The following is a 144179-nucleotide window of genomic DNA, read 5'->3' as shown; positions in this document are numbered from 1 at the left end:
TCAGGTCTGGGCAATACAGATAAATGTCATTGAAAAAAACAGCATGGGTTCCCCCTCAGTCCATTAGCAGGCCCTTTGGGACTTGTATGAATATTAAGGGGAACCCCAAACCAAAATGTAAAAAAAAATTGCGTTGGGGTCCCCCCAAATTCCACACCAGGGCCTTCAGGTCTGGCATGGATATTAAGGGGAAACCTGCACCAATTAAAAAAAAATGGCGTGGGGCCCCCCTCAAAATCCACACCAGACCCTTCAGGTCTGGTATGGATTTTAATGGGAACCCCGTGACAAAATTGAAAAGAAATGGCGTGGGGTTCCCCCCAAAAATCCATACCAGACCCTTATCTGAGCACGCAACGTGGCAGGCCGCAGGAAAAGAGGGGGGGGGGTGAGAGAGCCCCTCCTCCTGAACCATACCAGGCAACATGCCCTCAACATGGGGAGGGTGCTTTGGGGTAGCCCAGTGGTTGTGGGTGTCTGCGAGTGGCAAAGGGTTCCTCTTAATATTCCCTTAATATCCCCTTAATATCCATACCAGACCTGAAGGGCCTGGTATGGAATTTGGGGGGACCCCATGCACTTTTTTCTTCATTTTGGTTTGGGGTTTCCCCTAATATTCATACCAGACCCAAAGGGCCTGGTAATGGACTGGGGGAACCCATGCCGTTTTTTTCAATGACTTTTATCTGTATTGCCAAGACCCGACAAATCATTATAGCCGCGAGTAGTTTTGAAATGACTTTTTTCCTTTAGAAATGTAATTTTGCTCTCGGACTATTCTAAACACGGGAGAAATGTGCACCTTCACAGGCATACTATAGACACCCCCCAGGTATGAAATTTAAAGGAATATTTCACTTTTATTGTTTCACTTTAAACATTATTAAAATCACTGCTCCCGAAAAAACATCAGTTTTTAAAACAGTTTTTTGCATTGATACATGTCTCCTGGGGCAGGACCCAGGGCCCCAAACACTTTTTATGATAATACCATGAATATAAGCCTTTAAAATTAGCACTTTTGATTTTTCACGTTCATGTCCCATAGACTTTAACAGTGTTTCGTCAGCTTTCAAATTTGCCACGAACACAGCATATTGTTCGATGTTCACCGAACAGGCAAACTTACGTTCGACTTGAACATCAGGCTCATCCATACCCAAGAGTGTTAAGGCAGTGCTGGAAAATAATGGTGGTCACCCAAAATATTGGCACTTTGGGCCCAATTTGGACATTTTCACTTAGGGGTGTACTCACTTTTGAATGCATTAAGATAAAAAAATCCTTCTACCTTTAGAACCACTTTAAAATTATATATATATATAGTATTGGGACACCTGCCTTTAAGCGTACATGAACTTTAATGGCATCCTAATCTTAGTCCGTAGTGTTCAATATTGAGTTGGCCCACTCTTTGCAGCTATAACAGCTTCAAATCTTCTGGGAAGGCTGTCCACAAAATTTAGAAGTGTGTCTATGGGAATCTTTGATCATTCTTCCAGAAGCACATTTGTGAGGTCAGGCACTGATGTTGGACAAGAAGGCTTGGCTCACAGTCACTGCTCTAATTCATCCCAAAGGTGGTCTATTGTTTTGAGGCCAGGACTCTGTGCAGGCCAGTCAAGTTCCCCCACCCCCAACTCACTCATCCATGTTTTTATGGATATTGCTTTTTGCACTGGTCCAAATAATTTGGTGGAGGAGGGATTATGGTGTGGGGTTGTTTTTCAGGAGTTCTCTACTCCCGGGGTCATTAGTACTCACAGGGAAAAGATCTCTGCAGTCACCTCCATCATAGGTGCTCTTCTCCCTGGACTCTCTTGGGGCATACCTTCCAATTTTTTGAGATGGGAATGAGGGACACCTATCAGCAAAAGTATGCAGGCATAGGACACGCACCCCTTGCCACACCCCCTTAAAGGAGAATTGTACAAAAAAAAAACATAACAAGTGCTTTTTTTACCACTACTATTCCTTTACATTGGCTTTTGGAATTTACAAATGCAGCAATTTAGAAATCAGATGACAGGTTTAGTGCTGGAAAACACTTTTTGATAGATAAAAAGTGCATTTTATATACACCTATATAGATTAGACCAAAATGAGGGAAAAATGAGGAGGAATGAGGAACATTGCTCCAAATCAGGGGTAGTCCCTCAAAATCAGGGACAGTTGGAAGCTATGCTGGGGTATAGCCTCGCTCCATAGAACTCTTGGCCAGGCCTACTGTACATGGCTTCTCGGAACCCGTCTTAGCCCCAACCTCCATAAGGGTCAGGAAGTCCGCAGCCGGCTCTCCTGGGCGCAGTGTACCTCTCCCTGGCCTTGAGCTCTGTCCAGACCGTCTACTTGCTGGCTACATCTGCACATTAAATGGGGTGCACCTACCCGCGCAACACACATGTTTGGCTCCCATGCACTAACTGCTCTAGGGCTCCTCTTAACCTGGGTTATAACTAGGCACTGACTCCCCAATGACATTACTGCACTAATTAAAAGGGGCCTAGCACCTGATGACACTACCTTCTGTAACCAGACACTATTCAGGAACGGAGACACCTAGTGGCAGACTAGCTAGCTGCACTTGCCTACATGCATACTCCCTTGAGCCTAGTACACACGGGCCAAATGTCGGGTGGCATCAGCTGGTTCAATAAATACAGGCTGACATTTGGCCCGTGTGTGCTGCAGTTGGTCCGACAGAAGCTGGCTTCTGTCGAAGGGACGTGATCGAAGAAAGGTTTGCGACCGGCTCCTGATTGGCACTCTCAGCCAATGGCACCACCCTGTCCAGCTGCAGCAGGTCTAAAAGCCCAGTGTGCATGAGCCCTAACTGGTTGCATGGCAGAGGTTGGTGCTTTGCCAAGGGGGGGGGGGGGGGTTACTAAAGGTGTAGAGCATGCTCACTTACTGAATTCCCCTATCCACTTATGTGCAAGAATTTTTTTTTTTAAATCATCCTTGCATGTGATTGGGGAAATTTCACCACATTCACTAAGGAAAATTCCCTTGCAACATGATAATTAAATTTGCTAAGTTAACATGTGCAGCTCCTTTAATAAATCACCCCTTGTCGTGTCAAAAGGTGCCCCTCTTTGTCAATACAATTGGTATATATGGAGCTGACCTCATTAGTGGAGGGTCATCTCTGGGAATACCCAACCTGAATGGAGCCTTAGTAGGCAAAGGACAGGTGGTGACCATAGCAAACAAGCTAAACCCATTTTCTGGTGGAAGAGCTATTTAGTGTGCAAACATTGCCTTCCCTGAGCTGCTCAGGACCCCCCGTGTCATCATCAGCATAGCACATAGCTTTACAGCTGGAGGTCTAATTATAGAAGACCCATCTGTGGTGACAGCTGACCTACAGACCGCCTCGCTGCCGTGTCAGAGAATGACACATTTATGTGGGTTTTATACATAGACGCACAGCAGGATGGGGCTTCTAGGGCACCCAGAGCAATAATGCTGGAGCAGCCCACCAGAAGTAACATGTTAGCACGATCAGGTGCATAAAAGCTGACTTGCAATTGGTTGCTTCATGTTTCTTCAATGATTTGCCATAAATGAAAAACAACTACTAAACAAATTGCCTACTATAATGTACAAAATTATTTTAAGCTGGAAAGTAATTATACTAGAAAGACAAGAAATGGGGCTGCGCATGCCCATGCACCAATGGCCAATAAGAGCGAATCAACCTTTGTTGGTTATAAAGTATATCATGAAAAGATAGAAGAAGCAAATGAGTGTATGTGTATACTTGTAGGATGGGAAGCATATTGATTATGTAGGAGAGCAGAAGATAGAAAGATATCCTTTCTAAGCCTGTCGATATGATATAGAAGTATCAGATAAATAGTCACTATCTATAGGGAGGCCTCCTCGAACTATTTAACTGACCAATTATTGTGGTATGGGGTCATGCATCCAAGCCACTCATTGGTCTCAGTCGAAAAAGGTGGATCTCATAATTTCATTGTACCTACTAGGCAATTTGACTGGCCAATTACCATGGTATGGTGTCAGGCATCCAGGCCCCTCGTTGGTCTTAGTCAAAAAAGGTGGATTTCATATCTTGATTGTACCTACTAGGGAATTTGACTTGCCAATTACCGTGGTATGGTGTCCTGCATCCAAGCCACTCATTGGTTTCAGTCGAAAAAGGTGGATCTCATATCTTGATTGTACCTACTAGGCAATTTGACTGGCCAATTAACATGGTATGGTGTCCTGCATCCAAGCCACTCATTGGTCTCAGTTGAAAAAGGTGGATCTCATATCTTTATTGTCCATACTAGGCAATTTGACTGGCCAATTACTATGGTATGGTGTCATGCATCCAAGCCACTCATTTGTCTCAGTCGAAAAAGGTGGATCTCATATTTTCATTGTACCTACTAGGCAATTTGACCGGCCAATTACCGTGTTATGGTGTCCTGCATCCAAGCCACTCATTGGTCTCAGTCAAAAAAGGTGGATCTCATATATTCATTGTACCGACTAGGCAATTTGACTGGCCAATTACCATGGTATGGTGTCATGCATCCAAGCCACTCGTTGGTCTCAGTCAAAAAGGGTGGATCTCCTATCTTGATTGTACCTACTAGCAATTTGACTGGCCAATTACTGTGGTATGGTGTCATGCATCCAAGCCACTTGTTGGTCTCCGTCAAAAAAGGTGGATCTCATATCTTCATTGTACCTACTAGGCAATTTGACTGGCCAATTACCGTGGTATGGTGTCATGCATCCAAGCCATTCATTGGTCTCAGTCAAAAAAGGTGGATCTCATATCTTCATTGTACCTACTAGGGAATTTGACTTGCCAATTACCGTGGTATGGTGTCATGCATCCAGGCCACTCATTGGTCTCAGTCAAAAAAGGTGGCTCTCATACCTTGATTGTACCTACTAGGCAATTTGACTGGTCAATTACCATGGTATGGTGTCATGCATCCAGACTACTCGTTGGTCTCAGTCAAAAAAGGTGTATCTCATATCTTGATTGTACCTACTAGGCAATTTGACGGGCCAATTACCGTGGTATGGTGTCATGTATCCAAGCCACTCATTGGTCTCAGTCAAAAAAGGTGGATCTCATATCTTCATTGTACTGTACCTACTAGGCAATTTGACTGGCCAATTACCATGGTATGGTGTCATGCATCCAGGCCCCTCGTTGGTCTCAGTCAAAAAAGGTGGATCTCATATCTTGATTTTACCTACTAGGCAATTTGACTGACCAATTTCCGTGCGATGGTGACTTGCATCCAAGCCAGATGTTGGTCTCAGTCAAAAAGAGCTCTCATAACTACATTAAAAAAACAGCTTATTCACCACTCCAATAGACCACGTGACCCATGCCATGTGACACCCCAAAATATGAAAAAATTGGTTTAAGAAATATCCTAGTTCTACATAGGATGGGAAGCATATTGATTATGTAGGGGAGCAAAAGATACATAGTTAGTCAAGTTGAAAAAAGACACAAGTCCATCTAGTTCAACCAAAAAAATAAATAAAAAATAAAAATAAGATAGAAAGATACCCCAGTAATGCTAAAGCTAATACCTAAAGCTAATACCTTAGCTCTACATGTTTCGCTCACTAAATGAGCTTTGTCAGGAGTACCAAGTAATACACCAAAATCAAAATAATGGGACAAACAAACATATACAGTCCACGGTGGTGAAAGGAAAAAGGCATCCAATTGTTTGGTCACCCTGCATTTATACCATCATGGGAAAAATGGCTGCCATGTATCCATGTGTAGTGACGTCACGTCACTGCACATAGGCGTTCGCGCATGAGCGAATAAAAAATCCTTTCGCCACCATGGACCTTATATGTTTGTTTGGCCCATTATTTTGATTTGGGTTTACTATTTCGTACTCCTGACAAAGCTCTTTTAGTGAGCAGAACATGTACAGCTAAGGTATTAGCATTACTTATTTTTGTTTTTGTTTTTTTGGTAGAACTAGATGGACTTGTGTCTTTATCAACCAAACTATGTATCTTTTACTATCCTACATAATCAATATGCTTCCTATCCTAAGTATACACATACACTAATTTGCTTCTTCCTTCTTTTTATTACATACTTTATAAACAACAAAGATTGATTCTCTCTTATTGGCTGTTGATAAAGAAAAATAAATATTGGACTAAACATGCAAGTTTACACTTTTGTGTTCAAAAATGGATGTGCAGCACCCTCCTGATGTACAGTAGGCTGCTAGATACATCTAGTCTGGTTTCACTGTAATTAGATGAGCTGGGGTTGATTAATTAGGGCTGCTCAGTGTTTTACAAGCTTTTGCTCTGTTACTCCCCCTGTCTTCTAGAGGATTCTAAAATCATAATGGGAGGAAGAACAGGGCATGCAGCCAATCCCTGAGGAGGTGTGCCCAGTAGGTGGTGAAAAAGCCCATGAAGAGTCTGAGGGCTAGACGGCAGAGTTCCTGGGTCTGGTTTTGCTGGAGGAGAACTCTGTTTAGGGGGCTCTGCCCCTGGGGCAGTCTCTAGAAGAAGCCATCAGGAAGACACCAAGGTCCTAGCTAGGCTTAGCTGGGGAGGCCTATTCACAAGCTTGAGTCCAGGGATCAAGTTGGGTCCAGAGTAGCTCAGTGGAGAGAGCCAGGAGGAAATTGGTGGGAAAGAGTACAGCTGTCCTATGATGGTGGGACTCTACATCTCCCTCACTAGTGGATATCAGTAGGAGGCAACCCATGATGAAGGAATACTAGTCACTCAACATTAGCATAGACATCCTGTGGGACATTCATTTTTGTACAGTACAACCAGAAAGTTAAGAAGTCCTCAAGTTATTCGGTTCTACATTTTATTGGAGTTATCCCATGCTCCCTCATTCTATCCAAGTTCAATGTTCCCAATTAACCACTTAAGCCACGGAAGATTTGCCCCCTTAATGGCCAGGCCATTTTTGTGCCAATGGCACTGCGTCGCTTTAACTAACAATTGCGTGGTCGTGCGATGCTGTACCCAAACAAAATTGATGTTCCTTTTTCCCCACAAATAGAGCTTTCTTATGGTGGTATTTGATCAAAAAACGTCTAAATTTTGAAAAAAAATATATATATTTTTTACTTTTTGTTATAATAAATATCCCCAAAAATGTAAAAAAAAAAAAAATTCTTCCTCAATTTAGGCTGATATGTATTCTGCTACGTATTTTTGGTAAAAAATATTGCAATAAGTTTATATTCATTGGTTTGCGCAAAAGTTATAGCGTCTACAAAATAGGGCATATATTTTTATTATTCTTTTTTTTTTTTTCACTAGTAATTACGGTGATCTGTAATTTCTATTGGGACTGCGACATTGCGGCAGACAGATCGGAACACTTTTTTTGGGGCCATTGACATTTATACAGCGATCAGTGCTAAAAAAAACCACAGATTACTGTGTAAATGTCACTGGCAGGGAAGGAGTTAACACTAGGGGGCGATCAAGGGGTTAAATGTGTTACCTAGGTAGTGTTTCTAACTGTGGGGTGGATAGGACTGCCTGGGGGAGGAGACCGATCGCTGTTCCTAAGCATTAGGAACAACTGATCAGTCTCCTCACCCTTCACATAATGGAGATATGTCTATTTACATTGACATACATTCTCTCAGGAGCGATCGCGGGTGCCCGGTGGACATCGAGACCGCTGGGCATGTGCATCCACTCCGCCATCCCGCCACGGGCATGCGCCCCTGGCCGACGTGCAGCTATGAAGGCTTGCACAGGGGAGCCAACATGCCGCAGTATAATTGCGGCAGCTGGTCGGGAACCAGTTAAACAAAAAGAAACCGCTAGACTGCTCCTTGGAGCCAGTGGAAGAGTGAAGAAAATGGCTGAGTGTGCCTTAAAGGGGTGTTCCAGCGGAATTTTTTATTTTAAAAATAAGGACACTTACCTCTCCAGGGCGCCTGCGATGTCGCTCCCCCCCCCCCCCCCGAGGCCGATATGTCCCTCGTATCGTGTCCCGGCGCCACCATCCTCACTAAGGGAAACAGGAAGTGGAACCTTGCGGCTTCACTGCCCGTTTCCTACTGCGCATGAGTGAATCACACAGCGCTTTGTGAATGGGGTAAGTTGTGTTCTTGTACACACACAGTTCCCAGAACACAGCGCGCCCCATTCCCCAGAAGACAACGTGAGAATGAGAAGACTGAAGATCACCGTGGGCGTGGAGTAGGAAGAGGCAGATTAGGAAGATCTGCCTAGCAACAGGGGTTTCTGGTAAGTTTAAAAAAAAAATTCAAATGTTTTTTTATTTTTTTAAGACTATTAATGCTATTTTTTTTTTTTAGGGTGGCCCTCCACTTTAATGAGGAAATAGGACCATGTTCACCAGCAGCTCGTTAGCGGTTGCGCTACATATATTGTAAATACATATTCTGGAGAGTGGCATGAAGAGAAAGGGAGGACATGATCAAAACCTTTAACTAGCTGTTGGGAACTGTATGTAAATGTGTTCTGTGTAAATGGGGGAAAATGGAATGTTCTCAGGCCACATTCTCTGCAGATCGCATGTGTGAATGCTGAAAAGCCACTAGATGGTGCTGAGTATCAAAGGAAATTAGTGTGCACCTTAGGGCCATCTAGTGGCCAGATTTTCTGCATGCATACTTTCTTCATCTGCAGAGATCTATCAGCCTTGGCTGTAGGTGCGGTTTTCCGGCCCAGAGTGCAAAGGTGTTAACAGGTTCTAAAGCCGCGTACACACGATCGGATTTGCCGATGCGAAATGTGTGATGACAAGCTGTTGGCAGAAAATCCGACCGTTTGTACGCTCCATCGGACAATTGTCGGATTTTCAGAAGAAACAAATGTTGGATGGCAGGCTTTAAAATTTTCCGTGGACAAATGTCTGTTTTCGGATTTTCCGAGCGTGTGTACACAAGTCCGTCGGACAAAAGTCAAAAGTACAAACACGCATGCTCAGAAGCAAGGATGAGTCAGAAGCGGTCGGTTTTGTAAACGAGCGTTCGTAATGGAGAATTAACATTCGTGACGCGGCAAATTCTGAAATCTCTAAAACGCACCGCACAATTCTCTTCTTCTTTAATGGGATAATAATGAAGCTGCTTTGCTGGTGATACTGATGGAGTTATTGCAAACGTATTTTCAAAGGTTTTTTTTTTTCTAGTGATATCAAGAATAATATTATTATGCTTTTTTTTTTTTTTTTTTATTTGGGTAAGTTACCACAAAATTATTATCCTGTAGTTTTTAAGATCAAAGATACAACTATGTTGGTGTCCCTTGTCAATTTTACATTGGCTCTCGGCTAGGGGGTTCTCGGCTGTTGATTGGATAGATTGATAGCAGTGCAGCCATTGGCTCTCCCTGCTGTCCAGGGGGCGGGGCCAAGTCCTGCATTCAGCGTCTATGGAAGGCGCCGCAAGGTACCCCCCCCAGGAGAGCACTTCTCCCAGGGGGTTATATAATGCAGGGTGGAGAGCCGCCAGGGGACCCAAGAAGAGCAGGTTCGGGGGCCACTCTGTGCAAAACCAGCTGCACAGTGGAGGTAAGCATGACATGTTTGTTTTAAAAAAAAAAGAAAAAAGGAACCTTTAGCACTTTAATCAAAAAGAGTATTCAAAAATATAGAAGATATAACAAATAAAATCATTATTATTCAACCAAAAAAATAAAATAAATCCTCATGCATGTGTCCTGCTTCTTAATATAATGCCGCGTACACACGAGCGGACTGTATGGCATACTTAGTCCGTCATACAATCCGACGGACAGTCCGTCATACTTTCAACTGAACGGACTTGACCACACACGGATGCACAAACAAAAGTCCGTCGAAAGCTTGCGCGATGATGTGTACAGCACGTACGACGGGACTAGAAATAGGAAGTCCAATACACAGCAAAGCATCCTTTCTGGGCATGCGCCATTCTTAGTCCGTCGAACTAGCATACTGACGAGCGGATTGTCCGCTGAAACCAAAGTATGACGGACAGAATTTCGAAAAATCCGAAATACTTAGTACGCCAGACTGCACGCTGAAAAAGTCCGCTGAAGCCCACACACGAGCGGACTGTCCGCTGAAATGTGTTTCGACGGACTAAGTACGCCATACAGTCCGCCCGTGTGTACGCGGCATAAGGGATAAGCAATGCCAAGAGCTGGTGAAAGCAGGGGTCCATCCATCACCCAGAGATAATTTCGAAAATCCTCTGGATTATTCTCCTGGAGCTCCCGCAGCAAAAGCATATGACATATATGATTGGTCCAAGAAATCCTCCTCCTCCTGTTCCTGGCCTGGACTTGGGTCAAAGCAATAACTCCGAGGCCAATAATAAATAACACGTTATCTCCTCCGATTCCGCAACATGTCTGGTTGACGAACGGCCATTCAAAAAAAAACTGAAAAGCACGAATTGAAAAGCGATAAATGAAAAACGCGAAATGAAAAGTGCGAATCGACACTCACCAAACTTCTACTAACACAAAATTAGCAGAAGAAGCCCAAAGGGTGGCGCTAAAGAGCTGAAAAAGCACGTAGTACGTCACTACGTTCGTGTTTGTTGGCCGACAATTCCTTGCCGTTTGTATGCAAGACAAAATCCAGGCACACGCCTTTGGACAAAAGTCTGGGGTTTTGTCTGCGGAAAATCCGATCGTGTGTACGAGGCTTCAGGGTGACTATAAATTATCAGTTGACCAGGTCTGATGGTCGACAAGACTCACATTGCTCTGAATGGCCTGATAACTTGTCACATGCGTTGCTGAGATCCTTTGCACAGTTTGATACAGCCGAGGTTGTATATAGCTCCCCTTTGTAAGCCTTAAATACAACCAAGAAAAAAAAATGCATTTTAAAGGCTCATCGTCATTCAGTGGTTTGGCGCAGACAAATATGTAGATATAAATCTTGCTCCAAATAGTCCACTTTGAACAATAAGTACTCAAAGAATAAAATCTTTACTGCCACCTGGTGGTCATTACAGGTGTTGCATGCCCATGCTTCTACCATTGAGCCGCCGCAATCTATAATAAATACACTTAAAGGGGAAAAATCAAATGTAAAGGTGCTGGCGCTAAAAACATTACAAAATAGAAGTGAAAAGGCAAATGGTGATTACAAAAGCAAATAAATATATAACAAAAGATTTTGCGCTCACATGTGGGTACTGATGATGCCAGTACGGTGAAATGTACGTAGAAGCGCGGGCTCGTCACTTCCGGGTCCTCTATGTGACATCCTATTTGATATATCCAGAACAAGATGGCTGCCGCGAATCTGATATATCCACCTGCACGTGCTGTAGACACCGCAGTGCTGGGTGGATATGTATACATAGCACAGTCACACGTGAGTGCAAAATCTTTTTTTACCTTTTTATAAAAAAAAAAATTATGAAACTTACTACACCATAATGCCCCGTACACACGGTCAGGAATTTGGCCAGCAAAAGACCGATGAGAGCTTTTGGTCGGAAAATGCGACCGTGTGTACGCTCCATCTGACTTTTGTTGGTCGAATTCCAGACAGCAAAAGATTGAGAGCAGGTTCTCGATTTTTCGGACGGAAAAAGTTCCAATCCGAAATTCCGATCGTCTGTACAAATTCTGACGTGCAAAATTCCTACACATGCCCGGAAACAATTCAATGCATGCTCGGCTCGTCGTAGTGTTGTACGTCACGGCGTTCTTGATGGTTGGAAGTTCTGTAAACTTTTGTGTGACTGTGTGTATGCAAGACAGCTTGAGCGGAATTCCGTCGGAAAAACCGTCCAAGATTTTTCCGACGGAAAATCCGCTCGTGTGTACGCGGCATAAGAGTTCTTTCTGTGTGTCCTTGGTGGAGTCTGTTCTCTTACCCTCAGCCGCCATCTGGAGGGGGTCACATAGTGGAGAGATGCCTACCTACGATTCCTTTGGTCCATTCAATTCAAGCGCATTTTGACCTACTGTAAAAAGTGGTCAGACACCTTTGGTGAGTTGCCATTTATCTCATGAGCACTCGTGGTGAAGCTGTTATTTGAAGAAACATAAAAATAGAAGATTTTATTTATCTATGGTGTTGGGATTGTCACTTTGGACTTTAGATATTTATTTGCTTTTGTAATCACCATTTACCTTTTCACTTCTATTTATCTATGTTTTTAGCGCCAACACCTTTACATTAGATTTTTCCATACGGTTCAGTGTTTACACTTTCTTAAAGAGGAAGCTATGTTTTAAATTATTACACTAGGTGCCATTTTCAACCCACTTGTTATCATACTTAAAGTTGTGTTCCACTCAAAAGTGTAACTTCCGCTTATCTGTTTCCACCACCCCCCCCCCCCCCCCCCTGCCGGTACCACCTTTCAGAGGGGAACGGGTACCTATTTTTGAAAGGTAGCGTTCCCCACTTTCGGGAGATGGGCCCCACCTCTTGGAAGTTTGACCCCCTTCTTCTTCTGCCGTCTGACCAGTTAAAAAGCGTAGTGCGCTTCGCTGTTGGGTTCTCACTGCCGGGTTCTCTTACCAGGAGTGGCGGCAGCTGCACCCGACAGCCGATCCGAAGATCGGCTGGGGTGACGACATTGTGGGCTCCCTGGACAGGTAAGTGCCCATATATTAAAAGTCAGCAGCTTTACACCTTTACACCTTTGGGATGAGTTGGAATGCTGACTGTGATCCAGGTCTTATCATCCAACATCAGTACCTAACCTCAACCCTACTGAACACCTTTGGGATGAATAAGAACACCAATTGTGAGCCATGTCTTTTCATCCAACACAGATACCTGACCTTAACCCTACTGAACTCCTTTGGGATGAATTGGAATGCCAATTGTGACCTAGGTCTTCTCATCCAAAATCAGTACCTGACCTCACAAATGGGCACGCATTCCCAAAGACACCCTCCAAAATCTTGTGGAAAGACCACAAGATTCCTAAAAGAGCAGAGGCTGTTATAGCTCCAAAGGGGGATCCAACTCCATATTAATGGCCATGGTTTTGAAATCGGAAGACCAACAAGCTCATACAGATGTGATAATCAGTAGAGATGAAATCAAGGTTTGGTCTAAACACAAGCTGGCAAGTTTGGCAAAAAACCTGAACATTTACCTTTTCAGTGGGAGCCAACCATCAGTGGTTGTTAAGGAGGTCAATGAGTGCAGGCGCTGTCGAGTCCTTAACAACCAGTGACATCACCAGCCCCATTCACTTACATGGGTGGGGATTCCAAATTCAATCAAATGGGCAGAAATAGTTTAATAAAAAAAAGGGTAAGGGTATGGTTAAGGGCTGTTTTTCATTTCAGGCCCTACGGGTCTAATATGGATTTTAAGGAGGAAAAAAAATATATATATATACCATATATACTCGTGTATAGGCCGACCCAAATATAAGCCGAGGCACCTAATTTCACCACAAAAAACTGGGGAAACGTATTGACTCGAGTATAAGCCTAGAGTGGGAAAATGCAGCAGCTACTGGGTAAACAATGCTCATCTGAAGCCTTACTGTGCCCATCTGCAGCCTCACTGTGCCCATCTGCAGCCTCACTGTGCCCATTTGCAGCCTCACTGTGCCCATCTGCAGCCTCACTGTGCCTATTTGCAGCCTCACTGTGCCCATTTGCAACCACATTGTGCCCATTTGCAGCCTCATTGTGCCCAATTGCAGCCTCATTGTGCCCAATTGCAGCCTCATTATGCCCATCTGCAGCCATGCCTTTGATTACTAAAACAGCAGGTGTCTCCCGCTGTGTTGTGCAGTTTGTTCAACCGTCCATTGTAAGAAAGCCCCACCTCTTCCTCATTCGTGTGTAGAGGCCCTCCAAAAAATCCATACCAGACCCTTAATCCAAACATGCAGCATGCTGATCAGGAAAGGGGAGGAAGCCAAGCATGCGCCCCTGGAGCCATACCAGGCCATACCTTGCCAAGGAGGACCCAACTGGTAAAGCACCTTGTCCCCATGTTAATAAGGACAAGGGCCTCTTTCCCACAACCCTGGCTAGTGGTTGTGGGAGTCTATGATGACTTATCAGACTGAGACTGAGGAAATGCTTCCTTCTACTTGTAGCAGTAAAGCCTCATACACACAATCGGACTTTGTACAAACTTTCCCGTGGACTTTTGTACAAAGGGCGTTGGCCGTAAATTTGTACATACACACAATCTGACTTTTTAGGCAACAAATACGAACGTAGTGACCTTTCAATGTGCTGATGACACTTCAAAAGAGGACATTCAATTAGTCCGGCCCCGCCCCACCCTTTGGTCAACTTCTGTATTGTTGTCTGATCTTTTGCATTGGTTCAGGGCATGCGTGTTTGTACTTTGTACAAAAGTCTGAGGTTTTTGTGAACTCACGATCGGACTTTGCTCCATCGGACTTATTTTGTCCGTTTGCACAGCCAACAAAAGTCAGATGAAAACCGAAAAAGTCTGTCTGATGGAGCGTACATACGGTGGGATGTTGCCTTAAAACAGCTAATTTGCATGTTTGTTGTCAAAAAATCTGATCGTGCGTACGGGCCTTAACACCCAATAATGCCACACTAGGGAAACACATCTTTGTTACAGCATGCCAAAACACACAGAAATTCATTGCGATGCATGGCGTTGCCAAAAATGGTGCATTAGAGTGTATTGAAATGAATGGGCGAACATGACGCAACTCACGTTAACAAGTGACCTAATGCACCTTAAAGTACTGAAAAAATGTAAATGGGCCCTTAGAGTCAACATGTGTCAGAGGACAGGGACCACAGACACAAAGGATTGCAAGCTCTACCAGACAGACGGCATGGGGTCACTGACAGAACCAAATCCAGAGTAATACTTCCAGAACAGAGAAGTATGAATGAGCTGAATCATCTCAGAGCGTCTTGATTTCCTGGCCTCTTCCGTACAGTAGGCCACTCTGCTTGTACATTACAGTTGAAGCTGCACGTGTGTTTTCCTCCCCTCCCCCGTATAACATGTTTGCTAAGATTAGATTAATGAAATGTTGTAATCGCGGTTGGCTGTAACAAGAGCAAGAGAGTTATGCAAGTCAGCACAAAGTTGGCAGGTTTGGTAAGCTTATATGGCAGCTCTTTGCCACTACATGAACAAGGCAGCGAGTTCTTACAGGCCACTTTCAACGTGGCTTCTGGCAGGTACATGCTTTAAGAGAAACTAGAATATTTTTTCATTTATTTTTATTTTTAATTTGTATAAATTCTTGGCTAGTAACCCATTAATACTGGATCCTTCCAAAATAGAGTGCTTGTAGACCATGCTGGGCTATCTTATAGAAAGCCCAGCACTAACTTGACACCTGACTGCTGGGGTATTGACAGTATTATATGTGGAGACTGTAGTCCAATAATTAGGCCAGAGGTAGGACAGTGAGCAGAGACTATAGTCTAATAATGAGGCAGGAGGTGGGACAGTGAGCAGAGAATGTAGTCCAATAATGAGGCAGGAGGTGGGGTAGTGAGCAAATACTGTAGTCTAATGAGGCAGGAGGTGGGGCAGTGAGCAGAGACTGTAGTCGAATAATGAGGCAGGAGGTGGGGCAGTGAGCAGAGACTGTAGTCGAATAATGAGGCAGGAGGTGGCACAGTGAGCAGAGAATGCAGTCCAATAATGAGGCAGGAGGTAGGGCAGTGAGCAGAGATTGTATTCCAATAATCAGGTCAGAGGTGGGACAGTGAGCAGACACTGTAATCCAATAATCAGGTCAGAGGTGGGACAGTGAGCAGAGATTGTTGTCATGGTTATGCAGTGATCTTCCTGTGTTTGCTTACCTCCCCTCATGTGTTCAGACTAAGAGGCCAGCCACTTCCACCTGGTGGTTTTTATAACCTCTCCTCTAAGCATGGCTCCACCCCAGGCCCTATCAGGGAGCCCTATATTAACCTGTGCAGTGCAAGCCTAGAGTGCTGATCAACCATTGTGTATTCCTTTGTGTGTTAGCTTCCTGTTTCCTGCCGTGTGCTCTTCTACTGTTTTCCGTTACCGACTTTGGCGTGTCTTTGACTATCCCTGTTTGCCTGTGATCCTGACCTTTTGGCGTGTCCCCGACTATTCTTGTCTGCTTGTGGCCCCGACCTTGGCTTTGTCCCTCACCATCCCTATCCTCCTGTTGCCTACTGTGGGTGTGAGCTGGGGGACCCTGGGGGGTCACGACCTGGAGCCAGTTGCAGCCAAGTCCATCCTCACCACTAGAGGTGCTGGTGAACACCTGCTGATCCCTACGGTGTGCACCTGTCACCTGTAACCTCGCCTCAAGGTGACCTGACAATTGTATTCCAATAATCAGGTCTGAGGTGGGACAGTGAGCAGAGACTGTAGTCCAATAATCAGGAAGGGGGTGGGACTGAGAGCAGAGACTGTAGTCCAATAATTAGGCTGGAGGTGGAACAGTGAGCAGAGACTGTAGTCCAATAATAGGGCAGAAGGTGGGACAGTGAGCAGAGACTGTAGTCTAATAATGAGACAGGAGGTGGGACAGTGAGCAGAGACTGCAGTCTAATAATGAGACAGGAGGTGGGACAGTGGGCAGAGACTGCAGTCTAATAATGAGACAGGAGGTGGGACAGTGGGCAGAGACTAGTCCAATAATGAGGCAGGAGGTGGGGCAGTAAGAAGAGACTGTAGTCTAATAATGGGACAGTAGGTGGAACAGTGAGCAGAGACTGTAGTCTAATAATTAGGCTGGGGGTGGGACAGAGAGCAGAGACTGTAGTCTAATAATTAGTCTGGAAGTGGAACAGTAAGAAGAGACTGTAGTCTAATAATGAGACAGGAGGTAGGACAGTAAGAAGAGACTGTAGTCTAATAATGAAACAGGAGGTGGGACAGTGTGCGGAGAATGTAGTCCAATAATGAGGCAGGAGGTGGGACAGTGAGCGGAGATTGTAGTCCAATAATTAGGTCAGAGGTGGGACAGTGAGCAGAGATCATAGTCCAATAATCAGGTCAGAGGTGGGACAGTGAGCAGAGATTCTAGTCCAATAATCAGGAAGGAGGTGGGACAGTGAGCAGAAATTGTAGTCCAATAATTAGGGCAGAGGTGGGACAGTGAGCAGAGATTATAGTCAATGATCAGGTCAGAGGTGGGACAGTGAGCAGAGATTCTAGTCCAATAATCAGGAAGGAGGTGGGACAGTGAGCAGAAATTGTAGTCCAATAATTAGGTCAGTGGTGGGACAGTGAGATTGAGATTGTATTCCAATAATCAGGAAGTAGGTGGGACAGTGAGCAGAGACTGTAGTCCAATAATCAGGCCAGAGGCGGGACAGTGAGCAGAGACTGTAGTCCAATAATATGACCGAAGGTGGGACAGAGAGCAGAGACTGTAGTTCAATAATTAGGTTGGAGGTGGGGCAGTAAGAAGAGACTGTAGTCCAATAATAGGGCAGAAGGTGGGACAGTGAGCAGAGACTGTAGTCTAATAATGAGACAGATAAGACTGTAGTCTAATAATGAGACAGGAGGTGAGACATTGAGCAGAGACTGTAGTCCAATAATTAGGCTGGAGGTGGGACAGCGAGCAGAGACTATAATCTAATAATTAGGCTGGAAGTGGGACAGTAAGTAGAGACTATAGTCTTATAATCAGGCAGGATGTGGGACAGCGAGCAGAGACAGTAGTCTAATAATTAAGCTGGAGGTGGGACAGAGAGCAGAGACTGTAGTCTAATAATTAGGCTGGAGGTGGGACAGTGTGCATAGACTGCAGTCTAATAATTAGGCTGGAGGTAGGACAGTGTGCAAAGACTGTAGTCTAATAATTAGGCTGGAGGTAGGACAGTGTGCAAAGACTGTAGTCTAATAATTAGGCTGAAGTTGGGACAGTGTGCATAGACTGTAGTCTAATAATTAGGCTGAAGTTGGGACAGCGAGCAGAGACTGTAGTCCAATAATTAGGCTGGAGGTGGGACAGTGTGCATAGACTGCAGTCTAATAATTAGGCTGGAGGTAGGACAGTGTGCAGAGACTGTAGTCTAATAATTAGGCTGAAGTTGGGACAGCGAGCAGAGACTGTAGTCCAATAATTAGGCTGGAGGTGGGGCAGTGAACGGAGACTGTAGTCTAATAATTAAGCTGGAGGTGGGACAGCGAGCAGAGACTGTAGTCTAATAATTAGGCTGGAGGTGGGACAGCGAGCAGAGACTGTAGTCTATTAATTAGGCTGGAGGTGGGACAATAGTAGCTCAGCTAAAAAGTCAAACACTTTATATTACTAGTATCCTAAGGGTGGGGGTATATTTGCGTGTGGGTTAATCCCTGCCCCATTTCAATAATAAAAAAATTGTTCAGTTTTGGTTGGAGGTGGTCATTCTGTTGCCAGTGACCTAATCATCTATAATATAATCCGGGGACCTCGGAAACAGACACACACACAGTTTTGCCATCTGGTTATGCTGCAGCGTCAAGAAAATAGCTAGATAGTGGCTTCAATAAATAACCTTTGAATCCCTCCAATCATTTACTCAGATTCTGGCCGGGCTCCAGGTGAAAGGAAGTGGCAGCCCAGACAAGAATGGGGAATGTTTAATCATTATCGCTCTCGGCAGGTACGCCCGACAAGTAAACAGCCAAGAGAATAAACTTCACAACTATAACAATCTTTTGAGCTACATAGCCCAGTCATGGGGAGAAAACCCAATACTGACTGCACCCAGAGCCTGTCCTGTGTTCTCAGTGCCGGGGTCAGTACACCGTACTATACTACTTATTGACTGCACCCAGAGCCCAACCTGTGTTCTCCGTGCCGGGGTCAGTACACCGTACCATACTACTTATTGACTGCACCCAGAGCCCAACCTGTGTTCTCCGTGCCGGGGTCAGTACACCGTACCATACTACTTATTGACTGCACCCAGAGCCCAACCTGTGTTCTCCGTGCCGGGGTCAGTACACCGTACCATACTACTTATTGACTGCACCCAGAGCCTGACCTGTGTTCTCCGTGCCGGGGTCAGTACACCGTACCATACTACTTATTGACTGCACCCAGAGCCCAACCTGTGTTCTCCGTGCCGGGGTCAGTACACCGTACCATACTACTTATTGACTACACCCAGAGCCCGACCTGTGAAATCATACCCAATAGTAGTGCTATATTAACCACTTACAGACCGGAAGATTTGGCTGCTTAATGACCAGGCCATTTTTTTCAATACGGCACTGTGTCGCTTTAACTGACAATTGCACGGTCGTGCAATACTGTACACAAACAAAATTTACGTCCTTTTTTTTTTCCACAAATAGAGGTTTCTTTTGCTGGTATTTGATCACCTCTGTGGTTTTTATTTTTTTGCACTATAAACAAAAAAATAGCGACAATTTTGAAAAAAAAAACTATATTTTTTTGCTTTTGCGTTTTGCTATAATAAATATTCCCCAAAATGTTTTTAAAAAACAAATTTCTTCCTCAGTTTAGGCCAATATATATTCTTCTACATATTTTTGGTAAAAAAAAAAAAAAAAAGTCGCAATAAGCCTATATTGATTGGTTTGCGCAAAACTTATAGCGTCTACAAACTATGGGAAAGATTTATAGCATATAGGGACCATTGACATTATACAATGATCACTGCTATAAAAATGCAATGATTACTCTGTAAATGTCACTGGCAGGGGAGGGGTTAACAGTAGGGGCTGATCAAGGTGTTAAATGTGTGTTCCCTGGGTGTGTTCTAACTGTGAGGGGATAGGACAGACCAGAGGAAGTGTCATGTACCTGGTATCAGAGCCGATTGTAGAAGGAGACCTCTCTTACAGGCCTGGCTTGGGAACCACTGGGGTTGCAACAGTGGTACAGGAGCACAGCGAGGTAGGAGTGCCTGTGTGGTAACTGGCACTGGTGCTGATGAGCAGAGCAGATCCACCGGATGGACTGGACTGTAAAAGCGGTAGAGAGCGGTGGCAGCAGGTGTGGGTCAGCGACCCCAGGATCCTATGCAGGACCTGGATCAGGACTGGACTAGAACAAGGTGAGACTGCCTGCTGATCTACTACCTGATTACCTGTGTATGACGCAGCTTGGGTCATACACGGGTAATCAGGCAGTAGATCAGCAGGCAGAGAGAGTTGTCGGTAGAAAGGCAATCGTTCAGCAACAAGATCGGCAGATTCAGGATAAGCAAGTCAAGGCAGGCCGGGTCAGGAGAGGAGAAGGCAGCAGTAGTCAAACAAACAGGATCAGATAACAGCAGGTTCAGGGTCAGACTTTAGGTAAAGTTGCAGATCAGACAGCGCTGTATTGGAGCAGCTGCTGTTCTTTTAAAGGGGAACTGGTGCCAAGCCGAGTTAGCTTGCGTGCATGTGCTCCTGCCACGCACTTCTGCGCACATTCATGCGCCTCTGCCTGGTGCTGCTTGTTCCCGCAGGAACACATATGTGCACGCACGCATGCTTGTGCGCCTGTTCTGTCACAGGGCATCCCTGACAGGAAGAGACATATCATTGTTCCTACTTAGTAGGAACAACGATATGTCTCTTCTCTCCTGACAGAACAGGGATTTATGTGTTTACACCCACAAATCCCCATTCCTGCTCTTGTGCACGCAATCGTGCTTGGCTGGCGGCGATCTCGCCAGCTGGCCACGTGCAGCGGGCGTACATGCCTTCTATCACCCTTAAAGGTACAGATGTGCCCATACAGCGATTCACAGGAACGAACCACTTTGCCGCTGTATATCAGCGTGAGACGGTCGGCAAGTGTTTAAAGAAAACAGACACCAAACCAAGTAAAAGACAAAAATGGTTAGTAACTAGGCAAGCATTAAAAAACAATGGTAGTAACACAGTTTAGAATACAAAGGGATTAATAGTGGGGACTGGGCATAAGCCGTAGCAAGGCCACCTCAATTGCAGCAGAGAGCGTTAGTAAAGTTTAATCTACTGAGAAGTGGAACTATAATGCCAGAGCGCATTTATGGCAGGGATGCTAGTCCTAGACAGTCTAGGTATGCACTGTCTAAATGCAAAGAAGGATGGTAGGGGAAGGGGAACAAAGGGGGCTTGCAGAATAAATATTATGGGAGGGTCAGTCTTTTGAGATGTTCTTTTGCTGGATATAATTGGGGCCCTTTAAGAGCATCTTTGCACCTAATGACAGTCCCAGTTATCCTGCATGCAGCATAGCTACAATATAGCCTCGGCAAAGGTGCAAGATGGATGTGGTTCCGATGTGGTAAATGTTTGGAATAATGCGGTATAGGTGCAGTCTAGGTTTGGTATAATTGCGGTATAGGGTGCAGTATGAGTGTGGTATGGTTTGGGTACACTTGGTGTCCTGCTGCTCAGTGGCTCAGTCTCTGCTAGCTGTATCAGCAATGGGCGCATAGCCTCTCACCAGTCCTCAGGATGCTGCAATGACCTTTTGCTGTAGAAGGGGAGCCCCTTGGTCTCTACCTGATATCGTCCAGTGATAAGCTGTGAGAAGCAGAGGGTGAGTGGATTCTCAGCGGTGCTGCAATGTGGGTGGTGGTGCGCTACCCCTGGGTATCCTCACTCCCAATCTCAGACTAGGATCTCCACTGGTATGGTCTCCCGCTGGCAGTAAAATATGCAGATAGAGGTGCTCTCTCTTAATTCCCTCTGTGCCAAGAGGAAGAATGTTCTTGGGAATATTTATTAAAAATAATCTCTCCACTCCTCCTACTGCACAGTGCATATTGGGATCTGTAGTGTAACCATTATAGTGTAGCCATTATATGGCTGCCGTCTCAAACTACAAATCCCAGCTTTCTTAGCACTCTGCATAGAAGTCTATGGGCTTCCTCGGCTTTAGCTCTCCCCTTGCTGGCTGGAAAAGAATGGTGCAGCATAACATTAATATCACAGAGGAGAGAGAGAGGCAAATAAAGAGCAATGTCTCTTTCTCCATGTTGTATCCCAGCACCTGGCTACTCTATCTCTCTATCTTTCTATCTATCTATCTATCTATCTATCTATCTATCTATCTATCTATCTATCTATCTATCTATCTATCTATCTATCAGAAACTGATGTGAACAATTTTATATTCTCTGCAGAACAAGTTATAGATAAAATATTAATAATGATACTACTACCATGCACCTCCCAACATTTGAACTTAAGAATGAGAGATAATTGAGGAGGGACAAGACCTGCGGCGCGCTTAGCGCACCGCTGTAAAATGTGGGTGTGGTCAAGCACTTAGCAGTGGGAGGGGTTTAAGGGATGTCGTTAAACAAAATCCATTCCCCCCGATCCCATTCCGACTCCATCCATTCCCTCCGTTCCCATCTCCATCCATTACCCCAATCCCATCCCGGCTCCATCCATTCCCCCAATTCCATCCCGGCTCCATCCATTCCCCTGATCCCATACCGGCTCCATCCATCCCCCGATCCCATCCCAGCTCCATCCATTCCCCCGATCCCATCCCAGCTCTATCTATCCCCCGATCCCATCCCAGCTTCATCCATTCCCCCAATCCAATCCCGGCTCTATCCAACCCCCGCTCCTAACCCATCTCCATCCATTCCCCCGATTCCATCCCAGCTTCATCTATTCCCCTGATCCCATCCCAACTCCATCCATTCCCCGATCCCATTTTGGCTCCATCTATTCTCCATTTCCCATTCTGGCTCCATCCATTCCCCGATATCATCCCGGCTCCATCCATTCCCCCGATCCCATCCCAGCTCCATCCATTCCCCCGATCCCATCCCAGCTCTATCTATTCCCCGATCCCATCCCAGCTTCATCCATTCCCCCAATCCAATCCCAGCTCTATCCATCCTCCACTCCCATTCTGTCTCCATCCATTGCCCCGATCCCATTCCGGCTCCATTCCTTGATCCCACCCGGCTCCATCCATCCCCCCGATCCTATCCTGGCTTCATACATTCTCCCCTATCCCATCCCGGCTCCATCATAGTTCCATAGTTACATAGTAGGTAAGGTTGAAAAAAGACACAAGTCCATCAAGTCCAACCTATGCGTGTGATTATATGTCAGTATTACATTGTATATCCCTATAGGTTGTGGTTGTTCAGGTGCTTATCTAAAAGTTTGTCTAAACTATCGATGCTCTTCGCTGAGACCACCGCCTGTGGAAGGCAATTGCACATCCTTGCCGCTCTTACAGTAAAGAACAGTCTACATAGTTTAAGGTTAAACCTATTTTCTTCTAATTTTAATAAGTTGTTACATGTCTAGTTAAATTCCCTTCCACAAAAAAAGTTTTATCCCTATTGTGGAGTCACCAGTACGGTATTTGTAAATTGAAATCATATCCCCTCTCAAGCGTCTCTTCTCTAGAGAGAATAAGTTCAGTGCTCGCAAGCTTTCCTCATAACCAATATCCTCCAGACCCTTTATTAGCTCTGTTGCCCTTCTTTGTACTCACTCAATTTCCAGTGCATCCTTCCTGAGGACTGGTGCCCAGAACTTGACAGCATACTCCAGGTGTGGCTGAACCAGAGTCTTGTAGAGTGAGAGAATCATTGCTTTATCTCTGGAGTTAATCCCTTTTTTTAATGCATGCCAATATTCTCTTTGCTTTGTTAGCAGCAGCTTGGCATTGCATGCCATTGCTGAGCCGATCATCTACTAGAACCCCCAGGTCCTTTTCCATCCTAGATTCCCCCAGAGGTTCTCCTCCTAGTGTATAGATTGCATTCATATTTTTGCCACCCAAATGCATTATTTTACATTTTTCTACCTTAAACCTCATTAGCCATGTAGTTACCCACCCCATTAATTTGTTCAGATTAATTGGGCGGGCAACTACATGGCAAATGAGGTTTAATGGTTTCCACATCCTGCTGAGAAGTTATTGCCCTGCTTAGCTTAGTAATAGTATCGTCCGCAAATACAGAGACTGAACTGTTTGCCCCATCCCCCAAGTCATTTATGAACAAATTAACTAGGATTGGTGCCAGCACAGAACCATGTGGGACCCCATTACCCACCCCTGACCATTCCGAGTATTCCCCATTTATCACCACCCTCTGAACTCGCTCTTGTAGACAGTTTTTAAACCAAGTACTCACTATTAGATCGGTTTGGCAAGAACGATTCTTCATAAATCCATACTGATTACTGCTATTGATACCGTTTTCATTACTAAAATCTTGTATATAGTCCCTTATCATCCCCTCCAAGAGCTTGCATACTATTGATGTTAGGCTAACTGGCCTATAATTCCCATGGATGTATTTTGGGCCCTTTTTAAATATTGGTGCTACATTGGCTTTTCTCCAATGTGCTGGTACCATTCCAGTCAGTAGACTGTCAGTAAAAATTAGGAACAATGGTTGGCAATTACTTGACTTAGTGCAAGCCATCTGGTCCCGGTGATTTATTCATTTATTGGGTGTTTCCCAAGTCAAGCCAAGTAATTCTAATTCTGTCCTCTGTTAGCCATGAAGGTGCTTCCTGTGATGTGTCACAAGGCTAAACACTGCAGTTTTGGTTACTGAAAGCCCTTAGATTCCCTCATGAAGACTGAAGAGAAGAATAAATTCAATACCTTTGCCGTCTCCCCATCCTTTGTAACCAGATGTCCTTCCTCATTCTTTATGGGGACAATATGGTCTTTTTACTGTTTACATATTTAAATCATTTCTTGGGATTTGTTTTGCTCTCCTCCACTATGTGTCTTTCGTGTTCTATCTTAGCCGCCCTAATTGCAACCTTACATTCTTTTTAAAGTCTGAATGCTGATGATGATCCCTCAACCTTGTATTTTTTGAAGGCCTTCTCTTTTGCTTTTATATGCATTTTTACATTGGAGTTAAGCCATCCAGGACTTTTGTTCACTCTTTTAAATGTATTACCCAATAGGATGCACTGGCTAATGCCCTTATTTAATATGCTCTTAAAGCGAACCAATCTCTCCTCCGTGTTCTTTGTTCTTAAGAATTTATCCCAATTAATACCTTTTAACAAGGTTCATAGTTTAGGAAAGTTGGCTTTTTTGAAATTCAGTGTCTTTGTATTTCCCTTATGTTTCCTATTTATGTGATTTATACTGAAGCCAATTGAACTGTGATCGCTGTTTCCTAAACACATCCGTGATCAGGTCTGTATTGTTGGTAATCAGTAGATCTAATAATGCTTTATTTCTAGTTGGTGCGTCTACCATCTGACCCATGAAATTGTCCTGCAAGACATTTAGGAACTGGCAAGCCTTAGATGAATGTGTGGTTTCCTCCGCCCAGTCTATGTCTGGATAATTAAAATGCCCCATTATGATGACACTTCCCATCCTTGCTGCTAATCCAAATTGTGATAGGAGGTCTATCTCCCCCTCCTTCCTCAGGTTGGGGGCATAGCATACTCCCAGTATTATTTTCCCCTTCGCTTAATCCCTTTGGAGCTCTACCCATAAGGATTCCACCTCCTCCCTAGCTCCTTTAGTGATGTCATTTCTCACATTCACTTGTACATTATTCTTGATATATAGGCATGCCCCTCCCCCTTTTTTTACCCTCTCTGTCCCTGTGTTAAAGGGTGACCCCATGAATGGTTGTCAGCCAATCATGAGAGCAGTTGAACCAGGTCCTCCTAGTACAACAGTATCTCTAGTTCACCCATCTTGTCTGCCAGGCTTCTGGCATTGGTGAATATGCCACAGAGCTTAGACCGGTCGCATACTATCCTCTTATTGGGTGTTCCGAGATTGCAACTAGGACTTGTTACTATACTTTGCTTGGTTATACGTGCTTTAGTCAACCTATCACTAATGCCCCTAATACTACCCTCTGGACTATGTTCCGCACTGACTACCTCTGGACCCTCCCCCCGTCACCTAGTTTAAAAACCCCTCTAACTTTTCCCCCAGTCCCATCCTAGCTCGATCTATCATCCCAATCGCATCCCAGCTCCATTCATTACCCCCATCCCGGCTCCATCCATCCCTCTGATCCCATCCCAACTCTATCCCTTCCCCTGATCCCATCCCGGCTCCATCCATTCCCCCCATCCTGGTTCCATCCATCCCCCTGATCCCATCCCAACTCTATCCATTCCCCTGATCTCATCCCGGCTCCACCCATCCCCCAATACCATCCCAGCTCCACCCCCCCTCGACTCTTCCTGCCCATGCCTCCCTCCTCTGCATGTCTCATGTACACAAAAATCATCACAGACCTCAGATCAGCTGGAGGGAGGAGGGGAGGGTTCAGTGCATTCTGCTCTGCACTGTGTGTTTGAGGCAGCCAGGGAGAGATGCCGGCTGCCATGCAAAGACAGTGTAGCTCACCGCATGTGGGAACCAAGATGCCCCGCACACGCCACGGGCATCCGGGGACTCAGCCCTGATTCGCCTTGACCCGGATTGAATTCCGGAACAGTGCCAGCGAATCAGGGATGGTTGGGAGATATGCTACTACTAATAATATTAACCACTTTGCGCTAACGCTATTGCTGAAAGGCGGCTACAGTGCGGCGCGCAATTGCCAGAAGGCCGTCCCTGGATGCCCTCCTGTTTACATTCCCCCTGCATGGGGGAATGTAAACACAGCCAATCACAGATCATGCTAAATGGCCAATCACAGCGGCCGTTTAGCACTCGATCAGAGTGTCCAATGAGAGATGATCTCATATGTAAACAGGTCCTCCTAGTACAACAGTATCCATCTTGTCTGCCAGGCTCCTGGCATTGGTGAATATGCCACAGAGCTTAGACCGGTCGCATACTATCCTCTTATTGGGTGTTCCGAGATTGCAACTAGGACTTGTTACTATACTTTCCTTGGTTATACGTAAACATATGAGATCATCTCTCATTGCTGGCTCTCCCTGCTCACACAGAGACAGCGTGTGAGGAGGGAGAGCTTCCGTGCTGCAGCGGGAGTGAAAAAAATCTGTTACATTAACACCCCCAGTGCCACCTATCAGTGCCATCTGTCCCCATAGCCATCTGTCCCCAGTGCCGCCTATCAGTGCCACCTGCCTCCAGTGCCACCTGTCCCCAGTGCCACCTGTCAGTGTCACGTGTCATCAGTGCCACATATCAGTGTCATCTGTCATCAGTGCCACCTTTCAGTGTCACGTGCCATCTGTTATCAGTGTCACGTGTCACCAGTGCCATCTGTCATCAGTGCCACATATTGGTGCCATCTGTCATCAGTGCCATGTATTAGTGCCATTTGTCATCAGTGCCACGTATTAGTGCCATCTGTCATCAGTGCCAGGTGTCATCAGTGCCACATATTAGTGTCATCTGTCATCAGTGTCATGTGTCATCAGTGCCATGCATTAGTGCCATCTGTCATCAGTGCCACGTATCAGTGTCATCTGTCATCGGTGCCACATCAGTGTCACGTGTCATTGTCCTGGTGCTCCAGGGCCATCAAAAGTGTAATAGGTAGTCAACAAGTTAGATGTGTAATTTATGCTCCTAGAACACATGATGGCGCTTCCTGCATGTTGGGCCTCTCTATGTGGCCAGGCTGTGAAAAAGTCCCACACATGTCATATTGTAATACTCATGAGGAGAAGCAAAATGTATTTTGGGGTGTCATTTGTGGTATACACATGCCATGTGAGAGAAATAACCTATTACAATGACAATTTTGTGGGAAAAAAATAAATAATTTTGCAAAGAATTGTGGGAAAAAATGACAACATCAAAATTCTCCCCATGCATCTTACTAAATACCTTGGAATGTCTACTTTCAAAAAAGGGGTCATTTGGGGGGTATTTGTACTTTCCTGGCTTGTTCGGGTAGCAAGAAATGAGATCGGCCACCAGTAAATCAGGTGTGATCAATTTTTTCAGCTTGTAGACTCTCTAACTTTCACAAAGACCAAATAATATCCACTAATTTGGGTTATTTTTTACCAAAGATATGTAGCAGTATAAATTAGGGCCAAAATTTATGAAGAAAAATTTATAATTTGCAAAATGTTGTCACAGAAACAAAGAAAAATTCAAAATTATTCGGTATTTTTTCATTTATAGCGCAAAAAAATTAAAAGCCCAGAGGTGATTAAAATACCACCAAAAGAAAGTTCTATTTGTATGAAAAAAAGGACAAAAAATGAATTTGGGTACAGTATAAGCCCTTGTACACATGGTCGGAAATTCCGACGGAAAATGTCCGATCGGACCGTGTTGTCGGATAATCCGACCATGTGTGGGCTCCATCTGACTTTTTCTGTCGGAATGTCCGACCAACAAAGTTTGAGAGCTGGATATAAAATTTTCCGACAGCATAATCGATCTGACTTTTTCCGATCGTTTGTAGAGAATTCCAATCGGACATAGTGCCCCGCATGCTCAGATCAAATTACGAGACCAAAGCTATTGGCTGCTAGCCTGAACGTAGTCCCGTCGTAATGAATGAACGTCATCATGTTCCGAACGATCGGATTTTCGAACAATTTTGTCCGACCGTGTGTATGCAACACCAGTTTCGGACAAAATCCGTCAGAAAAAATAAGACGGATTTTGTGGTCCTGAATGTCCGACCGTGTGTACAAGGGCTTACATGGCTGAGTAATTGTCATTCAAAGTGTGACAGCACTGAAAGCTGAAAATTGGTCTGGTCACGAGGGGGGTTTAAGTGCCCAGTTGTCAAGTGGTTAATATTAATGATATCAACAATAACTCAGCATAGCCTAATAAAATATTTCAGAGAATGTTTGATACTTTTTCTTTATTTTCAGATTACAGCCCCCTTGGTGGTGTATTAGTGCTTATTTTGCACATAGTAAATCGCTGTACAGAAATATATAACTCTAAAAAGTAATACAGATTACAGGTAGATACAGATATACAGTATATTGCCGTATATATACATATTGCTTAAAGCAATTCCGTTCCAACTTGACAAACAAAATGCTCTTTGCGTTTCACAATTTCTCTTGTAAACACAAAACAGAGTTCAGAAAATATAATCTGTTGTACAAAAATCTTTACATTTAAAAGTTTACTTCATTAAAAATGATGCTTCAAGATGAGCTCCAGGTCTTACAACATTGTATTTTGCTTATTCCAGAAACCATATAAATCCACTTTGTGAGGAGTGGATGTGTTGGAATACATTGTTCATGTATTTTGTGCTACAACTACATGAGCCAGTAGATGGCAGTGTTTATAAGTTTGTAGCTGCTCTATGGTAAACTCTATGTCTTTTTTTCTGTATTATAAAGTTTCCTGTCCGCAGTTAAGCAGCAAAGACCACAGAATTTTTAACAGGATGACTTTGCAAACCAAGATAAGATCTTGTAAAAGTAGCAGTGACATCTCCACCTTACAGTACATAGACCAGTGGCGGCTGTTGCTGCAATTTTTAGGAGGAGGGGTGGCAAACAAACCACCAACCCCACCGCCCGCTCACCAGCCCCGCTTGCCAACCCTGCTCACAAGCCTGCTTGCAAGCCCTGTTTGCAAGTCTGGCAGCCCCGCACTTACCCCATCCAGGTTGCGAGTGGCTTTGGCGGCTTCCCTGGCTTATCCTCCCAGCCTCCCGATCTGGTCGCTTCTCATCCCGGCCAGTCCGGTATCAGGACCCTCTTTCTGTCCTGATTGTCTGGGAGAAGAAGCAGGAAGACAATCTGTAGGTACGCTATTGTAACAAGTGGGTGGGCTCAGGGTGCAGTGTTCTGGTGGTCCCTGGAACTGCAGCAATCAGCCCAGGGCACCACAGTGCTGCCAGCAGGCAAACTCAATCCTAACAGCGGCAGTGAGCTGTCTTTATTACAGGAATATTTAACACTGGATTATTGCATAGATCTGGAAGAAATATTCTTGTATCTAGAGCAGGGGTCTCTAAATTTTCTAAGCAAGGGGCCAAGTTTACCATTCTTCAGACTTTAGGTGGGATTGGACTGTGGCCAGTGGGAGTAAAAAAAAGTCTTGACGTCAGTGGTAAAGAATACCCCATCCTTGGTGTCACTGCGAGAAATTGTCTCTTATCATTGGTGTCATTGGGCTTCATTGTTGGTGTCATTGAGAGAAACTGTGCCCCTATCGTTGGCGTCACTGGAAAAATTGTGCCCCATCATCGGTGTCAGTAGGAGGAATAGTGTCCCATCATTGGTGTCAATGGAAAGAATTGTGCCCCATCCTTGGTGTCAGTGGTAGGACATGTGCCCTATCGGTGTCAGTTAGAGGAATAGTGTCCCACCACTGGTGTCAGTGGGCCCCATTTTTGGGAGAATTATGCCCCATTGTTGGTATCAGTGGATGAAATGGGGCCCCAAGGCAGGATAAAGCGACCGAAGGGCTGCATCTGGCCCCGAGCCGCAGTTTGGAGACCACTGATCTAGACTATAAGCTTTCAGTTATGGCTGGACTTTAGTAAATCACTCACTTAAAACATCTGGTTGAGTCAGCCACCATAGACCATTCATCGCATTATGCTTGGGCATAGAGGTGTGTGCAGGGGAGATCTGGTATGACCATAAATACAGTATATGTGTTTATGGAAATATGACACAGCATGGAGACAAACTCCAAGTACAAATTTACAATAAAAACCTCAAACGGGATAAAAAAATATCTTTCCTTTCATTAATCATAGGTTTATATTACGTTACATTTTTTCATTTATTGTATTCACATTATCTTCATGGATATGTACAGTCAGAGCAGCATTCCAAGTTGCCGTGGTGAGGCCATCCCATGGCAGTATGTGCCAAGATCATGCTTTTCAGCCCCAGGCAAGATGTCATTGATACCAAGACCTATTTCCCCCTAGTGCTGTACAGCAATTAGCACCAAGCCCGAAGTCGTTTCTTTGAATGCTGTCCCTTTAAGTAGGGAAATTTCTCCAAGATTACTTCTCCATCTTGATATCTGTTTCTGTATTGTCCTGCAAGAAGTAAGAGTACGGGTTACTTAGATATAGGTGTAATAAATACTTAGGGGGTCTATTTATCAAGATTTAGGCAACTTTTGCAAGATTTACATACATTTAAAAACATTACAGTCCCGGACACTGTTAACCCCCTCGGTGGATATGCCCAAATAAGGCCCACTTTCTAGGTTGGTATAGCCCAGACTAATATGGGAGGAACTTCCAACTCCACCAACTGCTCCTGACCAGTACCACCCCCTAATGAGCAGGGAACTGTCCACCCTGCCAACTTTATGGGTTGGTCCTGCCCAGACTCCACCTCCTAATATGTGGGGAACTTCCCACCCCACCAGCTTTACAGGTTGTCCCTGACCTGACCCCACCTCCTGAAAAGCATGGAACTGCCGACCCTACTAACTTTACGAGTTGGTCCTGCCCAGACCCCACCTCCTAATTTTCAGGGAATTGCCCACCTTTCCAACGTTATTGGTTGGACCTGACCAGATCCCACCTTCTAATATGTGGGGAACTTCCCATCCCATCAACTTTATGGGTTGCTCTTGTCCAGACCCCACCTTCTAATAAGAAGGGAACTGCCCCCCCCTGCCCATTTATGGGCTGGTCCTGCCCAAATCCCACCTTCTAATATGCAGGGAACTTCCCACCCCACCAACATTACTGATTGCTCCTGACCAGACCCCAGCACCTAATAAGCAGGGAACTGTCCATTCTGCCAACTTTATGGATTGGTCCTGCCCAGACACCACCTACTAATTTGCAGGGAATTGGTCGCCCTGCCAATTTTATCATTTAGTCCTGCTCAGACTCCACCTCTTAATATGTGAGGAACTTTCCACCCCACCAACTTTATGGGTTGCTCCTGACCAGATCCCACTTTCTAATAAGAAGGGAACTTCCCACTCTGCCAACTTTATGGGTTGATCCTGCCAAGACCTCACCTCTTAATATTCGGGGAACTTCCCACAGCACCAACTTTACAAGTCTCTCCTGACCAGACTCCACCTCCTAATAAGCAGGGAACTGCCCACTCTGCCAACTTTACAGGTTGGTCCTGCCCAGACCCCACCTCCTAATATGCAGGGAACTTCACAACCCACCAACTTTACTGGCTGCTCCTGGTCAGACCCCACCTCCTAATAAGCTGGGAACTTCCCACTCTGCCAACTTTACAGGTTGGTCCTGCCCAGACCCCACCTCCTAATATGCGAGGAACTTCCCACCCCACCAACTTTACTGGCTGCTGCTGGTCAGACCCCATCTCCTAACAAGCAGGGAACTGCCCACTCTGCCAGCTATACATCTGAAACCACTTGTTCATTTTCCACAAACCCAAAACTCGTTGTCACTTGACACAGACCCTTCCTGAGTTGTATTCCTTGTGTCTATTTTGCAATAATGATGCAATAATGTTGGTCCTACTGTAATTCCTGTGTGTGCTGTGTTGTTCTTTTGGGTAAAGGGGCACCTACGAGTCCAGAGAACTGTCTGGGACAGAGCCTTAGTCCACCTGTCCATGGTAAGGAAGACCTGGGAAATTCCCCCATAAGGGTCATTCTGCTGACCAAATGACACAAGCAGATTCTTATGTATTGAGAACATATTGAGTTAGCAAAACACAGACTGCTCAGAAGCTTGGTTTTAAGAAATTGTCCATGCATACCATCAGGTCTAGACTATTTTGCCCCCTACACGAGACAAGCTACTTGCGCCACCCCCCCCCCCCCCCCCAAAAAAAAAACTTCTGTACTGCTAAAATATCATTGATATACCACTATACGGTATAGATGGGGGCAAAACAGTCTAGCACCGGCCCTGTCTATACCCCCCTGTGATGTTTGTTGCCCCCTCATTGAACTGCCTTACACAATAAGCATAGTTGACAACATTTCATTTTATTTTATTTTTTTAGAGGACTGGGGGACAGCAGGGGACTGAGTGACAGCAGGGCAGAGGACTGGGCGAAAAAACAGGGGACTGGGTGACAGACAGCAGAGGGCTGGGTGACAGCAGGGCAGAGCCCTGGGTGACAGCAGAGGGCTGAGTTACAGCAGGGCAGAGGACTGGGCAACAACAGGGGACTGAATGACATCAGAGGACTGGGTGACAGTAGGCAGAGCACTGGGTGTCTGCAGAGGGCTGGGTCACAGTAGGCAGAGGACTGGGCGACAACAGGGGACTGGGGGACAGCAGGGCAGAGGACTGGGAGAACACAGGGCAGAACACTGGGTGACAGCAGGGCAGAGGACTGGGTGACAGCAGGGCAGAGGACTGGGTGACAGCAGGCAGAGGACTGGGTGACAACAGGGGGCTGGGTGACATCAGGGGACTGAGTGACAGCAGAGGACTGGGCAACAACAGGGGACTGAATGACATCAGAGGACTGGCTGACAGTAGGCAGAGGACTGGGTGTCTGCAGAGGGCTGGCTGACAGTAGGTAGAGGACTGGGTGTCTGCAGAGGGCTGGGTCACAGTGGGCAGAGGACTGGGCGACAACAGGGGACTGGGTGACAGCAGGGAAGAGGACAGGGTGAACGCAGGGCAGAGGACTGGGTGATAGCAGGGAAGAGGACTGGGTGATAGCAGGGAAGAGGACTGGGTGATAGCAGGGAAGAGAACTCGGTGAAAGCAGGGCAGAGGACTCGGTGATAGCAGGGCAGAGGACTGGGTAAACGCAGGGCAGAGAACTGGGTGAACGCAGGGCAGAGAACTGGGTGAACGCAGGGCAGAGAACTGGGTGACAGCAGGGCAGAGAACTGGGTGACAGCAGGGCAGAGGACTGGGTAAATGCAGGGCAGAGGACTGGATAAATGCAGGGCAGAGGACTGGGTGAACGCAGATCACAGGACTGGGTAAACACAGGGCAGAGGACTGGGTGAACGCAGATCACAGGACTAGGTGAACGCAGAGCAGGGGACTGGGCATCTGCAGAGGACTGGGTGACAGCAGGGCAGAGGACTGGGTGACAGCAGGGCAGAGGACTGGGTGACAACAGGCAGAGGATTGGGTGACAACAGGCAGAGGACTGGGTTGCAGCAGGGCAGAGGACTGGGTGAAATTGGGTTGAAAACTGCTCTGCCTCTGCCCAATATCTCAGTCAGGACCCTGCTACAGGAAAAAAACAGATATCATCTTGATCTTTGTCACTTTTTTACAAAGTCTAAAGATAGAAATAATAAAGTTGACAAAGATCAAGATGATATCTGATCTTTCCTGTAGCAGTGTCCTGACTGTGAGATATCAGGCAGAGCAGTTTTCAACCCAATTTCTCCCAGTCCAGTGGCTGCATTAAAAACAAAACAGCATTTTAGGGTCTTTTTTTTACCTCCATGTTGCTCTGCCCAGATGAACCTGCAATTATCCCTGAGGCCGGCCACTCCGCCCTCTGTCCCCCAGTGACAGATTGGATCACCCTTTGGCTGGCCACACCCCCTCACGAGCCCCGATCAGTGACAATGAAGGAGATACTGTACTATGCACAAAGCAAGATCCATAAAGACATGGATGAGGAAATTTGGGGTGGAGGAACTTGTCTGGCCTGTACAGACTCCTGACCTTAACCCAATAGAACACCTTTGGGATGAATTAGAGCAGAGACTGTGAGCCAGGCATTCTTGTCTAACATCAGTACCTGACCTCACAAATGCGCTGCTGGAGGCCTGTACAGAGTCCTGACCTCAACCCAATAGAACACCTTTGGGATGAATTAGAGCAGAGACTGTGAGCCAGGCCTTCTTGTCCAACATCAGTGCCTGACCTCACAAATGCGCTGCTGGAAGAATGGTCAAACATTCCCATAGACACACTCCTAAACCTTGTGGACAGCCTTCCCAGAAGAGTTGAAGCTGATATAGCTGCACAGGATGGGCCAACTCAATATTGAACCCTACGGACTAAGCCTTTAACGTTTATGTGCATGTAAAGGCAGGTGTCCCAATACTTTTGGTAATATAATGTAATTTTGGATGTGGCATGATGGAGGCCTTTGTCATTTTCTATGTGCCACGTGTCCTGTGTGCCTCATGCCCAGGATCAATTATATTTTTTATCAAAGGCCCAAAGCCTTTTCAGCGTTGTGCCACCACAAGCCACATTCTTTCCCCTACAGATCTTTGCAGACAAATAGTTTCCAACGCCTCAAGGGATATTATTAAATGTACCCTACATGTTCTAAAAGGTTAAATTCTTAAAATATGTCTTTGAAGGTTTTTCAAAAATGCTAATATTTAAAAGAAAATTGTTGCAACGAAGAACCATTTTCACCTCCATCTTCCCGTAATAACTCCTACGCCTATATCAACTTTCTGCAAACCCGGCTTGGCAGCCCTTCATTGAGAAATGAACCCGAATTCCTTTGTTGCTCAGCTATTTCCTCCTAAATGATATCAAGCAACGGATGTATGCTGCAATATATGATATCGAAATAATAGCCAGCATACAGACAAAGGTGGTTCAAGCAGATGTAAACCACACACCCTACAAAGACCGGGGGCAGAATTACTCTATACCAGGCTTTCTCAACCTTTTAACCCTAGAGGAACCCCAAAAATAATTTCCATGTCTCGAGGAACCCTTACTAAAACCAAATCGGCAAGGCTCAATAGGAACAATGCTCCTTTTATTGGTGGTCAATAGGAAGAATGCCCCCCTTAAATTGGTGTTTGGAATGCCACCCTTAAAGACAGTAAAAAAGATATTTGGTGCCATGCTGTTGGCTTTGCTAAGTGGTGCTGAACCTTCAACTCTGTAGGCATCACCAAAAAGATGGTTCATCAGCCACAGCTCAAGGAACCCCTAGCCACCTCTGAAGGAACCCCAGGGATTGCCTAAAGGTGGATAGGGTAGGAGCTGACCGGACATACTGGGAAAGGGAGTTCCAGAGGATGGAAGAGGTTCTGGAGAAGTCCTGGAGGCGAGCATGGGAGGAGGAAACAAGGGAGCTAGAGAGCAGGAGGTCCTGGGAGGAGCGGAGAGGACGATTTGGGTGATATCTGCAGATACGGTGGGTGATGTAGCTGGGGGCAATGCTGTGGATGGCCTTGTATGTTGTGGTTAGTATTTTGAATTTTATACGGTGGGGTAGGGGAAGCCAGTGAAGGATAAACAAAATCCTTTCCAACGGGGGTCACAAAAGACAAGACCTCCCCAAGAAAAAAAGACAGCTACTATGGCTGTAGCGGGTACTATAGGATCAAGGAGGGGTAACATTTCCACATATTTTATTATGTATCAAAACTACAATAGTTAAAAAGGGGAAGGGATTCATAATATTCTTAATGTTAAAATGATTACGTTTTGGAATTTGTTTTGTATATTCAGATCTGTTTTGTATATTGGTTATTTTTGAACTTATTCAAAAATTTGAATTTCGGAAGAAGGCTATATCCGTTCTGTTTTACTCTATTCTTTTCTATTATATTCCTTTATTTCCTATTATGCTATTCTGTTCTGTTTTATTCTATTTGTTTATATTCTATTATTTTCTATTTTATATATATATATATATATATATATATATATATATATATATATATATATTTTTTATTTTTTTTTCTATTCAATTTTTTTTCTATTATATATATATATATATATATATATATATATATATATATATATATATATATATATTTTATTTTCTATTCTATTATTTTCTATTCAATTTTTTTTCTATTCTATTATTTTCTATTTATTTTCTTGTCTATTCTTCTCTATTCTATTCTTTTTTCTTCTTCTATTCTTTTCTATTCCATGCTGTTTTATTCTATTCTATTCAGCAGCCTAAGTAGGAATCATCATCTTATTTCACTTTCATACCTTTCTTTATGTATGCAATATGTTTCCATTTCATTTTCGAATTTGGATAATTAATTTCATTAGAACTTATTTCGGATTCATTGAAATACGTTTATTATTGTGATTTGGAAATTCGGATACATCAGAATCTCTGAATAATGAAAATTTTATCCGAATTTTGATTAGTAAACAAATCGCACATGACTACAAACCTTTCCTAGTAATTTGAAGTCGCGCTCCAGGCAGAAAAAAAAAATTAGTCTGCCAGTAGGGCCCCTCCATACCTGTTAAAGTAGAACTATAGGCAAAACTTTTTTGGATAGAGCAAAGGAGAGTTATAACGCTTGTCAAAAATTTTTCCACCACCTGTGTCCCATTGGGGAGAATTCCCTTCACTTCCTGTCCCATAGCCAAACAGGAAGTGGGAGGAAATCCTTGCAAATTAGGGAAATCCATTGGGGACCCCCAGGTCACCAGAACTAATATCCCCATTGGAAGATTTCCCCTTTTCTGGGGACAACAAAAAATTTGGGATTTTCTTTTATTATCACATTCAATGATAATGGTAAACAGGACTAATAGAGAGGATGAATCTCCCTAATGGGGGCACAGGCAGCAATAAAAATCTGACAGGGGTTCTAATCACTCTCCATTCTATCCAAAAAATAAAAATGCCTTTAGTTAGAAGAGGAAATGTTGAAATATTTACCTTTCCTTGCTCCTGTGGATTTCTTCCATGCTACGTGGCTGGTCCCCTGAAGGCTCTTCTCCTCAGTGCTCCAGCTGGTGGTCGGACACTGAGATTATCAAGTACAATACAGAACCATGGGTCCTGCATTAAATGTGAGGATGGTAAGGGCACAACCACAACCTAGAACGTTGGAAAGAACGGGAGTGCATTGGAGCCTGCCAGAATGAAGATTAGGGTAAATATTACACCTTAGTCCTCTACCCATAGACTTAAGGACTATTTAACTCTTGGGACTGGGGTGGGCTAGATGGTACTGCAGTGGTTATAGAAGACATAGTACAGTAAGTGCTTAAAGTGGTTGTAAACCCTTACAAACCACTTTGACCTACAGGTAAGCCTAGATTCAGGCTTACCTGTAGATCCAAGAAATATCTCCTAAACCTACATGGTTTAGGAGATATTTACTAAGATATTTACTAAGAGACAGTCACAGCTGTCTACGGTGCATAATGGGCTATTATGCGATGCATAGTAGTCCATTATGCTTTACCTTTGCAGGGAGACAAAGAGGAAGTAAACCCATCAGGGTTTACTTCCTCTTTAAAGGTTCCTTATCCTTATGATTTTGTTAAGGTTGGCTGAGGGCCAGGGCCAGCGCTAGACTATTTTGCGCCCTAGGTGAGACCAGCTACTTGCACGTGCCCCCCCCCCCCCCCAAAAAAAAAAGTCTGTACCGCTAAAATATAATTTATATACCTCTATACGGTATAGAATGGGCACAAAACAGTCTAGCACCGGCCCTGTGTATACCCCCCCCCCCTGAAGTTTGTTGCCCCCTCATTGAACTGCTGTACACAGCGAGCATAGTTGACAACATTTAAAATTGTTTTCACAACAGAGGGCTGGGTGACAACAGGGGACTGGGTGACAGCAGGGCAGAGGACTGGGCAACAACAGGGGACTGGGTGACAGCAGAGGGCTGGGTGACAGCAGGGCAGAGGACTGGGTGAACGCAGGGCAGAGGACTGGGTGACAGCAGAGGGCTGGCTGAACACAGGGCAGAGGACTGGGTGACAACAGGGGACTGGGTGTCTGCAGAGGGCTGGGTGACAGCAGGCAGAGGACTGGGTGACAGCAGAGGACTGGGCGTCTGCAGAGGACTGGATGAGAGCAGGGCAGAAGACTGGGTGACAGCAGAGGGCTGGGTGACAGCAGGGCAGAGGACCGTCTGACAGTAGGCAGATGACTGGGTGACAACAGGGGGCTGGGTGATAGCAGAGGGCTGGGTGACAGCAGGCAGAGGACTGGGTGACAACAGGGGCCTGGGTGACAGCAGAGGGCTGGGTGACACAGACTGCCTAGCTCAGAAGCTTGGTTTTAAGAAATTGTCCATGCATACCATCAGGTCTAGACTATTTTGCCCCCTACGCGAGACAAGCTACTTGCGCCCCCCCCCCCCCCAAAAAAAACTTCTGTACTGCTAAAATATCATTGATATACCACTATACGGTATAGATGGGGGCAAAACAGTCTAGCACCGGCCCTGTCTATACCCCCCTGTGATGTTTGTTGCCCCCTCATTGAACTGCCGTACACAATAAGCATAGTTGACAACATTTACATTTTTTTTTTTTGAGAAATGGGCGACAGCAGGGGACTGGGTGACAGCAGGGCAGAGGACTGGGCGACAACAGGGGAATGGGTGAACGCAGGGCAGAGGACTGGGTGACAACAGGGGACTGGGTGTCTGCAGAGGGCTGGGTGACAGCAGGCAGAGGACTGGGTGACAACAGGGGACTGGGCGTCTGCAGAGGACTGGTTGAGAGCAGGGCAGAAGACTGGGTGACAGCAGAGGGCTGGGTGACAGCAGGGCAGAGGACTGGGTGACAGCAGGGCAGAGGACCGTGTGACAGTAGGCAGATGACTGGGTGACAACAGGGGGCTGGGTGATAGCAGAGGGCTGGGTGACAGCAGGCAGAGGACTGGGCGACAACAGGGGCCTGGGTGACAGCAGAGGGCTGGGTGACACAGACTGCCTAGCTCAGAAGCTTGGTTTTAAGAAATTGTCCATGCATACCATCAGGTCTAGACTATTTTGCCCCCTACGCGAGACAAGCTACTTGCGCCCCCCCCCCCAAAAAAAAAACTTCTGTACTGCTAAAATATCATTGATATACCACTATACGGTATAGATGGGGGCAAAACAGTCTAGCACCGGCCCTGTCTATACCCCCCTGTGATGTTTGTTGCCCCCTCATTGAACTGCCGTACACAATAAGCATAGTTGACAACATTTACATTTTTTTTTTTTTTAGAGAAATGGGCGACAGCAGGGGACTGGGTGACAGCAGGGCAGAGGACTGGGTGACAACAGGGGACTGGGTGTCTGCAGAGGACTGGTTGAGAGCAGGGCAGAAGACTGGGTGACAGCAGAGGGCTGGGTGACAGCAGGGCAGAGGACTGGGTGAACGCAGGGCAGAGGACCGTGTGACAGTAGGCAGATGACTGGGTAACAACAGGGGGCTGGGTGATAGCAGAGGGCTGGGTAACAGCAGGCAGAGGACTGGGTGACAGTAGGCAGAGGACTGGGAGACAACAGAGCACTGTGTGTCTGCAGAGGGCTGAGTGACAACAGGCAGAGAACTGGGTGATAGCAGGGCAGAGGACTGGGTGAAATTGGGTTGAAAACTGCTCTGCCCAATATCTCACATTCAGGACACTGCTACAGGAAAGACCAGATATCATCTTGATCTTTGTCAGATAATAGCACTTTTTTACTTCTGTGTAAAAGTCTAAAGATAGAAATAATAAAGTTGACAAAGATCAAGATGATATCTGGTCTTTCCTGTAGCAGTGTCCTGACTGTGAGATATAGGGCAGAGCAGTTTTCAACCCAATTTCTCCCAGTCCAGTGGCTGCATAAAAAACAAAACACCTCTCAAGACAATTGTATCCCTGTGTCTGTCTTACCTAAATTACCAAGAGCTATGTCCCTAGACCAGGGGTCTCAAACTGGCGGCCCTCCAGCTGTTTCTAAACTACAAGTCCCATGATGCATTACAAGGCTGAAAGTTACAAGCATGGCTCCCACAGGCAGAGGCATGACGGGACTTGTAGTTTTGCAACAGCTGGAGGGCCGCCAGTTTGAGACCCCTGGTCTAGGGACATAGCTCTTGGTAATTTAGGTAAGACAGACCAAGGGATACAATTGTCTTGAGAGGTCCTGCCGAGATAACTGCGTAGTCAGAAGAAAATTTTCTGGCATAATACTTTGAGATTAGACTTTGAGATTAGAAGGTGGTTAGTATTCTTAGTACACATTTATTCAGCCAGTTTAAGAATGGCCCACACGGGTGGCAGCCATTGTGGTAAGGAGCGAAGTGAGTGATGCTGGGTGCAGTGGAGTTAAACAAGGAGACCTCCCAGCAGGGGGACACATTGGGAAAGCGGTCATCATAAAACCAAACTAGGTTGAATCTAAGAGGAGACTCACTCTTCACTTCTGTAGTAGATGGATTGGTAAGTGGATGCAAGCTGAACTATGATGAGCCAAATGCGTGTTGCAGCCTCTTGTGATGGGAAATAGCCAGTAGCATAACTAGAACCTTCAGAGCCCCGATGCAAGAAACCATGAAGGGCCCCCCTGAACCTCAGCCAGGGCCCTTCCCTCCGAGTCCGGCGGTGGAACTCCAGGGCGTGGTCACAGGTATGACCTTTGTGAGCCCTGTAGTTCCACCACTGGTATCAGTAGTTTTTTTTTATTAGTTTTTTTTTTTTAGGTGCCCCATTGGGGGACTGTCCCTAGGCAGGATGGGGTCCTTTTCTCCAGGGCAGATTAAGTTACTGCCCTCAGGTGAGAAGGGGTCCCTGTCCCCAGGGGGAATGTAATGGTGTGTGGGGGATGGGGTCCTCTCACTCACCATGACCAAGCTGTAGGCTGCGCACTCATCCATGTTGGCCTGGGCTCCATCCACTGTGCTGGACGGGCGATCAGCATATCTCCCAGAAACACCTTTCATCATCTGTGTATGACGGGGGAGGATGGCAGACAAGCCTGCAGTGTCCTCCGGCTCTCATAGGGCTGCACTGCATCTGTGTGCTTAAAGTTTGTTTACCCGGGTGAAGTATGCAGTGCAGTGTGGGCCGGACTTGGGGGGGGGGGTGCGGGACTCTGGCTGGGGAGAAAAGACATCGGACTGAGCGGCAATGCATGGAGCAGGAGAGGGGTACTCTGAGGAGCCGGCCGAGGACACAGGTCATGCGGGGAATGCACAACTAAAGAGCAGCCAGTGCGATAGTCGAGCATGGAGCTCTGCTAGTAACCCTCCACCTCCAGCCACCCGTGTGCATGGTGCACTGGTACCCCTAGCTGCCTATGCTGCTGCCAGCCATATGTAGAGGGGGCTGCATGGGCCCCCTGCATCACAGGGCCCGGTTGCGGTCGCGACTGCTGCACCCCCTATAGTTACGCCCCTGGAAATAGCATGTACCCATATACCAAGTCAGACCATGCCTTTCCCTGGGGGCAGAGGCAGAGTTTCACACTGGATTACTAGAATATTGTCTTATCCTGGAGTTCAGATTTAAAAAAAACTAGTATGGTGACTGGTAGTTGTCACTTAAGACAATGTGTAGCCTCTACCTAGAGTGTAGAGCCTCAGTCGAAGAGAAAACTAAGATACTGTTTTAAAATGTAGTATTGTTGAAACCACTTACCTAATGGAAAGAATTGCCATCACTTCCTGTCCCATCAGGAAGTGAGAAGAAAACTCACCAATGGCAACACTGACCCCCCCCCCAACAAAACTCAACCAAAGCTCCTACCCATCCAACTCTGTCCACACAAAAAACATAAAAAATAATAATTGGCTGAAGTTCTCGTTAACATAAAATAGTTGGCCTACCTCATTTGGGTGTTGTTCTTCACTTTCAGCTTCATTTTCAATATCAAATGATTTATCGGGAATGGGAGGAGGGTCCTCCAAGTCAAAATTCATGGAGACGGTTGATTGGGGTGGGGAGGTTTTCAAATTTTTTGTCCTCCAATGCATTATCATTGTGTTCAGTTTAAAGGAGGAGGTGGGTGGAACCCCAGGATTCACGGGAGCTGAACTGTGGTTGGATTTCTCCTGTGAAACCTCTATTTTTACACTTAAATCTATGGAAACATTTTCCATTGGTTTTGTAGGTGGCTTCTTTATCGAGGGCTTGTCCTTACGAATTACGGAATAGATAGGTTCATTTACAAGTGGGATTGAATACATTGGTTCCTTCGTTGTTTCATCTCCCTGGCTGGGTCTGGGACTGGAAAGGTCAATCACCGATTCTTGGTTTTCTGGTGTGTTATTCCTACGTCCTTCCTCTACTGAGACGTACAAAGGATTTATGTTTTCCTGGGCTTCAGGATTATGAACATCACTGCCGCTTACTGCCATTGTGTGATTACTCCCAGAGGTATCGCCCAGGTGTTTCTCATTTGGGTCCGAGTCTGCAGAACAAAGGCAACATATGTTAGATATGAAAGAGCTTTAAGAAGGTTGCATTCAACTTTCCTGAGGTTCATAGCAGAATAATTGTGTCAAAAATTTGCTTTTAGCATCCAGTAAAAAATATCAGGGAATTAATGCAACTCAAAAAACACTTATATTATGGTGCAGTCAGGGATTCCACTTTAAGTGGATCTGCCCAGGGACTTCATTTTGTCCACCCACTTTTCAAGTTGGTTCACCCAAATCAACACACACTTTATAGGTCGGTCCTGTCGAGACCTTGGTGAACATGTCCAAATTCCACCCACTTTATGGGTGGGTCCTGCACAGGCCCTGGTGAGTTTATTCAAATCACACCCAATTTATGGACTTGTCCTGCCCAGACCAGGGTGAGCGTATCCAAATGATACCCACGTTGTGGGTTGCTCCTGCCCAGTTCTGGGTGAGAGCGTGTCCACATCAGACCTACTTTACGAGTTGTTTTTTCTCAGAGCCTGTTGAGCATGTCCAAGTCACATCCACTTTATGGGTTGGTCCCACCCAGGTCCCCACTTCTAATCATGCTGGGAATCTTCACTTATGGCCCCGAAAAACACCCAATGAATGCTTTTTTGAGTTACCGCACAGGTGCAGTAGCTCAGATAAGGTGGGTGGGAAGCAGGGCTGTTTCAGCAAATCCAGGACACCTGGCATCCATGAACTATCGTATGTCAAAAGCTGAGTTCAATCATCTGCATTACACCTTCAGCTTTTTTTTTTTAATAATCCCCTGTGACACAAAGGTCTTTTTTTAGGCACTTCCTGTTATAGGGTGTCACCCTATAACAGGCATTTTGTTATGCCTAGTCACCCTGCCACATGTTCCCCTGTTGGAGAGACTACAAGAGGCTGTAACAAGTTGTTCCAACCTCTTATAGTCTCTCCAACAGGGCAACTAACTACACACATTGCTCAGGCATAGTCCACTGTTGTCACTATTGGGAAGTTGGTCCAGTGCGTATGGACAGGAAGTAGCTGCAAAGACTATGCATGAGATCACTACAGAGATGCAATAAAGGATGAAAAAAGAAGGAAAGTAGGATATTACGGGGGAAAAAACACAGTTGTTACCGATACACAGAGCTTTAGCAAACTTAAAAGAGTTCCAAACTAGAATAGAAGGAACAAGGGCAGAGGGCCTACATGACTAGATAGAAGGAGGCCAGTTAAGGAAAAATGAATTGTGTAAGAAAAAGTGTAGATGGAGGCCACTTACCTGTTGTGGTTGGAGGAGCCCAATTAATGGTCTGTAGTTAGGATTATAGCAGGTTTTATTTTAAGAGTTGGAGACGTCTAGAACTTCCAACCTCCCAGAACTTCACTCAAAAATAAGTGACATTGGTTTGGAAGTCATGGCAGCTGGTGAACAGGTTGGGGTCTTTGAAGGCAGTTATTTTGGTGATAATAAATGGTCAAGGATCCCTCTTGAGTATGGAGTCCTCTCTTCAGCCCGGTCAGCTTTCAGTGACCTAGTACTTTATTGATCAGGGGGGTGTCTGCAGGCAGTTTGTGAAAGTGTGTCTGGGGGCCTAAAGTATGGAATTGATCCTGCAGATACATGAATACGGTTCTTTTTGATAGTGGCTTCAAGGACCTTAAACCCAATTCTACTGTGGACCTGGTCGGAGATTCTACATTTAGGCAGATTGCCTACAGCATGTTAGTTAGACAGTAGGCTGGTCCAGGTTGGGGAAGGGATTTATGTTCTGCACTTCTGCTCTTGGGCTTTTTGGACCTAGCCTATCCACCCTGTGATATAAATAAGGGGGGGGGGGCAGGTTACAGAGATTTTTGGCCCACATAGGAAGATGCTGTGATTGCTGTGCAGCATCCAAGGGGGGACTGCTGCACCCAGCATTCCATCGGATGGCATTGGAAGTCCAGAGAACCGCCAAGCCTTGGGAGACACCATTAAAGTCGAAGTAAACCCTTCTATCGTTTTCAGTCAAGGAAGCTGCCATCTTGGCCTCTAATGGTTCTTCAACTGCCATAATGCTGCACATGTGATCAGTTATGAAACCAGCCATTGGATGGTTTGAAAGTTTGGTTGAGAGCACAACCAATGTGAAAGTTAGCATTTACGGCATGCCGGGAATGTAAGGGTTTTTTGAAACTGGGTTTACTACCACTTTAATGGACTATCACGCTGCTGAGGTTTGCCTGGCCAGCCTACATGAGTCAGTTAGGGAATGTTGCATTGAACTGTTTATGTTGGACTGTGTCACAAAATGTTCAAGTAAAGTTGCTTCAACTGTTCTAAGCTGGTTCTATAGTCATTTAATGGAGTGCACAAAGGTTCCTGGCGTATGAAAGAACTAGGGTCAGTAAAGCACATGTGGGGTATGAAGCAAGACCACTTTAGATGGTGTACTCAGCAAGGAGAGCAGGAGGAGTCATGCAGTCACTATGGGTAACCAATAACTAATGCGAGGTACATTGCATCCAGTCACGAAAAATGGTACCTGGTGTAGCGAGGGGGTCGATGATCTGGCTCCCTCCCTAGTGATCAGCATCCCAATGCAACGAGTACCAAAGCCAGAACAAAGCTGTGTTATAGTGACCCATAACCTAGCTGCATGGTACAGGAGTGAAGGAGCTAACATGTGCACACATGAAGTCAATGCTAGGTGAATGGCGGGACCCCATTCTGTCACTGGGAGTGAGATGGCAGAGGTACTCTGGACTTGTGAAGGGGACATGGGCTCAGCGGTGCCCCTCCTAAATGCAACATACATCTAACCAAAATGTGTAGCAACATGGGACGCCACTTTTACAGAGGTACTGTGTACTTAAATACTGCACACGGTGTAAGGCTCAACTCTAAGCCGGGGAACCGCCATAATGTTTGATTCCCTCATAACCGTGGTCCCTGCCTGGTTCCACGCATTGATGAGCGAATGGTACCCCCATGTGCAGGGCGAGTGGCCATGCCCACCTGCAGATACATAGATTTGGTTCTTTCTGATAGTGCCTTCAAGGACCTTGAAACCAATACTCCTGTACAGCTGCTCGGGAGATCCAATAAACCAACTGGCAGAACATTTCACCTAGGCAGCCACACTGCTCATTCCTCTTTCCTGCCTGAGACAGAGCACAGGGAAGGACTTTAATATATTGCAGCTTGCTTACCATAGATGTGGTGGCTGCATTCGTTTTCCTTTCAGGCTAGGAACATTTTTAACAAGTCCTTGACACTTCCGAGATAAACTTGAAAGGACAATGATTCTTCCTTCTGTAAATGACTAATCCTCCTACCCCCCCATGTAATAGAGATGAACAAAGCCAGGCATGCTTAAAGCGGTTGTATACTGTTTTTTTTAACTTTGACCTACAGGTAAGCCTATAATAAAGCTTACCTGTATGGTTTAGGAGATATTCCCCTCGCAATGAGCCACTGACTGCAGCGGCGCATGCGCACAAGGTATTTTCGGCTGAAAGCCTGGCAGACGCCGGACATTGCCAGAAAAAAATCTCCCGCGCACATGCGGCCACTCACATCGCCGGAGCCGCGATACCCGGAAGACGAGCCGAAGGAACATGTCAGCTCCCTCGGTGTGGATCATCGGAGATATCGAGGCCTCATTCTAAGGTAAGTATTTCATAATGAGCTAGTATGCGGTGGATACTAGCTCATTATGCCTTTTCCCTTGCAGGTCAGAAAAAAAAAAATTTCAGCGGGTTTACTACCGCTTTAAAGCCCAGCCTTGGTGGCCATCATGTCTGCCTCCATAGAAACAGTGGGATAGTGAGCATAGACACCCATGGACTGGAAGTATGCTACTGGCAGGATGACCAGGTTAAAATACAGAAAACAAAATAAAAACAGAAAATTAAGCAGACAACACATCTAAGGACTAGTAAGCGCAATATGTTACATTTTTGTTTTTGCATTTAGAAACACCTAAATTAATGGAGCCTACAGAAAAGACTACGTTGTGTGGTCACAATAGATTTTCAGGGGCAGACATTGGTCTAAATAGCTCTGTGTATTATGTAAAGATCTGAAATAAGGAAAGAGTAATAGGGGCTATGGATAACTTTTTGACTAGGATTCTCAGGCTAGAACCCAATCCATTCCAGTGCTTTGGGTCCAACTGAGCACAGACTTAAAGCTGAAGTTTAATTACTTATATTTTGCATTCTCTGATTTATCCCTCCCTTTCATCTCCAGTGAAGGGAAGTCCAGAGTTCAGATTTCATACTATTGCTTCCCTAAACATGCTTACGGGGTTGAAGAACAGACGGTAGCGCTGTTGATGGATTTTGCTCATCTTCTAACGGTATATGTTCATATTCTAGCTCTTCGTATTCCGAGTCGTCATTATCTGGTGGTGGAGGAGGTAATGGGAGAACTCTGGTCTTCAAATTAAGAAGCGCTTGGTCGCCGTCTTTCACTACAGATCCGTTCCTCTCCAGTTCTGCATCCTTTTTCTTGTCTTTTTTACTTTTTCTGTTTTTTTCAGATCCTGGAATAAAAAGAAAACAATAAAAAAAAGTCAAATATTAAACAGGAGAAGGAGAAGCACAGGCAAAAAGTAATTTAATCACGAGGGGCACTATAATATGCAGTGCATCCAGGACTGTTTTTAAGGCAGGGCAAAAGGGGCAGCTGCCCTGGGCCCTGTCATTGTTGTGGGGCCCAAAGCAGCTGCATCATACTTGCCAACTATCCTGGTTTAAATTCCCTTGCCCCTTGAGGTTTTAGTCCTGTGCTGTGTCCCAATATCAGTGTGAAATGCTGCTACTAATGCTGCCCAGCTCTGCCCTATTGTTGTGTACAGATGACTCACCTGCGGACCCTGTGTTTACATATAAATAGCAGCGGCATTCATATGTAAATATCAGCGGCTTGCGGCATTGATATGTATATCATGCCCCCCTGAGGTCATATCCACAGTACTCTCTAGCAACCAATCAACAAGCAGAAATCATGTGTTGTAACCTCTAGCAACTAATCAGTGAGCCGTAATGTGTGCTTTAACCTCTAGCAACCAGTCAGTGAGTGGTAATGATACACTAACCTCTGGCAACCAATCACAATAGATGCCTGATCTGATTCAGTAAACTTATTTTCAGTCTAACTGCTAATTACTGTATGTCTCAAAGCAGGTGGAGAGTGAAAACTGCATGGAGGGGCCCCCAAGAAAAGATTTGCCCAGGGTCCAATCAATATTAAAGACGGCCCTGAGTGCATCCAGAAAGTATTTACAGCGCTTTATTACAGTTACAGCCTTATTCCAAAATGGATTAAATTCATTATTTTCCTTTAAAATTCTACAAACAATACCCTATAATGACAATGTGAAAGAAGTTTCTTTGAAATCTTTGCAAATTTATTAAAAATTTAAAAACAAAAAAAAATCCACTTGTACAGAAGTATTCACTTTACATAGTTACATAGTAGGTGAGGTTGAAAAAAGACACAAGTCCACCAAGTCCAGCCTAAGTGTGTGATTATAAGTCAGTATTACATTGTATATCCCTGTATGTTGCAGTCGTTCATTATCTAATAGTTTTTTTAAACTATCAATGCCCCCCCGCTGAGACCACCGCTTGTGGAAGGGAATTCCACATCCTTGCCGCTCTTACAGTAAAGAAACCTCTACGTAGTTTAAGGTTAAACCTCTTTTCTTCTAATTTTAATGAGTGGCCACGTGTCTTGTTTAAACTCCCTTCTGCAAAAAAGTTTTATCCCTATTGTGGGGTCACCAGTACGGTATTTGTAAATTGAAATCATATCCCCTCTCAAGTGGCTCTACTCCAGAGAGAATAAGTTCAGTGCTCCCAACCTTTCCTCATAACTAATATCCTCCAGACCCTTTATCAGCTTTGTTGCCCTTCTTTGTACTCGCTCTATTTCCAGTACATCCTTCCTGAGGACCGGTGCCCAGAACTGGACAGTATACTCCAGGTGCGGTCGGACCAGAGTCTTGTAGAGCAGGAGAATTATCGCTTTATCCCTGGAGTTAATGCCTTTGTTAATGCCAATATTCTGTTTGCTTTGTTAGCATAATACTTTGTTGAAACACCTTTGGCACCTCAAGTCTTTTTGAGTATGATGCTACAAGCTTGGTACACCTATTTTTGGGTAGTTTCTCCCATTCTTCTTTACAGGATCTCTCAAGCTCCATCAGGTTGGATGGGGAACGTCAGTGTACAGTCATTTTCAGATTTCTCCAGAGATGTTCAATAGGGTTAAAGTCTGGGCTCTGGCTGGGCCACTCAAGGACATTCACAGAGTTGTCCATAGCCACTCCTTTGTTTTCTTGGCTGTGTGCGTTGGGTCGTTGTCCTGTTGGTAGATGAACCTTCGCCCAAGTCTGAGGTCCAGAGTGCTCTGGAGCAGGTTTTCATCAATGATATCTCTGTACATTGCTGCATTCATCTTTCTCTCAATCCTGACTAGTCTCCCAGTTCCTATATCCCCACAGCGTGATGCTGCCACCACCATGCTTCACTGTAGGGATGGTATTGGCCTGGTGGTGAGCGGTAACTGGTTTCCTCCAGACATGGCGCTTGCCATTCAGGCCAAAGAGTTCAATCTTTGTTTTATCAGACCAGAGAATTTTGTTTCTCATGGTCGGAGAGTCCTTTAGGTGCCTTTTGGCAAACTCCAGCCAGGCTGTCATGTGCCTTTTTCTGAGGAGCGGCTTCCGTCTGGCCACTCTACCCTGCAGGCTTGATTGGTGGAGTGCTGCAGAGATGGTCGTTCTTCTGGAAGGTTCTCCTCTCTCCACAGAGAAACGCTGGAACTCTGTCAGAGTGACCATTGGGTTATTGGTCAACTCCTTGACTAAGGCTCTTCTCCCTCGATCACTCAGTTTGGCCAGAAGGAAAAAGTCCTGGTGGTTCCAAACTTCTTCTTTTCATTAAAGGATGAATGTGCTCATTGGGACCTTGGATGCTATAGAAATGTTTCTGTACCCTTCCCCAGATCTGTGCCTCCATACAATCCTATCTCAGAGGTCTACAGACAATTTCTTGGACTTCATGGCCTGGTTTGTGCTCAGCTAACTGTGGGACCTTATATAGACAGGTGTGTGACTTTCCAAATCATGTCCAATCAACTGAATTTACCACAGGTGGACTCCAATCACATTGTGGAAACATCTGAAGGATGATCAGTGGAAAAAGGATCACCTGAGCTCAATTATGAGTGTCATGGCAAAGGATGTAAATACTTATGTACATAGGATTTTTTTCCGATTTTTATTTTTAATACATTTGCAAAGATTTCAAACAAACTTCATTATGGGGCATTAATCCATTTTGGAATAAGGCTGTAACATAACAAAATGTGGAAAATGTGAAGCCCTGTGAATACTTTCTGGATGCACTGTATTTTGCTCCCATACCTCTAATGTTGTGCCATTGAGATACATTTCTAATCAGTGACATAATAAAAGTCATAGCAACCTATGCAAATGCTATGGGGCCCGAAAGTGGAAAGGGGTCCCCATTAGGTGAGGCATATTCAACATAGAACATCTGTGCTAAGATAAACCCAAATCCACCAATGTATTATTAAAATAGGGCTGCAACTAACGATTATTTTCATAATCGATTAGTTGACCGATTATTGTTTCGATTAATCGATTAATAACCTTAAAAAAAAGTGTGGTGTATAATTTAGTTAATATGTAAAGTTTTAAAAAAAGGCAATTTTATTCTTAAATATCTCTATGCAGTGGTAAATATAAATAACCAACTATATGGTTAGGGAACAAAATATCTAATTCACTCTGAGAATAACAGACAGAAGAGATATACTGTATATATTAGAGGGGATATATACTGTATATACTATTAGAGGAGATATACTGTATATACTATAAGAGATATACTGTATATACTATAAGAGATATACTGTATATGCTATTAGAAGAGAGATATACTGTATATACTATTAGAAGAGAGATATACTGCATATACTATTAGAGGGGATATACTGTATATACTATTAGAGGAGAGATACTGTATATAATATTAGAGGAGAGATATACTGCATATTCTATTAGAGGGGATATACTGTATATACTATTAGAGGAGATATACTATTGAAGATATACTATGAGAGGATATATACTGTATATACTATAAGAGATATACTGTATATACTATTAGAAGAGAGATATACAGTATATACTATTAGAAGAGAGATATACTGCATATACTATTAGAGGGGATATACTGTATATACTATTAGGGGAGAGATACTGTATATACTATTAGAGGAGAGATACTGTATATAATATTAGAGGAGAGATATACTGCATATTCTATTAGAGGGTATATACTGTATATACTATTAGAGGAGATATACTGTATATACCATTAGAGGAGAGATATAGTGTATATACTATTAGAGGAGAGATATAGTGTATATACCATTAGAGGAGAGATATAGTGTATATACCATTAGAGGAGAGATATAGTGTATATACCATTAGAAGAGATATACTATATATACACCATTAGAGGAGAGATATAGTGTATATACTATTAAAGGGTCAATCTGGTAAATATCATCAGACTCATTAACTTTAACCCCATTTTGTTACTGGCCGATTAATCGATTATGAAAATAGTAATCGATTAATTTCATAATCGATTAGTTGTCGATTAATCGATTAGTTGTTTCAGCCCTATATTAAAAACACATGTTTTTCTCCCCAGCTGCCCCCCTTAAGCTGCAAAGGTAGCGGGTGTTCACAAGCTGCAGTTGGGATGCTTTGCTTTATTCCTGTAGGAAAAATTATCCCGCTTTGATGCAGTTGGCCAGAGCGGGGTCACTTTGATGCAGTTGGCCAGAGTGGGGTCACTTTGATGCAGTTGGCCAGAGAGGGACCATTTTGATGCAGCTGGCCAGAGAGGAACCACTTTGATACAGCTGGCCAGAGAGGGAGGAATCGGATCATTTTGGAACAATTGGCCAGAAGGGATTATTTTGATGAAGTTAGCCAGAAAACTATCACTTTACCGCAGTTGGCAAGAGAGAGATCACTTTGATGAAGTCGGTCAACGAGGGATCACTTTGGACACAAGTGGCTGGAGATGGATCACTTTGACACAGTTGGCCCAGAGAGGGATCACTTTGACGCAGTTGACCGAAGAGTAACAAGTTTAATGCAGTTGGCCAGAGAAGAATCATTTTGACGCAAGTGACCAGGGAAGGATCACTTTGACACAGTTGGACATAGAGGGAGAATTTTGACGCAGGTGACCAGAGGAGGGTCACTTTGATGCAGCTGACCAGGGAGGGGTCATTTTGATGCAGTTGGCCAGAGAGGAATCATTTTGATAAAGTTGGCCAGGAAAGGATCACTTTGACAGAGTTGGTCAGAGAAGGATCACGTTGACGCTGTTGGCCAGAGAGGGATCACTTTGAAACAGTGGGACAGAGAGGGATCACTTTGACATAGTAGGCCAAGGAAGAATTACTTTGATGTAGTCAGCCAGAGAGGGAGGAATGGGATCATTGTGGTTCAATTGGACAGAAAGGGATCACTTTGATGTAGTAAGCCAGAAAATGTTTACTTTAATGCAGTTGGCCAGACAGGGATCACTATAAAGCAAGTGGCTGGAGAAGGATCACTTTGACACAGTTGGCCCAGAGTGGAATCACTTTGATGTAGTTGACCAAAGAGTGACAAGTTTAATGCAGTTGGCCAGAGAGGAATCATTTTGATGCAGTTGACCAGAGAGGGATCACTTTGACACAGTTGGCCATAGAGGGAGAATTTTAAACCCAGGTCACCAGAGAAAAGTCACTTTGATGCAGCTGACCAGAGAGGGGTCATTTTGATGCAGTTGTCCAGAGGAGAATCATTTTGATGCAGTTGTCCAGAGGAGAATCATTTTGATGCAGTTGGCCAGAGAAGGATCACTTTGACATAGTAGGCCAAGGAAGAATTACTTTGATGCAGTCAGACAGAGAAGGAGGAATGGGATCATTTTGGTTCAATTGGACAGAAAGGGATTACTTTGATGTAGTAAGCCAGAAAATCTTTACTTTAATGCAGTTGGCCAGACAGGGATTGCTATGAAGCAAGTGGCTGGAGAAGGATCACGTTGACACCGTTGGCCCAGAGAGGGATCACTTTGACTAAGTTGGCCAAAGAAAGACACGTTTAATGCAGTTGGCCAGAGAGGAATAATTTTGATGCAGTTGACCAGAGAGGGAGGATTTTGACGCAAGTGACCAGCGAAGGGTCACTATGATGCATCTGGCCATAAAGGGATTACTATGATGCAGTTGGCCAGAGAAGGATCACTTTGATGAACTGAGATGAGATAACCAAGTGTTGTGGTTTTACAGTGGAAAGAAATGGAAAGACAGACAATCAGCCATATTCAGTTTCCAGGTGTCACATGTTGGAAAATAAATAATAATAATATGGGGCTAATTGTATTTTTTTATTGCCGGTGGAACATTCTTAGAGGGCAGCAGAGAGAAGGAGGGATATGTCCAAGAGAAATTTATTGCAAATTTTGTATGTAAAATGACTTTAAATATGTCAGATCTCCTGCACCTTGAAAAGGATTTCATCTTATGCCGCGTGCACACGATCGGAATTTCGGCCAGGAAAAGACTGATGAGAGCTTTACATCGGAAAATGCGACCGTGTGTATGCTCCATCGGAATTTAGCTGGCCGAATTACCGCCAGCAAAAATTTGATAACATGTTCTCAATTTTCCTGATGGAAAAACTTTCTATCGGAAATTCCAATCGTGTGTATGCAATTCCGACCCGCAAAAACTCACGCATGCTCAGATTCAACTACGAGAAGGAAGCGGTTGGCTACTGGGTATTGAACTTCCTTTTTCTAGTCCCATCGTGCATGTGGTACGTCACCGCGTTCTTGGTGGTCGGATTTGGTGTGTAGACAAGACAGTTTGAGCAGAATTCCATCAGCTTTTTCCCACGAGAATTCCGATCGTGTGTACACGGCATTATATTATGCTGCTCTCCAACCATACAGAAGGGCTAAGAGCCATGAGGATTGGTTGAAGATGGGTGATCATCAATGTGAACTGAATCAAAGTCAATGCAATTAATTGAGCCCCGTGCAGGGACCATGGCTATATTCAGCCAATGACGTCAGTCAGCATTGGCTACCTCCTTTGTTTACACTTTGACAGGTACAGGTTTCCCTTACTTGCATTGACAGCGCCTGCACCGGAAGCCAATGGACGAATCGGCTTGGGGTGCCAACATTGCAGGGTCCCTGTACAGGTAAGTGTTCTTATGTTAAAAGTTAGCAGCTGCAGTATTTGTAGCTGCTGACTGTTTTTTTTAAAGGCTGGAACTCCTCTTTAAGCAGTAGGTGGCTGCTGCTTCCTTAGCAACCATGACTCATCTGCTGTCAGCAGAATGAAAACAAAACAATGGCGGTTATAAAAAAAACAAAAAAACAGTGTGCAGGTCCCCCCCATTCAGATCTGGTATGGATTTATAAGGGGAAGCCCGCACCAAAATTCTTTTTTTTTAAATGGAGTGGGGTCCCTCCTAAAATCCACCCCAAACCCTTATCCAAGCATGCAGCCTGGCAGGTGAGGAAGGGGGAGGGTCAAGCGAGCCCCACCCCCCGAACTATACCAGGCCACATTCCTTCAACATGGGGGGGTGCATCAGGGAAGGGGGGCTCGCCCCCAAAGGCTCTCCCCCCATGTTGATGAGGACAAGGGCCTCTTCCCCACAACCCTGGCCCAGTGGTTGTGGAGGTCTGTGGGCAGGGGGCTTATCGGAATCTGGAGGACCACTTTAACACGGGGGCCCCCAGATTCCAGCCCCCTCCCTTTGTGAATGAATTTGGGGTACATAGTAGTATATAGTAGCTCTACTCATTCACCAGAAAAGCGTCAAAAGTAATAAAAACCACAGAAGTAGATCCAACTTCAATCACCATGAATGCCGACTCACACGAAAAAAAAACAAAAAAGCCTGCTGCAAGCCAAACATGACCACTTCTGTGTGCCATCACTCGATGAATGACAGGCAAACATGAATGTGGGGGTCACCTGGTGACATCATCGGATGACCCTGCCCCAATGTTCCATTGCTGCAAGAAATTACAGCAATGAACCAACCTGGAAGGGCCTCAATTCCTGAACCCCCTGGGGCACAAGGCACCTGACAGGGGCAAGGCATACTAGGGTCTACCTAGGCCAAAACTAGTTGGACTCTGCTCCTTAGTGACCTGCCGAAGTTGGTTCTCCAAGTACTTAGTGAGGGCTGTCCCTAGGGTTGCCACCTTTTCTTCAAGCCAAACCCGAACACTTTAGCAGCCTGGGACACCTTTGAGTGCCCCAAGGAGAGCAGTAATGCAGTGTACATAACGTGCCGCAGCAAAATGTGGGTGTGGCCAAATTGCTCTTGCTGACTCCATCACGCTGCCCCCCCCAGTGATGCAGAACCTGCCCACAGGCAACCACCTGCAGCTCCCAGTTGGCAACAGATTTGTGCGTGACTATATTGGTTACTTGGGGAGCCACAAGCCGGTCTGAATAATGTGTCCGGGTTTCAGTCTGCCTGAAACCCAGACACATGATTCAAAACCCAGACTGTCCGGGTGAATCCCAGACAGATGGCAACCCTAGCTGTCCCTAGGAGTAACCCCCAGTTGGGAAAAGGAAGACTGAGACCTGAAGGCCACAGAGCCGGGGCAGGCTGGGGTACCTCTTGCCATACATAGGCCATATATAAACTGCCTGGATTCAAGTAAAACAAGCACATGGCTCAACTGTCTTTTCAAAAAAAGTACCCCGGCTGGCAGAGAACTTCCTGAAATTCAGATTTAAAATCTGATCCTCCTTGCATTTGGATCAAGGCTCCTTCAAAACACCAATTAAAGAGATATCATGGCAGATGTCCTCTGTTTCCTTCTGCTGTCTTGGAGCACAGCCTACAAACTCTTGTGCATTTATTTTAGTTTACATAGTACTTGTATATACAGATCAGTTTCCCTTTCAGCTCATCCTGCCCCTGCTTGTTCAGCCACAGGCGGACAAATAAAAGAGAGAGAGAGAGAGAGAGTCTTTTGTTTCTGCAAAGTTTTCCAGGTTCTCATCACACCCACTGGAAAAATTGTTTTTGTAAGATTAATGATCGCCAGCGAGAGGCACGGTGAATGCGACATGTGCCAGCCTAACGAGCCTGTAATGAGATCATCTCGTCACTAGAGGGCACAGTGTCAGGTGATTAGGCGACATCCCTAGACAATGAGCACTGCTCCTATGTAAGGTTCCATTACAATGCTTACATAGGTGGGCGCCTGGGCGGAATACATCAGAGCTAATTGATTTGTCATCTGCGCTCTCTATTCTTTCCGCTGACAGTTACAAATGAAGACGTCTGAGTTGCTATTCTTTTCTGCTGAATGGATGACTTATTGCTGCAATGAATGCGGATATTGATTGGCATCCAAGGCTTGACTTCAATGCGTGTTAAATAGACGATGGATTAAATTAGATTAGATGATACATATAAGGGGCATATTTATAAAGCAGTACATGTGACTTTCACCAAACATTCAGAGGCGGAGGATCAATTACTGTCATTTAAAACATATGCACTGGGAAGATTCACCTGACATTTGGTGAATGTCAAATTCACTGCTTTATATACTGTATATGCCCCATAAAGTAGATCATAACTCCAGCTGGATGATATTTAGTTTGTTAAAGCTTTGTGATTCGTAAGCAAATGCCATGTTAATATTTAATGTTCATGATTAAATCCTGTTTTCACCTTTTTTTTCTCCTTTTTTTTCCTATCTCAGTGCTGCTGAGGGGTACAGCCAGCCCACTCGTTTCAGACCAACAGGGGCTACAGGTGGACAGCTCACAATCCACTAACTTCCCAAACCCGACTCCCCATTTTTCTCTGCTTCTCATCTCTGAAAAATTGTTTCGTTTAGCTTGCAAATTGCAAATCGTGATGCAAAACAAATTGCACCACGTTTCTACATAGTCACCTGTCTTTGCGATGCATTTTTCCCAGCATCATACCGACGTTTTATTGCCATCAACCAAAATCCCCTTGTCCTCACTGTTTTCAGCAAAAATATAAAAGACCCCTCATCTACTGTATATACAATATATATAATATATATATATATATATATATATATATATATATATATATATATATATATATATATATATATATATATATATATATATATATATATATATATATATATATATATATATATATAATATATATATAATTTTTTTTATTATTATTTTTTTTGCTTTCATTTATTGTGTTCATCTATTTTAGTTTTACATTATAATAAGTGCATAATTGAAGCAAAAAAAGCGTTGCTTTATATGAAAATCATAATTTTATATTAGTTACTTGATTTTTCCAATGTGCGCAAAGGAGAAAAACCAACCAAAGTTGTAGTCCTTGGATGTGCCTAAAAACCTGAAGTGGGCTAAATGAGGAAAAAAAAACAGAAACGATGATGATGAAAGAACCCTCCCCACCAAGACATTGTATTCTGACAGCGGTACCCACAGACTAGCAAATGTTTTTCAGCTTGTCCCCTTAACAAAAGTCGATCAAACGGTCAACTTCTTTCCAGCATGGATGGCCAAACAATGATAGAAATTCATCCAGTCCCTGCTGAAGCTTTCATTCCATCTATGGCCAGCCTTAGTTAGATATTCTGACATTTTATTTTAATTGCTGTCTGTGGCTTCCTGTCCTGGTGACAACCATTCCCTATGGAAAAACCATCATGAATATTTTGCTCTTCCCCACTTTATCCAAGAAGATACAGTTTGGCAGGAGTATGTGCATAACATATATTTGCCTACCTGAAGGAATGACTCCATTGTTTGTCACCTTGGTTTCTTGTGTCTCGGATTCCTTGAGGCTTGTCTACAATGAAAAAAAAAAAAAAGAATGTCAAATCAGAGAATTTAGTCAATCACAGCAAGTATAAAGACTTTGCTCATGAATGTTGGACTTGCTTTGCCTGCATCATAACCAGATCTCAACAGGACTTGGGTGTCCAAAGAGAGGTCAAACGTTTGTCGACGCCAAACAAGGCTCAACTACACAAGCGAATAATGGTCATCTCTTTATATGGAAAGTCTGATCTGTTTTATAAGTAAAAGGGGCCATACCTAGCACTGAGAAGGATTAGATTGTTCACAGTCACTCTAAAAGGTGACATTGAGAACTTCTGAACATTGGAAGCTATTAACTTTCTGGTCTCAGGAAGCTTTGCTAATAATCACTATATATCTACAACTCATGGGCAGGGCCGGACTTTCCATAGGGCTTGACGGGACTCAAGCCCATGGGCCCTGTCCAATAGGGGGCCCCGCGAGCCCTGCCTGTTAATTCTTTACACTAGGCGTCTGTGCTATAGCAGGCTACAGCGCGGACGGCAATTGCTGGACGTCCTCCTCTCGTTTACTTCCCTGGGCACAGCCAATCACAGATCATGCTAAATGGCCAATCACAGCTGCCATTTAGCACTGATCTGAGTATCCAATAAGAGATGATCATGAGATCATCTCTCATAGCCGGCTCTCCCCCTCACAGAGACAGCTTGTGAGGAGAGAGAGCGACGTGCAGCTCGTGAGTAAAAAAAAAAAGCCTGTCCCCAGTGCCACCTGTCCCCAGTGCTATCTATCCCCAGTGCCACGTATAAGTGCCATCTGTCATCAGTGCCACTGCCACATATGTGGGGACACTATGTTAGTGTTAGGACCACAGATACCAGGGTGCCTTGACGTGGCTCACGCATGCGTTTGCAAATGCGTGCGGACTAAACCCCTGTTTTTAACGCATACTGTTAGACAGGTTAATTTGGTTGTCTGCGAGCTGGTGGTAAGTAGGCTTTGGTTTTTTCCCTGGGCATTCCCCAGACTTTGTTGTTACCACATATAAGTGCCATCTGTCATCAGTGTCACGTGTCATCAGTGCCACCTGTCCCCAGTGCCATCTGTCCCCAGTGCCACGTATAAGTGCCATCTGTCAGTGCCACTGCCACGTATAAGTGCCATCTGTCATCAGTGCCACTGCCACATATAAGTGCCACCTGTCATCAGTGTCACATGTCATCAGTGCCACCTGTCCCCAGTGCCATCTGTCCCCAGTGCCACGTATAAGTGCCATCTGTCAGTGCCACTGCCACGTATAAGTGCCATCTGTCATCAGTGTCACGTGTCATCAGTGCCACCTGTCCCCAGTGCCACGTATAAGTGCCATCTGTCATCAGTGCCACTGCCATGTATAAGTGCCATCTGTCCCCAGTGCCACCTGTCCCCAGTGCCACGTATAAGTGCCATCTGTCATCAGTGCCACTGCCATGTATAAGTGCCATCTGTCCCCAGTGCCACCTGTCCCCAGTGCCATCTGTCCCCAGTGCCACGTATAAGTGCCATCTGTCAGTGCCACTGCCACGTATAAGTGCCATCTGTCATCAGTGTCACGTGTCATCAGTGCCACCTGTCCCCAGTGCCACGTATAAGTGCCATCTGTCATCCGTGCCACTGCCATGTATAAGTGCCATCTGTCCCCAGTGCCACCTGTCCCCAGTGCCACCTGTCCCTAGTGCCACCTGTCCCCAGTGCCACGTATAAGTGCCATCTGTCATCAGTGCCACCTGTCCCCAGTGCCACCTGTCCCCAGTGCCATCTGTCCCCAGTGCCACCTGTCCCCAGTACCACGTATAAGTGCCATCTGTCCCCAGTGCCACCTGTCCCCAGTGCCACGTATAAGTGCCATCTGTCATCAGTGCCACTGCCACGCATAAGTGCCATCTGTCATCAGTGCCACCTGTCCCCAGTGCCATGTATAAGTGGCATCTGTCATCAGTGCCACTGCCACGTCTAAGTGCCATCTGTCATCAGTATCAGTATTTATTGGAAAAAAGCTTTTCAAGCTTCAATCAGTAATTTTTTGCATTTAACACTGTCTATGGTACCAGTCACCTTTTAAAAGTAGCTTGGCACCTCATATAACGATTGGATCGATTATATTGTTACGGCACCAGATGGTGACAAATTAATATAGAAGGTAGGGCCCGAAAGTGACTCAAGCCCAGGGGCCCCCAGCACCCTAAGTCCTGCCCTGCTCATGGGACATTAACATGATAGTCAGTGGGAAGAATCCGCCCTTACAGATTGTTAAAAAGATCACTGGTGTCATTGCGACTGTATCTGAGAAGCAGAAATTGCTCAAGGAACCTCAAGCAAAGGCTCAGGAAACCCCAAGCTTCCACAGAACCCTGGTTGAGAAAGGCTGGCTTAGAGGTTTATGAAACTTGGATAACCTTTCTAGGACAACATAAGAATGTGTGTCCACCTGCCCACTGACCATGTTACAAGGTTCACCTTCCTATGGCCACCCTATAGGTTGGCTATTTCCAGACAATTTCCACCATGTATAACCAGTCATTGAGCACAAAAAGGACCTGTTCATGGCAACTTGGCAACAACAATTTCCACGGGTAATGGGAAACAACTGAAATTCTTTTGTGGTCAGTTTGCTTCACCTATGGTAATTTTCAATCATATTAAAAGTTGGTTGATGGTGTTTATAAATCCAAAACGTGCCACGCTCTGTCTCTGTGTGATATAAACCACAGAATATATCCATACAGTGCCTTAAAAAAGTATTCATACCCCTTGACATTTTCCACATTTTGTCATGTTAAACCAAAAACATAAATGGATTTTATTGGGATTTTATGTGATAGAGCAACACAAAGTGACACATAATTGTGACGTGGAAGGAGAATTATAAATGGTTTTCAAAATGTTCTACAAATAAATATGGGAAAAGTGTGGCATGCATTTGTATTCGGCTCCCTTTACTCTGATACCCCCTAACTAAAATCTAGTGGGACCAATTGCCTTCAAAAGTCACCTAATTAGTAAATAAAGTTCACCAGTGTGTAATTTGATCCTAGTATAAATGCAGCTGTTCTGTGAAGCCCTCATTGGTTTGTTAGAGAACCTTAGTGAACAAACAGCATCATGAAGGCCAAGGAACACACCAGACAGGTCAGGGATAAAGTTGTGGAGAAGTTTAAAGCAGGGTTAGATTATAAAAAAAACATCCCAAGCTTTGAACATCTCACAGAGCACTGTTCAATCCATCATCTGAAAATGGAAAGAGTATGACAAGTGCAAACCTACCAAGACATGGCCGTCCACCTAAACTGACAGGCCGGGCAAGGAGATCATTTATCAGAGAAGCAGCCAAGAGGCCCATGGTAACTCTGGAGGAGCTGCAGAGATCCACAGCTCAGGTGGGAGAATCTGTCCACAGGACAACTATTAGTCGTGCTCTCCACAAATCTGACCTTTATGGAAGAGTGGCAAGAAGAAAGCCATTGTTGAAAGAAATCCATAAGAAGTCCTGTTTGCAGTTTGCACAAAGCCATGTGGGGGACACAGCAAACATGTGGAAAAAGGTCCTCTGGTCAGATGAGAACAACAATTTAACTTTTTGGCCTAAAAGTAAAACACTATGTGTGGTGGAAAACTAACACTGCACATCACCCTGAACACACCATCCCCACCGTGAAACATGGTGGTGGCATTATCATGTTGTGGGGATGCTTTTCTTCAGCAGGGACAGGGAATATGGTCAGAGTTTATGGGAAGACGGATGGAGCCGGATGGAATTACAGGGCAATCTTAGAACCTGTTAAGAGTCTTCAAAAGATTTGAGACTGGGGCGGAGGTTCACCTTCCAGCAGGACAACGACCCTAAACATACAGCCAGAGCTACAATAGAATGGTTTATATAAAAGCATATTCATGTGTTAGAATAGCCCAGAAGAATGGGCAGAAATGTCCCTCTCTAGATGTGCAAAGCTGGTAGAGACATCCCCAAAAAGACTTGCAGCTATAATTGCAGTGAAAGGTGTTCTACAAAGTATTGACTCCGGGGGGCGCCATGCAAATGTACCCCACACTTTTCACATATTTATTTGTAAATAAATGTTAAAAACCATTTATGATTTTCCTCCCACTTCACAATTATGTGCCACTCTGTGTTGGTCTATCACATAAAATGCTAAAAAAAAACATTTACGTTTTTGGCTGTAACATGACAAAATGAGGAAAATTTTAAGGGGTGTGAATACTTTTTTTTCTCAAAGAATAGGTACAGGTACTCTTTCCACCCTGACCTACCTCTGAGCACTGTCCCTTATCTCCACCCTCTATCCATCTCCTACTACTGCTCCTTTTATAGAATACAGAGCCAAGTATCATTTTGTGTTGTTAAGTAAATGATAATAGACCCCGGCAACAATAGATCCTCCCCAGCAATAGACCCCCCCAGCAACAATAGACCACCACCCAGAAACAAACTACACCCCCAGCAACAATTAATCCCCACCTGCAACAATAGATCTGCCTCAGCAGAAAAAAGACCCCTGCTGGCACCAGTAGATCCCCTAGCAGTCAGCATCAATAGACCCTCCCCCTAACGGTGGACCCTCCACCCCCCAACAATATAAGAACCCCAGAGCAAAAGATTCCCTGACAACAACAATATATCCCCCCACAACGGTAGATCCCCCCAGCAACAACAGACCCCCCTCAACAGCACTATAACCCCCACCTACAATAGATCCCCAGCAGCCAGCATCAATAGACCCTCCGGCACACCCCAGCCCCCTTTCCCAGTACATACATTCTGTGCTGGAGGTGCTGAAACTGCGTTCCCCCAATATCTGTTGAAAACAAATAGCCCTGCATATAGTGGAATAACCTCTTCATATATTAAAAAAAATAATAGTTCTCCTAATACAATATGACAAAATACAAAAACAATCCCCCCAAAAGTAAAGTATAAAATGCTGTTAAAAAGGTATTTGCCCCCTTTCTGATTTTTTTTTTTGCATATTTGTCACACTTAAATGACTCAGATCATTAAACAAATTATAATATTACACAAAGATAACCCGAGTAAATTCAAAATGCAGTTTTTAAATCATGGTTTCATTTATTAAGGCAAAATAGCTGTCCAAACCTGCCTGGCTTTATGTGAAAAAGTAATTGCCCCCTAAACTGGTTGTGCCACCCTTGGCGGCAACAACTGCAATTAAGCATTTGCGATAACTGGCAATGAGTCCTTCACATTGCTGTGGAGCAATTTTGGCCCACTCTTCTTTGCAGAATTGTTATAATTTAGCCACATTTGAGGGTTTTCCAGCATGAAAGGCCTGTGTAAGGTCGTGATACAGCATCTCAATTGGATTTAAGTCCGGGCTTTGACTAGGCCACTCCAAAACCTAATTTTTGTTTGATCCATTTGGAGGTGGACTTGCTGTTGTGTTTCGGATCATTGTCCTGCTGCATAACCCAAGTGCACTTGAGCTTGAGGTCACAAACTGACGGTCGGAAATTTTCCTTTAGCATTTTCTGGTAGAGCTCAGAATTCATAATCCCAACAATTATGGTAAGTCGTCCAGGTCCTGAAGCTGTAAAGCAGCCCCAGACCATCATGCTACCACCACCATATCTGACTGTTGGTATCAGGGGCGGGCTGGGCCGGGGGGCAGGGTGGAAATTTCCCCCCAGGCCGGCGCCTACATTATGTTTAAAACGGCCGCTGGCTGTTTGTTCATTTCTTTTTTTTTCACGCTGTAATGGGTAGCCGGGACCCAGCGCAGTAAATCCCTTCTCTCTGTGGTCACGTCGCACCGTTCGGATCAGTCCCGGCAGCGGCTGTCACTCACAGCCGAGCAGAGTGAAGTCGCCTCCCCCTCCTCCATGCACAGCACTGTGTAGATATAAAGGAGGAGGGGGAGGCAGCTTCACTCTGCTCGGCTGTGAGTGACAGCCGCTGCCGGGACTGATCAGAACGGCGCGACGTGAGTCACGCGACCACAGAGAGAAGGGTATTATTGCGCCGGGTCCCGGATCACTGAGCCGAAAGATGTCACTCCACTCGGGTGCTGCTCGCACCTCCCCCCTGCAATGCCACTGCCTTGGGCTCGAGGTACATTATGGGTCCTTAGGGGAGTCTGTGCACTGTAGGGGGTTCTTTACTGTGGGGGGTCCTGCACTGTAGAGGTTGTCCTGCACTGTAGGGGGGTCCTGCACTGTAGGGGGGGTCCTGCACTGTAGAGGGGGTCCTGCACTGTAGAGGGGGTCCTGCACTGTAGAAGGGGTCCTGCACTGTAGGGGGAGGGGTCTGTACTGTAGGGGGAGGGGTCTGTACTGTAGGGGAAGATTCGGCATTGTAGGGGGGTCTGTACTGTAGGTGAGGATTCTGCACTGTAGGGGAGTCTGTGCTGTAGGGGAGTCTGCGCTGTAGGGGAGTCTGCGCTGTAGGGTGGAGGGGTCTGTACTGCAGGAGGGTGTGCACTGTAGGGGAGGATTCTGTACTGTAGGAGGGTCTGCACTGTAGGGGGGAGTCTGCGCTGTAGGAGGGTCTGCACTGTAGGGGAGGATTCTGTACTGTAGGGGGTCTACACTGTAGATGGGGGTCTGTATGGTAGGGAGGGGGGTCTGCACTGTAGGGGGTCTGTGTAACATGCAGGGGGTCCAGAGCTGTGAGGGGCTGTGTAATGTAAAGGTGTGCAGAGGTGCAGGGTGCTGTGTAATGTAAAGGGGTCCAGAGGTACAAGGGCTGTGTAATGTAAAGGGGTCCAGAGGTTCAGGGTGCTGTGTAATGTAAAGGGGTCCAGAGGTACAAGGGCTGTGTAATGTAAAGGGGTCAGGAGGTTCAGGGTGCTGTGTTATGTAAAGGGGTCCAAAGGTACAAGAGCTGTGTAATGTAAAGGGGTCCAGAGGTGCAGGCTGCTGTGTAATGTAAAGGGGTCCAGAGGTGCAGGCTGCTGTGTAATGTAAAGGGGTCCTTAGGTGCAAGGTCCTGTGTAATGTAAAAGGGTCCAGAGGTTCAGGGTGCTGTGTAATGTAAAGGGGTCCTTAGGTGCAAGGTCCTGTGTAATGTAAAGGGGTCCAGAGGTGCAGGCTGCTGTGTAATGTAAAGAGGTCCTTAGATGCAAGGTCCTGTGTAATGTAAAGGGGTCCAGAGGTGCAGGGTGCCGTGTAATGTAAAGAGGTCCTTAGGTGCAAGGTCCTGTGTAATGTAAAGGGGTCCAGAGGTGCAGGGTGCTGTGTAATGTAAAGGGGTCCAGAGATGCAGGGTGCTGTGTAATTTAAAGGGGTCCAGAGGTGCAGTTGTGGAGAGGAGGGGTACACAGTAGTGACAAAAAGATATTGAAGGATGCAGAGGTATGCAGGGGACACAGTGGGTGTTTTTACATTTTATGGTGGGGGGGGGGGGGTGCCAGATATAGGATCTGCCCCGGGTGCCAAATGCTCTAGGTACGCCCCTGGGGTGAGCACAGCAGACTACAACTCCTACCTCCCAGGAGTCTCAGAGGCAGGCCAGGTGTGTGGCACGTCAGGGGAGGGGACGCCCGGCGTCAAGAACGTCACGCCACACGTGACCTGCTGGGCTTATGGGAGCAGTGGCTAGCTGCAGTCTGCAGAGAAGATGAGACCTGCTTCAGGATCATCACCCCCCCCCCCCCCTGAAGAGTGGCAAGGACCTGGCTCAGTGTCTCCAGTCCTCACTGAATCCATGCTCCCCAGCCTGAAGTAAGGCATCTGTGATAACCTTCACAAAATGGAATAGAATGGGAAAATCTGCTTCAGTTGTAAATTTATTTAATAATGCATAGTCATCAAGACAATTTAAAATTTTGGCAGTGGCAGCGTGCGTTGTTTTTTTTTTCTAGCACCTCCCCCCACCAGCGGACTTAACACCCTCCCCCCCACCAGCGGACTTAACACCCTCCCCCCCACCAGCTGACTTAACACCCTTCCCCCAACCAGAGGACTTGACACCCTCCCCCCCACCAGCAGACTTATCTAACACCCTCCCCCCCAACCAGCGGACTTATCTAACACCCTCCCCCCCAACCAGCGGACTTATCTAACACCCTCCCCCCCAACCAGCGGACTTATCTAACACTCACCCCCCCAACCAGCTGACTTATCTAACACCCTCCCCCCACCAGCGGACTTATCTAACACCCCCCACCAGCGGACTTATCTAACACCCTCCCCCACAACCAGCTGACTTATCTAACACCCTCCCCCCCACCAGCGGACTTATCTAACACCCCCCCACCAGCGGACTTATCTAACACCCTCCCCCCCAAACCTGCGGACTTATCTAACACCCTCCCTCCAACCAGCTGACTTATCTAACACCCTCCCCCCCACCAGCGGAGTTATCTAACACCCTCCCCCCCACCAGCGGACTTATCTAACACCCTCCCCCCCACCAGCGGACTTATCTAACACCCTCCCCCCACCAGCGGACTTATCTAACACCCTCCCCCCACCAGCGGACTTAACACCCTCCCCCCCACCAGAGGACTTGACACCCTCCCCCCCACCAGCAGACTTATCTAACACCCCCCCAACCAGCGGACTTATCTAACACCCTCCCCCCCAACCAGCGGACTTATCTAACACCCTCCCCCCCAACCAGCGGACTTATCTAACACCCTCCCCCCCAACCAGCGGACTTATCTAACACCCCCCCCCCCCAACCAGCGGACTTATCTAACACCCCCCCCCCAACCAGCGGACTTATCTAACACCCTCCCCCCCAACCAGTGGACTTATCTAACACCCTCCCCCCCAACCAGCGGACTTATCTAACACCCTCCCCCCCAACCAGCGGACTTATCTAACACCCTCCCCCCAACCAGCGGACTTATCTAAAAAACCCTCCCCCCCCAACCAGCGGACTTATCTAACACCCTCCCCCCCAACCAGCAGACTTATCTAACACCCTCCCCCCCAACCAGCGGACTTATCTAACACCCTACCCCCCAACCAGTGGACTTATCTAACACCTTCCCCCCCAACCAGCTGACTTATCTAACACCCTCCCCCCCACCAGCGGACTTATCTAACACCCCCCACCAGCGGACTTATCTAACACCCCCCCCCCCAACCAGCGGACTTATCTAACACCCTCCCCCCACCAGTGGACTTATCTAACATGCTCCCCCCACCCACCAACGGACTTATTTAACACCCTCCCCCCACCCACCAGCGGGCTTATCTAACACCCTCCCCCCCACCAGCGGACTTATCTAACACCCCCCAACCAGCGGACTTATCTAACACCCCCCCACCAGCGGACTTATCTAACACCCTCCCCCCACCAGCAGACTTATCTAACACCCTCCCCCCACCAGAAGACTTATCTAACACCCTCCCCCCACCAGCGGACTTATCTAACACCCCCCCAACCAGTGGACTCACCTAGCTGATTAAGTGGTTCAATGGGCCACTTGACTGGACTTGCCCCCCAAGCCTAAGGCTGCCAGCCCTCCCCTGGTTGGTATGATGTTCTTGTTATGAAATGCTGTATTAGTTTTATGCCAGACACAGAGTTACAATTTTGTCTCATCAGTCCACAGAATATTTGCCAAAAGTCTTGGGGATAATCAAGATTTTTTTTGGTAAATGTGAGATGAGCCTTTGTGCTATTTTTGGCCAGCTGTGGCTTTGGCCTTGGAATTCTCCCATGGATGCCATTTTTTGCCCAGTCTCTTTGTTATTGTTGATTAATGAACACTGATCTTACCTGAGGCAAGTGAGGCCTGAAGTTCTTTAGATGTTGTTCTGGGTTCTTTTATGACCTCCTGGATGAATCGTCGTCATGCTCTTGGAGTCATTTTTGTTGGCCGGCCACTCCTGGGAAGGTTCACCACAAGTTTTCTCCATTTGTAGATAATGGCTCTCCCCGTGGTTCACTGGAGTTCCAAAGCCTTAGAAATGGCGTTGAAACCCTTCCTAGACCAATACATGAATATTACTTTGTTTCTAATCTGTTCTTGAATTTTTTTAGATTGTGCCATGATTTGTGGCTTTTTGTGATCTGTTAGCCCTTGTACATACGGTCAGGCATTCCGACAACAAAATCCGTCGGATTTTGTCTGACAGATTTTGTCCAAAACTGGTGTTGCATACACACGGTCGGACAAAGTTGTCGGAAAATCTGATCGTTCAGAACGTGATGACGTTATTTCTTTACGATGGGACTATGTTCAGGCTAGTAGCCAATAGCTTTGGTCTAGGAATTTGATCTGAGCATGCGTGGCACTTTGTCCTGATCGGAATTCTCTACACATGATCGGACAAAGTCCGATCGGATCATGTTGTCGGAAAGTTTTATAGCCCAGCTCTCAAACTTGGTCCGTCGGATATTCAGACGGAAACAGTCCGATGGAGCCAACACACTGTCGGATTATCCGACAACACGGTCCGATCGGACATTTTCCATCGGAATGTCCGACCGTGTGTACAAGGGCTCAGTGTGCTTCACTTTGTCTGACAGCTTCTATTTATGTGATTTCTTGATTCAACAGGTCTGTCAGTAATCAGGCCTGGGTATGGCAAGTGAAATTTAACTTAGCTTTCCAAAAAATTGTGGTTAATCACAGTTCATTCATTATTCAGCATGGGAGGGGCAACTACTTTTTCACATAGGGCCAGGCAGGTTTGAACAGCTTTTTTTATCTTAAGAAATGAAATAATAATTTAAAAACTGCATCTTGTATTTACTCGGGTTATCTTTGTGTAATATTACAATTTGTTTGATGATCTGAATCATTTAAGTATGAGAAATATGCAAAAAAATCAGGAAGGGGGAAAATACTTTTTCACAGCACTGAATGTTATGCCGCGTACACACGATCGAATTGTCCGGAGTACTTAGTCCGGCAAACAATCCGGCGGATAGTCCGGCGGAATTTCTACGAACGGACTTGGCCACACACGGACACACAGAAAGTACGGCGTTTGCTAGCGCGATGACGTACAGCACGTACGACGGGACTAGAAAAAGGAAGTTCAATAGCCAGTAGCCAATAGCTTCCTTTTCGTACTTGCTTCTGAGCATGCGTCATTCTTAGTCCGCCGGACTAGCATACTGACGAACGTATTGTCCGCTGAAACCCAAGTCAGGTGGATAGATTGGACTGCAAAAATACTTTCTAAGTCCGCCGGACTTTACGCTGAGAAAGTCCGCTGAAGCCCACACACGATCGAATTGTCCGGTGAAATGTGTTTCGGCGGACTAAGTACGCCGGACAATTTGATCGTGTGTACGCGGCATAATGTTCATCAAGTGTCCAGATCCAGACAAAAAAATGATACTTGTGTATAGGTGATCACACAGTCCATCAAATGTCCAGCTTATAGAACACCTGCAGCATTCTTCTATGAACCACGCCATTCCATGTGTCTCCAAGTGAAGAGTTCCAATCCTTCACCAATCAACCTACGGAGTAGACATCACCAACCAGCTACTACGGCACTCGTGCCACTCTGTGCCTTTATAGTCGGACCTCTAAATCATGGAAGGTTATATACAGCACTAGTGTGTTCCTCAGAATGCAGCAGCAGACAGCTCTCAATCACTCCCAGTATTCCTTTCCAGGACCAGTTTCTGCAAAAGCCTTATTCCCAATAAAATATGAAAAAAACCATAGTGCTCTCTGCTCTACTTTTATAGAATTACAGATTAACACTTACATTATCCAGCAAATATTAGTGTAACAGTGTGTAAGGGGGCTTGTGAATGTAGGGGCACTAAGAGTATAAGTCCCTGCTCTGCTTCTTCCACTGCAGAACAACAACCCACCTGCTTAAGGCTTTAACCCTCCGCCATCTAGTGCCCTCTCCATGCCATAGGCTTCCTTACGACATACCTTTTAAGGGGTTTACTAGAGTCCCATGCAAAGGGGGACGCATATCTCCCAATGGTCCCTGATTTCGAGGGACTGTGCCTGATTTGGAGTAATGTCCCATGTCCCTCTTTCCTCCCCACTATATAAAATGCACTATTTATCTTTCAAAAAGTGTTTCACAGTGTTAAACCTTTCATCCAATTTCTAAATAGCTACATTTGCAAAATTCAAAAGCCAGTATAAAGAAAAAGAAATGGTAAAAAAAATCTCTTGAGGGTTTAACTAATCTTTTTTTTGGTTAATTTTTCTTTAAGGGGATGTGTCCTATGCCTACATACTTTTGCTAGTAGGTGTCCCTCATTCCCATCTCAAAAAGTTGGGAGCTACATCCTACTCCCCCCGTTTTCCCCAAGGAGAAGCTAAAATGGTATAGAGCCTCACAGACTAGATATTTGCTGTTGCTTGGTCTTCCAGACACTAACCATGCTAATGACTATTTATATCTTAGCCCTACATTCCAAGATGCTCCACACTGGCAGGGATAGGGCTGGTACTTCCTAAAAAGTCACACCTCACTGCTACTTTGGGTACCTCGAATGGCTATCTAGGTGAATACACTGCCTACTCAATCCAAGGGGTTCTACTCTCATTCCTAGCTATCGCGACAACTCACGGCCAAACCATGGAACTACACTCCTGTGCCCTTACCCTACATTTTGTCTTTCTTCTTGTTCTGTTACCTTAGAGACACATTAGACTATTTCCATTTTGATAAGTTATCTGTATCGCTTGGCTGTTGATATCTTTTTAGGACTTTATAAAAAGTATTACCAACCAATCTTTTAGGGTCACACAGAGCCTTCTTCTCAAGGCAGAGTGATGCCCTCTTTGCCCGTGTACACACGGTCGGAGAATCTGTCGGAATGAGTCTTATCGGACCGTGTCGTCAGATAATCCGACTGTGTGTGGTATGCATCGGACTGATTCCATCCGAATCTCCGTCCGACCCAATTTTCCAACATGTTGGAAATATTTCCCGACCAACTGGGCCGGTCGGACCTAATCCGATCATGTGTAGAGCATTTTGATCGGACCAAGTGCCACGCATGCTCAGATCAAATTCCTACATCAAAGCTATTGGCTACTAGCCTGAATCTAGTCCCATCGTAACGAAATTACGTCATCACGTTCTGAAAGATCGGATTTTTCGCCAACTTGGCCCGACCGTGTGTATGCAACAGTTTCGGACACAATCCGTCGGACTAAATCCGACGGGCAAAATCCGACGGATTTGGTTGGCAAAATCTCCGACCGTGTGTACGTGGGCTTTGACTGGTAACATTGGTTGGTGTTACTGGTGAGACAAATCTTCATGAGCTGGTTGAATTTTCTGCCGATTTAAGGTAGCTGTAAGGTAAACCAGATTCCTTACACCAGAAAACCAGTGTGGACTTGTTCTAGTGCTCATGACACATGTGCTCATTTTTCCGAGCAAAGGGGCAATGTTGGAAATACTATGTGTGAGTTTGGCGTGTGCATATATGTGCTCAAGGGTGCAGACGTGCACCAAATACACATGCACACTTGGCTCCCAGTTGCCCCGTTAAATTTAGACTGGTCTATCACTATGAGCAGTTGCTGAGTGGTCTTCAGCTTGTTCCTGAGACTTGATTCGGTGTACCTGCTTACCCATACATAACCCGGCTTGCATTTGGACTTTGCTTCTGCTCCTGCTTCAACTCTATTTACCTGACTACTCTGACCTTGGCCTGTTTACTGTACTTGGCTCTGCCTGCTGATAGTGTACTGCTTTGCCCGGCTGTTAATGACCTTGGCCTGCCTTCGGGACTTGCTTTGCCTGCTGATACCCGGTTGTTGATGACTGCTGCCTGTCTCCCAGTCCTGCTTCCATCTCCTGCTCAGGTGCCAAGCTGCTCCTGCATCCTGTTCTGAGGACTGGAACTACCAGCTCTACCTACCTACAGAGTGGACATCACCAACCAGCTACTACGGCACTCGTGCCACTCTTTGCCCTTACACTCTCTCTCTCCACCTTCAAGCGTGTTGGGCAAGAGAGGCAGGAGGTGCCTCCACAACGTTACAGTCTTCACCAGGTATGTCATAGTAGCAGAAGATGCCATCTCTTTTGTCTAGTTCAAGCACGCTGAATCTCACAGGCATTTGTCTGTATGGCCTTCTATTTGCAAATATCTGAATTATGATGCTTTGATATTGGCTTGGCTAGTCTGGGATTACTGTACAATTTCCAAACATAGTCTCTGTACTGTGCATTTTATTTTTAGATCCTAAAGCACGGAGTTATGCTCGGCATATAGAGTTAAACTGTTTCTGGGACACACAACACTCCACATCATAAATTCCTAGCGCATTTCACTGCCACCATAATAAGGTGCTATTAGATTAAGGTTTAGCAGCCCAGGGCAGTAATGGATGCCTGTCTATGTGGCTTCATTGTTTTTGCACAGTACATATGCATTAACTTATTGCAATTCAAACTGATGGATTGCTGTGCTAAAACTCAAGCAGGAAAGTTTTTTTTCAGTTTTACTTCTTCAGAGGTTGGGCCTCCTCCCGGGAACATTTCAGCAATAAGCGATCTCTAAGGGATGATGTTTTCTGCAAGGCGGAATTTCAGACTGAGTGTTCTGGTTACATGCAATCAGTGCGGTTGGGGGGGATCAGGTTAGCGGTCTTGGGATGGCCTTTGAAGTGGAAAAACAGACTGGATCTTGATATACCTACAGCCTGCAGCCTAGCTAATGGTTTTCAGATAATGGTTTGCTTTTCTGATGTTTCAATACACTGGGATCCTGTACATCACATACTGTATGTAAAACACAAGGACCAGGGGCTGAATTCGGCACGTGGGCCAAGTCCGGCCCACCAGGTCATATCATGTGGCCCTCACATCCAGTTTTGCAGCTAGTTTGTAGCAGAACTCTATTCTGCCATCTCCGGCTCTCACCCTCTGCTCCCACTCCCCGCTGTCACTTTTATATACAAAAGCTTTGTTTTTAGCGGCTTCTAGATGTAACAGATCCCTCAAGGCAAGGCACAGTGGGGCAACTCTCCAGAATCTGAGAGTGAATTCTCTGTAAGGCAATGCCACCTACACAGGGAGGTATAACAGAGCCAAATACATGGAAAGTAGAGAGAGGCGCCTACACAAGGCAAGGTAAGAGAGTAGGGATGCAAGGAAGCTTTGGGGGAGTAGGGGGTTTGGTGTTGCACACTGTGCATAGCGCACCCCTAAACCCTGCACTCTGTACACAGCACACCCCTGAACTCTACACTCTACATAGCACACCCCTAATCCCTGTAAACAGTGTATTCCTAAACCCTGCACTCTGTACACAGCGCACCCCTAAACGCTATACTCTGTACATAGCACACCCCTAAACCCTGTAAACAGTGTATTCCTAAACCCTGCACTCTGTACACAGCACACCCCTAAACGCTATACTCTGTACATAGCACACCCCTAAACCCTGCACTCTATACATAACATACTTCTAAACTCTGCACTCTGTACATAACGCACCCCTGAACCCTGCACTATTTACATAATTTACTCCTGAACCCTGCACTCTGAACATAACGCACTCCTTAACTCTGCACTTTGTGCATAGCACACCCCTAAACCCTGCACTCTGTACATGACAAATTTCTGAAACCTTCACTCTGTACATAGCACACCCCTAAACCCTGTAAACCATGCACCCCTAAACCCTGCACTCTGTACATAATGCACTCCTGAACTCTGCACTCTGTGCATAGCGCACCCCTAAACCCTGCACTCTGTACATAAGGTACTCCTGAACTCTGCACTCTGTACATAACATACTCCTGAACTCTGCACTCTGTACATAACGCACTCCTGAACTCTGCACGCTGTACATAGCACACCTCTAAATCCTGCACTCTGTACACAGCACACCCCTGAACTCTGCACCCTGTACGTAGCGTACTCCTGACCTCTGCAACCTGTATGTAAAGCACTCCTAAATAACAAAAGAGTAGATACTGTACATAGTCTTACAGATAAAACTGGCCTTTTAAAGGCAACCATACTGCGGAAGTGGCCTGTGGTGAAATAGAGTTTGACACCACTGCTGTAGACAAAGAACTTTAGCAAGAGCATATCAATGTCCCTAAAGAATAACTCTACCAGATTGGTGAAATGGAAAGAATTGCTACACATGGTGTTGTAACAATTCCAGTCACTCCCATAAATTTCCCCAAAGCAGTTCTCTTTTATAGAAAAGGTATTATACATACCTCTTCAAAAGCCTTTGTCTCCTAAATTCCCTCCAATGAAAGCAGACCTTTCGTCTCAGTGGTAAGGTCTACTTATTCAAGTTACCCCTCTAAAAAGCACCTGTGTGGGGGAAAAACAGATAATATACTTACCTTTCTCTGACCCCCCCCCCCCCCCTCCACCTGTCAGATCTGGAAGGATGTTGAGTAACCCTAATGTTGCAAGAAGACAACTAATTAAACTATCTTGAGTTGTGGCATCTTCTCATCTGATTTTGGCTTCTCATCATAGCCGGGGATCTTTCTGGTAGGAGGACAACACCACCCCTGCGCAGTCAGGAAAAGGTGAGTATATTACCAACCTGTTTTTTTTCTCCCACAGGTACTTTTGTACATCAATTTAGGAACGGATTGGGGGTACCTTGAATAAGCAGACTTTACCTCTAGGGTTGTCACCTTTGTTTTGGCAAAATGAGGGACAAGATGGGGAGGGGGGCTAAGCGTGGTATGTACAGACTTGGGAACTCAGCACAGGGATGGTGAGAACCCCTCATAATTAAGCATGATAAGCTCCCGGCTTATGTTGCCCCGTGTTTGAAAATGCTTCGGCAGTGGCAAGTAATGGCAGGAGAAGTCAGATCTCTTCCAAGGAAACTTCTTGAGAAGCGGATCATGAGCTCTGTTTTTTGCGAGCCACTGGCCTTGAGGGATTGCCCAAGCCTGGTTTTGGGGGTGGGTTTGCGGTTGATTCATTTGGAAAGAATCCCAATGAAGTTTAGGGATCAGGCTTGGCTTGCCTTTCATGGAAAACTATATGTGAAGGGCAACTTGAAGTTTCTTTCCATGAGTGATCGGGGGTGCCCGAGAGTGGAGTGTGGAGGAGTGGTGGAGTCCATGGATCACTTTCTACTTCAGTGCCCTTTTAATATAGAGGTGTACAAGAGGGTGGGGAGGGCTCTGAGTATACCCTTCCTCCCCCATATGAGTTATGCAGAGTGGGTGTATGGGGCTTTCCAGACTCGTCGGGATTATGATTTGGAAACACTTTTTTTAGTTAGTTTAGTAGTCCGTTATTTCACGTGGAGTGCACGTTGTCAGGTATCCTTACGGGGTAAAATCCTTCCTGTGGAAGTGGTGGTGCAGAACATTCTAGGTGAAGTTGGGAAGATTCGGGGTCTTGAGAAAGACAGGTGGCAGCAGGAGGCCTGGATAAAGGCGTGGAGGAATATCAGGGCTCTGTAGCGGCTGCCTGTTGATCTTGGGGTGTGCGGCTTTCTTTGTATTCTTCTTTCACTCCCTTAGATTTTCAGATCCAATACAATTTTGATAAAAGGCTACATGCATGGTGACGGTGATGTTCCTTAGTCTGGCTCTCCCGTAGGTATTATGTAATGCGCAATTTGTTTTGCACTGTTTATTTTGTTCTTGTTCTTTCTGGTTTGTATAGTCATATTCAATTATTTTGTAAATATGTTTTATTTATTTATTATGGTTTTATTGTATATAAGTTGTTGTTTGTAAGATTTTCAATAAACAAAATTAACCCCCCATAATGGGCACAGTAGGTGTACATACCAAGGAACCCAGCACAGGGATGGTGGGAACCTGTCACAATGAGCACAGCAGGTTTACAGACCTGGGAACTCAGCACAGGGATGGTGGGAACCCCACATAATGGGCATAGCAGGTGTACAGACCTGGGAACTCAGCACAGGGATGGTGGAAACCCCTTATAAGTGACAAAGCCAGTGTACAGACCCAGGAACTCAGCACAGGGATGGTGAGAACCCCTCATAATGGACAAAGCAGGTGTACAGATCCTGAAACTCTGTACAGGGATGGTGGGAACCCCTCATGATTGGGCACAGCAGGTGTACAGACCCAGAAACTCAGCACTGGGATGGTGGGGACCACTCCTAATGGGCACAGCATGTGTACAAACCTGGGAGCTCAGCACATAGATGGTGGGAACCCATCATAATGGGCACAACAATTGTACAGACCCAGGAACTCAGCACATGGACGGTGGGAACCCTCATAATGGGCACAGCAGGTATACAGACCCAGGAACTTAGCACAGGGATGGTGGGAACCCCTCAGAGCATGCATAACAGGTGTACCAACCTCGGAACTCAGCACAGGGATGGTGGGATCCCCTCATAATGGGCACAGCCCTCAGAATGTGCATAACAGGTGTACCAACCTAGGAACTCAGCACTGGGATGGTGGGAACCCCTCGTTATGGGCACAGCAGGAGTACAGACTCTGGAACTCAGTACAGGCATGGTGGGAACCACTCATAATGGGCACAGCGGGTGTACAGACCTGGGAGCGCACACAAAGATAGTGGGAACCCCTTATAATGGGCACAACAGGTGTACAGACCAAGGAACCCAGCACAGCGATGGTGGGAACCCATGATAAGGAGCACAACAAGTTTGCAGACCTGGGGACTCAGTGCAGGAATGCTGGGAACCCCTCATGATGGGCACAGCAGGTGTACAGACCTGGAAACGCAGCACAGGGATGGTGGGAACCCCTCATAATGGACTCAGCAGGTGTACAGACCCAGGAACTCAGCACAGGGAGGGTGGAAACTCCTCATAAGGGACACAGTAAGTGTACAAACCCAGGAACTCAGCACAGGGATGGTGAGAACCCCTCATAATGGGCAAAGCAGGTGTACAGACCCTGGAACTCAGTGCACGGATGGTGGGCACCCCTCATAATGGGCACAGCAGATGTACAGCCCTGGGAGCTCAGCACAGATATGGTGGGAAACCTTCATAATTGGCACACCAGATGTGCAAAGCCAGGAACTCAGTTCAGAGATCCCAAAGATAAATAAGACTACTAGGTGGTTAAACACTCCATTATCAACTAAACATGGAAATATCAGTTCTGGGTGGAGTAAAACTTGAATTTTGCTAAATAGCGTTCTTAGGACTTGGCTGTGAACACCCTACATGAACACGAAGATGTAATCAACCTAAGCCACTTACCACCTTTTTCAGCTCAGAATGTGGCCTTTCTCTTTTTATTCTACTGTTGGAGATATCTGCAGTTCTCCTGAAAAACAGAGAAGGGAACAAGTCATATCTCCGATACACCATTGCAGATCACAGACATGTATTATGGTATTGGTGGCTTACATGCTTGGTTGGCATGACTTACCTTACCTTCATTATTTTGTTCTATAACTGAATTACAGGCAGCTAAATACATAGATTAAATACATTTTTGGATAATCTGCCATATTTGTATTTCTGTCCATCTGGTCCTGAGACACAGTCCTGCCCCACAGTATAGCCCTCGTTTAGGAAGGAGCTGCCACTTCGGTCCTAACCCCGGTTTGGAAGTTTGGCAAGTTGCTGAATTAAATGGGAAGCGAAACCTTTACTACAACATTACTACTGCTGCTAAATGTAAAGGTCTTGCTCTCTGGGCTTCTGGCTGTTAGGAAACCCGGGGGCCACCAGCATTGGTAACCACTGACACATCTCCGTCCAGCCTAATCACCTGTCAGCCGGGGCAAGGTACCCTCATGTTGATGAGGGCATGAAACCTGATATAATTCAGGAGGGGGGTGAGCACATGCTTGCCCCTGTCCTTTCCTGGTCAGGCTTCATGCTCACATAAGGGTCTGGTATGGAATTGGGGGGGGGGGCACTTTTTTCTTGATTTCTGAATGGAGTCCCCCTAAATTGGGTCTGTTATGGAATTTGGAGGGCACCAAACCACCAAACATAGTATTTTTATTTGGGAGGTGAAGTCCTCTTTGTCACCCATACCAGACCCCCATCAAGGATAAGGAACTATCTATTTTTTTGGGGTCCCCCATTAACATCTATACCAGACACCTTTTTCTTGTTTTCTGAATGGAGCCCACCCTTAAATTGGGTCTGTTATGGAATTTGGAAGGCACCAAACAAAGTATTTTTATTTGGGAGGTGATGTCCTCTTCGACACCCATACCAGACCCCCATCAAGGATAAAGATCTATCTATTTGTGTTTGGGGGGGTCCCCCATTAACTATACCAGACACTTTTTTCTTGTTTTCTGAACGGAGTCCCCCTTAAATTGGGTCTGTTATGGAATTTGGAGGGCACCAAACATAGTATTTTTATTTGGGAGGTGAGGTCAAGGATCTGGTATCTATTTTCATTTTTTGGGGGAGGGGTCCCCCATTAACATCTATACCAGACAACTGCCAGGGGTGTTTCCAACCGTCAGCTTTTCTTTCTGAGTTTTAAGGGCTTGTTTATATCGCAATCCCCACGTTCAGTGTGCAGTTCTGCATGCGTGGTGTATTTGGAATCCGTTGGTGGTACCTTTTTTTTATTTTTTAATCTTTTTTTACTGAGTTGTGTTTACTTACATGCATATGCTGTGCATTCACATGCATTCCGGTATGTTTATGGGTGAAAAAAATGCAGCTTGATGACACTTCTGTGTCTTCAAAAAGACACAGAAGTTGAATCCAACACATTTTTACTTCAGCTAATTGCCGTACAGCAGATGATTTACCAGTCTTCTGCAGCGTAAGAAGACAATGACTTTTCTGAGTCTTGTCTCTGCAAAGTACTAACACGGAATGAGGGAACATGAAAGAAACAGGGCGGGTTTAGCTAGGACTTACCGGGGGGGGGGGGGGGGGCAGAGGGAGGAACCAAATCTCATAGGTAAACAGGTTGCGCTGGCTCCAAACTAGGGGGAGACCGATTATCGGTAGGGCCAATTATCAGGGAGGCCAATATTCACTTTTTTTAAAGAATCAGTATTGGTCACAAACTTTCTGATATTGGTCTCTCCCTGCCGCAGCGGCCATCTTTTTAGGGCCCACTATGTCTTTGGCCCAGGTAGAAGAAACCAGGAAGGTTTTGCACAGCAGGCCCAGTGTGCGGAGGCACACAGCACACACATATGACGTCATTACGTATGTTGTGTCACGCGTCTCCACGCCCTGGGCCTGCAAATGTTCTGACAGACTCACTGAGCTTCTTCTACCCGGATATGGCAAAGGCTGCTGCCTCCCTCACCTCAGACAGTGCATGCCACGCAACGGCTGGACCAGAGAGGACACGCCAGCCAGCCACCCACCCACATCAGGGTGCCAGCCAGTCACCCACCCACAGCAGGGTGCCAGCCAGCCACCAACAACAGGGTGCCAGTTAGCCACCCACAGGAGGGTGCCAGCCACCCACACACAGCAGGGTGTCACCCAGCCAGCCAGCCACCCACAGGAGGGTGCCAGCCAGCCAGCCACCCACAGCAGGGTGCCAGCCAGCCAGCCAGCCACCCACAGCAGGGTGCCAGCCAGTCAGCCAGCCACAGCAGGGTGCCAGTCAGCCACCCACAGGAGGGTGCCAGCCACCCACCCACAGCAGGGTGCCACCCAGCCAGCCACCCACAGCAGGGTGCCAGTCAGCCAGCCAGCCACCCACAGCAGGGTGTCAGCCAGCCACCCACAGGAGGGTGCCAGCCACTCACCCACAGCAGGGTGCCAGCCAGCTAGCCACCCACAGCAGGGTGCCAGCCAGCTTGCCAGACACAGCAGGGTGCTAGCCTGCCAGACACAGCAGGGTGCCAGCCACCCACAGCATGGTGCCAGCCAGCCACCCACAGCAGGGTGCCAGCCAGCAACCCACAACAGAGTGCCAGCCAGCCACCCACAGCAGGGTGCCAGCCAGTCTCCCACAGGAGGGTGCCAGCAAGCCAGCCAACCACCCATAGCAGGGTGCCAGCCACCCACAGCAGGGTGCCAGCCAGCCACCCACAGCAGGGTGCCAGCCAGCCACCCACAGCCAGGTGCCAGCCAGCCACCCACAGCAAGGTGCCAGCCAGTTTATACCAGATTTGCGTAGAAAATTGTGTTGATTTTTCAAAACTTTAAATGTACAGAATATCGGCATCTGATATCGGCTATCGGCCTGAAAGGCGTCCGAAAAATCGGTATCGGCCCTGAAAAAACAATATCGATTGATCCTTACTCCAAACCACCACTAGATGTCAGCATACCACACAATAATAATAAAAACCTGATATAGTTCAATACATCACAGGAAAACTACAAAAAAAAGTAGGGCAGACCAGGCAGAATATAAAATAAACCTACCTGCCTGTTTGCAATCCTTTTCAGTATGCAAAGCAGGGCTTACATTTACGGCACAATGCCAGTGCGCTAGGATGAATGAACTGCATGGGCGTGTGGGAGTGACATCATCCCATGCCAGCCAATCAAGGCAGCCGAGGACTGTCATTCAGAAGAAGCCAGGGAAAAGATGCCGGTGTTCTGGCAGATAATGTCCTGCCATCGTATAGTGTCCGCCCCGTACTGCGCATGCGCAGTACGGGGCAGAAGTAGCTTCGGAAAATCTCCAAAGCTGAACGGCGCCTGCGCCGTGAGTGGAGGTGGTAGCCCCACCATCCAAGCTTCGCTCACCACGCTTCGGGCTCGGCCTTGCTGCGCTCGGCTCTTTTATATTCCTACTCTATGTCCACTTGGATGGTGGGGATAGAACCTGGACTCACAGAGCAGGTGCCGTTCATCCTTGGCTATTTTCGGAATCTGTGTTGCTGTGTACTGCGCATGCGCAGTACATAGCGGACACTATCCGGTGGGGACCTTATATGATAGGACACCGGCAAAAGCATCAGACAATTGGAGTAGAAGTAAGTATGTTTAGTCTTTAGTTCTGCTCCATCTAAGACACAGATGCCGACTGTTCTGGATTTATTCCTTCAATGCCATGTCCTGACTAAGAAGGCAATATTTGCTGGTATAAAGGCTGTGCTTATAGATGTACATGTTTAGAGGTGGGGACTGGCTGGGACCAACCCATCAAGTGGGTGTGACTAGCAGTCCCCTCCTATTTAGAGGCAGGTTATGGGCAGGGTCACCCTATGAAGTGGGCCTGACTTGGGTGTGTCCACCTGGAAAAAGGGCGGATGAAATGTGGATCATAGGTAGGGTTAAAAGTGTCCTGGGGCCTGATGATGACCCCCCAGAGCTAGGGAGAACTGACATTCCTCCTCAGGGTGCAGGATACTAGGCATAGTGGGTGTAGTGCATGGTGAAAAGTTTGGGGCGCCAGTCACTTTTTTAGAAATGAACAAAAGACAGTTTTATTTCTCTTAACAGGAACGTTGAGGGGAAAGGGTTTAGGGCACAGGACACCCTTAGGCAAAAGCAATAGCAATTAAGGCAAACCCCTCAGACAAAAATAGAATCAGGCAGACAGCAATACAGAACGAGGGTCTTTAATTTGAATGCAGCAATCTGTATCTTATAGCAACCGCTGTCTCCTATAGCAACAACTTCTCTACTACTGTAGATCTTCCAGTTTAACTCACGGTAACCCACTGTAGATCATTAAGCTCAACTCGCCATCTCTCATTAGACTTCTTGGACTCTCAGTCACCCGCTGGATTCCCCAAGCTTCACCCACAGCTAACTGCTTTACTCTATCTTCAAGCTTTACTTACAGCTACCCGCTGTACTCCTTTAAGCTTTACTCACAGCTACCTGTTGCCTTCCTGGATGAGTATCTACTGACGCTTTCCCACTGACGTCACCGTCCCCGTCTACTGAAGCGTCTGCTCTGGTGCTCTTTCAGAACTTCATCCTTTCCAAACTTGCCTCCGGTAACAGGAGTGGTCGTCCCTTTGTAGCAACTGCTTCTCCTTTACTTCCGACAACGAAAAAGCTCCCTTCAGGTCGAGCTTCTAACACATGCGGTTCCGCCCCAGGCTTCGGGCTTAACCTTGGCTGCTCCTCCTCTGCGGAACCTTGAAACTGCTGAGTAGGCCTTAAGTGGACCTAGCAGCCAGCATGCCTCCTGGATAGGCCTCAGGTTTCAGGCCTAGCAACCAGGAGCTTCTCAACACACACCCACCCAGGCCGCAGCCTCGGGCAGGAAGAATCTCTATCACCTGACTCCTCCCAAATAAATAGACTATCCCAGCGTACACAGCCGTTTAAGAAACTCCTGCTAATTGGCTGAGACAACCTAGTTGCCCATTACCTGAATTTATGGTAATCCATCATTCTAATGTCAAAAGCAACAGTGCCACCTATTGACAGAAGAGAGAGACTGCCCCAAAAGCCGACTTAGGACAGGAATCAGTGGATCAACCTACCAATTAGCCAGGCTAGTTACCAACTAGATTTATTAGCAGCCCTATTTAGAACCAGGGTGCTACATACAGATGAGAGGAGGGGAGGGTTACGGAGATGAGGAGAGAGTGGGGTTATGGAAATGAAGAAGGGGTGTTCGGAAGTCAAGCAGAGGAGAACTGCTAGAATTTGAGTCAACTCATAACTTTCTGTAATGCGATGAAATCTCTGCATTTGCTGCATGCAATCCTAAGAGCATTGTCAACCCTGCCTGAGTTCCCCTTTCTGGACTACAGAGCGCCCCCCTTCTTTTGGGGTGTAGAAGAGAAGGGGAGAGCGGGTTAAGGAGATGAAGGGAGGGTCTTCTGCAGTCCAGCAGAGAGGAAAGGAGAACGAATATCTAGCGAGCTTGTTGCTTTCTCTAATGAGACAACCCTCTTATTTTATGCAGATAAGGAAAGAGGATGGGGTGAGGGAGGAGTTATGGATAAAGGGTGGTGTTCTGCAGTCCGGCAGAGGAGAACTACCAGAAATCAAACGAGTGGCTTAATTTTTGGGATGAGTTGACAACACAGCTTCTGCTACACAGACATCCCAAGTAGTGGGTTGTCCACTCTTATACAGAGTAAGGTTGAATGATGCTGGCAAAAAAAAAAAAGAAGGAGGGGAGGGGAATCTCAGTATTGACAGTAAATTTTGCAGCAAAGGTTGATAGGATGAGAGAGCAGAGTGACAGAGTGATGAGCTCATCTCTGTGCTGCTTCTCCTTTCACTGTCCAGTCACAGGTTGGAGGCTAATTCAGGACAACTTGGACTGGGAGGAAGTTGGTTGAATGATGCCGGCAGAAAGAAAGTACTACAGGGGGAAATATCTGGATTGATGTAAATATTGCAGCAAAAGCTGATAGAAGGAGAGAGCAGAGTGACAGAGCGATTACCTCATCACTGTTCTGCTTCTTCTTTCACTGCCCAATCACAGGTTGGGGGCTGATCCGAGACAGTTTGGGCTGGGAGGAAGTTGGTTGAATGATGCTGGCAGAAAGTACTAATGGGGAGACCGGGGGGAATCTCTGGATTTACAGTAAATTTTGCAGCAAAGGTTGATAGGAGGAGAGAGCAGAGTGACATGGTGATGAGCTCATCTCTGTGCTGCTTTTTCTTTCACTGTTCAGTCACAGGTTGGGGGCTGATTTGGGGCAACTTGGGCTGGGAGGAAGTTGGTTGAATGATGCTAGCAGAAAGAAAGTACTACAGGGGGAAATCTCTGGGTAGACGTAAATATTGCAGCAAAGGTTGTTAGAAGGAGAGAGCAGTGTGACAAAGCAATCATCTCATCTATGTGCTGCTTCTCCTTTCACTGTCCAGTCACAGTTTGGGGGCTGATCCAGGATGACTTGGGCTGGGAGGAAGTTGGTTGAATGATGCTGGCAGAAAAAAATGACTGCAGGGAGAAATCTCTGGATTCATTTAAATATTGCAGCAAAAGCCAGCTTTGTTGTTCTATCCTGAAAAGTGCTCTTCATTTTTACGTTGTTATCATTGGCTGGGGTAAGGGACATGTCCAGGACAACCTGGGCTCAGAATAAGGTTAAATGATGCAGGCAGAAAAAAAAGTACTGATGGGGAGGGCGGGGGGAATGAGCTCATCTCTGTTCTGCTTCTTTTTTCACTGTCCAGCCACAGGTTGGGGGCTGATCCGGGACAGTTGGGGCTGAGAGGAAGTTGGTTGGTTGGTGGGCTCTTCATTTTTACCTTTGTTGACTTTGACTGGGATTGGGAGCAAGTCCTGGACAGCCTTGGCTTGGAATAAGGATAAATGATGCTGGCAGAAAAAAAGTACTGATGGGGAGGGCGGGAGGAATCTCTGACAATCAAATTTGAAGCAAAAGTTGATAGAAGGAGAGATCAGAGTGGCAGAGCAATAAGCTCATCTCTGTGCTGCTTCTCCTTTTACTGTCCAGTCAGAAGTTGGGGGCGCGATCCGGGACAATTGGGGAGGAAGTTGGTTGAATGATGCCAGCAGAAAGAAAGTACATAGGGGAAATATCACAGGAGCAGTGGCGGAGGATTGTGGAGATGGGACCGATGATTTCTGTCTCGCCTTCACAGAAAATATCTCACCTGATGCTGATACACAGAGCCTATTACACCCCTAAGGGGCTGTTCATGTATGGCAGACGATCAGGTGCTAAATGCCCCAGATGCCAGGAGACTAGAGATCTCATCCATATGGTATGGAGATGCCCAAAGCTGTACCGCTACTGGGAGGGGGTTCTTAATACCATGGGTGAGACCTATGGGACAACTTTGGAGATGCAGGCTAGGGGAGTCTCGGGATTGACGTAAATATTGCCGTAAAAGCTGGTTTAGTTATTTTATCTTCAAAGGAACTCTTCATTTTCACCTTGTTAACTTTGGCTGCTTTATCTTGGAAACAAACTTTAAAAAGTTTGCGTAAAAGTTTTATAGGCGGTATGGACATGTCAAGGCCATGTGGTACAAATACAAACAGGCAAATTGTTTTGCACACAAACATGAACAATGAACATGGAAGGATCTCCTTGGCCGTTGCTCGCTCAATAATACCCTATGGCACATTGACGAGGTCATGGGGCCAATAGGAGATCTCCGAGTTTAGGGGTTCAATGCAGAGAAGTCATCTTGCTTTCATCACTTAGTGCACAGAAGCCTTGCAGAGCAATGTATCAAACCTGGCAGATCTTCAGCACTAATATGCACCAGATGGATCCAATTTCCTGACCCTGAAAAAATGTTTTCTCTGAGAATTCAGCATATAGACAGGCTGGACAATAGAAGAGGCGGGGGACCGGCCCCTAGAGATCAGATATTAGTCGGAAGCGTATATTTCCTATTTTAACCAGTTCAGCTCTCCCCACTGTATGCCCCCCCATGGAGCAGAACAATTTCTACATTCCTGTTATGGGCTTGATTATTCAGCAATAAACTTGGCATTACTTAAAGGAGAAGTATGGCTAAAACACCGTTGGCCATACTTCTTCTGTGGGTCACAGGAGGGCATTTAGTTGTGCTCACCTGTGGCCTAAAGCCCAGCTAAAGTCCGCTGATGTCACAGAGTCGGTCCAGGCTCTGCAGGGATCTCGACAATAATGTCGGGATCCACCCGGATGCTTGACCTACAGAAGACTCAGCCTCTCAGTGCACCGCTAAGAGCCTGAGCCATCCCGGATCCTCCACATCCCAGAGCTCCAGTGAGCACTGGAGGGGCAGCGCAGAAAACGGTGACACTCGCTGCTCAGTGAAGACAAACAACTGAGCAATCAGTGATCGCTCAGTTCTCAGTGTAGAACTAGGGGCAATTTGTTTCTGCTTTAATCAGTTATAGTTTTGGAAAAATATTGTAACAGAAGAAAAAAAAAGTATCCATTTAATTCTATAATTTGTCTTGTTTAGAATGGCACTAAAGTTATGAAGTGGTACCAAGCTTTCCAAGGTTATTTATCAACAAAATAAATGCTTTTTTTTTTCTTTCTTTCTTTATTTTATGCGTTTTTTATTGGTTGTTTCTTTTTTAACACAACACTGAAAAAAATGAACATTATTCAAATTGTGAAAAGTTTTAAAAGGATTTCCAGCTGCTATACACATTTTAAGCCTTATGCGTGGGTGTGTAGTTCAGAGCCATCGCCACCCTCGGGACTGTGACCAAGCTGTTACTGACCGCTCATGGTCACATGATGACGATTGGGAACCGTAGGATGAGCTACCGATGATGTCAAAACTTTGAAGCCAAGAATGATCAGAGACTGCTTTCTAACACAGCTGAGTGACCTGCGAGCGCCATGCTGGTCACCTTTTTTGATGCTCACTAAAGCCTATGGCTTTAATCAGGTGCTACAACCCCCCTCCCCCTGCCACTTTAATTCAGATGCCGTTGTCTGAAAGGGGGCCGGGCACCTGAATAGGGGGTGGCAGCGGCAACCATAGATAGATGCATGCATTGCATGCAGCTATCTAGTGGTGCTAGAGGGGTGTGGCAGGAGAGTAGGGGTGGCGCCCATGCACCTTTATTGCACGGGGGGCCGCCACTGCCTTATTGTGTACCCAGTGATGTCATCAGTGCATCTCTGTGATTCTCTATGCAATGCAGGCAGATCATGGCTGATATGAGGGGCCTGTATACCTTATTTAATACCCAGCGATTTCATCACTGGGTCTTTGTGTTTTTCTATGCTATCGAATGGCGAACCTTGGCACCCCAGGTGTTTTAGAACTACATTTCCCATGATGCTCATGCACTCTGCAGTGTTGATGAGCATCATGGGAAATGTAGTTCCAAAACATCTGGGGTACCAAGGTTCGCCATCACTGTTCTTTCCAATGTAGGCAAATTGTGCTTGGTGAGAGGGGATGTCCAGGGGGGCCGTATATGGGCCTGCCTCAGTACGCTTCACCAGAGCCCTCAGTCTTGATACAAGCAGTGGGAGGGGTTATGCAAGTAGCAAAATTCCTTAATGGTTGTGTGCATACCTCCCAACATTTTGAGATGGGAATGAGGGACACCTACTAGCAAACGTATGTAGGTATAGGGCACGCCCCCCCCTGCCACACCCTCTTAAAGGAGAATTACCCCCCAAAAAACAAGGGATTTTTTTACCACTACTATTCATTAATATTAGCTTTTAAAATTTACAAATCCAACAATTTAGAAATCAGATGAAAGGTTTAGCACTGGGAAACACTTTTTGAAACATAAAAAGTGCATTTTATATGCAACTATATAGATCAGACCAAAATGAGGGACAAATGAGGAGGAATGAGGGACAGAGGAACACTGCTCCAAATCAGGGACAGTCCCTCGAAAATCAGGGACAGTTGGGAACTATGGAGGAGTGGTCCTTCCTAGGCAGACCTCCCTAGGTAACACCCACATGTGACGTTGAGCTTCTATAATGGATTTTCTTTCTTTTTTAACCCCATGGCGTGTGAAAACACACCCAAAAAGTCCACCCGGTGCCACAAAAAGGTGCACACACATAAAAAGGTGACACAAAACGTGCAATGGGTGTTACAATGGTCCTCCACAGGAAGGACCTTACCCTGATCCCCCAGGGCTTTAGGCAGGACTACAGATGGGGACTGAGATACTTCAGTTGGGACTGGCTGGTCGAAACCAGATGGACCCCCTTTCTCTGGAGGGTCTGCCGAAAAACAGACCCAGCCAAGTATTTGGTGGGACTCCCCCGAAGGGAGATCCCATGAGAGAGGGCGAACTAAGCCAAAAGGCCATGAGCTTCTATAATTGATGATGATGATGCCAGATGTCCTCCAGCCAGGAAACGAGGTGGGCTTTATTGGGCTTGCTGTAGCTTCTAATGAGTTTTGAGAGAAGCTCACAGTGTGTAGTAAAATAAGAGTAAGCCATTTCAGTCCATGAGAAGAAGAGCCTGCACGGGAGGTAGTGTGCCATAAAATAAGAGTAAGCCATTTCAGTCCATGAGAAGAGCCGGCACGGGAGGTAGTGTGCCATAAAAAAAGAGTAAGCCATTTCAGTCCATGAGAAGAAGACCCTGCACGGGAGGTAGTGTGCCATAACATAAGAGTAAGCCATTTCAGTCCATGAGAAGAAGAGCCGGCACGGGAGGTAGTGTGCCATAACATAAGAGTAAGCCATTTCAGTCCATGAGAAGAAGACCCTGCACGGGAGGTAGTGTACCATAAAATAAGAGTAAGCCATTTCAGTCCATGAGAAGAAGACCTGGCACGGGAGGTAGTGTGCCATAAAATAAGAGTAAGCCATTTCAGTCCATGAGAAGAAGAGCCGGCACGGGAGGTAGTGTGCCATAACATAAGAGTAAGCCATTTCAGTCCATGAGAAGAAGAGCCGGCACGGGAGGTAGTGTGCCATAACATAAGAGTAAGCCATTTCAGTCCATGAGAAGAAGACCCTGCACGGGAGGTAGTGTACCATAAAATAAGAGTAAGCCATTTCAGTCCATGAGAAGAAGACCCGGCACGGGAGGTAGTGTGCCATAAAATAAGAGTAAGCCATTTCAGTCCATGAGAAGAAGAGCCGGCACGGGAGGTAGTGTGCCATAAAATAAGAGTAAGCCATTTCAGTCCGTAAGAAGAAGAGCCCGCCTGGGAGGTAGTGTGCCATAACGTAATAGTAAGCCATTTCAGTCCATGAGAAGAAGAGCCTGCATGGGAGGTAGTGTGCCATAAAATAAGAGTAAGCCATTTCAGTCCATGAGAAGAAGACCTTGCATGGGAGGTAGTGTGCCATAACGTAAGAGTAAGCCATTTCAGTCCATGAGAAGAAGAGTCGGCACGGGAGGTAATGTGCCATAAAATAAGAGTAAGCCATTTCAGTCCATGAGAAGAAGAGCCTGCACGGGAGGTAGTGTGCCATAAAATAAGAGTAAGCCATTTCAGTCCATGAGAAGAGCCGACACGGGAGGTAATGTGCCATAAAATAAGAGTAAGCCATTTCAGTCCATGAGAAGAGCCGGCACGGGAGGTAATGTGCCATAAAATAAGAGTAAGCCATTTCAGTCCATGAGAAGAGCCGGCACGGGAGGTAATGTGCCATGAAATAAAAGTAAGCCATTTCAGTCCATGAGAAGAAGAGCCTGCACGGGAGGTAGTGTGCCATAAAATAAGAGTAAGCCATTTTAGTCCATGAGAAGAGCCGGCATGGGAAGTAGTGTGCCATCAAATAAGAGTAAGCCATTTCAGTCCATGAGAAGAAGACCCTGCACGGGAGGTAGTGTGCCGTAACGTAAGAGTAAGCCATTTCAGTCTATGAGAAGAAGAGCCGGCACGGGAGGTAGTGTGCCATAAAATAAGAGTAATGCCATGTGCCACACGACCAGACTTTTTGACAGCAAAGGTCCGACAGAACGAGTCCGATTCGGACAATTCGATCGTGTGTGGGCTCCATCGGGACCTTTGCTTGCCAAAAATCCAGCGGACTTTAGAAATAGAACATGTTTTAAATTTTCCCACCGGAACTCCGCCGGACCGAGAAATCCGTTCGTGTGTACGCTAGTCCGACGGACAAAAACCGGCGCTAGGGCAGCTATTGGCTACTGGCTATGAACTTCCTTATTCTAGTCCAGTCGTACATCATCACATTCGAATCCGTTGGACTTTGGTGTGATTGTGTGTGGCCAAGTACGTTCATTTGGAAAGTCCCTCTGAACTCTGCCAAAAGACCGCCAGACCTAGTCCGGTCGTGTGTACGTGGGATAAGTAATTTCAGTCCATGAGAAGAGCCTGCACGGGAGGTAATGTGCCAAAAAGTAAGAGTATGCCCTTTTACACACGGTCGGAGAATCTGTTGGAATGAGTCTTATCGGACCATGTCGTCAGATAATCCGACTGTGTGTGGTATGCATCGGACTGATTCCGTCCGAATCTCTGTCCGACCCAATTTTCCAACATGTTGGAAAGATTTCCCGACCAACTGGGCCGGACGGACCTAATCCGATCATGTGTAGAGCATTTTCATCGGACCAAGTGCCACGCATGCTCAGATCAAATTCCTACATCAAAGCTATTGGCTACTAGCCTGAATGTAGTCCCATCGTAACGAAATTACGTCATCACGTTCTGAAAGATCGGATTTTTCGCCAACTTGGCCCGACCGTGTGTATGCAACAGTTTCGGACACAATCCGTCGGACTAAATCTGACGGACAAAATCTGACGGATTTGGTTGGCGAAATCTCCGACCGTGTGTACGTGGGCTAAGCCATTTCAGTCCATGAGAAGAAGAGCCTGCACGGAAGGTTGGAGTTCCACTCTTGTGTTCAGATATGGTGGGTTTTTGGTTCAGATCCTGGATTGAATTAGCGCCGACCATGAACCTGCTAACACACACACACACATGCAATTCAGAAAATAGAAATCAGACCCCGCTTCTCTGGCAGCTGGCCAAACTCTAACACACGTTAGTTCCCAAGCTTTGATCCAAGGCTCGGTGTTTTTGGTGAATGTGGAGGAAATTCGAAGACTTCCTCTCCACCGCGTTACCTTCCTGCCCTGTCATTGTAGCTCTAGTATATCGAATCGTCTTGCGGAAATTTGGCTGCTTTGTCCTGACAGATGTTAACAGCTGTACGCGTTCCGCGAGGCCATCCAACTGGTGGAACTGATTACCGTGCGCGTCCTGCAATCACAAAGGTTACTTTCCGAGAGGAATCGCAGAACCTTTGCAAAACGTCGAAAGGAAATACCGGCAACAAGGCAATATCTCAGAGTCAAACCATAAAACGATAGTCATTAATAAGACATCTGATCCCCGCTCAGAGGTGGGGCAGATCCAAACTGACAATCTGCCGCTACTCTGCGTGATTTATCTGCTCATAAATTGGAACCAGACTAGATACAACAAAAGATATGAATTTGTATTTATTGCTAGGAAACAGTAACTGCTACCAAAAAAAATGGAAAAATTCTCCCCCAAGTATCAACTTTATCATTCTAACTTTTAGGGCCACCCCAATGTACCTTGCAAGGGATCAGGGCTGAGATAACAGGGGGGGGGGGGGGGGGCAGGAGGGTCGGCTGCCCAGGGCGCTGGTATTATGTGAGGGGGGGGGGCACCACCAGGAGTTCCTTCTGCTACATGCTGAAATGAGTAATAACGGGGGGTTTGAGGAGGGATGTACTGGGAGGTGTGATTTGGGGCTGATTTGAGGAGGAATTAAGGGGACGTCGGGGGGGATTCATTCTAGGAGGGAAAATTTGGGAGGATGTGTGGAATTTGTACAGGGAGGGGGTAAGAGGGGAAATATTTGTGCTAGGAGGGTAATGGGGGGCAGGGTGATTTGTGCAGGAAGAGGGGAAGGGGTTATTTGTGCTAGAAGGAGGAATTTGGGGGATGTCAGGGAAAAGATTTGTTCTAGGAGGGAACATTTGGGGGAATGTGCTAGGAGGGGTGATATGAGTGGGATTTGTGTAGGGAAGGGAGATGGGGGGAAGGATTTGTGCTAGGAAGGGGGTTCCTGGTTATCTGTGCGTGAAGGGGTGATTTGTGCTCTGGGGGATTTGAAGGGGAGGGGATTTGTGCTAGGAGGAGGAATTTGGGGACAGTGAGGGTAAGATTTGTTCTAGGAAAGAAAATTTGGAGGGGGGGGGGGGGTATGTGCTAGGAGGGGTGCTGGGAAGGGGGGTTGAGAGTGATTTGTGCTTGAAGAGAAGGGGTGATTTGTGCTGGGGGGGGGGATTCAAGGGGGAGGGAATTTGAGCTAGGAGGAGGAATTTGGTGGCAGTAGGGGGCAAGGTTTGTTTTAGGAGGGGAAACTTGGGGAGGATCTGCTGGGAGGGGAGATTTGTGTGGCATTTTTGTAGGGAGGGGGGATGAGGGGAAGGATTTGTGCTAGGAGGGGGATGGGGGGGTGATTTGTACAGGAAGAGGAGAAAGGGTGATTTGTACTCAAGGTGGTTCAGTGGGGGGAGGAAATTTGTGCTAGTAGGAGGAAATTTGGGAGGATGTGCTAGGAGGGGTGATTTTTGTGGGATTTGTGTAGGGCGTGGGAATGGGAAGGATTTGTGCTAAGAAGGGGGGTCGAGGGTGATTTGTGCTTGAAGAGGAGAAGGGGTGATTTGTGCTCAGGCGGATTCAAGGGGGAGGGGATTTGTGCTAGGAGGAGGAATTTGAGGGCAGTGGGGGTAAGATTTGTTCTAGGAGGGGACATTTGGGAGGATGTGCTAGGAGGGGTGATTTTTGTGGGATTTGTGCAGGGAGGGGGGATGAGGGGAAGGATTTCTGCTAGGAGGGGGGTGGGGGGGTTGATTTGTACAGGAAGAGGATACGGGGTGATTTGTGCTCAAAGGGGGATTCAGAGGGGTAGTGAACTTGTGCAAGGGGGGGAATTTGAGTGGCGGTGGGCATACTATTTTTTTCTAGGAGGGGAAATTTGGGGGGAATGTGATAGGAGGGGTGATTTTTTGGGGAGGGGGAATTTGTGCAGAGAGGGGGAGTGAGGGAGGGAATGTGATAGGAGGGATGATTCTTTTGGGAGGGGGAATTTGCGCAGAGAGGAGTGGTGAGGGAGGGCATGTGACAGGAGGGGTGATTCCTTTGGGGAGGGGGAATTTTCGCAGAGGGGGGGGGTGAGGGAGGGAATGTGATAGGAGGGGCGATTTTGGGGGGGGGGGCTGGGCAGATTTGTTCAGAGAGGGGGGATTAGGGGGTTTTGTGTTGGAAGAGGGAATTCGTACTAGGAGGGGAATTTTGGGGGGAACAGGGGATACAACTTGTTCTAGGAGGGGAAATTTGAGGGAGGATGTGCTAGGAGGGGGAATTTGTACAGAGTTGGAGGATGGTGGGGGCAGAATGTATGCTAGTGGGGGGGATTGAGAGGGATTTGTGCTGAGGGAGATGGGGGGGGGACTCGTGCTAAGAGGGGCAATTTGGGGGCAGTGGAAATAAGATTCATTCTAGTAGAGGAAATTTGGGGGATGTGCTAGGAGGGGTGATTTGGGGGGTATTTGGGCAAGACGGGGGTATTTGTGCTGGAAAAAGAGTAACAGGATTTGCTCTGGGGGAGGGGATTAGGCTTGGGAGAGAGGACTTGTGCTTGGAGGGGGGGAATTTGGGGGGCAGTGGGGTGAGATTTTTTCCAGGAGGGGAAATGTGTGTGGAAAAATTTAGATCCAGATCTCAAACTCAAACGATGGAAAAAGTCAGATGGAGCCCACAGACGCGATCGGATTTTCCGACAACACGATCCGATCGCACATTTTCCGCTGGAAAGTCCGACCGTGTGCACAGGGCATTAGACTGTGATGTCATTAAAGTTTACGTGCGTGTAAAGGCAGGCGTCCCAATACTTTTGACAATATAGTGTAGGTGTATTTTTTTCATTTTTATTTTTTTATATTTGTGTATTTAACCGTTTGCATGAAATTCAGCTTTAAAAGAATTCGTTCGGCCCATTGTTTAAAGTTCTTTTTGAACCTACCTTTTACAGATTGAGCAGTACAGGAGAATGGCGCCTGACACCAGAACCACGTTGACCAGCGCCAGCGCCAAGGAGAGCGTTCCGTCTTTTCCACTTGTGTAATGCAGGAAATGGTCTCCAGAGGGAGCCATGGAACCACGGTCTGCGCCCTTTCTGCAAAGCGGAGATGTGGATTGAATTAGTCGAGCTATATTTACACCAACGCCACAACAACAGAACAAAACGCGTTACTTATTTCCCGGGCCAAGTGTTTGCAATTATGCAAGAGTCGGTAATAGCGGAATCAGAAGTATGCCGTGTGTGTACGCACCACAAATATTGCCCATTGTTCCTTTTATTATTGCGGGCGTTTTGATTTACAGTCTCTCACAAAAGAAAGTACACCCCTCACATTTTTGTAAATATTTTCTTCTATCTTTTCATGTGACAACACTGAAGAAATGACACTTTGCCACAATGTAAAGTAGTGAGTGTGCAGCTTGTATAACAGTGTACATTTGCTGGAAACAAAAGGTTTGGTAAAAATGACTCAAAGTCTCTACCTATGCAAATCCAATTCCTAAGCAAATAGCTTAATACAGTTGCAAAAAAAAAAAGAAAAAAGTATGTGAACCCTCTTGGAATGATGTGGATTTCTGCACAAAAAAAAATGTGATCTGATCTTCATCCAAGTCACAACAATAGACAATCACAGTCTGCTTAACCACTTGCCGCCCGCCATATAACAAAATGACGGCGGCAAAGTGGTTTTAATATCCTGACCGGACGTCATATGATATGATCAGGATATTAAGCCGCTGCGTGCCCACGGGGGCGCGCTTCGCTGCGATCGGTGTTGCTGGTTGTCAGTCTGACACACTGCAACTACGATCTCGGTAAAGAGTCTCTGATGGAGACTCTTTACCACGTGATCAGCCATGTCCAATCACGGCTGATCACAGTGTAAATAGGAAGAGCCGCCGATCGGTGCTCCTCTGATGGGGGGGGGGGGGTCTGTGCTAATCGATTATCAGCGCAGCCCCCTCAAGAATGCCCACACTGGACCACCAGGGATGCCACCAGACCACCAGGGATGCCCAGCACCAGGTAAGCCACCCTAGACCACCAGGGATGCCAGTCAGTGCCCACAATGGATGCCAATCAGTGCCCACAATGGATGCCAATCAGTGCCCACAATGGGCATCACTGATTGGCATGCATTATTGTTTGGCACTGATTGGCATCCATCAGTACAATATAATACAATACAATGCCGCCTATCAGTGCCCATCTGTGCCACCTATCAGTGCCCATCCATGCCCATCTGTGCCGCTTATCCATGCCCATCTGTGCCAACTATCCATGCCACCTATCCATGCCAATCCATGCCAGCTATCAGTGCCAATTTGTGCCACCTATCAGTGCCCATCCCTGTCACCCATCAGTGCCACCTATGAGTGCCCATCCATGCCACCTATCAGTGCCCATCTGTGCTGCCTATCAGTGCCCCTTCCATGCCCACCTGTGCCGCCTATCCATGCCCATCCATGCCACCTATCCATGCCAATCCATGCCAGCTATCAGTGCCAATTTGTGCCACCTATCAGTGCCCATCCGTGACGCCCATCAGTGCCACCTATCAGTGCCCATCAGTGCCGCCTATCAGTGCCACATATCAGTGCCCATCAATGCCACCTCATCAGTGCCACTTCAATGGTGCCACCTCATCGGTGCCCATCAGTCCTGCCTATCAGTGCCACATATCAGTGCCCATCAATGCGACCTCATCAGTGCCACTTCATTGGTGCCACCTCATCGGTGCCCATCAGTGCCCATCAGTGAAGGAGAAAACTTACTTATTTACAAAGTTTTGAAATTGAAACAAAAAAAAAATTTATTTTTTTATTTTTCTGTCTTTTTTTATTTGTTTAGCAAAAAATAAAAACCGTAGAGGTGATCAAATACCACCAAAAGAAAGCTCTATTTGTGGGAAAAAAATAATTTGGGTACAGTGTAGCATGACCGAACAATTGTCATTCAAAGTGTGACAGCGCTGAAAGCTCAAAATTGGTCTGGGCAGGAAGGTGTTTAAGTGCCCGGTATTGAAGTGGTTAAACTAATAACACACAAAGAATTAAATGATACCATGTTTTTATTGAACACACCATGTAAACATTCACAGTACAGGTGGAAAAAGTATGTGAACCCTTGGATTTAATAACTGGTTGAACCTCCTTTGGGAAGTAATAACTCCAACCAAACGTTTCCTGTAGTTGCAGATCAGACGTGCACAGCGGTCAGGAGTCATTCTTGACCATTCCTCTTTACAGAACTGTTTGAGTTCAGCAATATTCTTGGGATGTCTGGTGTGAATCGCTTTATTGAGGTCATGCCACAGCATCTCAATCAGGTTGAGGTCAGGACTCTGACTGGGCCGCTCCAGAAGGCGTATTTTCTTCTGCTTAAGCCATTCTGTTGTTGATTTACTTCTATGCTTTGGGTCGTTGTCTTGCTGCAACATCCATCTTCTGTTGAGCTTCAGCTGGTGGACAGATGGCCTTAAGTTCCCTTGCAAAATGTCTTGATAAACTTGGGAATTCATTTTTCCTTCGATGATAGCAATCCGTCCAGGCCCCGACGCAGCAAAGCAGCCCCAAACCATGATGCCTCCACCACCATACTTCACAGTTTTGATGTTGGTGCCTCTTTTTCTCCATGCATAGTGTTGTGTGTTTCTTCCAAACAACTCAACTTTGGTTTCATCTGTCCACAGCATATTTTGCCAGAACTGCTGTGGAACATCCAGGTGCTCTTGTGCAAACTGTAAACATGTAGCAATGTTTTTATTGGACAGCAGTGGCTTCCTCTGTGGTATCCTCCCATGAAATCATGTATCAAATCTATGTATCGTAGATTCGCTAACAGGGATGTTAGCATATGTCAGAGACTTTTTTAAGTCTTTAGTTGATACTCTAGGATTCTTCTTCACCTCAATGGACAGTCTGCACTGTGCTCTTGTAGTCATCTTTACAGGACGCCCACTCCTAGGGAGAGTAGCAGCAGTGCTGAACTTTCTCCATTTATAGACTATTTGTCTTACCGTGGACTGATGAACAGCAAGGCTTTTGGAGATACTTTTATAACCCTTTCCAGCTTTATGCAAGTCAACAATTCTTATTCGTAGGTCTTCTGAGAGCTCTTTTGTGTGAGGCATCATTCACATCAGGCAATGCTCCTTGTGAAAAGCAAACCCAGAACTGGTGTGTGTTTTTTATAGGGCGGGGCAGCTGTAACCAACACCTCCAATCTCATCTCATTGATTGGACTCCAGTTGGCTGACACCTCACTCCAATTAGCTCTCGGAGATCTCATTAGTCTAGGGCTCCACATACTTTTTCCATCTGCACTGTGAATGTTTACATGGTGTGTTCAATAAAAACATGGTAACGTTTAATTATTTGTGTGTTATTAGTTTAAGCAGACTGTAATTGTCTATTGTTGGGACTTAGATGAAGATCAGATCACATTTTATGACCAATTTATCCATATCATTCCAAAAGGGTTCACATATTTTTTTTTGCAGCTGTATATCAGCAGCCGCTTGAAATTAGCTAAATACTCACACCTTGGAAAAATTAAGCTTAGTATGATCCTAGGCATATAAGAAAAAAAATATAGGAACTGAAAGAACAGTTCCAAAAAGCAATTCTTCACGGAGGATCAGGCAATTTAGCAAAAAATATGAAATTTTATTATGCAAATTCACTTAAATATTAATCAAAAAAATAAACGTATTTAGAAAATACCACCAACAGACCATTAAAATAAGACAACGTTGTCTTTATACTCAGATGGGCACCACACACAACCATACACCCCCCATGTATAAGACAAGTGAATAGTGGTCACTATTAGTGAGTTAAGATACGAAAGCCAGGGCAAATTGGTGTATATGACAGTGTAAATGAAGGATATGCGATTAGGAAGTTCCTATAGCGGGGCTGGAATTCCACGGCAGTCAGTATAGGCTCAAGAGCATCAATGCTGGCAGGTAAATGTGTATCGGGGTACTGGCGGGTGTATTTCTATGTACTAGCCTCCCGATTCGGGAAGTGTAAATTAAAAGATCTCACCGCTTTCCCAACAGCGACCACAACCTCTGCCTGGATGGACGAGTGGCTTCTCAAAACACAGCCATTAATGTCTAAACCGCTGGCAACAAAAGTGAGTACACCCTTAAGTGAAAATGTCCACCCTGGGCCCAAAGTGTTAATATTTGGTGTGGTCACCATTATTTTCCAGCACTACCTTAACCCTCTTGGGCATGGAGTTCACCAGAGCTTCGCAGGTTGCCACTTGAGTCCTTTTCCACTCCTCCATGACAACATCACGGAGCTGGTGGATGTTGGAGATCTTGCTCTCCTCCACCTTCCGTTTGAGGATGTGCCGCAGATTCTCAATAGGGTTTAGGTCTGGATACATGCTTGGCCAGTCCATCACCATTACCCTCAGCTTCTTTAGCAAGGTAGTGGTTGTCTTGGAGGTGTGTTTGGGGTCGTTATCATGTTGGAATACTGCCCTGCGGCCCAGTCTCTGAAGGGAGGGGATCATGCTCTGCTTCAGTATGTCACAGTACATGTTGGCATTCATGGTTCCCTCAATGAACTGTAGCTCCCCATTGCCAGCAGCACTCATGCAGCCCCAGACCATGGCACTCCCACCACCATGCTTGGCTGTAGGCAAGATACAATTGTCTTTGTACTGTGTTTACTGCTCCTCCACCGCTGCTCCCCATTGAAATCAATGGGGCAGTGCTGTAATGCCGCCATCAAAACGCCGCTATTGCAGCGTATTACCGGCGGCTTTAACCCTTTCGCGGCCGCTAGCGGGGGGTAAAAGCGCCCCGCTAGCGGCCGAAATGCGCCGCAAATCCGGCGGTAAAACGCCGCTAAAAATAGCGGCGTTTTACCGCCGATGCAAAGGGCGGTGTGGTGTGAAAGGGGACTTAAGGAGGCCTTTCCCTTGCCGATCCAGGTTGGGGATTGGTGGGGGCTTCTTAGAACACCCCAGACAGCGCCACCCTCCCCTCTCCTCCTTCCTTTCCAGTAAACACTAGAACATTCTGGAAAGAAGTGGGAGGTCATGATGATGCTGCCTGTAAGTCACCCAGCTCTGGTCTGAGTCACTCACAACCCAGATCAAATCAAACCCAGACTCGGCTGCCACCCAATCCTGTAAATTTCCCTACTCTTTCCAAAAACATAGCACTATACTTTTGGCACACTAGAGGGTGCTACAGAAGTGTTTTCTTAAGACATTCACACAGCCATTTATCTCGGAAAACTGCATGTGTATCCGCCACTACTCCTGTCACAAATTACAGATCCCTGGCCAGCTTTTGTATATAAACAAGCTGGCAGACATCCTGGTTGACCTCATTGACCAGATATGGCCATAACCTTATTTGGTCAACAGTGACATGCAGGATCTCCTCCAACTTGATTGCAACCACAAACTGGTTGATCTGTCATTTAAGGGTGTAAGTGTTACTGCCACTAGATGACAGATGCTGACAGATGCCCAGATTTGTTTACATACAGAAGCATAACATGTAGGGGTGTATTTATATAAAATTCCCATAGCCATTCATGTGAAATTGCATGTTTATCTGCCGGTATTCCTGTTGAAAATGACAGATCCCTGGCTGTCTTCTGTATGTAAACAAGCCAGCAGAGATCCTGAGTGGACTCATTGACCAGATATAGTCATGACCATATTTGGTCAACAATCTCACATAGAATCCCCTCCAGCTTGTTTACAGAAGCCGTCCAGGGTTCTGGCATTTTAGGGTGATAGTGCTACTGCCGCTAAATGACAGATGCCTAGGTCTGTTTACATACAGTAGAGAAGCAGAACATTTAGGGGTGTATTTTATAAGGCCGCGTACACACGGGCGGATTGTATGGCCTACTTAGTCCGTCATACAATCTGACGGACAGTCCGTCATACTTTCGAATGAATGGACTTGACCACACACGGATAGCCAAACAGTCCGTTGAAAGCTTGCGCGATGACGTGTACAGCACGTACGACGGGACTAGAAATAGGAAGTCCAATACACAGCAATGCAACCTTCCGCCGTGTAAATCCTTTCTGAGCATGTGCCATTCTTAGTCCGTCGAACTAGCCTACTCACGAGCGGATTGTCCGCTGAAACCAAAGTATGACGGACAATATTACGGAAATTCCGAAATACTTAGTCCGCCAGACTGCACGCTGAAAAAGTCAGCTGAAGCCCACACACGAGAAATGTGAAATCCTGAAATGTGTTTCGGCGGACTAAGTAGGCCATACAATCCGCCCATGTGTACGCGGCTTAAGACATTGGCACAGCTATTCATCTTGTGAAACTGCATGTTTATCCACCGCTATTCCTATCGCAAATGACAGATCGTTGGCCGGCTTCTGTATGTAAACAAGCTGGCAGGTTTTCTCAGTGACCTAATTGACCAGATATGGTCATGACCATATTTGGTCAACATTGTCACACAGGATCCCCTTCAGCTTGTTTACAAACAAACCATGGTCAGGTAGACCAACTAAAATTTCAGCCACAACTGCCAGGAAAATTGTTCAGGATGCAAAGAAAAACCCACCAATAACTTCAGGTGAATTACAGGACTCTCTGAAAACATGTGGTGTGGCTGTTTCAAGATGCATAATAAGGAGGCACTTGAAGAAAGATGGGCTACATGGTCGAGTCGCCAGAAGAAAGCCATTGCTACAAAAATGTCACAAAGTATCCCACTTACAATACGCCAAAACAGCACAGAGAGAAGCCTCAAACCTTCTGGCACAAAGTAATTTGGAGTGATGAGACCAAAATTGAGCTTTTTGGCCACAATCATAAACACTACATTTGGAGAGGAGTCAACAAGGCCTATGATGAAAGGTCCACCATACCTACTGTGAAACATGGAGGTGGATCGCTGATGTTTTGGGGATGTGTGAGCTTCAAAGGCACAGGAAATTTGGTCAAAACTGATGGCAAGATGAATGCAGTGTGTCATCAAAAACTACTGGAGGAACATTTTGCATTCATTAGCCAGGAAGCTGCGCATGGGACGTACTTGGACTTTCCAAGATGGCAATGATCCAAAACACAAGGCCAAGTCCACCTGTCATTGGCTACAGCAGAATAAAGTGAAGGTTCTGGAGTGGCCATCTCAGTCACCTGACCTCAATATCATGGAGCTCCTCTGGGGAGATCTCAAATGTGCCGTTCATACAAGACAGCCCAAGAATTTACAGGAACCGGAGGCTTTTTGCCAAGAGGAACGGGCAGATTTACCATCTGAGAAGATAAAGAGACTCATCCACAAATACCACAAAAGACTTCAAGCTGTCATAGATGTTAAAGGGGGTAATACATGGTATTAAGAACTGGGGTATGTAAACTTTTGATCGGGGTCATTTGGGTAGTTTATGTTGACATTATGATTCAAAAAGAGTAAAGACAGTTGACTGATAATAAATGGCTTCAGCCAAACACTAACCATGAGCGAAAGAAACATTTTTGTGTTATTCATATTCTCTGAAAAATGGCCAAGAAATCATAAATTCTGCCAGGGTATGTAAACGAAGGAGCACAACTGTATATGGTCATGAACATATTTGATCAACAATGTCACACAGGATCTCCTGCAGCTTGTTTGCAAACAGGAGCCGGCCAGGGATCTGTCATTTAAGGGTGAGAGGGCTACTGCAGCTAAATGACGGATGCCCTGTTTTTTTTTGTTATACAGAAGCTGGATGGCATTTGTAGTGCTACTGTTGCTAAATGACAGGTCCCTAGTCGCTGTTTGCAGTGACTAGGGACCTCTGTAGAAGCCCCTAGGCAGTAGAAACCTTGGGGCCCCCTCGCAGGTTTCTGAAGGTTTCTCATGCATAAGGTCTAGTGGGATAACAAGTAGTGTGCATGTCGTTGGAGATGACCATCATTATTGTACATTACACCACCCACCGGCATCCTTAACAACCATCAGTGCCACCCAGTGCAGCCTCATCAGTGCCCATCAGTGCAGCATCATCAGTGCAGCCTCGTCAGTGCCACCCAGTACAGCCTCATCAGTGCCCATCAGTGCAGCATCATCAGTATAAAGAGTAAACCGCGCTATTCAAACAAGATAAAGACTATAAAAAATAAAATATAAACAAATAGATAAATTCCCTACAAGCAGCAACCCTAATCGTAATACTCCGATACCAAACTAGATAAGTGAAAAAAGTGAGCTGCGCTAAAAGAACTAAACAAAAAAAAATCCTAAACAGAAAAAATAAATCTAATCACAAAAATTCATCAATAATCGTGAAAAAAAGGTTATGTGACCAAAAGGAATGCAAATAATTGAATTATATAAGTGAATAATAACTTATCATATGAGTGAAAAAATTGTTTTGAATCTGAACCAATAATAGCATAAATTATATACCCCTTATATATAAATCGCATACATTAGAGAAAATGAACCGACACACCAGTAAATTAATTATAGTGAATAAACAGAAAAGACTGGCAAAAAAATTATATATTAAATAATAAATTAGAAAAGCAAATTCAGATTCAAAACAATTTTTTCACTCATATGATGAAAAGTTATTATTCACTTATATAATTCAATTATTTGCATTCCTTTTGGTCACATAACCTTTTTTTCACGATTATTGATGAATTTTTGTGATTAGATTTATTTTTTCTGTTTAGGATTTTTTTTGTTTAGTTCTTTTAGCGCAGCTCACTTTTTTCACTTATCCAGCATCATCAGTGCCCATCAGTGCCACCCAGTACAGCCTCATCAATACCCATCAGTACATCATTATCAGTGCTGCCTCATTGGTGCCGCTCAGTACAGCCTCATCAGTGGCCATCAGTGCTGCCTCATTAGTGCACATCAGTGCAGCCCTATCAGTGTCCATCAGTGAAGCCTTATCTGTGCCCATTAGTGAAGAAGAAAAATTACTAAATGTAATAATGGAAACTTAGAAAAATGTTTTGTTTGTAGTGGCGATTAAATACCACCAAAAGAAAGTTCTATCTGTCCCCCCAAAAAATGATAAAACCTTAATTTAAATACAGTGTTGCATGACCGCGCAGTGGGTATGGGCTGGAGGGGGGGGGGGCTTGCCCGATATTGAAGTGGTTAAGAGGTCGGACTGGCGAGAAAGCACAGTAAACTATGCCAGATCAAGAACTGTTTCTAGCAGCAATCCTGATGATTTCACTCCAATGTTAGGTTGGAATCCTGCTTGATATCGATATCCTGTATTATAAGTCTAAGGCAAGCCTCAGCCAAGGATGGGTGTCACCAGCCAACGATAGGTGTAAATTATGCCAGATCGAGAACTGTTAGCTCAGCCAACGATGGGTGAAAACTACGCCAGAACAAGAACTGGTTCCTGCAGCAGCCTGGATGATTCCATTCTAATATTAGGTTGGAATCTTGCTCGATATAAATATCCCTTATTTTAAGGCTAAGACAAGGCTCAGCCAATGATGGGTGTCACCAGCTATGGAACTACAGGCTTCGAGTCTACCAGAGGCTGAGAAGCCCTAGATATCCCCCCATGCAGGGGCCATCTATTGAAAGGAAGATAATATGACTGCGGATCATGACCAAATGCACAAAATTCAAAGTCTGCAAACTGATATCATTCTCCATTTATCCAAGAGCGAGATCCAAAGGGGCCACCCTGCCTGACAACTGAGAGGTTTTAACATTTTTTCCATTCTTCTCTAATGGACAGCTGACCTCGAAATAACATCTCAGGAGGAATGTTTCCCTCTAATTCTATTATCCGTGATTTACACGTTCCTGGTGGGGTCTTAGATTTAAGGCCAGAGCGAGTTAAGTCTCTGATCTAACTGATCTAATAAAAGGCATTGGGTTACCTACTTGATGTGTCTTTCCACATCAGTCTAGAGATCTCCGGGAACAAATGACCCAGCGGTTTGCAAATTTGGAAATATTAATCTGAATACGATGGGTTCTATCAGCCAACAGCAGCTTCTCCAGTGTGTTATAACGACTTTGTTTTATTTCATATAAAATTGTGATGGTAGAAATAGGAATTTGAGAAAGAAGCCACACAGGCATTGGACACCCATGGAAGTTTTGAATGCCAGGGAATGGAGGGAAGGTAGGAGACCCAGGTCATTGGAGATAAGGTATAATGCTTCAATTACAGAGAATGGAAGGGTGGTAGGAGCCATAATACCTCTTCTATTACACATACCTATAATATCTCTTCTATTATAGGTAGTCTTTTATTACAGAGAATAGAGGGGTATTAGGAGACTCAGGACACCGGAGAGGGGACTATAATACTGCTTCTATTACAGAGAATGGAAGGGTGGTAGGAGCCATAATACCTCTTCTATTACACATTCCTATAATATCTCTTCTATTATAGGTAACAGAGGAGAGGTAGGAGACACGGAACACCAGAGAGGTGAGTATAATACCTCTTCTATTACAGGGAATAGAGGGAATGTAGGAGACTCAGGACACTAGAGAGGGGACTATAATACTGCTTCTATTACAGAGAATGGAAGGGAGGTATGAGATTTAGGACACCAGAGAGGGAAGTATAATATCTTTCCTGTAACAGAGAATGGAGGGGAGGTAGGAGACAAAGTACACCAGAGAGGTGGGTATAATAATTCTTCACTTACAGAGTATAGAGGGAAGGTAGAAGGCATGGAACACCTGAGAGGTGAGCATGATATCTCTTCTATTTCAGGGAATAGAGGGGAGGTAGAAGACCAAGGTCACTGGGGGGGGGGTTATAATACTTCTTCTATTACAGAGAACGTAGGTGAGGTAGGAGACATGGGGTACCGGAAAGGTGAGTGAGTAAAACACCTCTTCTATTACACGGAATGGAAGGGAGGTAGAAGTAGTCCCAGGTCACTAGAGAGGGGTATCTTACTTCTATTACAGAGAACGTAGGTGATGTAGGAAACACGGGATACCAGAAAGGTGAGTAAAATACCTCCTCTATTACAGGAAATGGAGGGGAGGTAGGAGACACAGGTTACCCGAGAGGGGAATATAATACCTCTTCTATTACAGGGAATGGAGGGGTGGTAGAAGACACGGGACACCTGAGCGTGGAGTATAATACCTTTTCTATTATGAGGAATGGAGGGGTAAAGTAGGAGACACAGCACGACAGAGAAGAGAATATTAAGTCTCGTACACAGGATCGGACTTTCCGACAACAAAACCATGGAATTTTGTTCGAAGGGTGTTGGCTCCAACTTGTCTTGCATACACACGGTCACACAAATGTTGGCCAACGATTACGAACGTAGTGACGTACAAGACGTATGTAATATCTCAATTTCGAATGCTAGTGTTACAAGACCGATCGCTTCCGGCTCGTACTTGATTCCGAGCATGCGTGTTTGTACTTTGGACTTTTGTCCGATGGACTTGTGTACACAAGATCGGAAAGTCCGACTACAATCATTTGTTGGCGGAAAATTTTAGAGCATGCTAGCCAACATTTGTTGGCGGAAAGTCCGACAACAAATGTCCAATGGAGCATGCACACGGTCGGACTTACCGCCAACAAACTCACATTTCCCGTCGGAAACTCTGATTGTGTGTACACGGCTTAACACTTCTTCTATTACAAGGAACTGAGGAGACACAGGACACCAGAAGGGTGAGTATAATACTTCTTTTAGTACAGGGACGGAGGGGATGGAGAAGACACGGCACAGTCAATCTTTTTTGCTATTGTCTCTCTATGTCGAATCTTTTCTCTCTATGTCGAATCTTTTCTCTCTATGTAGAATAATCTCAGACTAATAGAGCTAAGGTTAGGCATGTTCGACCACAGGTTCGATGGACACAGATTGCTATTGTCAGCGCCATGTCGAATCTCCTATCTATATCCAACTGTTGTCACAACGAAAACAAAATAAAGAATTTGTTTATGTCGGATCTTTCGGTTTTTGGATTCTGCCCGAAATTCGGATGAAAATGCATTTGGACAAAAACAAATGCACATGTCTAGTAGTATAATACCTCTTCTATTACAGGGAATGAAGGGGAGCAGGAGTGGACTGACAACTCATGGGGCCCCCGGGCAACAGGAGATTATGGGGCCCCAAGGCAATCTGAGATTATGGGGCCACACAGTATATACACACACAGTATACAATCACAGTATACACATACATGTACACACAGTATACACAGACATGTTTCTATTGGCTGAGAAGGTACTGGAGAGGTGGGGAAGCTATAATCTTGGGATTTTTAGACCAAAAGGATGTCGATAAGGGGCATTTCAGAGACAGATGTAAAAACAAAAACACAGATTTTTACATACTGTCCCTGGTTTTACTGAGGCTGGCAACCCTGATGGGGCCCCCTAGTGGCTCGGGGCCCTCGGGCAGTGCCCAAGTGGCCCAATGGTCAGTCCGCCCCTGGAGGGGAGGTAGGAGACACAAGACACCCAAGAGGAGAGTATAACTCCTTGTCAGGTCACCTGAGACCAGGTGACATATGCACTCCGTAGGAGTCAGAAGTGCACCGCTAGGTAGTGGACCTTAGGACTGACTGCTGCAGATTGTACCCAGGGAGATTCAGGACACAGGTCTACAGGATCACTAACACAGATCCCAATGGGAGCTGGAGCATAGATTCCCCAGGGCGCGGAGTCTAAGAGCCAGCGGGTGTTCGCCAGAGCCTCCAGTGGTGAGGATGGACTTCGCCGCAGTCTGGCTCCAGGTCGCGACCCCTAGGGTCTCACAAATCACGCTCACAGTAGACTACAGGAGAAGGAAGCAGCAGGCTGGAACGACAAGGATAGCAAGTGGATACGGCAGAGGTCAGGGCAACTAGCAGACAGGAACAACAGAGTACACGCCAAAGGTTCAGGGTCACAGGTAGACAGGGATGGTCAGGGACATGCAAAAGGTCAAGGTCACAAGCAGACAGGAATCGTTGAGAACACGCCAAGGTCGGTAACAGAGTTAAACGTAGAGCAACGGCAAGCAGGAAACAGGAAGCCAAACACACTATAATACACAATGGTTGATCAGCACTGCTGGCTTGCAGTGCACAGGTTAATATAGGGTTCCCTGATAGGGCCTGGGGTGGAGCCATGCTTAGAGGAGAGGTTATAAAAACCACCAGGTGGAAGTGGCTGGCCTCTTAGTCAGAACACGAGGGGAGGTAAGCAAACATAGGAAGATCACTGCATAACCATGACACTCCTCTTCTATTACAGGGAATGGAGGGGAAGTAGGAGACACAGGACACTAGAGAGGAAAGTATAACTCCTCTTCTTCTAGAGGGAACGGAGGGGAGTGCCAGTTTTATTATAGAGACCTGACAAGAGTAGGAGAATTTATTTTGGGTTGTTTTTTGGTGGTAGGTCATAGTAATAGCAAGAAATACAGCTAAACTTATTACTATTCTTTTTTTTTACTATTTAACCACTTGCCGCCCGCCCTATTACAAATTGACGGCGGCAAAGTGGTTTCATTATCCTAACCGGACGTCATATGACGTGATTAGGATTATGAGCCGCTGCGCGCCCCCGGGGGCGCGCATCGCGGCGATCGTTGTTGCGGGGTGTCAGTCTGACACCCGGCAACTACGATCTCGGTAAAGAGTCTCCGACGGAGACTCTTTACCATGTGATCAGCCGTGTCCAATCACGGCTGATCACAGTGTAAATGGGAAGAGCCGGTGATCGGCTTTCCCTCACTCGCGTCTGTCAGACGCGAGTAGAGGAGAGCCGATCGGCTGCTCCTCTGACAGGGGGGGTCTGTGCTGATCGATTATCAGCACAGCCCCCCCGAGGATGCCCACACTGGACCACCAGGGACACCACTAGACCACCAGGGAAAAGGTAATAAAAATCCATAATCCTCCCTAGACCACCAGGGTGCCAGTCAGCACAATGGGTGCCAATCAGTGCCCATAATGGATGCCAATCAGTGGCCACAATGGGCATCACTGATTGGCATGCATTATTGTTTGGCACTGATTGGCATCCATTACTATAACACCGATGCCGCCTATGAGTGCCCACCTGTGCCGCCTATGAGTGCCCACCTGTGCCGCCTGAGTGCCCACCTGTGCCGCCTGAGTGCCCACCTGTGCCGCCTATGAGTGCCCACCTGTGCCGCCTATCCATGCCCACCTGTGCCGCCTATCCATGCCCACCTGTGCCGCCTATCTATGCCCACCTGTGCCGCCTATCCATGCCCACCTGTGCCGCCTATCCATGCCCATCCGTGCCGCCCATCCGTGCCAGCTATCAGTGCCAATTTGTGCCACCTATCAGTGTCCGTCCGTGTCGCCCATCCGTGTCGCCCATCCGTGTCGCCCATCCGTGTCGCTCATCAGTGCCGCCTATCAGTGCCACTTCATTGGTGCCACATTGGTGCCCATCAGTGCCACCTTATCAGTGCCCATCAGTGTAGCCCCATCAGTGCCCATCAGTGAAGGAGAAAACGTACTTATTTACAAAGTTTTTAAACTGAAACAAAAAAAAACATTTTTTTTTTCAAAATTTTCTGTATTTTTTTATTTGTAGCGCAAAAAATAAAAACCGTAGAGGTGATCAAATACCACCAAAAGAAAGCTCTATTTGTGGGAAAAAAATGATAAAAATTTCATTTGGGTACAGTGTAGCATGACCGCGCAATTGTCATTCAAAGTGCGACAGCGCTGAAAGCTCAAAATTGGTCTGGGCAGGAAGGTGTTTAAGTGCCCTGTATTGAAGTGGTTAAAAAAAAGAAAAAACAGGAGCTATCCATTACCATTTACCACCAAAAGAAATCCCAATTCGTCCTGGAAAAAAGTGCAGTGTAATTCATTTGAATACACAAAGTATTGTGATGATATGTACGGTTTTTGTAACGCACGTCAAAGTTGCAGAATTGTGTTCAGGCATTAACATTTGTTTTACCCTGATGCACAGAGCCATTATACCTCCATACTTAATAATTCCTATCTGACGTGTGACAGTCACACCTGCCTTTAAATAGCCCTTTGTCCCTTCTATATGCAGTAATAAACGCACGGAATTCATAACACAATGAAAAGTTTACAAGGGTAAATATAATACAGAAAGCCAACGTCTATCTGTGTATAATAATATTCAGACTGGAGAGCTGCCCTACCTACATCTAAAACATGGAGCTTATATAGTGCAGAGTTTCATATGAGTCAATGCATATGGGTAGGTCAGGAAAGATAATACTTCCAGTAAGGAAGATTATAATGTTTTTTTTTTTTTTTAGAAGAGTATTTCCTGTACCAATTAAAGGAAACCTGTCACAAGATTGGGCAACTCAACTTCAATAAAGTAAAAGTGAAAACCAGCTTTGAAACTCATTAATGAATGCATAGATATAGGCAACAAAAGCCTTATGCCCTGTACACACGGTCAGAAATTCCGATGGAAAAGGTCCGATCGGATTATATTGTCGGACAAAGCGGCACGCATGCTCAGATCAAATTACGAAACCAAAGCTATTGGCTACTAGCCTGAACATAGTTCCGTCGTAACGAACTAACCTCATCACGTTTGGTATGATCGGATTTTCCGTCAGCTTTGTCCGACCGTGTGTATGCAACACCAGTTTCGGACAAAATCCGTCGGAAAAAATCCAACGGATTTTGTGGTCGGAATTTCTGACCGTGTGTACAGGGCATTATCCAACAGCTTTGGCTGTCCTATTGGGCTTTTATTTTGATTGGTAGACCCTGTCAGGGATGCCATATCCCGGCATCCAGCACGGGGTGATCAGATCAGTAGGCTGCACCATAAAGGACTCAGGAACAGATGGGTAAGTGAAATACATGTATCTATTAAGGAAGAAGACACGCTTAAACAACCAACACCAATAAACATAGCCAAACAAGTGAAAAAGCACAACAACACGGCATCCCTATACACACCTAAGGCCGCGTACACACGCGGGGACTGTTCGCTCAACTTTGTCCGTCAAACAGTTTCAGCGGACAGTCCGCTCAAAATTAGCATGGACGGACTTGGCCACACACGACGAACGAACAGTCCGCTGAAACCGTGCGCGATGACGTGAACGGCATGTACGACGGGACTAGAAAACAATGTCCTATACACTGCAATGCAAACTTCGGCGTGTAAATCCTTTCTGAGCATGCGCGGAACTTAGTTTGACGAACAAGCCTACACACGAGGGGACTGTTCGCTGAAACAAAGTTTCAGCGGACAGTTTTTCGGAATTTCCGAAAAACTTTGTTCAGCAGACTGTCCGCTGAAACTGTTCGCTGAAAGCCCACACACGAGCGGACTGTCCGCCGAAACACTGTTCAGCGGACAAAGTTGAGCGAACAGTCCCTGCGTGTGTACGCGGCCTAACTGACTAACTAAGTATGTACAAATGCAAGGAACAAGACATGGATTTTCTTTACTATTTAGGTAGGCTTCTAGTTGTTCTAGGTGTTAGGCCCCATTCAGGCCTGAAGCATTTTGTAGCTTGAAGCCTGAAGCTACAAAAAACGCTGGAGGGGAAAAAAAATCAATTATTCTCTATGGAGATGGTTCACATCTCCACTCCAAAATGCCTGAAGCCAGAAGCTACAAAACGCCTGAAGCTCAAACAAGTTCTGGAACCTTTTTTTTAGGCAGATTTGGGCGTTTTTATTCTTTTTACATTGGTGACCTTTTGCCCCTGCACAAAATCGTGCCAAAGCGACCGTAAAAAAGGCCACAAAATTGCGATAAAATCACGTGATTTTCTGCCTGAAAACGCTATGCTCAGGTGTGAATGGGGCCTTAGTGAAGGCAAATTTCTTAGCCTGAGCTGTTAATCAGGATCAGGATTCAGTGAATCAGGGCTGAATGACTCATATCAGCAGCTTCTCTGGTGCCTCCCCCTGTTTTCTGGGACATTGGAGAATGTTCTATACATAGTGGGTGGAAGTTAGAAGAGGCTGCTTGGCATGTTTATGAAGACCCCAGCCAATCCCCAGTAAAGGCCTGAGTCATGCCAGGAGGGGCAGTTGGGTGGAAGATGTAGATGGAGTGCTGAAGTGGCTGTCGGTGGCCCTCAGGGGTGCCCCCTAGTCTGGGGAGAGGGGGGTTACCTTGGGCCAGGGTTTGGGTGCAGGAAGGTTCCTGCCACAACACATGGAGGAAGCCCTACCTGGGAGGCACAAGCACAAGAGAGAGAAAGGACAGCAGGAGCGGGTCAGCACATCTGGGAAATCTCCCGAGAGTCAGCCAGGTGGTCTGAAGGACTGTGGTGGAGAAGTTAGCCTGGAGCGCTAGTGAGAGGGGAGCAGCTGCAGCCAGGTGGCTTGGCAGTGCCTGAAGAGGTGGTGCTGGAATCAGTAGCCACAGGAGGAAGAGTACACTGTAATCTTTTTCAACACAACCAATGGGCCTCGGCTTCCTGCCTGTAATGGGCTATTGCCTTCAATATGACTGAGAGACTGTCAGGCATTTGCAGTGATCCAGCTGGGTTCTTCAAGCAATTGTGTGCTGGAGGAAGAAGTGGATTTGTATATAGAGACTGCATATAGGAAGAATGTTCCTGTAGTTCTGCTAAAGTTAAGTGGCCATCCCATAACATTCCCATCCCTATCCAAGGTTTTATCTGCGGCTCTTTAGGGGGTGTGTTACATGTAAATAAAGATCTGAAATATCTCTTTGGGCTCTTGGAGTATATTTGGTGAAAGTGGCAGAAGGTAATGGGGGGGCCCAAGTCAACGTTTGCACCGTTGCCAACCAGCTCTAAGTTACGCCTCTGGTACCAGTTGAGTCTTTCACAACTCCAAGCCTAGCCCATTGCCAGCCACCATTCAGCATTCAGTGATACCAATTATGTGAAAATTGGCCAAGATTATATAATGGAATTAAATTAAAATGTGTATTGGTGTTCAATATTCTTGCGTTCTGGGCACCCCTGTTTGACAGCATAGATGGGCTGGTGACTTCACGTCTCCCCTCTGAGGTTAAAGAGGAATTCCAGTTATGGATATTATAAACAGTAAATACTCACATTAGTCCAGCTTAGACTAATGTAACTATGTATATACCATACCTGGCTTATGCCTTTGGAAGATGGAAATCACTGAAGTAGACACCGCTATTTCAGTGATCTCCACTTTCTTCTGGATCCCGGATGGCCTGCTGGATTCTGAACCCAGGAGGTCAGCTGCTTGGCATGGGCACCATTAGAAAATGCTTTGCATTTCCTGAATGCATGCAAAACGTTCTCTGAGTGGAGAAGGTGCATAGTGTGACATCACTGCCCGGCCTCTTCACCTGAACGCCTTGCATTCATGCAGAAAATGTGTTAAGGATGCAGCAGGCCGGCTGCTCAGCACAGGATCCCAAAGCTAGTGAAGAGTAGCTGTGTCCCCTTCAATGATTTCCAGCTTCCAGGAGCATTGGCCAGGAAGTCATATACATAGTTACATTGGTTCAATCTGGATCAATGTATCTATTTATAAAATATCCATACCTGGAATTCTTTAAGTCATAAAGTGTGGTCAGCAAGCCATCTCCAGCGTGTGAGTTGACAATAAAGGAGTAGAGGCACACTGATGAAGTTAACCTTCTGTAGCACCCTCCTGGGTTTAGGCACGGTTGTTAGGTAAATTTAGTTTGGCTCCTTTGAAATCAGTGGAGCAAGGGGTTGATTGGCTATGGCTGCTCAGGTTTTCACAGGCTGCTGCTCTGCTACTTCACCTTGTATTCTGGCACTCTCTGGAGGTTTCCAGAACATAGTGGGTGGGAGAGCAGGTCCACAGTCTGAAAAATTATGGGACTTCCACCAATCCCTGGGGAGGTGTTCCCAGAAGGTGGGGGAAGAGCCCATAAATAGTTTGAGCCTGAGCTGCGAAGAGATATTGCGGCTTGCTGGAGCAAGGCAGCATTCCAGGGTCCAGCTGGAAGGAGACCCCTGCTGAGGGGCCTTGCCCTCCTGGGCAGAAGCCAGGAAAGGATTCAACAGAAAGCACTGAGGGTCCTAGATAGGCTTAGCTGGGGGACCAAAACAAGGACCTTCTCAGGAATCCAAGGGTCAAAAGAAAGCTCACCATTGGAACTAACCATATCCAAGTTCATTGTTCCCTAATAAAAAACCAACCCCTAGATGGCTTTTTTTTTTTATTGTTCTTTTATTAAGGCAAAGCATCTCATTTACAGATCAGGTCATCTATACATATCGCCAAACTGAACAAAGGTGCCAAATAGGAACACTTCAACGGCAGACACCATAAGCCAAAAACATAAACATATAAGACCTGTGACTATGTTTGCTGACAGTTTATGAAGAGCTTTGTGTATACTATAACATCTATCTTAAGCGAAGCCGAGGTGCCTGAAGGCCCCTAAGTACACATATCAAAAATCAAACAGTAAAGTTACAACTAACGAAATATATATCTAGTAATATAATAATAATAAGAGAAAGTGGATAGAAATGTTAGCGTTTCTAACTTTTTGCATCAATTATTTATGAGTGGATATCATCTCATAACACATTTCTTCAGAGAAGTCTGCTAATTTCCATATTTTTCCGTTACCACAGCTATGTAGCAGGAGTTTAGAAGAAAATAAGGGAAGAAAGAAGGGGGGACGGGGGGACGACAAACAAAACAAGGCAAATGGGTCACTATCTTGAGAGGTGTACAGAAGCCCAAGTAAGAAAATCTGGGTAGCTGCCAGGTCTACCTCAGTAAGGACTCGGATTGGGTGACCTCCTGCAGGTAAGTCTCCATACAGGTGTAGTATCTCCAGGGCCTCCATCTGTCTCCAAATTGTTCTTCTGTATTATTATTATTTTACCGGATTTATATATCACCAACAGTTTACGCAGCGCTTTACAATATAAAATGGAGACAATACAGTTATAATACAATAAAAATACAAGAGGATAAAGAGGGCCCTGCTCAGCTGAGTTTACAATCTAATAGGGTGGGGCAGGTGGAACAAAAGGTTGTAACTGTGGGGAATGAGCTGATGGAAGTGGTAAAAGATTAGTTGGAGACATGATAGGCTTTCCTGAAGAGATGAGTTTTCAGGGATCGCCTGAAGGTAGCAAGAGTAGGGGATAGCCGGACAGGGGGAGGTAGCAAGTTCCAGAGGATGGGAGATGCTCTGGAGAAATCCTGGAGACGACCATGGGAGGAGGAGACGAGAGAGCTTGAGAGTAGGAGATCTTGAGAAGAGCGGATAGGATGATTTGGGTGATATTTGGAGACAAGATTGGTGATGTAGCTCAGGGCAGAGTTGTGAATGGCTTTGTATGTTGTGGTTAGTATTTTAAATTTAATTCGCTGGGTAACTGGGAGACAGGGAAATGTCTAAGTTGATTCGTACTCAGACTATCCAATGGCGGATCTAAAAGCCTGGAAATGTCTTATCCTCGGCGAACTATGCGACAAAATGAAGTCCCTAAAAATCATTCGAAGCTCTTTAAAAAATGCCAAAGGGACGCGGATTGGCATAGCTTGGCGTAGATACAAAATCCTTGGTTGAACAGTCATTTTTAAGGCATTACACTGCCCAAACCAAGTCAGGGTTAGGGTATGCCAATTTTGGAGTTCAGTTTTCAGTCCGTGAAGCATGGTTAGCAAATTTGAGGAATACAAGTTTGCTAGGTCAGGGGTGATGATAATATCCAAATACTAAATAGATTTGTCCGCCCAGTGGAACGCAAAAGACAAAGACACCTCTCTGATGGAACACAGAAATATATCAACTTCGAGATGTGCGGTAAGAGTCGGTTTGACAATATTTTTGCAAAGAGCTTTAAATCCACATTGAGGAATACGACTGGACGGTAATTCCCACACCGGGGGGTGGATCCTTCCCCTCCTTGTGTATGAGCGATATGTATGCCCTCAATGTGTCTGCTGCCATGTGACCTTCCCTTTTCAGAACATTACAGGCTTTCAAGAAATGAGGAGTCAGGATAGTCGAGAAGGTATGGTAATAAGTCAACGTGAAGCTGTCAGGTCCCGACGCCTTCCGTGGCTTAAGTTGGGCTAAGGCTACACTGAATTCCTTGGCTGTGATCTCAGACTCCAAGGATTCACTGATCCCATCCAGTAGTGTGGGCATGCCTGAGGCTCTGATGTATTCACTAGCTGACTCTGTCCGGGACGCAACCGTTTATGGGGTCCAAGTAGGGAGTAATACAACTCCTGGAGGAAATCACAAAATTCTCTTGCCATTGCTTCAGAAGTGTTCACCTTAGTCCCCTTTCTGGTGTTGATATACGGAATAAAGGTGCGCTTCCTAAGGCCATGGACCTGGTTTATTCGAAAATTTGAGCAAAGAACATCTAGCCCATGCTAGACATGGGTGGTCTCTTGGTAGAGAAGAGCATTGAGCTCTTCTCTGGCCTTCAAAAGGTCCATGAGATGGGATTCCACCAAGGAACGTTTGTGCTGCAACTCGAGGGAGTGCACCCGGGCATCTAACGAGTCAATCTGCCGAGAACTCTCCCACTTCTTTTGAGCCCCTAACCGGATCAGTGCGTCTCGCACTATGCATTTATGCGCTTCCCAGATGGTCACAGGATTCAAGGACAGATCCACGTTTTCAGCGAAGTAATCGAAAGGCACCTGTTACATACCTGCTGGATGAGCCTGACGTGCAGTGGGAAGGCTTTCTCGTACAACCCCGGCTCAAGGGCCACCGGTGTTGCAACAGTGGCCGCAAGAGCCCGGCGGTGTATGGGTGCCTGGTTCGTCTTTGGTCTTGTCAGTTCAGCTGGTGCAGCAGGAAATAGGAAGCAGGTGGGTAGGTGCAGTGCTGGGGAGACACTGAATATGTAGTCAGACAAGCTGGGTTTGGTAACAGATGATCAGATTTAGATATAGACAACAGGCAGAGCATGGTCAGGATACAGGAAAAGTTCGGCAACAGGATATCAAGCAGTGTAGAGCTGAGCATGGTTACAGGATAACAGAAAACAATCATAGTCAAACAAGTCAGGTCAAGCACGGGAAACAGATCGGATCCCAGGAACAAGGAAGTCAGGGGGACAGGTATGAGCTGCATACCAGACAGCAAAAACACAGTGCTGCGAGGTGTTTAAATAAGGCAGCCTGTTGCCAATCACTGAAATCAGTTTGCACTATTTTAACCCCTAGGTGGCAGATCCATGACAGCACCTTGCCTAGATCACAACGCACCTCCGGACTTTGCAACAGTGACTCATTGAGTCTCCACATCAGAGAGCTACGGGAGGTATCTGCCCATAGCAGGGTCACATAAGTCGGTGAGTGGTCAGAAAAGGAGATGGAGTCAATTTGGGAGGAGGCCACAAGCTGCAAATCTTTATGTTGAAACAGAGAGAAGTCAATTCTAGAATATGTGCAATGCACCTAAGAATAATAGGTGTAACCCCTATCCTTTGGATGCATAATTCTCCAAGGATTAACCGGATTTAGATTAAACAGTTCTGCTTTTAGGTTTTTAAGGTAGGAGTAAGACAAGTAACGGCTCTGGGGAGAGATGAAAGTCCCCACCCAACAAAAAGGTACCCTCACGGAACTCCAGTAATATTGGGACCAAGGACCTCAGGAAGGAAGGAAAGAAACCAACCTCACCAGAAGGAAGGGGGGAAGAGGAAGCAGGAAAGGAGTACAAGAAATAAGCACTAGAAGCTGAAAAAAAGAAAAAAAAAGGGGGAGCAAAAAGAGAACGTGTACTGGGTGATCTACAGTTGGCTGTAAAGAGCCTAGCCACTTAAGTGCAGCCTATGGGTGGGGAGTGGAAGACTGACTCTGTAAAGCAATGGGACATGCCTATATTAATGGGCTTGACTGGGACCTCAACTGTGAGTGAGAGGAATCATCAAGAAACCCCTAAAGACAAAGGATATGGGACCTATCGGATAAATGAATGGTCATTGATCCGGTGTCCTGTCAAATACTGTCCCCCGTCGGATAGTGTCCGCTATGTACTGCGCTTGCGCAGTACACATGACAAGCAGATTCTGAAAATATCCAAAGATGAACGGCGCCTGCGCCGTGAGTCCAGGTTCAAGCCCCATCATCCAAGTGGACATAGAGTTAGAAAATAAAAGAGCCAAACAAAGTGAGCCCATGCCCGAAGCATGGCGAGCGAAGCGAGCCCACGAGGGGCCCTCTAACTATGTGCAGCCCCATGTCCACTTGGATGGTGAGGCTTGCACCTGGACTCACGGTGCAGGCGCCGTTCATCTTCAGAGATTTTCCGAAACTCCTTGTGCTCCGTACTGCGCAAGCACTGCGCCTGCTCAGTACGGGGCGGACAGTATTCGATAGGCGGACATTTTTTGACAGAACATCGGCCAATATACCTACATGTAAACTAGTGAAAAGATAGCCATAAACCAGAACAAGAACAAGAACCCAATGAGAGATAGTATACACAAGACTCTACATGATCTGAAATAGCACAAGGCATAGGGGGCTATTTTCGAGCGGCAAATCTACTTTGCACTGCAAGTGCACTTGAAAGTGCACTAAAAGTGCACTTGGAAGTAAAGTCACTATAGACCTGAGGGGGACATGCAAGAAAAATCAAATAAAGCATTTTAGCTTGCACATGATTGGATGATAAAATCAGCAGCTCTTCCAGTCATTTCAGATCTACCCCTTATATTTAGAGCGACTGCACTTCCAAGTGCACTTGCAGTGCACTTGTATTGCAAAGTGGATTTGCCTTTCGTAAATAACCCCCATAGTGTTCCACAGCCTTCCGGGAGGAGTTGCCATGGCCCCCAGCCACACGCCAAGGAAAAAGTAAAAAACCAAAAACCCAGGACTATAGCGGGGAGGGGATGCAGCGTGTCAACCCCCTTCCAGCTGTGGCGCAAAACTGATCAGAACATGTCAAACATGTCATTAAGGAGCAAAACATGAGGTAGCCTCTGTGAGCACCGATTTGCCAGCCTGGCTGGGTAGCTAACAGCTGTTCAGTCTTATGATGGCAAAGTGAGGAACCAGCCCCTACAGTTCAGACACTCGGTGCCCACAGGTATCACAAACAACTAAGTGGGCGAACTTGCCGGTGTGCAGTGGCCTCTATGTAGCCTCCTACCACGCCGCCACAGAAACAGATGACAACCAAGAAAACTGGACACAATTAAGGCTCAGGAGAGGTCGGAGTGTCCCTAGATTGTCGTCTTTGCCTCCTGGATCTTTGAGGTCTCAGAGATGCAGGATGGGAGCTGCCAGTGGTAGTTGGAAAATCCAGCTAATCTAGGATGGGGACCTCCGGAGCCTCCAAGAAAGCAAAAAGATCTGTTAACTGTTCAGGCCAATGCAGAATGAAGAAGTAATTTCCCTTTTGAACTGAGATATGGAATGGGTATCCTCAATGATACGTGGCCCCAGAGTAATTCGTGAGAGGTCAGGGAAGAGGTGAATGGAGACACCATCAAAGTACACCAGGTCCCTGGCTGATGAGTGACGTGGTATTTCCTCTTTGATGGTATAAAAGTGGACCCTGGCAAAGGACATCTCTGGGGAAGAAGGCATCCCCCCCATGGGGTCTCTATGCACCCGATCCAACTCCAATTCCTCCGTGGGTGACTTATCCAGTAGGAGGTTAAAAATGACAGTTACTGTAGCTCTGAGACTGCCCCCTGTGGTGGCCTCCGGTATACCCCGCAGCCTAATATTGTTTCTGCTATTGCTGTTTTCACCATCATCAATCGACAATCGTAACATGTTCATGTGGCTTTGGTATTTTGTAAGCGATTCCTTCAGGGCCGCCACTCTATTTTCCATTGCATTTGAGGAGGCCTCAACTGGAGGAGTCCACTTTATCAACTTGCTGCTTAAGATCATGTATCTCTCTAGAGAACATACTCACTATTGGGGCTGCCATCTCTGAGAAGTCCTGCTTGGTGGGGAGAAGGGAGATGATGTCCTTCCATGCAGCTACAGACAGCTGTTTCCTGCAAGTTGACAGCTAGCAAGGCTGAAGGAGAGTCTGCCCTGGGGATCTCTGGAGATAGAATCGGGGAATCTAGGTGGCCTGAAGGTTGTTGAGTCTCGAGAACCAGAGCTGGCAGTATTTTACCTCCCCTCTCCTGCGTGCTGGAGTCGGCATTAGTGTTGAGTGGCAGCACCATCTTGGAATCCGAGGCCAGGAGTGGAGTTGTGGAATTCCGCAGGAAATATGCAGAAATATCTGGCCCTCTGTGTGCAGAAGATGTCCTGAGATCGGTACACTTCAGAATGCTCTCTACCCGATCACTGCACAGAGCTCCCTGTCTCACAACCTCACAGCACCATGACCAAGCCACGCCCCCCCAGACTGCTTCTCGAGCCAGAAGCCCTGCTGAAAATGCAGTGTGCCTGGCTATGTGTGCACTAAGGGGAAGAAATAGGCCCAAACTACCTGCGACTCTCTAGGGCAGGCTTCCTCAACCAGGGTTCTTCCAATGGTACTAGGGGTTCCTTAAACAATGACCAATTTTTGCCTCTCAGATAAGTTCCCAGTGACACCAATGATCTTTTTAGCTATCTGTAAGGGGAAATTCTTCCCCAAGACCACAGACATAAGGAGCACTCTTCCATTGACCATCCCACCGATGTATCATGAGTTAACGATATAGCAATTTTTAACAGGGGTTCCCTGTGAGCAACAGGTTATTTCAAGGGTTCCTCCACGTTGAAAAGGTTGAGAAAGTCTGTTCTAGGGGGTGTGCTACACTTCTGTTCTCTCCTCCTGTAATCAGGACCAACAGCACTGTGCAATGCAGTAAAGCCTTGTCAGGAGTTACTTATATAATATAGAAAATAATATTCCCCCGTGGATCCGCTTAAAGATTATGGAATATTTACTGATATAGTTGGCCAGTTGGCCATGAGCTTTGAACACGCCGATTGCATTTTTCCTTCCTTGTGTTTGGCTGTCACATAGAACGTTATCGGACAAGTTTTAAATGACTCTTTTCTACAAAGACTGATGGCGCGCTCTGCAGAGTGTACAGACTGCTGCAGAGAAGATAACATCGGGTTTCTATTACCGGGAACATATCAATTCCGTTCATTTTTGTGTGGGTAGAAAATCCTCTCTGACTCGTTGCAGACATGCTCTGTCCTCCTTATCGGGTTCACCATCATTTTTTTATCTGCATGTTCCAAAATCCCGCTAATGTTGTTTTGCCTTAATATAGTCAATGTAGTCATTGGAGGTGAACAAACTTCAAAAACGAAAGGGTTTTGGTGGGTTCTAATTGTGTGAAATGCTTCTGAAGGAGGTTAAAGCGAAGTTCCAGGCTTTTCGTTTATAAAAAGTCAGAAGCTACAAAAAGTGTAATTGCTGACTTAATAAACAGACACTTACATGTTCCATGGTCCAGCGATGTGGCCACATGGCTCCTATTCCCCTCCTCCCCGTGTTGCCTCCATTGAAACTGTGGGCACCCGGCCGTGACAGCTTTGCGGCTTCATGGCTGGGCGCGCACTGAGCATGCGCACTGAGCTGCGCTCTCGGAGTGGACAGGCAATCTTCTGGGGCCTGTGGCATTTCCCAGAAGATTGCCGAGAGGGAGGGGCCGCCTAAGGGGAGAGGAGGAGTCACCTAGGCGGCCTGAATTTGGAAGCAGGAAGTGGGACAGGAAGTCCCACTCAAAACTAGGCACCCACGCCCCCCCAAAAAATTACATGTCAAATGGGACATGTAAGGGGGCGAGGAGTGCTTAAAGCGGAAGTTCCACTTTTGGGTGGAACTCCGCTTTAAGTACATTTGGTTTGCCAACATAACTATGTAATTTGCACTAATGTATTTATCGCAATCATTATTTAGCAAACTTGAAAAAAATATTTTAGGATACTTGAAAAACTAATGCTAAATAAATTACATACCTTACCCCTTACCCAAAATCTGTATTTTACATCTCAACCTCTATGTAATCCCAACAATAAAGCAATAAACCTAATGCGACACCCCAGCCTAACCACTAACCTTAAAAACCTAATCCTAAATGAAACCGAAGCCTAAATTCTAATGCTAATCCTCAACCTTATTTCCAACACGAAACCTCAAACTAAACCCCAATGTTAAACATCAACCTAACCCCTTAAATGAAAACTAACGCCTAACCCTAACACTAAATCTAAGCCTAAATCCTAATGATAATGTTCAACCTAATCTCTAATGCTAAACCTTAATCTGAACCATAATGTTATAACCTCAAGCTGAACCCTAGTACTAACCCTGAACCTAGCCCCTTTCTCTAAATTTCTACCTAAATCCTAAAGTTAAACCTCAACTTAAACTTTAACAGTATCAATCCTTAACAGTAATCCTTAACCTAACCCCCAACACAAACCCCGCTGTTAAACCTCAGCCTAACTCCTTACACTAAACCTAACTCTCAACCCTAACACTAAATCTAAGCCTAAATCCTGATAATCCTCAACCTAATATCTAACACTAAAACCTCAATATGAACCATAATGTTAAACCTCAAGCTGAACCCTAGTACTAACCCTGAACCTAACCCCTTTCTCTAAATTTCTACCTAAATCCTAAAGTTAAACCTCAACCTAAACTTTAACATTATACTTCAACCTAACCCTAAAGCCCCATAGACACTATCAGATTTTCTGCTGATTTTTTCCTTCAGATTTACCAAAAGCATATAATATGAGGTCAAAGCTTTAGGAGTTTCAATTTGTATGCAATCAGGCAGGCCCTTGTACTACATGGTTTTGGTAAATCTGAAGGGAAAAATCAGCAGAAACTCTGATAGTGTGTATGAGGCTTTACACTAACCCTCAACCTAATCCCTAAAACTAAACCCCAGTGGTAAAATTTAACCTAAAACCTCTCACCAAACCTAACCCTAACAGTAAATCTAAGCTCAAATCCTAATGACAATGCTCTATCTAATCTCTAACACTAAACTTGAACCTAAACTCTAATGTTAAACCTCAATTTAAGCCCTAATACTAACCTTCAACCTAACGCCTAACACAAAAACTCAGCCTAAACCCTCATGTTAAACCTTAACCTAAACCCTAACACTAACCTTCAACTTAACCCCTAACATTAAAGTTCAACCTAAACTTTGTTAAACCTAAACATGACCATTTACGCTAAACCTACCTCTTAAGCCCAACACTAATCCTCTACATAACCCCTAACTCTAAAACTCAATCCACACACTATAGTTAAACCTAAATGCTAAACTTACCTAACCTCTAATATTAACAATAAACCTTAACCTAACTTTTAAAGCTAAATGTCAACGGAACCCCAAAACTAAACCTTAAGATCTATGTAACTTCTATCACTAAACCTTAACCTAACCCCCAATGCTAAACCTTAACTGGTTCCCGACCGGCTCACGCACATTTACTGTGGCAAAATTCCACCGCTGTGTGAAATCCAGTACATATAGAGGGTTCCCTTTAAGAGCCACCAGGGGGTGCACGCGCTGCACAGCGGTGGACCCAGTGCACGTGGCCGGTGATCGCCACCAGCCATGCGTGATTCTGTGCATGAGAGCCAAGCACAGGGATTTGTGTGTGTGAGCACACAAAGCCCTGTGCTGTTAGGGGATAGGAGACATATCCAAGTAGGAACAACGATATGCCTCCTTCCCTAGCCAGTCCTATTCCCAGACAGTTAGAACACACTGAGGGAATACACATTTAACCCCTTGATTGCCTCCCAGTGTAAACCTCTTCCCTGCCCGTGACATTTACACAGTAATCAGTGCATATTTATAGCACTGATCACTGTATAAATGTCAATGGTCCCAAAAATGTGTCAAAAGTGTCTGATCTGTCCATCGCAATGACGCAGTACCGCTAAAAATCACAGATCACCTCCATTACTAGTAAAAAAATAAATAAATAACACAAATGCCATAAATCTTTCCCATAGTTTGTAGGTACTCTAACTTTTATGCAAACCAATCAATATACGCTTCTTACAAATTTTTTAACCAAACGTATGTAGAAGAATATATTTTGGTCTAAAATGATGAAGAAATTTGTCTTTTAAAAACATTTTTGGGGATATTTATATTTATTATAGCAAAAAATATAGTTTTTTTTAAAATTGTTGCTTTTTTTGTATATAGCGCAAAAAATAAAAAAACGCAGGGGTGATCAAATACCACCAAAATAAAGCTCTATTTGCGGCAAAAAAAGGACGCAAATTTTTTTTGGTACAGCATTGCATGTCTGCGCAATTGTCAGTTAAAGCGACGCAGTGCCAAATTGTAAAAAGTGCTCTGGTCAGGAAGAGGGTAAAATCTTCCGGGGCTGACGTGGTTTAACCTAACCCCCTAGCAGTAAACCTTAATCTGACCCCCTAATACAAAACCTTAATCTAAACCCCAATGGTAAACCTCAACCTAACCTCTAACAATAGACTTTAACCCAAACCCAAATGGTAAACCTCAACCTAAACCATTGAACTAAACTCCTCAACCTAACAGTAAATTTAAGCCTAAATCCTAACGATAAACCTCAACCCAAACCTTAGTGTTAAACCTCAACCTGAACCCTAAAAGTAACCCTTAACCTAACCCTAAATGTAAAACTAAACCCAGAGGTTAAACCTCAACTTAAACTCTAACATTAACCCTTAACCTGACCCCAGGGCTGGATTAAGAAAATCATGGGCCTGGTGCTAACCCCAATGGTAAACCTCAACCCAACCCCTTAAAATAAACTTCAACCCAAACCCAAATGGTAAACCTCAACCTAAACCCCAATGGTAAACCTCAATCTAACCCCTAACAATAGACTTTAACCCAAACCCAAATGGCAAACCTCAACTTAAACCCCAATGGTAAACCTCAACCTAACCCCTAACAATAAACTTCAACCCAAACCCAAATGGTAAACCTCAACCTAAACCCCTAACAATAAACTTGAACCCAAATGGTAAACCTCAACCTAAAGCCCAATGGTAAACCTCAACTTAAACCCCAATGGTAAACCTCAAAATAACTCCTAACAATAAACTTCAACCCAAACCCAAATGGTAAACCTCAACCTAAACCCCAGTGGTAAACCTCAACCTCAACTCTTCAACCTAACAATAAATTCAAGCCTAAATCCTAATGATAAACCTCAACCCAAACCTTAGTGTTAAACCTCAACTTGAACCCTAAAAGTAACCCTTAACCTAACCCTAACTGTAAAACTAAACCCAGAGGTAAAACTTCAACTCAAACTCTAACATTAACCCTTAACCCAACCCCAGGGCTGGATTAAGAACATCATGGGTTCGGTGCTAAGGATTTTGGTGGGGCTTTTTATATAAAAAAAGAAATGCAAACAATTTTTTGTTATAACAAATTGAATTAAATAGAGAAAGGGAGGATGACAGAGAGAAAAAGGTAATGAGAGAGGGGTAAGGGGTAAGGGGTAAGGGAGGGAGGATGGGAGAGAGAGGGGGGATGCGGGAGAGAGAGGGGATGCGCATGAGCATGCGTTGGAGTGACAGCAGCACAGCCCGGCCGAGGCAAGTGACAGAAGGCACAGAACCCGGAAGGAAGACCGGGTGAAATTGGAAGCGCCTGGGACCCGCTGGATTGATCACAGTGCAGCGCTGGAGGGCTCAGTCTAACAGGTAAGTGTACCCTAATGGGTTAATATGCTGTACATACTAGTACATTATGTCATGACCTACCTCAGGGCCTTTAAAAAGTAGTGATGTTAGCAAAGTTTAATACCGCTTTAATATCACAGGATGCCAGGAGCCTGTCATGGCCTTACTGACCCGGTGGCCCTTGGGCAGTGCCCAAGTGCATAGTTGCCAACATTTCCAAAATATTTTCAGTGACACTTTTTTTTTTACCAGTGGTATATTTAGAGTAGCTGACATCCCCTATGTTCTTCTATACATCAGAGTAATAGTCACAAAATTAAATGAATACTAATAATGGGCAGAACAAATATGAGGACTGAGAAGATTTCCTTAAGTTGAACTAACAAAAGTGTGCCCATTCTAGAGCTGGTAACATTATTTAATATAATTTCGAAGGACTGTTTTTGTGGGTAAGAGGCATAGGGAAGGAGTATGGATGGTATAAAAGTGGTAAGTTACTGCAGCAGAGGAATGTGGAGGGTATAACAGTGGGCAGTATGCACAACAGAGGGGTTTGGAGGGTATGCCAGTGGGCAGCATGTACAGGAGAGGAGTGTGGAGGTAATGATGGGGGAAGTGTGTACAGGAGAGGAGGGTGGAAGGTATTATTGGGGCAATATGTACAGGAGAGGGGTATGGAGGGTATGACAGTGTGCTCTATGTACAGGAGAGAAGTGTATGACAACAGGCACTATGTATAGGAGAGAAGTGTGGAGGGTATGACAGTGGGCAGTATGAACAGGAGAGGAGTGTGGAGGGTATGACAGTGGGCAGTGTGTACAGGAGAGGAGTGTGGAGGGTATGACAGCAGGCAGTATGTACAGGAGAGGAGTGTGGAGGGTATGACAGTGGGCACTATGTATAGGAGAGAAGTGTGGAGGGTATGACAGTGGGCAGTATGAACAGGAGAGGAGTGTGGAGGGTATGACAGTGGGTAGTATGTACAGGAGAGGAGTGTGGAGGGTATGACAGCAGGCAGTATGTACAGGAGAGGAGTGTGGAGGGTATGACAGTGGGCACTATGTCTAGGAGAGAAGTGTGGAGGGTATGACAGTGGGCACTATGTATAATATAGAAGTGTGAAGGGTATGACAGTGGGTACTATGTATAGGACAGGAGTGTAGAGGCTATGGCAGTGGGCAGTATGTACAGGAGAGGAGTGTGGAGGGTATGACAGTGGGCAGTATATACAGGAGAGGAGTGTGGAGGGTATGACAGTGAGCAATATCTACGTGATAGAAATGTGGAGGGTATGACAGTGGGTACCATGTATAGGAGAGGAGTGTGGAGGATATGACAGTGAGTACTATGTACAGGAGAGGAGTGTGGAGGATATGACAGTGAGCAGTATCTACAGGAGAGAAGTGTGGAGGATATGACAGTGAGCAGTATCTACAGGAGAGAAGTGTGGAGGATATGACAGTGGGTATTATGTATAGGAGAGGAGTGTAGAGGCTATGACAGCGGGCAGTATGTAAGGGAGAGGAGTATGGAAGATATGTCAAGCGAACAGTATGCACAGGAGAGGAGTGTGGAGAGTAAGACAGTGGGCAGTATGTACAGGAGAGGAGTGTGAAGGGCATGACAGTGGGCAGTATGTACAAGCGACAAGTGTGGAGGGTAAGACAGTGAGCAGTATGCACAGGAGAGGAGTGTGGATGGTATGACAGTGGGCACTATGTACAGGAGAGGAGTGTAGAGGGTATGACAGTGGGCACTATGTATAGGAGAGGAGTGTTGAGGGTATGACAGTGGGCACTATGTATAGGAGAAGAGTGTTGAGGGTATAACAGCTGGCACTATGTATAGGAGAGGAGTGTGGAGGGTATGACAGTGTGCACTATGTATAGGAGAGGAGTGTGGAGGGTATGACAGTGTGCACTATGTATAGGAGAGGAGTGTGGAGGGTATGACAGTGGGCACTATGTATAGGAGAGGAGTGTGGAGGGTATGACAGCGGGCACTATGTACAGGTGAGGGAAGGAAAAAATATAAAGGTTTGTGGAAGGATGTTTAGGGACTGCGTAGTGGTTAAGCGGCCATACATTGATTGAAATTAAGCTAATTAAGCAGAGACCAGCCATAGTCGATCTATGTATGGGCTACCTGGTTGTACACAAGTCAATCTATTAACCGACTTGAGTACAACCAGCCTGCCAGTTTTTCCCCCAAAACAGTCAGTGCTGCCAGCTATAGTTAGCAACACTGATCATTGTATTGTGTGGGTAGGGAAGGCTCCCCACTGGCAGAACACAATAACACTGCGGCGGTGATTCCCCCATCCACAGGTCAGCGAGTGAGAAGGGGTGTGTGGGGACAGGCTGGGGAGCGGTCTGTCAGCAGGGGGGTGTGAGGTGGTCATGGAGGGATATCAATCAGCGGGTGGGGGGGGAGTAACTGGGAGTGATGTTTTTTTGGAGTAGGGTCTGTCGTCTGCAGGTTGGAAAATGGTCACCTGTGATATAAGTGGAAGGGAGGTGTCTAACATGGGAAGTGGCCTGGTTGGTGGTGAGTGTGAAACGCATGACATGTTTCAAGTTTCTTTCACATTTGCAGTAATGCTTACTGCCTTCTGAAAAGTGATCTGTGGTGGATTGCTTTTCAATGAGTGGAATAGCAGCAGCTGACAGGCATTTATGAGGTGCTACTGCCACCACAGTAGGTAGGTTTTATTAAAACAGGGTACCAAATTAAAAACCATATCTGTCCCTTAAAACCTTAAAAGCTACAGCTCCTTGACAAAGTATTCATACCTCTTGAAATTTTCAACATTTTGTCATGTTGCAACCAAAAACATAAATGTATTTTATTGGGATTTTATGTGATAGACCAACACAAAGTGGCACATAATTGTGAAGTGGAAGGAAAATGATAACATGATTTTCATTTTTTTTTAAATAAATGTGTGAAAAGTGTGGGGTACATTTGTAATCAGACCCCTTTACTCTGATACCCCTAACTAAAATCGAGTGGAACCAATTGCCTTCAGAAGTCACCTAATTAGTAAATAGAGTCCACCTGTGTGTAATTTAATCTCAGTGTAAATACAGCTGTTCTGTGAAGCCCACATTGGTTTGTTAGTGAACCTTATGCAGCGTACACACGATCAGATTGTCCGGCGTACTTAGTCCGCCGAAACGCATTTCAACGGACAGTCCAATCGTGTGTGGGCTTCAGCAGACTTTTTCAGCGTGCAGTCCGGAGTACTAAGAAGGCCGGTTTGCACACCAATCTTCTGTCGTACTTTGGTTTCAGCGGACAATACGTTCGTCAGTATGCTAGTTCGACGGACTAAGAATGGCGCATGCCCAGAAAGGATTTACAGGGCGGAAGCGCTCGGTCTTGTAAAACTAGTGTTCGTATTGAAGCTAGCATATTCGTCATGCTGCTAATTTTGTGATTTTTTAATATAGCACATTCTTTTCTTCTTCATAATGCGAGAAAAGTGAAGTTGCTTTGCTGCTTATATTCACACAGAGTTATCACAAATGTCTTTATTCATCCTCATATTATGATTAATATTCCAATTCGAGAATAAATAAAAAAAAAAAATAACGGACGAATTAAGCTGAAGTCTGAAAAGCGCGAATCGCCTCTAACCAAACTTCCACTAACGCAAAGTCAGCAGAAGGAGCCCAAAGGGTGCTTTGCTGTGTCTTGGACTTCCTATTTCTAGTCCTGTCGTACGTGCTGTACGTCATCACGCAAGCTTTCGTCGGACTGTTTGTGTATCCGTGTGTGGCCAAGTCCGTTCAGTAGAAAGTACGCCGGATTGTCCGTAGGATTGTATGACGGACTAAGTCGTCATACAATTCGATCGTGTGTACGCGGCATTAGTGAACAAAAAGCATCATGAAGGCCAAGGAACCCACCAGACAGGTCAGGGATAAAGTTGTGGAGAAGTTTAAAGCAGGGTTAGGTTATAAAAAAATATCCCAAGCTTTGAACATCTCACAGAGCACTGTTCAATCCATCATCTGAAAATGGAAAGAGTATGGCACAACTGCAAACCTACCAAGACATGGCTGTCCACCTAAACTGACAGGCCGGGCAAGAAGAGCATTCATCAGAGAAGCAGCCAAGAGGCCCATGGTAACTCTGGAGGATTTGCAGAGATCCACAGCTCAGGTGGGAGAATCTGTCCACAGGACAACTATTAGTCGTGCTCTCCACAAATCTGGCCTTTATGTAAGAGTGACAAGAAGAAAGCCATTGTTGAAAGAAAATCATAAGAAGTCCTGATTGCAGTTTGTGAGAAGCCATGTGGGGAACACAAACATGTGGAGGAAGGTGCTCTGGTCAGATGAGACCAAAATTGAACTTTTTGGCCTAAAAGCAAAACGCTATGTGTGATGGAAAACTAACACTGCACATCACCCTGAACACACCATCCCCACTGTGAAACATGGTGGTGGCAGCATCATGTGGTGGGGATGCTTTTCTTCAACAGGGACAGGGAAGCTGGTCAGAGTTGATGGGAAGATGGATGGAGCCAAATACAGGACAATCTTAGAAGAAAACATGTTATGATGCGTACACATGACTGGACTTTCCAGCAGAAAAGGTCCAACAGTCTTCCCAACGGAGGTACGATGGACTTCCGAACAAATGGACTTGCCTACACAAGAAAGGACCAAAGTCTGTTTGTTTTGAACGTGATGACATACAACGGGACTAGAAAAGGAAGTTCAATAGCCAGTAGCCAATAGCTGCTCTTGCGTCGTATTTGGTCCCAAATATTTGGTGGGCAAAAAATGTTTTAGGGCCCCCCTCACCCCATGCATTTTCACTCTCCACCTTCTCTGAGACATTCAATAAATAGCATCTAGACTTAAAAAACTTTAAAAAGTTTACTGTATCAGATCAGGCAGTGATTGCGATTGGTTGCCAGAGGTTACAGCACTCCTTAAGGCTCACTGATTAGTTGCTAGAGGTTACAGCACATGATTTCCGCTTGTTGATTGGCTGCTAGAGATTACTGTACAGTAATACTGCTCACTGGTTGCTATAGGTTACAGCACATCATCTCCTCACTGCAGGGGGGCATGATATATATATGCATGCTGCCTTTATTTACATATCAATGCCGTTGGCCTCAACTATTTACATATGCATGGCACTTCTATTTACATATGAATGCCGGTTATTTACATGTAAACACAGGGTCTGCAGGTGAGTCATCTGTACACAACAATAGGGCAGAGCTGTGCAACATTAGTAGCAGCACTTCACACTGAGATATCAGGACACAGCACATTACTAAAACTTCAAGGGACAAGGGAATGTAAACTGGGATAGTTGGCAAGTATGAGGGAGCTTCTTTGGGCCCCACAACAAATGACAGGGTCCAGGGCAGCTGCCCCTTTTGCCCTTCCTTAAAGACGGCCCTGAATGAACAGTTTTCCCAATAGAAATTGATTCTGTCGGATATATTTGAAACATGTTCTATTTTAAGGTCCGTCTGAATTTTTGAAGAAAAAAGTCAGATGAAACCCACGCACGATCGTAATATCCGACGGAATCATTCCGTCGGATCTTTTCTGCCGGAAAGTTTGATCGTGTGTACGCGGCATTAGAGTCTGCAAAAGACTTGGGACTAAGGCGGAGGTTCACCTTCCAGCAGGACAACGATCCTTAACATACAGCCAGAGCTACAATGGAATGGTTTAGATCAAAGAATATTCATGTGTTAGAATGGCCCAATCAAAGTCCAGACCTAAATCCAATTGAGAATCTGTAGCAAGACTTGAAAATTGCTGTTCACAGACCTCTCCATCCAATCTGACGGAGCTTGAGATATTCTGCAAAGAAGAATGGGCAAAAATGTCACTCTCTAGATGTGCAAAGCTGGTAGAGACATCCCCAAAAAGACTTTTAGCTGTAATTGAAGTGAAAGGAGATTCTACAAAGTATTAACTCCGGGGGGCGCCATACAAATGTACCCCACACTTTTAACATATTTGTTTGTAAAAAAACATTGAAAACCATTTATCATTTTCCTTCCACTTCACAATTATGTGCCACTTTGTGTTGGTCTATCACATAAAATCCCAATAAAACACATTTACGTTTTTGGTTGCAACATGACAAAATGTGGAAAATTTCAAGGGGTATGAATACTTTTTCAAGGTACTGTAAAAACAAAAGCCACGAGCCTATGTGAAGCTTTTTGGTGAAGATGACAACTTAAATATAACTTCACCCAAAAGGGGACGTTTATTTATTTATTTCAGGTACTTATATAACACCGTCAATTTACATATACAATTACATCAGTCCCTACCCTCAAGGAGCTTACACTCTAAGGTCCCTAACTCACATTCATACATACACATACTAGCAGGGATGAGATTTATGTTCGAGTCAAACTCATGTTTAACTTGAACATTGGCTGTTCGCCAGTTCGCTGAACAGCGAACAATTTTGGGTGTTCGCGGCAAATTTTCGAAAGCCGCAGAACACCCTTTAAAAGTCTATGGGAGAAATCAAAGTGGTAATTTTAAAGGCTTATATGCATGGTATTGTCATAAAAAAGTGTTTGGGGACCTGGGTCCTGTCCCAGGGGACATGTATCAATGCAAAAAAAAAAGTTAGCAGTGATTTTAATGAACTGTCTGGCAGCAAAATTACATTTCTAAAGGAAATAAAGTAATTCAAAACTACTCGCAGCTATAATGAATTGTCGGTCCTCAATACACATAGAAGTTCATTGATAAAAACGTCATGGAGATTTCCCCACAGGGGAACCCCGAACCAAAGAAAATAAAAATAATGTGTGGTGGTCCCCCTACATTCCATGCCAGGCACCTTCAGGTCTGGTATGGATATGAAGGGGAACCCTGCTCTAATTTAAAAAGGAAAAAAATAGCATGGGGGTCCCCCTCAAAATCCATACCAGACCCTTCAGGTCTGGACTGGAATGGACTTTGTGTGTAAGTGAAAAACGTTTAACCACTTAAACACTAAACCTTTTTCTGGCATTTGTTGATTTCAAGTTAAAATCATTTTGTTTTCAGCTAGAAAATTACACCCCCAAACATTATATATACAGTGGTGTGAAAAAGTGTTTGCCCCCTTCCTCATTTCCTGTTCCTTTGCATGTTTGTCACACTAAAGTGTTTCGGAACATCAAACCATTTTAAACAATAGTCAAGGACAACACAAGTAAACACAAAATGCAATTTGTAAATGAAGGTGTTTATTATTAAAGGTGAAAAAAAATCCAAACCATCATGGCCCTGTGTGAAAAAGTGATTGCCCCCCTTGTTAAAACATACTATAACTGTGGTTGTCCACACCTGAGTTCAATTTCTCTAGCCACACCCAGGCCTGATTATTGCCACACCTGTTCACAATCAAGGCATCACTTAAATAGGAGCTGCTTGACACAGTAAGGTCCACCAGAAGATCCTTAAAAGCTACACATCATGCCGAGACCCAAAGAAATCCAGGAACAATTGAGAAAGAAAGTAATTGAGATCTATCAGTCTGGAAAGGGTTATAAAGCCATTTCCAAAGCTTTGGGAATCCAGCGAACCACAGTGAGAGCCATTATCCACAAATGGCGAAGACATGGAACAGTGGTGAACCTTCCCAGGAGTGGCCAGCCGCCCAAAATTACCCCAAGAGCGCAGCGACGACTCATCCAAGAGGTCACAAAAGACCCCACAACAACGTCCAAGGAACTGCAGGCCTCACTTGCCTCAGTTAAGGTCAGCGTTCATGCCTCCACCATCAGGAAAAGACTGGACAAAAATGGCCTGCATGGCAGAGTTCCAAGGAGAAAACCACTGCTGAGCAAAAAGAACATCAAAGCTCGTCTCAATTTCTCCACAACACATCTTGATGATCCCCAAGACTTTTGGGACAACATTCTGTGGACCGATGAGACAAAAGTGGAACTCTTTGGAAGGTGTGTGTCCAAGTATATCTGGCGTAGAAGGAACACTGCATTTCATAAAAAGAACATTATACCAACAGTAAAATATGGTGGTGGTAGTGTGATAGTCTGGGGCTGTTTTGCTGCTTCAGGACCTGGAAGACTTGCCGTGATAAAAGGAACTATGAATTCTGCTGTCTACCAAGAGATCCTGAAGGAGAATGTCCGACCATCTGTTCGTGTACTCAAGCTGAAACGAACTTGGGTTCTGCAGCAGGACAATGATCCTAAACACACCAGCAAGTCCACCACCGAATGGCTGAAGAAAAACAAAATGAAGACTTTGGAGTGGCCTAGCCAAAGTCCTTACCTGAATCCTATTGAGATGTTGTGGTATGACCTTAAAAAGGCCGTTCATGCTCGAAAACCCTCTAATGTAACTGAATTAGGACAATTCTGCAAAGATGAGTGGGCCAAAATTCCTCCAGGACGCTGTAAAAGCCTCATTGCACGTTATCGCAAACGCTTGGTTGCAGTTGTTGCTGCTAAGGGTGGCCCAACCAGTTATTAGGTTTAGGGGGCAATCACTTTTTCACACAGGGCCATGATGGTTTGGATTTTTTTTCACCTTTAATAATAAACACCTTCATTTACAAATTGCATTTTGTGTTTACTTGTGTTGTCCTTGACTATTGTTTAAATTGGTTTGATGTTCCGAAACACTTAAGTGTGACAAACATGCAAAGGAACAGGAAATGAGGAAGGGGGCAAACACTTTTTCACACCACTGTATATTTTTTAGTACACGCCCTAGAAATAAAATGGTGGTTGTTGCGATATAATATCTCACAATATATTTGCGCAGCGGTCTTTCAAATGTAATTTTTTTTTTTAATTACTTTAATTTATTAAAATAAAAAAAAATAACCTAACCAGTAAAGTTAGCCCTTTTTTTTGTATAATGTGAAAGATTTTAGGGTGCGAGAATCGTCACAGAATCGCAATCTTTTCTTTCTCAGCAAAAAAATCGTGATTCTCATTTTGGCCAGAATCGTGCAGCTCTACCAGACAAAACAAATTTTACACCAATACATTCCCTGGCTAAAAGATGAAAGCACTGAATTTCCTGGAGATGTAGAATTTTTACGGGATCCTTCAGGTGAGTCTGGTCTGTCTGGTTGTACCTGTCCCCGAAAACCCACGGGGGACGAGTCCCGTCTATAAAATGTTGGACATTTAATTTCACATACCCGGGATTCTTCACATTTCTCACATTGCTTTGTCACGGTTGACTTGCCCTACTTGCAAAGTGATACGATTTGGTAACTACCATCTTAGTACATTATATTGCAGCTTACCAATCATTGTAATCACCATGGATTCATGAAGAATCGTTCTTGCCAAACCAATCTATTAACCTTCTGTGAGGTGGTGAGTTGCCATCTAGATAAAGGAAGGCCGGTAGACTTGGGCAGCTAGCTCTTCTTCGGCCGGCGGTACGCTTTCTGATAAGAAAGTTGACTTCCCCTACTTTGACTTCCCCTACTTTGCAAAGTGATATGATTTGGTAACTACCATCTTAGTACATTATATTGAAGCTTGCCAATCATTATAATCGGCATGGATTCATGAAGAATCGTTCTTGCCAAACCAATCTATTAACCTTCTATAAGGTGGTGAGTTGCCATCTAGATAAAGGAAGGCCCATAGACATGGGCAGCTAGCTACCATAAACCTGGTATCCTCTTCTTTGGCCGGCGGTCCACTTTCTGATAAGAAAGTTGACTTCCCCTACTTTGACTTCCCCTACTTTGCAAAGTGATACAATTTGGTAACTACCATCTTAGTACATTATATTGCAGCTTACCAATCATTGTAATCACCATGGATTCGTGAAGAATCGTTCTTGCCAAACCAATCTATTAACCTTCTATGAGGAGGTTGCCATCTAGATAAAGGAAGGCCCGTAGACGTGGGCAGCTAGCTACCATAACCATGGTATCCTCTTCTTCGGCCGGCAGTCCGCTTTCCGATAATAATGGTCTCTGCAGTGGATTCGCAGCGAGATCACTTTTATCAGTGGCGGGAGAGGGCCCCCCTCCCACCGCGCTCCGGTGCCCTCTGCCGCTTACTGGGGCCATCGGCAACGGCGGAGGTGATCGGATATTCACCCTTGCTGGGCATGGAGACGAGTGAGGGGAAGATGGCCCCACCCATCTCCATTACCTGACGTGACGTTTTGACGTCGCTTCCGCCCATAGCTCTTGAAGGGACATTTAAAAAAAAAATATTTTAAATGACATTTTTTTCATTTATTTTTTATTGCATTTTAGTGTAAATATGAGATCTGAGGTCTTTTTGACCCCGATCTCATATTTAAAGCGGAGTTCTGCTTAAAAAAAAAAAAATTAAAAGTCAGCAGCTACAAATACTGCAGCTGCTGACTTTTATTAATCGGACACTTACCTGTCCCAGGGTCCCCGCTCGTCACCCCCACCGGCATTTTAACTGTGGGTGCCCGGCTGTATCAATTCCAAAAAGTATATTTTTTCCAAAAAAAGTGCGCTTGAAAGACTGCTGCGCAAATGCCGTGTGACAGAAAGTATTGCAAGGACCGCCATTTTATTCTCTAGGGTGTTAGAATTTTTTTTTTTATAATGTTTGGGGGTTCTAAGTAATTTTCTGTGGCTTCACAGCCGGGCACCCACTGCGCAGGCACGAGCCTTGCCACGCAATCATCGGGGACCTGTCACGTGTCCCAGATGATTGCCTAGGCCCTAGAGGAAGGGGGGAGAGGCGATCTCCCTTCCTGCACCGAGGGAAGTGAGGTCAGGAGCCCAGGCGCTGAAGGAGGCAGATTTCGAGGGACCACATAGCAACAGATCAACAGGCATTATAAGGTAAGTAAAAAAAAAATAAAAAGTTTTCCGAATGTTTTTTTTTTTTCATGCACATTAATTGCATTTTTATTTTTGACAGGAACTCCACTTTAAGAGGTCCCCTCATGCTTTTTTTCTATTGCAAGGAATGTTTACATTCCTTTTAATAGGAATAAAAGTGACGCAATAATTTTTTTTTAAAACAGTGTAAAAATAAAAAATAAAAAATAAAAAGGTAAAATAAGAAAAAAAAAATTTTTTTTAAACGTGCCACGTCCCGCCGAGCTCGCACGTACGTGAGTAGTGCCCGCATATGAAAACGGTGTTCAAACCACACATGTGAGGTATCGCCGCGATCGGTAGAGAGAGAGCAATAATTCTAGCCCTAGACCTCCTCTGTAACTCAAAACATGCAACCTGTAGAAATTTTTAAACGCCGCCTATGGAGATTTTTAAGGGTAAAAGTTTGTCGCCATTCCACTGGCGGGTGCAATTTTTAAGCGTGACATGTTGGGTATCAATTTACTCGGCGTAACATCATCTTTCACAATAAAAAAATTGAGATAACTTTACTGTTGTCTTATTTTTTAATTAAAAAAAGTGTCTTTTCTCCAAAAAAAAGTGAGCTTTTAAGACCGCTGCGCAAATACGATTTGACAAAAAGTATTGCAACGACCGCTTTTTTATTCTCTAGGGTGTTAGAAAAAAAAAAAATATTTGGGGGGTTCTAAGTAATTTTCTAGCAAAAAAAACCCCTGTTTTCAATTTGTAAACACATCTCAAAAGGAGGCTCGGTCCTTAAGTGGTTAAAGGGACAATACAAAATACAACAGTTGTTCAGCCAAGATTCTGATTTCATCTGTCGTAACTGATAGCAGAACTTAAAGAGGGGTTAAGATGGCAGGACTCACCTGGGAAGGGGTGTCGCCCGTTGCGTGGTCTGTCTGGGTGCAGCGTCCCCGCCGATGTCACGCAGCCCTCTCTCCGGAGCAGTCCGGACATCTCCCTCCTTGCACGCTGTCTCCGGAGCTCACCTGTGCAAAGCTTCTAACCTTTGCTCGCTATTTTCTTGTCTCTTCCTCATTCCGTGTCGAGGATAAAAGAGACGGCTCTGTAAACTACATGCAGGCAGCGCAGGGCTGTCAGAGCCAAAAGGAAATGCAGGTCAATAGCTGTAATATAGAGACACAACACACAATGTAAAGGCAGCAATGAATACTAAACAAAAGCAATAAATGAGAGCAATAACACAAGCAGGTAAGAACTTGTATGTATTAGTATTCTATTTCATTATAATTCAGGTGCTACAACAGTACAAGGTAGACCTACCCAAGCATAATGGCAGACAGGTGAGTCTGAATCGCTTTAACTGTTCATATTGCGATTGCATAAAACAGCCAACGCGTTTCAGGGACCCCCCCCACCCCACCTCTCCATCAGGGCTCTCTGAATTTCTTAGAGGGCTTCAGGGGTCTCAAACTGGTGGCCCTCCAGCTGTTGCGAAACTACAAGTCCCATAATGCCTCTTGCCTTGGGGGAGTCATGCTTGTAACTGTCAGCCTGGCAATGCCTCATGGGACTTGTAGTTTCACAACAGCTGGAGGGCCATCAGTTGGAGACCCCAGGCTTAGATCATCCTTTCTCAACCTTTACACCCCTCCTGGAGGGACCCTTAACCGCTTGACCTCCAGAAGGATTTTCCAGAGCATTTTTTGCACTACTTTATCCACTGGAAGACCAGGCCCTTTTTCTGACATTTGTTAAAGTTAAAATCCATTTTTTTTTTGCTAGAAAATGATTTAGAACCCCAAAATAGTATATATTATTATTATAATTTTTTTTTTCACAGAGACCCTAGAAAATAAAATGGAGGTTTTTGCAATATTTTATGTCACGCTGTATTTGCGCAGCTGTCTTTCACTTCAACCACTTGCCGACCGCCGCACGCCGATATACGTCGACACAATGGCAGCGGTGGGCAAATGGGCGCACCTGTATGTCCCCCCTTTAATTGGTGGGGCTGGCACGTACATCGTGATCATGCCCTCGATGTCTGCCAGTGTCCCTGATCGTGTCACGGAGCGGAAGAACGTGAAGATGCCTATGTAAACAAGGGATTTCCCCGTTCTGCCTAGTGACATGACAGAGATCTACTGCTCCCTGTGATCGGGAGCAGTGATTGTTGTCATGTCAGTGGTAGCCCATCCCCCTCACAGTTAGAATCACTCCCAAGGACACCCTTAACCCCTTGATCGCCCCCCTAGTGTTTAACCCCTTCCCTGCCAGTGTCAATTACACAGTAATCAGTGCATTTTTATAGCACTGATTGCTGTATAAATGACAATGATCCCAAAATAGTGTCAAAAGTGTCCAATGTGTCTGCCATAATGTCGCAGTTACAATTAAAATCGCAGATCGCTTCCATTACTAATAAAAAAAAATTAACAATAAAAATGCCATAAAACTAGCCCCTATTTTGTAGACGCTATAAGTTTTGTGCAAACCAATCAATATGCGCTTATTGCGATTTTTTTTACCAGAAATATGTAGAAGAATACGTATCGGCCTAAACTTAGAAAGAAAGAGGTGATCAAATACCACAAAAATAAAACTCTATTTGTGGGGAAAAAAGAACGTCAATTTTGTTTGGGTACAACGTCGCGCGACCGCGCAATTGTCAGTTAAAGCGACGCAGTGCCGAATCGCAAAACAATGCTCTTGTCGGGAAGGGGGTAAAATCTTCCAGAGCTGAAGCGGTTAAAGTGGTTGTAAACTCAAAAAATAAAAAATAAAAAACCCTGCAAGACAAAGGCATAATGAGCTAGTATTTACCGGTAGGTAAAAGTGGTGTAATAGGGTTTAAAACCACTTTAATGATTAAAAAAATTTAAATAAAATAAAAAAAAACTGAAAAGTTAGTCCAATTTTTTTTAAATAATTTTTAATAATTGTTTTTTATAAGGTGAATGATATTACGCCAAGTAAATAAATACCTAACATGTCATGCTTTAACCGCTTCTGGACTGCCCCACCTACATATACTGCGGCAGGGCCGCCCGGGTGCGCAAAATCACGTACCTGTACGTGATTTCATGCACGCGGTTTAGGGGAGCGCGCTGTGATTGGACACAGCGAGAGTCAATTAGCAGGTTCCGACGGGCCGCGATGGTGGCAGTGACCCGCCGATCGTTCACAGGAGAGAGAGACGGAGCAGCGGTGTGCCGACGTAAACAAAGCACACTGCTGATCTGTCAGGGAGGAAAAGAGAGAGAGAGATGTTATTTGGCTAAGCTGAGTCAAGATCTCTCTTTTCCCTGCAGTGAATCCAACCCCCCACCCCCCAGAGTTAGAAGCACCTCCCTAGGGGACACTTAACCCCTTGATCGCCCCTGAAGTTAACTCCTTCCCTGCCAGTGTCATTTATACAGGGATCAATGTCCCTGGGAAACAGGGATGTATGGTAACCTTACTTTTGCAAAGTGCCTCAGCAAAAGAGCCACCGGACCCTTCATATCTTAGAGCAGTGGTCCGTTGCCTGCCTTTACCTGGCCCTTGAGGATTTCTCCCACAGATATAAAGCACTATTCCTCCTACTGATTTCAATGTTAAAACATTGCTTTTTTAACTGACACCAATAATGGGGCACTATTCCTCCCACTGACACCAATGATGGGGCACTATTCCTCCCACTGATACCAATGATGGGGTACTATTCCTACCACTGATACCAATGATGGGGCTCTATTTCCCCCACTGATACCAATGATGGGGCACTATTCCTTCCACTGATACCAATGATGGGGCATTATTCCTTCCACTGATACCAATGATGGGGCACTATTCCTCCCACTGATACCAATGATGGGGTACTATTCCTACCACTGATACCAATGATGGGGCTCTATTTCCCCCACTGATACCAATGATGGGGCACTATTCCTTCCACTGATACCAATGATGGGGCACTATTCCTTCCACTGATACCAATGATGGGGCATTATTCCTTCCACTGATACCAATGATGGGACATTATTCCTTCCACTGATAAAAGTGATGGGGCACTATTGCTCCCACTGTTACCAGTGATAGGGCGCTATTCCTCCCACCAATACCAATGATGGGGCACTATTCCGCCTCCTACTGACCACAGGCACTATGTAATTTTTTTACTCCCACAGTCCGGCCCCCTAAAATCTGAAAGACAGTACCCTGGCCCATTGTGTATGAAGTCGGAAGGACCCTTGTTTTAGAGGGTGACCTTGTAACAATACACTCCTGACAGTAGGGCATCACCTGGGCAGGAAGTAAAACGTTGATTGCTACAACTCACCTGCAGATTCTATGAAGGACGGAGGTGCTGGTTAGCTCACAATGCTTTGTTCTGATAAGGCAGTTATTTTCTATAAATATTAGCAAGTACAGTACAGGTCACCGATCCCAATCTGGGGGTCATTGGCGATGATGAGTGTTGCCAACACAGGCTCGTTATCTAAAACAAACATATATATTGCAGATTCAGTCTTTAGGTGTGATGGCTGCATTATTTTTCTTTCCAAGCCATTATTTTCTTTTGCTTTCACCTGTTGATCCTGCCAACAACACATTTGCGGTCCTAGAGTGACAACATTTACTCAACCGGATCTACGGACGTAGCCCCGGTTGCCGCCTTGGATTTGGACTACAAACCGCTCCTCCAGTCCTCATCGCCATTATATAGGGAGACATATTTGTGCTAGAAAGAGGGATGGGGGCAGAATTTGTGTTGGGAGGATTTGGGGGGAGAAAAGGATTTGTACTAGGTCTGCTAAAGTCTGTTTGTTTCCCAAGTTGTATATCTTTCCCCACTGGTCTACCTGTTGTCTGGTTCTGTTCGACTTAATATGCTGAAGCCTTAAGGCCGCGTACACACGCGCGGACTGTTCGCCCAACCTTGTCCGCTGAACAGTGTTTGGGCGGACAGTCCGCTCGTGTGTGGGGCTTCAGCGGACAGTTTCAGCGGACAGTTGGCCGAACAAGGTCTTACGGAAATTCCGAAAAACTGTCCGCTGAAACAAGGTTTCAGCGGACTGTTCGCTCGTGTGTAGGCTTGTTCGGCCAACTAAGTCTCGCGCATGCTCAGAAAGGATTTCCACGTCGGAAGGTTGCATTGCAGTGTATAGGACGTCGTATTTTTCGTCCCGTCGTACGTGCCGTTCACGTCATCGCGCACGGTTTCAGCAAACTGTTCGTCCGTCGTGTGTGGCCATGTCCGTCCATGCTAAGTTTGAGCGGACTGTTCGCTCAAACTGTTGGACGGACAAAGTTGGGCCAACAGTCCGCGCGTGTGTACGCGGCCTAAGAGTTGCCTTCACTGGAACTAAGGGGCCAAGCCCAACACCTGAAAAACAACCCCACACCATAATCCCCCCTTCACTAAATGATTTGGACCAATGCACAAAGCAAGGTCCATAAAGACATGGATGAGTGATGTGATGTGTTTGGGGTGGAGGAACTTGACTGGCCAAGGAACATCAGCTTGGGGTGGTAAGCTGAGCACAATACCTGCCAAAGTTTAATGCCAGGAGGGAAGTTTATGTGGAAATATGTGAAGGGTTGGAAGAGCAGCGAGTGTGTGTTGGAGCCCTGCAGAGTTTGCAGCCCCCCAAGCTAACATACATCTCCTAAGCAGGAACACATCACTATCTCCCCAAGCATTCTGTCCAGATAATGTGTAGTTGGTCGAGTGGATCTTGGGTGGGAGTTCCCACACTTTTTTCCCCAGGACTTGACCCCTGCGTACAGGTAATACTGGATTGGCAATTAGATGAGAACCAAGTGCACTGTTAGTGTCAAAGGAATGGTCTCGTCTCTACTGTACTTTCCCATTGGGCCACATATTGCCTTACTGTATCTAGCTGGCACACCTGCTCTGTTGTGTGCAGGGGCGGACTGACCATACGGGCACTTGGGCACTGCCCGGGGGCCCCATGCCACTAAGGTTCCCAATCAGGGTTGCCAGCCTCAATAAAACCAGGGACAGTATGTAAAAAATCTGTGTTTTTTAAATCCCAAGATTATAGCTGCCCCGCCTCTCCAGTACCTTTTCAGTGTGTGTATGTGTATTCTGTGTGTGTATATACTGTGTGTGTGTATACTGTGTAGCCCCATAATCTATTGCCTGGGGGCCCCATAATCTTCTTCTATTGCCCGGGGGCCCCATAATCTCCTATTGCCAGGGGGCCCCCCTGGTTGTGTGTCACTGCTGTCCCCACTCTTTTGCTCTCCCCCATGAAGTCTGGCCATTGGTGGAGCCGGCATTGATTTGGTTAGAATCACCAGGTCAGCAAACCTGTTCATAATACTGTGGTGGAAGGAGAGGTAAACATACAGGAGATCCTCCTGGACTCACTCCAGGACACTAGACTCATGGTGAGTAAGCTGTGTACACCTTATTCAAACACACAGCGAGGGAAGGGCAGGGTACAGTGCTGAACAAATCCTTGGCACAGTGAAGGTAAATAAAGAAAGGTTAGTGATTGTGTATATGTCTCTGCCTTCTTCTCCCTCCTTATTCCTGTCTATGTTGCAGTCTTCGTTCCCGTTGACCCTCCTGCCCTCTGTTTGACACTGTCCATACTAGCTCCTACTAGTGTCTGTTCCCGTCCTTAACTGTGTGTCTATTCCCACTGTCCTGTGTGCTGTCTGGCTACACTAGATCTACCAGTATGTATTCCTGTCCCTAGTTGTATATCTGAACACAATGGCCTACCCGTCACCTGCCAATGTCCAACTCTGTTCTTATGTCTACCAGTATCTGTAGATGTTTGTGTCCCCATTGGTCTACCTGCTGTCTGGTTCTGTGTGACTCTGCCCGTACTAGGTCTACCATTGTCTGTTGCTGTCCCTAGTTGTATATCTGTCCCCTGTGGTCTACCCACTGTGTGGTTCTGTCTGGCTCAATCTTTAGTTGTATATCTGTTCCCACTTGTCTATCTGCTTTCTGGCTCTGTCTGACTCCGTCCTTACTAGATCTACCAGTATCTGTCCCTGGTTGTATATCTGTGCCCACTTGTCTATCTGCTTTCTGGCTCTGTCTGACTCCGTCCTTACTAGATCTATCAGTATCTGTCCCTGGTTGTATATCTGTTCCCACTGGTCTACCCGGTGTCTCGCTCTGCTTGACTCCATAATACTAGGTCTACTAAAGTCTGTTTGTTTCCCAAGATGTATATCTTTCCCCACTGGTCTACCTGTTGTCTGGCTCTGTTCGACTCTGTCCATACTAGGTCTACTAGTGTCTGTTCCTATCCTTAATTTTATATCTGTCTCCACTGGTCTACCTGTTGTCTGGCTCTGGTCAACTCTGTCCATACTAGGTCTACTAGTGTCTGTTCCTATCCTTAATTTTATTTCTGTCCCCACTGGTCTACCTGTTGTCTGGCTCTGTTCGACTCTGTCCATACTAGGTCTACTAGTATCTGTTCCTATGCTTAATTTTATTTCTGTCCCCACTGGTCTACCTGGTGTCTAGCTCTATTTGACTCTGTGTATTCTAGATATACTTATGTATATTGATCTCCCTAGTTGTATGTCTGTCCCCACTGGGCTATCTGCCATATGGCTCTGTTCAACTCTGTCCATATTAGATCTACCAATATCTGTTGTTGTCCCTAATTGTATATCTGTCCCCATTGACCTACCTACCTACCTGCCTTCTGGCTCTGTCAGACTGTATATACTAGATCTACTAGTATCTGTTACTGTTCGTAGTCGTATATCTGTTCTCAATGGTCTACCTGTTGTCTGGTTCTGTGTGACTCTGTCCATACTTGGTCTACTACCAGTATTTGTTCCTGTCCCCACTGCTCTACCAGTCTGGCACTTTCCGACTGTCCATACAATTCCTACCAGTATAAGTTCCTGTCCATAGATGTTTATTTCTTCCCACTGGCCTACCTGCTGTCTGGCTCTGGCCAAAACAGTCCACACTGGGTCTACCAATATCTGTTCCTGTTCCTAGTTGGTTATCTGTCCTAAATGGCCTACCTAAGTTTCTATTTCTGCCTTTAGCCAGGAGTCTGTCTCCACTCGTCTACCTGTTTTTTGGCTCTGTCCGTTTCTGTCCATATTAGGTCTACCACTGTATGTTCATGTCCCTAGTTGTATTTCTGTCCCCATTGGCCTACCTGCTGACTGGCTCTGCCCATCTGTCCATACAAGGTCTGCCAGTATTTGTTCCTGTCCACAGCTCTATATCTAAACCAAATTGGCATACTTGCTGTCTGTCTCTCTCTGATTTCTGTCGCCACTGGCCCACCTGCTGTCTGGTTCTGACCAACTTTGTCCATACCAGGTCTACTAGTGTCTGTTCATATCCCTAGCTGTGTGTCTATCCCGGCTGACCTACCTGCTGTCTATCTGATATTATTTTTATTAGGACCAGCCATGCCCTTCTTTCTCTGTCCCTAGGGTGATGTCTCGATAAGGGCCCATGTCAACAGAATTGTGTTATCTTTAAATAGCAAGGACTCCCATACACGTCTATAGAAGTGTAGCGGCGGCTCCTGAAGAGCATGCGCTATGTGTTTTTCAAAGTTAAAGTTATGCCTGAACTGCAGTTTGGTTTGGGTACAATTGTCTAAATTCAGACTTCAGCATCAGTCTGACTGGACTGTGAGATGTTCAACCAGGCCACAGGGGGCACTGTCTCTTCTGGCAGGTATGGAACTATGGTCTGGTTAGGTGCTTAAGTTACTCTCTCTCTGAGCCCGCTCAGGGAGAGGGTATTTAAGATGCGGACGTCACGTGGTTTGGAGTTCCGGTCCAGAATGATGTTCTGACTTCATGGTCCTGGTCCTCCTGCCCAGCCCCCAGGAAGGCTATGGCCTGGGGTGCAGATCCACCCAATCTTTATGTCTCGGGCTGGTTAGCCAGAGGCAAGGAAACTAAAGGATGATTCTGAGGTGGTTGGGTGCCGTCTCCGGTTTGGGAGAGACCCAGTAACTTCAAGCATTCCAGGGGAGGACTCTTCAGAAGAAGACCACGTATGGGTTGGTTTCTTAGTAAGAGCCTGGAAGGGCTGAAGGACCCAGGAGAATCGGGTCTTGTAGATATCGCCAAGCTGTCTGAAAGTTCCAGGTATCCCACGAGTGTTTTTCAAGTTTAGTTTCCCTACGTGTTCTACAACAATGTCTGTGGCAGAGACATATTTTGTATGTTCTACAACAACATCTGTGGAAGAGACTTGTTTCTGTGTAAGCACCTTGTTGGCTGCTAGGCCTTGTGAGAGAAGGACTGTCCAACTTGAGTGAACATCCAGTTGCGAATTCTCTGGATGCAGTCAAAGTAAGCAGGTTCTTCAACATTTTGACTTTGACACTTATGCCCCGTACACACGAGAGGACTTATGTCCGACAGACTTCCAAAGGAGTTCCGCCGGAGTTCCGCCGGAGTTCTGACAGACTTTTCGGCCGAACGGACTTGGCCACACACGATCACACTAAACTCCGACGGATTCGAACGTGATGACGTACGACCTGACTCGAATAAGGAAGTTCATAGCCAGTAGCCAATAGCTGCCCTAGCGTCGGTTTTAGTCCGTCGGAGTAGCATACACACGAGCGGAGTTTTCGAAGGGGACCGGGTCCGGCGGAGTTCCTTCGGGAAAATTTAAAGCATGCTTCATTTCTAAAGTCCGTCAGACTTTGGCGAATCAAAAGTCCGTTGCAGCCCACACACGATCGGATAGTCTGACGGACTCGGTCCTTCAGACTTTGGATGTTGAAAAGTCCGCTCGTGTGTACGGGGCATAAGAGTACCTGAACTTCCTTCCCAACCCTCTGATTCCAATTTAAGAGACTGTTCATTGTCTACTTTTTGCAAATAAAATCCATTCAAGGGGATCTGTTGTCAGTCTCTCGAGTTACTGGGCCATTTACCACGGGACACCCCTAGATGTA

At 45.6% G+C, this 144179-nt stretch overlaps 1 protein-coding gene across 1 annotated transcript; it reads right to left on the bottom strand.

The window, feature by feature from the left end:
* Positions 1-28597: 28597 nt before the first annotated feature.
* LOC143989202 (uncharacterized) lies at positions 28598-135347 on the bottom strand. The gene is made up of 7 exons (XM_077489252.1): positions 135153-135347; positions 92851-93003; positions 76785-76851; positions 57617-57680; positions 47016-47255; positions 42166-42749; positions 28598-30774 (listed from the first exon to the last, which is right to left on the bottom strand). Exons 2-7 carry the CDS (start codon positions 92979-92981, stop codon positions 30739-30741), a joined length of 1122 nt encoding a protein of 373 aa, XP_077345378.1. The 5' UTR covers positions 92982-93003; positions 135153-135347; the 3' UTR covers positions 28598-30738.
* Between the last annotated feature and the right edge of the window lie 8832 nt (positions 135348-144179).

The sequence above is a fragment of the Lithobates pipiens genome, unplaced genomic scaffold, assembly GCF_037356315.1.
Source record: "Lithobates pipiens isolate NorthernLeopardFrog02 unplaced genomic scaffold, aLitPip1_a1.2 Scaffold_18, whole genome shotgun sequence".
NCBI lineage: Eukaryota > Metazoa > Chordata > Amphibia > Anura > Ranidae > Lithobates > Lithobates pipiens.
This window is presented reverse-complemented; position numbering and strand designations above follow the sequence as displayed.

Bases quoted from the DNA above. Each gene is read 5' to 3' on its own strand.
- LOC143989202 (XM_077489252.1), bottom strand. From the start codon at position 92,981: ATGGCTCCCTCTGGAGACCATTTCCTGCATTACACAAGTGGAAAAGAC. The intron at 47,256-57,616 runs GTAGGCAAATAT...TTTTTATTCCAG, and splicing joins CAATGGAGTCATTCCTTCAG to GATCTGAAAAAAACAGAAAA. The intron at 42,750-47,015 runs GTAAGCATGTTT...TTTGTTCTGCAG, and splicing joins ACCGTCTGTTCTTCAACCCC to ACTCGGACCCAAATGAGAAA.